The sequence below is a fragment of the Bos taurus genome, chromosome 29, assembly GCF_002263795.3.
Source record: "Bos taurus isolate L1 Dominette 01449 registration number 42190680 breed Hereford chromosome 29, ARS-UCD2.0, whole genome shotgun sequence".
Lineage (NCBI taxonomy): Eukaryota > Metazoa > Chordata > Mammalia > Artiodactyla > Bovidae > Bos > Bos taurus.
The window spans coordinates 28,404,761-28,526,656 of record NC_037356.1 but is presented as its reverse complement, the minus strand read 5'-3'; the positions used below and the strand labels follow the sequence as shown (position 1 = coordinate 28,526,656).

Sequence of the window (121,896 nt, the reverse complement as noted above, 5' to 3'; positions counted from 1 at the left end):
TATCAAGAGGCTCTTTAGTTCTTCTTCACTTTCTGCCATAAGGGTAGTGTCATCTGCATATCTGAGGTTATTGATATTTCTCCTGTCAATCTTGATTCCAGCTTGTGCTTCATCCAGCCCAGCATTTCTCATGATGTACTCTGGATGTAAGTTAAATAAGCATGGTGACAATATATAGCCTTGATGTACTCCTTTTCCTATTTGGAACCAGTCTGTTTCATGTCCAGTTCTAACTGTTGTTTCCTGACCTGCATACAGATTTCTCAAGAGGCAGGTCAGGTGGTTGGTATTTCCATCTCTTTCAGAATTTTCCACAGTTTATTGTGATTCACACAGTCAAAGGCTTTGGCATAGTCAATAAAGCAGAAATAGATGTTTTTCTGGAACTCTCTTGCTTTTTCCATGATCCAGTGGATGTTGGCAATTTGATCTCTGGTTCCTCTGCCTTCTAAAACCAGCTTGAACATCTGGAAATTCACAGTTCATGTACTGCTGAAGCCTGGCTTGGAGAATTTTGAGCATTACTTTACTAGCGTGTGAGATGAGTGCAATTGTGCAGTAGTTTGAGCATTCTTTGGCATTGCCTTTCTTAGGGATTGAAATGAAAACTGACCTTTTCCAGTCCTGTGGCTACTGCTGAGTTTTCCAAATTTGCTGGCATATTGAGTCAGCACTTTCACAGCATCATCTTTTAGGATTCGAAATAGCTCAACTGGAATTCCATCACCTTCACTAGCTTTGTTTGTAGTGATGCTTCCTAAAGCCCACTTGACTTCACATTCCAGGATGTCTGGCTCTAGGTCAGTGATCACACCATCATGATTATATGTGTCGTGAAGATCTTTTTTGTACAGTTCTGTGTATTCTTGCCACCTCTTCTTAATATCCTCTGCTTCTGTTAGGTCCCTACCATTTATGTCCTTTTTTGAGCCCATCTTTGCATGAAATCTTCCCTTGGTATCTCTAATTTTCTTGAAGAGATCTCTAGTCTTTCCTATTCTATTGTTTTCCTCTATTTCTTTGCACTGATCACTGAGGAAGACTTTCTTATCTTTCCTTGCTATTCTTTGGAGCTGTGCATTCAAATGGGTATATCTTTCCTTTTCTCCTTTGCTTTTTGCTTCTCTTCTTTTCGCACCTATTTGTAAGGCCTCCTCAGACAGCCATTTTGCTTTTTTGCATTTCTTTTTCTTGGGGATGGTCCTGAGGGAACAAGATCATCCCCAAGAAAAAAAGACACTTCAACTGGCTCCTGCTTTTCAAGCCGGAGTGAGTCTTAATAGTTTGAGACTTACTATTTGTCCACCACTATTTTCTGGAACTCAAGAGAGTTCCAGAAAAACATTCTGAAGGAGATCAGCCCTGGGATTTCTTTGGAAGGAATGATGCTAAAGCTGAAACTCGAGTACTTTGGCCACCTCATGCAAAGAGTTGACTCATTGGAAAAGACTCTGATGCTGGGAGGGATTCGGGGCAGGAGGAGAAGGGGACAACAGAGGATGAGATGGCTGGATGGCATCACTGACTCGATGGACGTGAGTCTGAGTGAACTCCGGGAGTTGGTGATGGACAGGGAGGCCTGGCGTGCTGCGATTCATGGGGTCACAAAGAGTCAGACATGACTGAGCGACTGATCTGATCTGATCTGTCACCACTGGTGTGTATACAACCTGTCTCAGTATGTATCAAAAGATTTGTATCCAAAGAATGAACTAGCCTCCAGGCATACCCTTGGGTTATCAGTATCCCCACTGCTGAGGAAAGGAGTACACAAAAGCTTTATATTGTCACTCTGCTTATTTAACTTACATGCAGAGTCATCATTCGAAATGCCAGGCTGAATGAAGCACAAGCTGGAATCAAGATTACTGGGAGAACTATCATTAACCTCAGATATGCAGATGACACCACCCTTATCACAGAAAGTGAAGAGGAACTAAAGAACCTCTTGATAAAAGTGAAAGAGGAGAGTGAAAAAATGGCTTAAAACTCAACATTCAAAAAACTAAGATCATGGCATCCAGTCCCATCACTTCATGCCAAATAGATGAGGAAACAATGGAAACAGTGAGAGACTTTATTTTCTTGGGCTCCAAAATCACTGCAGGTGGTGACTGTAGCCAGAAATTAAAAGACGCTTACTCCCTGGAAGAAAAGTTATGACCAACCTAGACAGCATATTCAAAAGCAGAGACATTACTTTGCCAACAAAGGTCCGTCTAGTCAAAGCTATGGTTTTTGTGGTAATCATGTATGAATGTGAGAGTTGGACCATAAAGAAAGCTGAGCACCGAAGAATTGATGCTTTTGAATTGTAGTGTTGGAGAAGACTCTTGAGAGTCCCTTGGACTGCAAGGAGATCACACCAGTCCATCCTAAAGGAAATCAGTCCTGAATATTCATTGGAAGGACTGATGCTGAAGCTGAAGTTCCTATACTTTGGCCACTTGATGCAAAGAACTGACTCATTGGAAAAGACCCTGATGCTGGAAAAGATTGAAGGTGGGAAGAGAAGGGGATGACAGAGGATGACATGGTTGGATGGCATCACTGATTCAATGGACCTGAGTTTGAGCAAGCTCTGGGAGTTGGTGATGGACAGGGAAGCCTGGCGTGCTGCAGTCCACGGGGTCACAAAGAGTCAGACATGACTGCATAACCGAACTGACTGAACTGCCTCCTCTAGGCACAGCTGCCATGAGCACCCCAGTTTGGAGCACCCAGCACACTGCTCCGAGGTCCTGGGATGCTGTGCCAATAGCCCACATGATCCCCAATGAGCACAGGAGCAGCTGGCAACAGACGTTGGCACAGGGGCTGATGGGCAGTGTCAGAGGGCAGACAGAGATGCCAAGAGCTTGCCTGGCAGACCCAAGGGTTCAGGGTGGCCAACAGTGAACACTCAGTAACCACTGGTATTTCATTATCAAAATATTTAATAACATACTGGGACTTTGGGTCATGCCCCCCCCACCCCACCGCCCTACACACTTCCCCCACAGCACTGCCCTGATAAGCCATCTGCCTTGGGGACACAGAGGGCTGGGACAAGAGGGAGGCAAGGTGCCCTCACACTCAGGAGCTGGCCACGCCTGGGAGTGACACCCCCACGCTGCCCTGCCTCTCCCTGGTCCCTGGAGCATACAGCAATAATGTTTTAATCAAAGTGGGTCAGGAGTTGGAAACAGGATCAAATGGAGGGTAGAAACAGGGGTGCCAGTGTGGGGAAACACACGGAGAAAACAGGCTTGTGGACATAAGGGACCGAGAGAGGTCGGTGGCTCTGAAATAACACTTTCAGGCAGAGGCTGATTACACGGGTTCAAGTTTAACATGAGAAGGAGAGACACACTCTTTCCAGGCCTTGGCCTCACTGAACCTCGGCTATCCATCTTGGAATCTGGACAAGAAAGAGTCTGAGCAGACCCCTCCTTGTACCAAAATGCTGACAGCCCTCAGCCGCAATCCCTCCGGCCTGCGGTCTCCAGAGTTCAGGCCTGGATCACTGTCAGCGGAACTGACACCATCAGGGATCCTCACAGTCTCTCCTCTCCTTCCGCTGGGCCTGCTCAGGACTGTACGGTATGCTGAATCATTGCCCTGTTATCAAGGGCTTTGGAAGTTAATAGATACTGTTTAATAACCATTAGGACCAGGTAGCCTCTATGCTCTGTTAGTCCCTAAACAATGATGGAAATCTTCTCTGACATGTTCCCAGCACCCACAAGACTGGTTACGTGTTCATAAATTTTCACTTAGGAAGGCATGTCCTGCCTCCCCGTCCCCCAGGTTAGCCATAGAATCATTCCCATGGCCCCTGGGCGGCATGGGGGTGCTCCCAGATCGCTGTCCAGCCTACTCCATCCGTTAAGTGACCCTGTAATAAACTGATCCATTGATGGCGCGGAGCTGCCTGAGCGTTTTGTTTTGGTTTCAAGATGCCTTCTCAGTATGGTGAGCACTCTGCGTTCCCTCCATTCTCCAACAAGGCCCTTGAGTTTTCCATGTCCTCGAACTTGGCGGTCCTTTCCCGTGGAGCGTCTCCTAGCCCTTGGAAGCCTCACGGGCTGGGCTGGCTGGTGCTGGGTCAAGGGGCTTTTTGCCTCAGCCATCTGTGTGGGGGGGCACCTTGGGACCCAGCAAGGTCCCTCCGTGTTTCTGCTCTGATCAGGGGCCTCACATTTCTCTATACCTGCATGAAGAGGACAGAGGCAGTGGAAGAGAAGGTGAGACACTGGTTAACAAGTGTTGGCTCCCATCCCAACAGTGGGAACAGGGAAGGCAAGTCCCCTTGCCTTAATACTGGGTCCCTTAATACTGGCCTGGCCAAAAAGTTCATTCAGGTTTCCCCATAACATCATATGAAGGAGATCAAACTGGTCAATCCTAAAGGATATCAGTCCTGAACATTCACTGGAAGAATGCTGAAGCTCCAGTACTTTGGCCATCTGATGCAAAGAACTAACTCATTAGAAAAGACCCTAGTGCTGGGTAAGATTGAAGGCAGGAGGAGAAGGGAATAACAGAGGATGAGATGATCGGATGGCATCACTGACTCAATGGACAGGAGTTGGAGCAAATTCCAGGAGTTGGTGATGGACAGGGAAGCTTGGGGTGCTGCAGTCCATGGGGTCACAAAGAGTCGGACATGACTGAGTGACTGAACTGAACTGATAACAATGTATGGAAACACCCCGAATGAACTTTTTGGCCAACCCAATAATTGCTTTTCCTCCTGTTCATTGTCATTAGGGCTCCCCGTCCCCTCTTCAGCAGGGAGCACCAAGCCAGAATCATGTTTCAAAAAACTTCACAGTGTTTGTACCACGTCTGATGGCTTTGCAAAGCCATGTCATATTTTATCCCAGCGTGTCTCAGCCTGAGACCAACCCAATCAGGTATTTAGGAATGAGCACCCCCATTGGACACACAAGGACGCGGACATTCGGAGAAGGTGCCAAGGTTCGACAGAAGCAGGCGAGCAGAGAAGTCAGGATTGTCCAGGGTTTCTGGTGCCGAGCCCTGGCTCTGTGCCTCCGCGCCCCCGACACAGGCCTGCCTCACAGAAAGACCCACTGACGATGCAGATGGCAGTGAACCCGCACACCTAGGTCCGAAGGCGGGCTCTGCTGGGACGAGCTAAAGGCCTGAGGTGTGTTCCGTGAGCTCTGAGCCTCTGTCCTCTCGCCTCTACCTCTCGGGGCTGCTGAGAGGGACGCCAGTACAGCTAGACAGACTCAAGTCAACGCCCAGAGCAGACGCTCACTATGCATCATTCTCCTCCCCTCCTGCCTCCGTCCCTCTCCTCCCCAGGTCCCCGCAGGCCTGGTCTGGGGGGCGGGGGGCAGCAGGTGGAAGCAGCATTGGTCTTGAGGTGCCATCCTCTGCTCCCCCTCCAGGGCAGGGCAGGACAGAGGCCCCGCTAACGCCTCCTGCCCTGCGGGTTGCTCTCCCTGAGCCGGGATGACACCTTCCTTAAAGGGAAGTGCCTCCCCAGATATGGCTCTGGTTCCCAGGCCCCCAGCGGGTTCTTCCTCACATTTACCATCCAGACCCGGTCCATCACTCGGGCTGCTTCTCACGAGCAAGAGCTTCCTAAGGAAAGCCAGAAAGGCTGCGAGAGAACATTCCCAGCCTCAGCACCAGCTGCACGGCCCAGCCTCTCACGCCCAGCCTCAGCCGCGAGCCTGTCTGAGCCACCTCTGCACCCACCACCGCTGGGCGACAGGCAGACCACGCCTCAGGTCAGCTTGGGGTTTTGTTCCAGAGGCTTCACTTGGCACTCGCTTTTTTCCTGCATACCCCAGTCAGACAGGCCCAGACGCCCTCGGCTTCTGAACTCTGGGAGGTGCAGACAGCTCAGTGTCTGAGTTCAGAGGAAAAACTATTTCCCCAGATGCCATCTCCTCTGTCCTGGGGGGTGGGGTCCGTCCCAAACCCTGTCACTCTCGGTAAGGAGAGGCTGCTGACCTTCCCAGCGGCTCTGGCCTCTGAGGAAATACTTCCCAAGCACCATATTCCACCCAGAGTCCGAATCTTTGGAACTGGCCCCCAAGGAAAAAGCGAAAGTCAGAAAAGTCAGGAAAATCAGAAAAATCACACTGGAGGAGAGAGAGGCTTTGCATGCACTCTTAAGAGCACAGTAGTCACAGACTTGAAGGAAATACTCACAAAAGTCATGGGACTTGAGGAAAAGACTATCACGCGTGGGTTAGGGCCACATTAGAGCTATGGAGACACATGGGACAATAGACGACGGGTTAGTGGAGCTGGGGGCCGGGCCGGGGCTCACGGGCACGTTCGGGGTCCGCGGGCCACGTCCCTGAGGTCTGGGCTGGAGTTGGGCTCAGACTGTGCAGAGCCCCCGAGCGATGGATTTCACTCCCAGGAGGAGTGAGGCTGGGTGGACAGGGCTCCAGCGCTCCCTCCGCAGGACTTACCCTCTGTCTTTGCTCAGGGATGACTTCCAGGCCAGGATCTCTTTGTACACCAGCCGGCAGAGGAGCTGTGGGGAGGAGGGGAGGGAGACGCAAGCATGGAGCATGTGGCCAGTCCCTAACACTAGGTGACCACTGGGCTGGCTGTTCACAGTGCCATTCTGCAGGGGTCACCCATGGGAGGCAGAGTGCTTCATGCAAAGGAAGCGGTCCTCATCGTCCGGACACTTTGGAGCCCCAGCTTCCAGGCCTGCAGGAGGGGACCCCTCCCCCTACCCATCTGTGTGCCCCCAAACTCTTACCAAGCAGGCCAGGACGTCGGCAGCGATGAGCATGTAGAAGACGTTGTTCCAGCCCGTGGGGGATATGAGCCCGGCCAACAGAGGCCCTAGAGCCGCACCTGTGCGGAGCACAGTGTCAGAGAAGGGCCCAGAGCAGGGGCTGTGCCCTCCATCCTAAAACTCTGCCCAAGACCAGGCTCGGGGGTCTGTTGGGAGAGCCCAGGGTGAAAGTTACAGACCTATGGATCCAGTGCCATCGATGATGGCTGTCACAGTGGACAGCGCCTTGGCGTTGCCCTTCAGGCTCTTGTGCGTCCCCTGGAGAGACAGCAGAGTCAGGGTGGGTGGGTGTGGGGGCCAAACTAAGAGGCAGCGCCCTGAGCAGGACTGCGACTGAGAAAGGGGCTGGGTCGGGGAAAGGGAGCGATGAGGGCTTGGAGTTGGGAAGAAACAGGGAACCAGGGCGGACTCTGAAGGACTTTGAGGATCTCGTCTCTGCAGGCTGGGGGAAGGGGAAAGACGTGGGGAAGATGAGCCTGGAGATAGAGCCCCTGGCCAGGCCCCGAGGTGGCCCTGCTTACCAGGTCAGCTGAGACAGCAGTGGTGATAAGCGCGTAAGGGCCGTTGACCAGGGCTCCACAGATAAGCAGCATGACTGAGGTGGTGATGGAGACGGCCAGTTAGAGAGGAGAAGCCACCATCATCCTCCGCCCCAAAGCAGGTGAGTCCCCCAGGCTCCAGGCTGAGAACCTCCACTTCCCCAGGCTGCCCACCGTGCCCCCAAGCCAGCCTCGTGTGGTCCCCAGGGCAGTGCCAGCTCCCTACCTATGGAGATGCCGATTCCTCTCTGGCCAACATGGTTGTACAGGAACATCTGAGAGAGGAGAAGTAGGGGGGCAGGGTCACAAGCTGGCTTCTCCATGGGCCGCCTCCATTAGCTTGGAGCCCAGAAGACTGGAAACCCCAGAAGCCCGCTTTCCCTTCTTTCCTCTCATACCCTGGCCTCTTGGTCCTCAAGTGTCCCAGGGAGGCAGGGTCTAACATGCAGTAATCCATCGTTTTCCTTTGCTCCAGAAGTCTCCTCTCCTATCAAACCTCAGCCTCTTATTCTTTCCTTGGTCAGGAAGTTTAGCAGCTGACATCCCCCGCTCCAACTGAGGTCAAAGAGCCACTAGTCCTTTTCCAAAATTCTCAGTCTGGATCCCTTTCCCTGTGCTGATCCTGGCTTCTCCTCCCCTGGCTGTGCACAGGGCTGCACACACGCAAAGAGACGGGTGTGTGTGTGTGATGCCCGGGCGTGCACACAGCTCCCGGCCCTCAGCCTTGAGGTTCTACGCACCATGGGGGCAGCCAAGATCAGCATGACGCAGCAGGTGGTGGCCCTGCCATTGATGTAGTCAGAGACGAGCCCCGCCAGAATGCCGCCTGGAATACAATGTGCACACTGCCGCCCCAGGCACGGGGGACCCCCGAGCGCTGCCCCAGCAGTCCACTCGGGGCACCCCGGGCCAGCAGAGTGTCTCCCTCTGCAACCGTCCCAGTACCCATGGCTCACGGGAGGGCCACCTGGGCAGGATGCCACCTTTTCCCTTGCCATCTGCCTAGGTCACGTCTCGCTGGAACCTGTCCCTCTCGTCTGCAACCCAACAAGAGAAGAGGTGGATCCAGCTGAGAGGCATGGCAGGGCGTGGCCTTACCTATGATGCCACCAACATCGAACAGCGTGGAGAGGTCCCCAGCCTCCTTGGCAGTGAAGTGAACTGTGGAAAACGAAGCACGTGCTCAGACCTGGGGACTCAGGGCAGACAGCGTGGAGGGCCACTGCTGGAAGCGTCCCTGCAGACTCCCGACCCGGGATCACTGCCCCCTTCTTCAGAAGGAGTGGGGGGTCTGGGGGGAAGCGACTGGCCAAGGTCACAGGTGAGTCTGCAGCAGTTTGGGACGGGACACCCTTTCTGGCCACCAGGCCTGTACTACCTTCTTCCCCTGTCGGATGGCCTTGATCTCCGAGAGCACACGGATCTGGCCCCAAGGACCCTGTCCCACCGGGGGGCACCCCAGCGCTGAGCCTGGTCTGAGCCTCAGCCCGTCCAGCCACATGCCTGCCCGCCCCTGACAGAGCAGCACGCCCGCACAGGAGCTTGTCACCTCCTTCTGAGTTCCCTACTGATAAACGGAGCCAGGAAGGAGGCTCACTGGGAAAATGGGCACCTCAGGCCCCTGACCTTGCCCTGGGATTAGAAGGAGGGATGCCCAGCAGTGTGACTGGCAGCCCAGCCCTCAAGGTTGACTCACGGTCTGTAGCCAGCATCAAGGCCACAGAACAAAGAGTCAGTGTCCACAGGGCCGCCCTGGCCTCTAGCCCTGTCTTTGGGGGAGGCCCCTCAGTTGCAGACAGGGTGAGGGTGGGAGGTGGCAGGTTACAGCTTGAGATTTGGCCCTGACTCATCCAAACGGCATCCTGTGGCCCAAGTGTACCGTGTGGACGGCAGCTTGTTCCCCCAGGGCCCTGGAGGGAGGCCGGTGTCCCTGCTGAGAGGTCCTTGACCCTGGCAGGGCTCTGGGGCTCTGGGCTCTGGGGGCAGAGCTGCTCCTTGATAGAGCAGCCCCACCTGGGGAAAACCAGAGACCCAGGACAAGAGGACATAAACATCCTTTTCTAACCACAGAAGTGACCTCTCATATGTCTGTCCATCCTTGGGCAGAGACAGAGGCAGGGGACAGGAAGTCCACAAGGTGGGCAGCCCAGCAGACCTGGGCACTGGGCATCAATGACCCAAGTATCCCGGCAGCCCCTGGGAAGAGAACAGTGTTTCCCACCAGGCTACCAGCAGCGGGGGCAGCTTGCCAGGCCCTCTTCCTTGGGCTGGGGAAGGCTTGAGAGACTCCTGGAGGCATTCAGAAGGCAGACCGTTTCTCCAGGACCCTCCAATCCCACCCATCTATGAGCCAGCCAATGGGCCTGAAGTGGGGTTTCGCCTACACTTGAGGCCGGAGTAGACGTTAGAGAGGATTTGAGTTCCTAACCCCGACTGAGTGCCAAGTGAGGAAAAGTGGCTGGAATCAGTCAGGGACTAGGAGGGTTTCTGCAAAACTTAGCTTCCCATGAAAGAAAAAATCTTCCTTCTGTGCTTGGAGAGTGTCAGCAGAAATCCTGCCTATTCGTGGAGTCATAAGCACCTCATGGTGGGTTTCTTCCTTGGAGGCCCCCCCCTTCCTCTCTCCCCTCTTCCTCCCCGTGTACTCACCCACATTGGAAATGTACAGGGGCAGCCAGTAGAGGAAGGTGTAACTGACCAGCTTAGCGAAGAGCAGACACAAGGAGAACTCGACCACGCCCTGGGAGCACAACAGAGGGCAGATGGGAAGGTGGGCAGGACAGCCTGGGGCCTGCGGCCACCGAGCCCTGTGCCAGCACTTTCCACTGCCCACCACACGGAGCAGCCTCTAGAACACCTCCAGTCTCAGGTACGGCAACATGCCTGCTGCCTGAATGCTAGGGTAACGTCCGGCCACATGACCCTCCCCAGGAGGGCCCCCGCCCTAAGCACTGCACGTAAAGAAACTCCAAAAACCATGGATCACCCTGAGCATCCCCATCTCCTGAGACCCAGCAGAAAAATCTAGAGAGCCTCTCTCTTCTTTCTGGTCCACAGACGACTCACCGGGATACGCAGGGCCCCGAAGAAGCTGATGGCGGAAGGCTGAGCACTTGCTTCCTTGGAGCAGGTGACAGCTGATTCCAGGCTGCTCTCTTTGTTACAGCTGGGTCCATTCGCGGGGTCCTCAGGCTGATCTTGGCTCTCTTCTGGATTACCCTGAGCAGAGAAGAGCCCTTACTGGGGGCACGTCCACATACCACTCCCCCACCAGCTAGAGGGACAGCCCACGTGAGATGAGCAGCATGAGGTATGCACCCCCTCCTGAACCGGACTCACACCCTGCCAGGGAGCCACCCGTGGGCCCAGCTTTGGACACACAGGCCCCTCCTCAACTCCCCAGGCCTCTCTGGGACCAGCCCCCTGGTGAAGTGGGGCTGGGGGCCACACTCACGTGGTGCTGAGGTGGGGAGCAGTCCACGTCTTCTGGGTCTGAAAGGAAAACCTTCTAAGAAGCTTGCCAGCAGACCAGGCCCTCACCCTGCATGGCATGTGAGCCCCACACCCCCAAGGGGGCCTGTGGACTTTCCAGCACAAGGGAGCCAGGGCTCCAGAGACCACCTTTGAGGCCTGGGTCTCCTAACCATGGGAGCCTCGTGGACTTTCGTTCTCTTGCTTACAAGTGACCATGGCCATGACTCCAGGGGCCATCTGTCAGGGAGCCGGAAAAAAAGCAGCAAGCATGGAGAGGGTGCCGTCCAACCCATTTCTCCAGCCTCAGGGTCAGAGGAGCCAGCGTTTGCCGGGCATCCTGACATGCATCTCACAGACACTCTCCACAGCCCAGGAAAGCAGGTGTCCCATGCGAGAAATCGAGGCCCAGAGAGGTCGTCCTCTGAGTCACACGCCTGGGCCTCCAACCCTGCGACCCCCACGGGACCAGCCTCCTTCTCCCAGAACCTAACTGGGAAGCTTCGCTCTGGCCCTGTGGGGATGGGGGGAGAGGGGTCCACTCACATTCGATGAGGAAGAAGAAAGTGATGATGCCCATGATGGCGGTGATGACGCCGGGCACCACGAAGGACAGGCCCCACTGCTGATCCACCCACACGCCAGCCAGCAGGGAGCCCAGGATGTTGCCCACGGACGTGTGGGAGTTCCAGATGCCCATGATGAGCCCCCGCCTGGAGGGGAGGTGGGGAGGGGGGCAGGGAGGCAAGAGCAGGAAGCGTAAGAAGAGAAGCCCTGGGCTCTCGGACACCGCCCCGGCCAAGTGCGAACAGCTGGCTGCCTGTAGCCTCCGTGCCCGAAGACCCCAGTCGGGGAGGAGGGGCAGGGCTGGCTGGCATCGAGTGAGCGACAGCCAGGCCTGTGGTGTCCTGCTGCCCAGCCAGCTCCCTGAGCAAGCCCTCCCTGCCCTCCGTCCCAGGGCCGCAGCCCCACCCTTTCTTCTCTTGCCCTGAGGCTGTGACTCTGAAAGCCTCAGCTAAGGGTGACTGCCCCCAGGGGACATGGACACTGTCTGGAGAGTTCTGGTGATCCAGCCCAGAGTGTGCTGGTGGTGTCTAGCAGGTAGAGGCTGCTAAACACTACAACGTGTAGGACGGCCCCCCAGCAAAGAATTACACAGCCCCAGATGTAGCCCACAGTGTTAATTAACAGCGCCAGGGCTGAGAAACTCTGCCCAAAAGAAACTTTTTTTTTTTTTTTGCACAAAAGCCAGTTCAAGGGAAAAATAAATAAATATATAAGACATATACATATATATGCATTAAAATATATGAGTATATGCATTTATATATATACACACACACAGAGTTTTATAGGCTTCATTTTTGTTTTCATGCAAAATGGAAATTCATCTATTATGAGGAGAAGGCATAACGAAGATGGCAGGTTTTAAGGATTAAAACCTCAGCAATGAAAAAAGTCACTGCTTTTAGTCACTAAAACATTTATATCCCAGCCTGTGCGAGTCAGCAGGACGGAGGCTTATTTCTAATCTTTGATCCTAAAATCGTATCAGAGGCCACAAGGGACCTCCTGCCCCCACACCAGCCCAGCACCCCCAGGCAATGCCCACCCGCCTCCCTGGTCACACTCACTTGCCCTTCCCGAACCAGTTGCCCACGCAGCTCACCACGGCAGGCCAGCCCGTGGTCTGCACGAGTCCATTGAAGATCTGCAGGGAAAGTGGGGGGACAGAGACCCCTGGACTGTGTGGTGCAGCCCCTGGGATGGGGAGCCCTCCAGAATCCACACTATGCTCCCCGTTCCTTCACACGCGTGCACACACCCACCAGCTGATGCCCCTCTGACCCCAGGTCCTTACAGCAGAGACTGGGCCTCACAGGCACCTCCACAGACCTCAGGCTGACGCTCAGTGCAGACTCCCTGAGCTGGCGAGGCCGCCCTGGCTGTGGGCAGGGGACCCCGCACTGTGATAAAGGAGCCTGGGTCGGGATCTGCTGTGACCTGGAGCGGCTGGGAAGGACTCACAGCCTCTGTGATCTTTCTGTGCAGGAACAGAGCCCCGAGTGCAAGACGGAGGAGGCTCGTACCTGCACCAGCACAAAGTACCAGAGCACGTGGATGTTCCAGAAATACCCCAGGCCAAAGAGTGAGGTGAAAAGGCCGCTGAGCAGCATTCCGGCTGTGAGGTAGTACCGGAGGGGGAGCCGCTCCCCAAAGATGCCGCTGCAGAGAGAGTTGGATTCGTGGTTAATCTCGGCTACCTCGCACCCCTGCCCTCCGCCTCCTGGCTCCCCCAGGGCCCCACCAGGGACCTCTGTGTTGCCACTAGGCCCCTCTGCTTTGTTTGACGACACGCCTCGCAACATGCCCGGCAAAGTGGCCTCTGTAACATCCCCGTGACCTTCTTCTTCCCCCTTGGCTGACCAGTCCATCTCATGCATTCTCTCTTGCATCACGTTTATGGTTTTACCTGTCATGTATGTACATGTACACAGCCCAGCTGTGTGTCTACAGCCCTGAACTTTCTCCCAGGATCATATCCACATTGCTTCTGGACATCCTGACTGCGTTGCCTCCCAAATAGCTGCTAATCAACAACTCCAAAGACTGGACTCCTCTGCCCCCCTCCCAGACCCTGCCCCATGTCTGCGCCCCTCAGTGGACTCGATGGCATCCCCACATTTGGCCACTCAAGCCGGAAGCGAGCTACCTCAGTCTCCTGTCCCTGCGGCCCACCCTCCACAAGCGACCTCCAAGACCTGCCTGCTGCTCCTCTTATTTCTCTCCAGCGCGTCATTTCTCTCCATCTCTATTATTAATAATACCATTCTAACTCAAGCTTTCCTCCAAGCCCAGGTGGAGCTACTATCAAATCTGTTCCTTAGTGTGACCTGCTAGTCAGCCCTGAAGTGAACTGTCAGTCACTCCGTCATGTCCAACTCTTTGTGACCCCATGGACTATAGCCCAGTTGGGCTCCTTTGCCCATGGGCAAGAATACTGGAGTGGGTTGCCATTCACTTCTCCAGGGCATCTTCCGCATTGCAGGCAGATTCTTTACCATCTGAGTTACCAGAAAAGCCAATCAGCCCTTCTCTCCCTCAAGTCCACCTCCGTCAGCCTCTCAGTATCTGTCTGACATGTGGATCTGAACATGACACCCACTGAGCCACCCACTCAGTGGCTCTCCTGTGCCCACAGCCTAGTACACAATGACCTCGTTCTTCAGCCCCGTCTTCTGCATTTTACATGTTGGTAAACCTGTTAGGAGTCCCCCACTCCACCCCCTGCCCTCTGTGCAGTCATGCTGCTTCAAATTACACCTGCCTTATTTCACCAAGCCATGACTCCATTGTGCGAGTGTGCTCAGTCATGTCTAACTTTCTGCCACCCTGTGGACTGTAGCCCTCCAGGCTCCTCTGTCCAAGGAATTTTTTAGACAAGAATATGGGAGAGGGTTGCCATTTCCTCTTCGAGAAAATCGCCCCACCCAGGGATCAAACCTGAGTCTCCTGTGTCTCTCGCCTTGCAGGTGGATTCTTTACCCACTGAGCCACTGGGAAAGACTCTTGTCTCTATTCAGTTCAGTTCAGTCGCTCAGTCGTGTCCGACTCTTTGTGACCCCATGGACTACAGGATGCCAGGCCTCCCTGTCCATCACCAACTCCCGGAGTTTGCTCCAACTCCTGTCCATTGAGTTGGTGATGCCATGCAACCATTTCATCCTCTGTCGTCCCCTTCTCCTCCCGCCTTCAATCCTTCCCAGCATCAGGGTCTTTTCAAATGAGTCAAGTCCAATTTCTCTTCATCAGTTCAAGTGTCATCTTCTCCAAGAAGCCTTTCCTGACCCCTCTTTTCTAATCCCAGCTCAGACTAAGCGACTCCTTGGAGCTCCATACGTAGCCACCTCTGTCTCAGAGCCACCACACTGTTTATAACATAGCTGCTGAAGCATCGGTCACTCCAGTAGGCTGTGAGCTCTCTAGAGGTAGTACCCAGCCTCAGCCACCCTCACCTCCTGGGAACAAACATCATGCTTGCTACATAAAAGCCGTGCTGGGCTTTCAGCTTTCGGGTTATCCGTGAAGGATCCCTGTCCAGGACAGACCATATTCCAGCCACACCGTTGACATGCCATCTGAGTGAATAAACTCAAAAGAAGATCCAGGAAGGTCTTTGCAGGAAAGTTACTAAAAGAGGGAGTCAGCCAGGTGAAGGAGCAGGCTGGGTGATGGTGGCAACACGCCAGCTACGGGTGACGGGATGTGTGGAAGGCTTGTCTCATTTCCAACAACTTTGTCTCTGACCCCATGGCCCCAGGTTGGTGTAGAGAAGACAGCAGCCTGAACCACCCTACAGGCCAACATGGGCTCTGCCTCTTACCTGATAAACATGCCGATGGCATAGGCCACGAGGAAGGCGTTGTCCACGGCCCCCAGTAACTCCTTGTAGTTGCTCTTATCTGAAGGCAGACAGGGGAGACAGAAAGCTGGCTATCTGGATGCCCCCTGCAAGAAGCCCTTCCCGGGCCTGGATGGGGAGCAGGCATGGGGAGGAGTGGCTCGCCCCGCTCTTACCAAAGGGGGCCCAGTTGCACCACGTGGTGTCGTTGAGACTGTGGGTGCTGTTGACGGGTTGGATTACCTCTGAGCAGTTGTGGTGCAGACGGCTCTGGAGAGGCAACGGGTGTGCAGGTCAGGGGTTAGCTGGTGGCTCCAGAGTCAACCCAGCCCGCAAGGGAGCCAGTAACCTCCCCCACCACAGCAGGCCACTGCCCGTCCCCACTGGACTCCCTGCGTCTTCCTCTGACACCCGGTCTGGCAAGGGGCCACGGCAGAGCCTCGGTGAAGGGCAAGGGGTGTCTATGAGCAGCACCCAGGGGACCCAAGGTGCCTGCTCTCTGGTTCCACCCCCAGTTCCCCGACACCACTCTCTTGGTGAAGAAACCCAGGAAACTCTCCTGGGAAAAAGAACTGCTGAAAGTGGGAGTCAGCCAAGGGGGAAGAGACAGACTTGGTGACCAAGACAAGGGACAAGGACGGTGCTCCACTGAGCTCCGGGCTGTGCTACTGAAGTATTTCCGTATTTCTGCTGAGCCCAGCAGTCCTGCATTCTTCCTTACCCCCGGGCCAGACTCACCTTGACGACACTGATGGGCTTCCGGGACATGTGATAGCAGGTGTAGATTAAGAAGGTGATGAGCAGGATGAAGGCTCGGTACCTGCAGGGGAAGGTGGGCATCTGGGTTAGCAGAGAGTCCAGGCCTACCGTCTCCACTGTGTCCAGGAAGCAGTCCACCTGTGCTCGTTCTGGCAGCACCACCAACGCTCCCCTCCAGACACAAGCTTGGGGCAGAGGCCAAGGGGAGGGGAGGGACAGGTGCCCAGAGGCCAGAGTGCTCAGAGTTCCTGCTCCCGAGGGCAGAGGCCTCCCAACAGAGCTGGGCCAACAGCGGCGTCCTAGACGGCACCAAAGTGCCCTCTGTGGCTCTTGTCACTGCCCATCGCCTCTACTTCTCCCTGTCCTCCCTAAGATCAGGGTGCCTCTGTGTGCGTGTGTGTGAGAGAGATGGGGGCGCAGGGAGACAGGACTGTGTTTAAATACCAGAAACGGTGGAAGCCAGGAGGAGAAGGATGCATGCCAAGTGTCTCTTTGTTTAAAAAACTTTTTGCTTTTTATTGGGGCAGAGCTGATGAACAAGGTGGTGATAGTTCCAGGTGAACAGCAAGGGGCTCAGCCATACATACACGTGTATCCATTCTCCCCCACACTCCCCTCCTGTCCAGCCTGCGACATAACACTGAGCAGAGTTCTCTGTCTATACAGTAGGTCCTTGCTGGTTATCCATTTTATTTTACTTTTAAAATTTTTATTATTTTTAACACCAGAAACATTTTGTATTGGGGTAGAGTCGATTAACAATGTTGAGGTAGTTTCCAGTGAACAGCGAAGGGACTAAGACATACATATACATCACCCATTTAAAATACATCAGTGTTTGTTGATTACATGTTGAGTACATGTTGATTCCAAACTTCCAGAAAGGGTCTATCTTTAAAGAGAGGTCAACTACTCCTCACAAGCCTAGTTGGTTGCTCAGTTGTGTCTGACTCTTTGCCACCCCATGGACTGTAGCCCTCCAGGCTCCTCTGTCTGTGAGATTCTCCAGGTATGAATACTGAAATGGGTAGCCATTCCCTTCTCCAGGGGATCTTCCCCACCCAGGGACCAAACTCAGGTCTCCTGCGTTGCAGGCAGATTCTTTACCGTCTGAGCCACCAGAGAAGCCTAGAACGCTGCAGAAATGGTGCCTGCTACAGTCCAGTAGGAGCAGAGTCCAAAACATAGAGGGAAATGTGGCAGCAGAGGAAAAGCCAGTTGACAGGACCCAGGTCCTCTGCCTGGCTCTATTCTAGTCCATTCCTCCAGACAGAAGGGTCACTCTTTCCATTGTGGCTCACGCATCACACAGCCCTCTCCCACCCTCGCTTCTCATCCCATGCACTGATCTGAGGTGGAAAACACAGGTCAGCCAGGAACCACTGAAGTTTCCACTGACCGCCCCACTCCCCACTTCTCCTGAGGATCTGGGGGAGGGCCACCGTGTCCTCCTGAGTCACTGCTTCCCCAGCAGAGCATCAGCTGAGCCGACTCAGCATCCAGGAGCCAGGAAGTACATGGAAAAAGAGAGTTCAGCGTGGACTCCAGCCCAGGAGAAAGGCCAGAGCCTTGTCTTCTTAAAGATCCCCTGGAGAAGATGGGGAAGGAGGGGAGGGGGCCCGGAAACTCCATTCTATCCCTGGGCTCCTTGAATCAAAGAGCCAGGACACTGGAGGCTCTGTCTGCCCTCTCTAGCGATCTGCCTCCAAACCCCAAATCACTTCCCCACAAGCATGTTATGAAGGCTCAAGTTTGTGAAATGAAGGGTGTTACATCAGAGGCTGAACTCAGGTTGGGCTGCCAGGACCCTTCTCACTTCGCCCCTGGACTTCTGGTCTATCTCCATCTCTCCACTGCCTCGTAGTTCATCTTCTGAAGAGAATGAAGGTACATGTACCCTGCCGTCACCAGGCTGAACATTTCTCAGTGGCTCTCCATTCCATTAAGTATGAAGCTCTGTACAAAATAAAAAGCTTAAAGCTTGGGGGAAGAATGAAGCTCCAACTCTTTAGCCTGGCTTTCTGGCTCCTCTACTGTGTGGTCTGTCTGGCTCCTACTTCCAGACACGGGGTGCACAGGGGCAGGGAGTCACAAGGGATTCTCCAGGGAATCTGGGGTTATTCCCAGGGACTGCCACAGTGACCCACATAGACAAGCTTGGTGGTAGCAATGTTTTCCAACTGGTAAATGGCTCATGACTCCTGGATCGGGGACTTTCAGAATCTGGCAGCGGGTGGGGGGAGGGGGTGGAAGGATTTGGAGACTGTGCCCAACTGGGCTTCTTCAGAAAGCAAAGGATGGAAGAAAACCACAGCCCTGCAGATTAACACTCACCAGTGTCCTATCTGGAAAAAAGCTTCAAGTTTTGTAGATGTGCGTGCGTGTGTGTGTGTGCGTGTGTGTGTGCGTGCGCATGCTTGCGCACTCAGTCATGTCTGACTCTGCAACTCCATGACTCCTCTGTCCATGGAATTTTCCAGGCAAGAATACTGGAGTGGGTTGCCATTTCCTGCTCTAGGTGATCTTCCCAATCCAGGGATCCAACCTGTGTCCCCTGTATTGGCAGGTGGATTCTTTACCACTGAGCCACCTGGGAAGCCTCTAATTAATTGTGCAACCAAATGCAAGTTCTTTAATTTTTTGCCTCTAGTTTCCTCATCAGATGTACAGGGAGAACAGCATCAACCACATCTAAGTCAAACACAGGTGAATACAATGTAACTCTCACCCTGGTCCCCAGGTCTCTGCTGTGCTACCCTTAAGACCTCCACCCCTGGGCTCAGCCAAGTCTCTTTTCGCTGCTACATGGATGCAGTGACCCTGGTGACAAATCAGATCTCCTTGGCTTCCCAGATGGTGCCATGGTAAAGAATCTGCCTGCCAATGCAGGAGGCTCAGGAGACGTACGTTCGACCCCCGGGTGGGGAAGACACCCTAGGGAAGTATTCTTGCCTGGGAAGTCCCATGGACAAAGGGAAATCCCATGGACAGAGGAGCCTGGCAGGTACAGTCCATAGAGTTGTAAAGAGTCAGGCAGGACTGAGTGACTGAGCACGCACGCTGGGCCTCAAAGATCCCCGGGGCCCCGCTGAGGCCCCGGCACTGACAGTCCTCCCTTGACAAGCCTGGCCGTGAGGCCCAGGCTGCCCTCAGCCACGAGGAGCCCTCAGGAGCCGATTGGAGTCAGTGAGGGGTCAAAAGGCACAGCCCCGCTGGCAGCCACCCTTCTCCTCCCCACCCCCACGCCCCTGCGCTCCCCACCACACGGCTTCTGCCCCAAGGGCCGGCACCCGCCCACCTGGGAGGCACCTCCGAGCGCCGCCCTGGACTTTCTCCGGCCTGTGGCCCCCGGTGCTCTTCCTTATCTGCCCCCCACCTGGCATCCTCTCCCTCGGGTGGGGGAAGCTGTGACAGAACAGCAAGCACATCCGGCCCCGCTGCTGACATCTCCGTCTCCCTGAGATGGAGCCAGGACCACCCCACCCCCATGCGCATCCCACCACGTGCCGGGCCCTGAGCTAGGGACCTGGGGAAACCAACCGTAAGAGAGACCTCTGCCCGCCGGGGCTCGCGGGGCAGCAGGGCGACAGCAGGACCAGTGTGACTGTGCTACAAAAGAGGGCGGCCAGCCCCGCGAGACTCCGGAGCAGAAGCCCAGACCGGCTGCGTGGGGGCAGGGGCAGGAGAGGAATCCGTGAACGGACCTGAGACTGTCATGCAGGGTGAAGGAAGCCAGAAAGAGAAAAACAAACATCGTCTATCAACCTGTATATGTAGAAGCTAGAAAAAGGGTATTTGCAAAGGAACACAGACTTAGAGAACAAAAGTATGGATACCAGAGGGGAAGCAGAGGGTGGGATGAATCAGATTTGGATTGATGTGTATACACTACTGATGGCTGTGCTAATTCGCATCACTCAAGTTCAACTCTTTTGCAACCCCATGCACTGTAGCCCGCCAGGCTCCTCTGTCCATGGGGATTCTCCGGGCAAGAATACTGGAGTGGGTTGCCATGCCCTCCCCCAGGGGATCTTCCAGACACAGGGATCAAACCCAGGTCTCTTGCATCTCCTACACTGGCAAGCGGGTTCTTTACCACCAGTGCTACCTGGGAAGCCCTAAGTATAAAATAGATAACTAAAGAGAACCTACTGTAGAGCACAAGGAACTCTACTCAGTGTTCTGTGGTGACCTAACTGGAAAGGAAATGCAAAAAAGAGAGGATATATATATATATATATATATATATATATATATATAGCTGATTCACTTTGTCATATAGCAGAAACTGATACAATATTGTAAAGCAACTATACTCCAATAAAATTTTTTTAAAAAAGAAAGAAAGAAAGAATCCTGGAGGTGAGGTCTCAGTATAGTCTTCACAAACTAGCAGGTGGCAGCCAGGTCCCCCAGGGTTGGGGCGGGAGCAGGGCCAGAGAGAGGGGAAGTGCGTGTGCTGAAGCGTGGAGGCGTGAATATCACTACCTGTTTGGGGAACTCTGTATGGTTCAGGGTGTAGTTCAGGGTGTCTGGAAGGTGGGGCTGAGCCAAGCACGGCAGGTGAGGGCGCTGGGAAGGACGAAAGGGACAGGTCACGGAGGGCCTTGGGCAAGATTGGACTGTCTCTTGGGGTGACGGGATGTCACTGAAGTGGGATGGGATTTTCTAGGTCACAGAGTTCTGGGCACCAGCCAGGTAGGGACCCAGGGCTCTGCCCTGCTGGTGAGTTGGGAAAACTCCAGACGGCTTCCTCGCAGAAGGCAGGGCTGGCTTCCTCTGCCTCGTCCATCCTGCCAGCCACTCCCCAGGCACACGGCCACCCCCGGGGAGACCCTTGGTGGTGCCCTGGACTCAGGAATCAGGTGAAACCTGCTCTCATTCCTCACACCTGTGTGTCACTGAAAGTACAGTTTATCACCTCTCTCACAGGGTGATGATGGGTTGATGAGATGATGCATACCTCTTACAGGTTTCTGACACGCAGTCCACACTTAAAAATGACAGCGACGATGATTTCAGGTTTTGAGGAAGGAAAACTGGAGCGGGCAGGAGGTGAGCAGGGTGGGGGTGGGCACCAAGCTGCTCTGAGTAGTGGGGGCTCCAGGCCCTGGATGTGCCTGTAAGGTAGGGGTCTGGATGCTGGCTAGTCCACTTCTCCCCACCAGCCCAGTATGCAGACCTGGGCTGGAGGCGTCTTTGCAGACGCCTGAGGCTACGAGTGCCCACAGGGGAGCCTGCAAGGGGACAGAGCACAGGTTGGTCTGCTGGGCCCGCCCCTGCACTCCCTTGGGAGTAGATGGAGAGGCTTAGCAGAGGTCCATAGACATGCCGATCGGCCAGATTCCAGCCCTGCCCAGAGGCCTGCTGACCTTTCTCCCAGCTCTGACCCCATCCCTCTGTAGAGAACCTGACACCCAAGAGAGCAGGAGCGTCAGAGGGAGGGAGGCTGTGGGGCACAAGGTCCTCAGAGTGCTGTGTGACGCCAGGCTGGGCACTGGCCTCCTCTGGGACTCCTTGCCTGGACTCCAGCACGGTGGCAGGAGGAGCCCAGAGGGGCTCGGCTAGCTGGGCAGAGCGTGCTCGGAGCCGGGCCGCTCCTTGGTCCAGTTCACTTTCCGCTTTGACATCTCTTAAAGAAAAAGGCCAAGGTGCCACAGTTCAAAGGGGACTGGGGACATGGGTGGAGTGCAGGGCTGGGCTGAGGCCAGCAACCTCACAGTAGCTCACTGAAGATAGCTGACGGGCTCCTGACGCCTGTGGAAGCCTCAAGTTTCACTTCTGCTCACGAGCCCTTCTTTCAGAACCAAGGGGCCCCAGAAAGGGGGGCAGGCGGAAAACACTCACAGAGCCTGGCCTTACCCAGCTGGCCCCAGGGCAGCTGCAGAGGGGAGGGAAGGCAGCCCAGGGGCTGGGCAGGCTGGACAAGCGAGCCAGGGACCCTGGAACCTGCTCGGCAAGGCCTACAGACTGTTCCAGGCTGGGCGCCTATCCCAGGACCCTCCAAGTCTGTGTTAGTGAGAAATGTCACTTCCGAGAGTCTCACCTCCCCTTGCCCAGCACTGGTTACTGAGTAACCAAGTCAGATAGAGAGGTGGACTGGCTATCTCTTAACTATTAGCTGACAGTCCAACTTACTCTTTCAAATGAGCACGCTAATAGCTTTATGGACCTCGTTAAGACTTTGCACTAGAAATGCTTCTGAGGTAGGGACAAAGAACAGTGTCTGTCAAAGCAGTGACCGATAACAAACAAAACCCCAAGGACCTGCTACCACCACCAGCGCAACAATAGAAAATAAGAAAGAGCCCAGGAGAGGGACCTTAGGAGACAGTGGCGGAAGGCCCCTTTCGTCCAGCGTCTACCGGGTCATCTCCCGGTCCTTGCATCCCCCTCCTGGCTTTGCAGCCACACTACAGACAGTTCCCATTGCCATTTCAGGCCCCAGGTCAAGGGGGACTTGAGCTCCCTCATTGACCCACTCCTATCACTTCCTGCCTCAGCTCAGCCCTTCAACGGAGTCTGGGGCAGCTAGTAGATGGATAGGGCCATTCGGGTTGGCCACGTGAGAGACTGGGCTGGGGCACTTGCCCTGAGGAAATGAACTTGGTGGCCTGTCCTTGGATGTGCCAGTTCTGGGACTCAGCAGATCTGAAAGGGAGAGAGGGCTGGGGATGGTAAGAACCAGGGCAACGGTGACTTTCCATCACTGCGCTTCCTCCCGAGTCCTCCACTACCACTGAGACACAGCCTGGTAGGGAAAGGCCAGGCTGAACAGACCGCACAGGGCAGAGCCCCCGAGCCGGGCTTTCCACTGACAGGAGGGATGGAGACAGGCCATACGGGACGGGCCAGGTCTGTGACGGCCTCTGAGGAACAAAGCCCTCCTGGAGCTGAGCGCAGCCTGACTGACGGATCCTCCAGGTGCTGCCCTTTCCTCCAGCTGGGACTCAGACACTTGCTCAGAGGGATCGAGGGGACTCTGGGCTCGGTCCCAAGGTCCTTCCGGAGAAGGGAATCACTGGCTAGTAGCACAAGCAGCCCAGGACTTTCTAGAAGGAATGAATACATCATCATCTTTTTTAGGAGAGTGGAAACTATAGGCTAGATTGCTAGACTGCTTTGTTTTGAGAAGGAATCTAAGCAGGGGAACCCCGAGTGTTCAGACAGAATGAAAAGACCTGGCTTTCAGCTACAGCATGAGGTGTCGTGTGGGTACCTGGAAAACCTCTGGGAGTGTGTGAGAGCTGGCAGGGTTTGGGAGAAGTGGGCAGGAAGCTGGTCTCTCTTCTGCAGAGAGGCTATGCAAACAGCACCAGGGGAAGGCACTGATGGTGGCAGGGCTGTGGTCCTGCCAGGGCATCAGGATGGGGGCCCTCCTCTGGAGAGTCTCCAGAGGCCTGGCCCCTGGCTCACCCTCTTCTCTGCCTCCTTCCAGGCATGAAGGATCCAGGAGGTGAGGCATGAGCCAGAGGCCAAAACGGGAGCAGCAAAACTGTCCACCTCGCCTCTACCCCACATACCAACTCGGGGGCTGTGAGATGGGGGTGGGGTTGTGGGCTTCACCGACTCCACCCTTGGTGTCTGGCCCCAGTTTGGTGTCACTTGGGAACTGCTCAACCCCAACTTCAGTGCTCAAGTGGTACTGCCGACTGGAAGACATAAGGCCTCGGCCATCCATACAAACCATTCCCAAACCCCTGCTGCCTTCTAGATTAGCCGGGCCCCTGGGGCAGACTGCCCCACCCAGAGCCAAGGAAGTGCTCATCAGTCTGCTCCCTAAAGGGGAAACAGCAGAGAGGAAGAGGAAGCAGAACAGCTGGGGGAGAAGACAGCAATCATGGGTGGGTGGGGGAGGGGAGCGAGCAGGGTCACATGCTTTCTGGGGATCAGCCTGAAGACGGGGGTGGGGGTGGGGGATGCAGGAGTGGGGACAGGGGACAGGCTCAGCCCTCCAGGTCCTCTGCCAGGATCTCTCATTCCTTCTCAGAGCTGCCTCTCACCATCACAGCTCATCCTTAATGGGTACCAGGAAAATAAGACAAGAGAAAGCTGCTTTGGCAGCATCTGGGACCCCGGTCTGAAGCTACAGCAGAACAGGGAAAAGTTCGTTAGACCAACAAGAGGCTGGGTCTTAACTTCTGGTCCTGTGACTGCGACCCTGGGCCAGCTGTCTCACCTCTCAGCCTCTGCTTGAGCTTCTTTTAAACAAGACTGTTAACTGTCATCAAGGTGGCCCTGGGGATTAATGCAGAGAACATTTCACCTCTCAGTCTCACTTTGATCTTCCTTTAAATGAGATACTAAGGGACTTCCTGGTGGTCCAGTGGCTAAGACTCTGCACTCTCAATGCAGAGGCCCCGGGTTTGATCCCTGGTCAGGGAACTAGATCCCATAGGCCACAGCTAAGAGTTCGCATGCCACAGCTAAAGACCTCGAATGCCCCAACCAAGACTGGGCACAGCCAAATAAATAAATAAGATCGCGAATTCCTATCATAGAGGGGGCGGCAGAGAATAATATGGTTGGATGGCATCATCAACTCAATGGACATGAATTTGAGCAGACTCCAGGGAGAGAGTGAAGGACAGGGAAGCCTGGCGCGCTGCAGTCCACGGGGTTGCAAGGAGCTGGACACGACTGAGGGACTGAACGTTACAGGAGATGTCCATAAGTACTGTGAGCTGCAATGGACCTGGCAGCAGGCCCTCAGCACACTCTGGCACACAGATCCACTGGTTCCTGCTGCAAGTACCACCTGCCTCGCCTCTCCAGCTCCCGTGGGAGGACCGGAATGTGGGGGAGGACTGCCATGAGGGAGTTCGCAACTCCTGCTTTCCTGCCCGTCCGGTGCCTCATCCCGTTCCTGCTCATCCGGCTCCTGCTCCTCCTCCCACGGGCCACAGGTCCCAGGAAAACGGGCCCAGCCCCATGTGCAGCAGCCATAGTCATCTCTCTGGCAAGATGCCCACATTGCCATCTGCCCCCAGACAGGCCCACTCAGAGGCTGGCACCGGCTAGAGCAGGTCCAGCACTGGGCGAGGACACAGCAGGGGTCTGACTGGAGTAGGAGGGGGGGGTACCATCTTCCTGGGCAGAAACTCCTCCGAGTCTCTGCCTTCTGCCGGCACAGCTCATGCCACCTGCCTCTCAGCCTCCTATCCAGGGGCCACGCCTTCAGACCCCCAGGCTCCCGCCAGCAGGTGACCAGTGCTGAAGGGACAGGCTGTGACCTCCCTGCCCTGACTGCCACTCCACGGCCTCTGCTCAGAATACCTCCCGATCCAGCAAGTCAAATGCTACCTTTCCTTTCTAATGAAGATGAATCCCACCTCCAGAAACTGACAAGCACCAAGCCATTCCCAAGGACTAAGTGTGCTCCAGACACCAGGCTAAGTGCTTTCAATGTCTTCTCACTTAATTTCACCAAAGCCCTGGGCTAGAGGTACATTGTTATTTCCATTTCAAAGACAAGAACCTGAAGCCTCAGAAATTTAGTGATCTGTCTCAAGCAAAACGCCTCTGTTTTCTTTTCCCCTCCCACCCTCTAATCAGAAGGAAAAGACCAGGGACATGGGAGTCCATCTAACCTGGATTCAAATTCAGCTCAATCATTGACTAGCTATGTGGTGCTGGACAAGTTACATAACTTCTCTGTGCCTCGTTATATCCTTATAATGGGGAATTAGGCCGGGAAACAAACAAAGATCTTGCAGTGAACCACAAACACAATGCCTGGTACAGAGTGGTAGGAAGAGCAAGTAGAATAATAGTCAATAATTAATGTTTAGTCAGTGCTTACTGTGAGCCTGGCACTCATCTAAGCATTTTACCTGCTTCACCTTGCGACAATCCTTAATCCTTACAACTATGGAATGAGGCAGATGTTACAAATATCCTTGCTGTACAGACAGCAAAGCCGAAGCTCGGGGGGAGCCCACCCACCAAGATCCCACTCCAGAATGCCTGCTTTCTTCTCTTCTGTTTAAAAGTCCTCCCTGGGAACGTGTGGAAGCAGCCAGTTTGATAATGAGAGGACACGCCCTCCCTCTAGCTTAATCCTTAATTCCGAGAAAGTAGGACTGTGTCTTAATCAACTTTGTAAGCCTGAGAGTTCAAAACAATCATGTGTCTACAGTAAGAACTACAAAGATGTTGGGTATTTGTTAGGAGTCCAAACCTACACACGTCAAGAAAGAAGTGAAGGAACACTTGCCGTGGGCTCTCCATCAGCCACGGGAGGTCAAGAACATTCATGGATCACTTTTGCCCCCAAGAACCCACCTGACTTTTACTGATGCTGGGGCAGCTGGGGGATAGTGCTCAGAGAAGTTAACTATACAAAAGGACACAGTGGTGAGCGGATTTCAATTCAGATCTGTCTTAAACCTGGGAGACATGGTTGGATTCACACTTTAAGAAGTGTCTCAGTGACATGTGCAGCTGTAGAAAGTTATGTGTGTTTCTGAGCTCTTCTAAAATGCTGGTGTGGGACAGGCAACTTCCAATAACCCAGTCTCTCTGCCCCTTCATTTCCTCTGAAATACAAGTTCCTTTGGTTAAAAAGTATAGTTAATATATATGAATAAGACTCTACTAGGAACAATAAGTGGCAGAGAGGTACAACTTTGTATATACAGTAATGAGATGTATTTTTGTTTATTAAGAGAAAAAAGAGAAGTAGAATATGATTATTTATATAAGTATCTCAGGAATGGTTTGCTGCATGAGAAATTTCCATAGACTTCTCAGTACCCTCTTGGTCCATGATCTGTCTCTATGGATCAGTATCCTGGTGTGCTTTGCCTAATGATGACAGTATTGTTACCAATCATGACTTCAGCTAATCTTATCCAAGCTGCAACTTTACTTCTTTATTTTGAGTCTAGCATCTTCTAGGTCAGTGGCTTTCAACTGGGGAGGTACATCAGACTTCCCTACAGAGCTTTATTAAAACATAGATGTTTAGGACTTGCTGGTGTATGTTCATGCACAGTTGTGCCCGACTCTTTGCAACCCCATGGACTGTAGCCAGCCAGGCTCCTCTGTACATGGAATTCTCCAAGCAAGAATATTGGAGTGCGTTGCCATTTGCTCCTCCAGGGGATCTTCCCAACCCAGGGATCAGACCCATGTCTCCTGCATTAGCAGGCAGATTCTTTACCACTGAGTCACCTGGACTTACTAAATCTAAGTTGACATTCTTGGTATTCCATTGGTATATTATGAAAATTATGTCTTGAGACTTCTACATATCTCTAAATACATAAAAATATATATACTGAGATACAAAAAATCTTGAGATATTTTTCCTCTATGAAAATTATCCATTCTTAAAAATCGGATATTGTGTTCACCATCTTCTTTGAAATTAACCTTAAGTATGTTTTTAGACACTGTCTAATATTTTCTGGGTTGGCTTTGTGTGTGTTACATACCTCAGGAACAACCAGACTTCACTGTTAGCTGCATTTTTCTTGTCATGACTTCTCATCAGATCATTCACTTTTGAAAATTATCATTAATAAATTAATCCATACCTTTTCAGATCTCTGACCCTTACAGATAGTTTCTGTTCTATTCTGGATGCTCCCTAAAGGCTCTGCAATCATCTACAAGCCGAAGGTTTTATCTTTAACAACCGAGCACTGTCTCACGAAATCAGTGGACCAGGTACACACTCGTGGGTACAGACTCCTGGTGATATCATTCAGATATCTTTAAGAACATACTTGTAGACTGAGTCAGGACTTCCAAAACTTAGGTAAAAATGCTGACAGGTTTATGAGGTTGCTGACCCAAGATTCAGCAGAACAAGAATTAATCACTTAGAAGTGAATGGACTGATGAGGGTAATTGTCACTGACATTCGGAATGTCAGTGACATTATAGCGTTCAGTGTTCTGAATATATAAGAAAGCTCTTTTTTTCTTTCTTCTTAATATGCCTGTAACTCATAACAATTTAGGAGATTCTGTTTTTGTAAACTGAAATGAAATGTTGTAAATATTTTATTCTCTCTACCTGACTCCCCAGAATTTAGAAACTTTCATTGTCTCCTTGTTTTTTATAAAATACAGTTATTTGCAAAAGTTCAGTAAGAATCTGTCCTCTTTATTTTATCAGGACGTATTTGAGAACGGGTTTACCAGGTGTCTCTGTCTCCGCAGTAAAGAATCTACCTGCCTATGCAGGAGGCGTGGGTCAGGAGGATCCTCTGGAGAAGGAAATGGCAATCCACTCCAGTGTTCTTGCCTGGGAAATCCCACTGGACAGAAGAGCCTGGGGGACTACAGTGCATGTGCTTGCAAAGAGTCAGACATGACTGAGTGACAGAACAACAACAATTAGAAAACTTGGTTTTGCAACCAAGGTCTTGCCTGGAATATTGTATTTGACAATGATACTCATCTAATCAGATATTGATGCCACTCTTAAGGAATTAAGATTGACAGCCAATGCAAAACCCTCCCAAGAAAACTGGCTTACTGTCTTCCCTTACAGGCAAATCAGGACTTCACTTCCTGGCAGGCCCAGGAACCTTAGGATATTTGGGGGACCTCAAGAAGAGGGGAATTTGTCTATTAATAAATGTATAGGTACATCAGGTAAAACCTAGTGGAGACAATTTCTTGGCTTGGCTTCCTAATCTCAGAACAGTAAATAATAGAAGGCTTTTAAAAGTCCAGTCTCAGAACCCTTATGAAAACTTCCAGCCAAGTGAACTTAACACAGTAAATTATGTATATAGATAATCAGATCAAACCTAACACGACCAACCTTATTTTGTGACCAAAAATAATCATTCTTTGAGACTATTTTTTATCTTAGCAGAGAAAAGTGTAGGAGAGGAAAAAAAAAATGTGTGTGTGCTTCTCTGGAAAACTGTGCATTGCCAGGAGGACAGCCCTCCCCTCCAAGTTATCTGATTCATGCCTGTCCCTGACCTTGAATTTCATCAAACAGTAAGTAACAAATGAAGAAGAAGTGAAGAGAAGTCGCTCAGTCGTGTCCGACTCTTTGCGACCCCATGGACTGTAGCCCACCAGGCTCCTCGGTCCATGGGATTTCCCAGGCATGAATACTGGAGTGGGTTGCCATTTCCTTCTCCAGGGGATCTTCCCAACCCAGGGATTGACCCCGGGTCTCCCACATTGTAGGCAGACGCTTTACCGTCCAAGCTACCAGGGAAGCCCAAGTAACAAATAAGTCATATAAAATATGTCCATGAACTGATAGAGTTTCAATAACCTTCTCTCTCAACCAGTTTTGCCTCAATATTCCTGACTTAAATGGGCATCTTCTTTGTATTCTTTTTAAAATTGTGGTAAAACATCTGTAACATAAAATTTAACTATTTTTAAGTGCCCAGTTCAGTGGCATTTTGTACCTTCACATTCTTGTGAAACCCTCACCATTCATCTCCAGAACCTTCTCATCTTCCTAAACTGAAACTCTGTACCCATTAAACAGTAACTCCCCATTCTCCCCTCCCTGGATTTTCTTTTGTGCCAATTATACCATCTTCTGGCACTCTCATCACCAGTGAAATAAAATCTTTTAAACACATGTTCATTTTCATATCCTTACAAGAGTCATCTGACCTTTTTCTGAAAAATACCAAATAAACAAATGAGTGAGGAAGGCTGGCAGTGATGAGGAAGGTCCCCAAGGAGGACTGTCACTAATTGGAAAGTGCCTTGGGTGACCATCCTGATTTGCCCAGGACTGAGGGGGTTTGGGGTGAAGGATTTTGTTTTAAAACAAGGCTGGGTCCTACTAAGAGCTTGCACCCCATCTAAAGGGTGATGATAATACTCCTAATGATAAAATTTGAGAATTTAGGCCTGATATTGCTAGATCAGAGGAAGGAGGAGTCTGGCTATTAACATTAAGTTTTATCATTTGCAAGTGATGGCAACTAACACAAAGTGAAACAGAACGAAAGAAAGACACGGTGCAGACCAAGCAAGAGTGTTCCGTTGTGTGGCGTCTCTTGAAGAGTGGGTTGAAAACTCTCCAGCCCACCAAGCCTCCTTGTGTAGGAGGAAGTCGCTGGCTGGCTGCCGGGGTGACCAGCCAGTTGAGGAGCAGCTGGCCCTGATCTGAGAGGTGTGCCCTCCCCGGGGGTGTCCCTCAGGGCCTGGAGCCGCTCAAGGCAAGCTCCCAGGACCACTAGGTTCTGGTCTTGGAGCTATCCGAGGGCTAAAAGAGACCAAATGGGACACTCGGCAACTCCAACGGCCACTTTCTCGTAGCAGCAGCTGCCACGCCCTGACCTCGGTTCCCTAGTCTACAAACCGGGGGTCCCCCGGGTGATAAAGGAGGCGCTCTGAATCGGGTCTCTCCCAGGGGGTAGTGTGTGCGCGCAGGTGAGGATGCGAAAGGACAAGGCTGAGACGCTCCTGGACAGCGTCCCAGGGAGGGGTTCGGGAGAGGCGGAGTGAGCACGTGCCACCTCACCTCCCCGCCGACCGCCGGCCAGATGCTACCAGAACCCCCCACCCTCACCCCAACAAGCGCCCTGGGACTCCCGGAGTCGGGTATCAGTAGCGAGGCCGCGGGGCCCGGCGCTCCCCGTGCCCCCACGCCCCAGCCCCGCTCACTTGCTGTCCCTGGAGAAGGCGCGGAGGAACCAGATGCCGGGCGCCAGAGAGGACCGCATCTTGCCCGGCGGTACCCGAAGCAAAGGCGGAGCGGAGCAGGACACGGAGCTGGGCACGCGTCCTGATCTGACAATCCCCGGGGTTTAAATGCCCCGCCGGCCGGCCCGCCCAGACCCCGCAACCCGTGGCCTTTAGCCCCCGCCCCCTTGCACCTGACCGCCCTCGGGGCCGCCGGGCGCTGTGCTGAGCGCACGCGGCCTGCCCATCTTCTGGTCCGTCCGCTCGCACGCGAATTTCCCGTGCTTCGCCTCGGGCCGTGGACCCGCGGCCCTCCGCGCCTCTGTGGGCTCCTCCTTCAGCCAGAACTTGCCGGCTCACTTCCCTGAGGGAACCGAAAGCTGCGATCACACATGCAGCCGGCTCTGAGCGACCTTCTGTCTGCCCGCAGCGGCTCCTGCCGCGCCTTCCTACCCTGGTTACTAGTGACCCAGACACTGCCGGGGAAACTGAGGCCGGCTAGAGGGCCAGGACTGACACCCCGCGGCCCCCGGACAGGACCGCGATCTGAGTGCGAGCGCCCCCTGGCCCCAAACATATTTCCCAGGTCCCAGCAGGGACTTGCTGTCCCATTCAGATTCCAGCCTGTGCGCTGAGCCAGACAGGACCCTCCGATCCTCCCCGCCACCACTCTACTCCCCACGGGGACAGGGTCGCGGCCATGCAACAGTGGAGGGCCCCTCGGAGGCACAGAATTCTGCACACATCTAGCCTGAAGAGTTCCAGGGCATGTTTCCACCTATAAAAAAGGAGTTATTGTGAGATCGTTGGCTGTGAAACCAAGGGTGAACTATCGCGGAGTGGAGAGGGAAGCGTGGCCTGGAGAATAAAATTGTTATTAGGCGTAAACTAGGAACGTCCCTGTGCAAATAGATTTCAGCTCTAACCCCACCCTGCCCCTGACTCCTAGGAGTGCCCAGGCCCAAAGTTCAAGGTCAGAGACTTGCCGGTAAGGGCTATACCAAACAGGATCGGACCCAGGAGAGTGGGCTTGGCCCCTACCAGTCCCGGAATCAGGCAAAAAGAGGTAAACAGAATTGTAAAACCCTCCCTTAACACCAGGAAGTTTGGGAGCCAGTATCTAGCCGCAGAGATGGAGATGCCAACAAGCAGAGCACAGGAGGTGGGGGACTAGAAATGAAAGGAGAGAGGGAACAGGAAAGAGGAGCTGGCTTGGGTGTGTAAGGTATGGAGCTGAGACACCTGAGGAAGAGCTCAGCTACCAGTAGCTAACTCAGCCCTTAAATTACACCATACACAGTGCCCAGATGTACATTTATTCCATTCATTCTTACAAGTCAGTGAGGCGGGCATGATCCATCTGGGAAGGCTAACCACATATGCTGGTTTGCCTGGGACAACCCCAGGAGACACCTGCTTCCCCAGAATGCATAATGGACAGCTCTGAGGTCAGTAACACCCAAAAGACATTGGGCCTGATAGAAGGCAGATTAAGGGTGGAAAAGACACTGGAATAATGAGCTGATATCACCAGGAAGACAGCTGCTTGTGTCCCAGGGACTAGAAGGAAGGATAAAGTTGGATATAAAGGAGCCAAGGAAGCAGCTGAGCTCACTTGAGGCTACACAGGAGGAGTACATGGATGTGAGCAGGGGAAGGAAAGAACTGAACACCAGGCCTCCAGGGGGCTTCCCAGGTGGCACTAGTGGTAAAGAAACTGCCCCCCAATGCAGGAGACATTGGAGACCTGGGTTTAATCCCTGGGTCGGGAAAATCCCCTGGAGGAGGGCTTGGCAACCCATTCCAGTATTCATGCCTGGAGAATCCCATGGACAGAGGAGCTTGGCGGGCTACAGTCCATGGTGTCGCAAAGAGCTGGACATGAATGAAGCGACTTAGCACACACACAGGCCTCCAGGGGTGTTATCCAGACCTCAGCTGTGTGGAATCGCTAGCTTTCCATTGGAGAAAGAGAGAAGCCAAGGAATAAGACTCATTACCACTCATTTTACATGCCCCTCCAGAGAAGATGTGTTTTTGTCCCTCGGGAGATCACGCTCGTCTGTGGCTGGAACCCTCAGAGAGGCACAGAGACCATCCCCTATAGGTGGTATGGCTCCCGAGCTGTTGGGGGCAGACCCAGTCCTAAGACAGTCTTTGCCTTGTCCTAGTTCCTTCTTGGGAATTCAACCTTAGGTCCCTGTTCAAGGGGCCAGGATGGTAGTGGGGACACACCGAAAGGTGTTCCTCCCTTGCTCCCGTGGGGGAGCTGACAGTCGTCTTCTTGCTTCCTTGCTTAGGGGGGCGATGAAAGAGGATATTCCTTTCACTCACGTACACAAGTGTCCTACCCTTGGTTCACCTTCCTGTTATCTGGCCCCCCTCATACGCTACCTGCTCAAACCCGGCCAGGTGTGCATAGTAGTATCTAAAGGAATATTTTTTAATTTTTAAATTTCTGGCATATGAGGTCTTAGACCCTTGACCAGGGATCAAACCCATGCCCCTTACACTGGGAGCACAAGTTTTAACCACTGGAACATCAGGAGGTCCCACCGATAGACCTATAACTGGTCAAAAACGCTCACCATGACACTCTATTTAAAATGGATAACCAACAAGGACCTACTATATAGCACAGGGCACTCTGCTTAAGGTTATGGGGCAGTGGATGGGAAGGAGTCTGGGGGAGAATGGACACAGCTATATGTTATGGCTGAGTCCCTTTGATGTTCACCTAAAACTATCACGACATTGTTAATCAGCTACACCCCAATACAAAATAAGAATTTTTAAAAAATGTTCACTTATAGTTTAGTATCGAGTGAGTGAAAGACGCTCAGTTGCGTCTTTGCAAGCCCATGGACTGTAGCCCACCGGGCTCCTCTGTCCGTGGGATTCTCCAAGCAAGAATACTGGAGTGTGTAGCCATTTCCCTGGTGCTGGCAGTTCATGGCCTTTTTGTCCATCAATCACCAGTTCCTATTGCTAGCAAGTTTCTTTGGCCATCCACAGAGCTTTTTGGGTTGTCGGTTATTTGTTTGGATCCTTCAGATAGGGCAACAAGTGTCCTTTCTGGTACTTCAGAGGGACCCAGGGACCTGAATTCTTGAGAAAGTCTGTGAGAACAGACCATGAGGGAAAGCATCAGGCTGCAGAACCTTCGTGTTTCCCTGCACACACACAAGCATCATTCAAACACATTTTTCCCCTCCCACTTCTGTCTCACTAAACAGAGAATAGCACAATTTTTGTGATAGAATCAAAGCCCAGGGTCTTGATTAATGGGGTAGGAGTTGAGATATTAGGAGAAATAGAGATTATTAAACATCTTAAAAATTCGTTTTCTTTTTCGTTTGGCCACGCCCATGTAGGATCTTGGTTTCCCCACCAGGGATCAAATCTACACCCCCTGTGGTGGAAACACGCATTCTTAACCATGGGCCACAGGGGAAGTCCCTAAAGATTCTATTTCACTTAGGCCTTTTTACTGAGAGGCCAAGTGTAGTGAAAAGAGCACGGGCTTTGCAGCAGAGCCACCTCTGTCTCAGCTGCTTCTCTGAACCTCAGTTCTCTCCTCTGTAAAATGTGGATAATAACATCTGTCTTGCAGGGGAGCTGTAAGAATTTAAAATTATGCATATAAAATGTGTATGGCCATATTAAATAAGTTTGGTGGAACAATTATTATATTTGCATAAGCTTATATTTAGCATTAGGAACAGATACTGACTACAACTTTTAGAAACCAATGGCCATTACACATGTGGAAAAAATACAGGCACCAGAGGATCAGAGTCCTTAAAAAGTGTCGGTGGACAATGAGGTACCATCTCACGCTGGTCAGAATGGCTGCTATCAAAAAGTCTACAAACAATAAATGCTGGAGAGGGTGTGGAGAAAAAGGAACCCTCTTACACTGTTGGTGGGAATGCAAACTAGTACAGCCACTATGGAGAACAGTGTGGAGATTCCTTAAAAAACTGGAAATAGAACTGCCACACGACCCAGCAATCCCACTGCTGGGCATACACACCGAGGAAACCAGAATTGAAAGAGACATGTGTACCCCAATGTTCATTGCAGCACTGTTTACAATAGCCAGGACATGGAAGCAACCTAGATGTCCATCAGCAGACGAATGGATAAGAAAGCTGTGGTATATATACACAATGGAATATTACTCAGCTATTAAAAAGAATGCATTTTAATCAGTTCTATGAGGTGGATGAAACTGGAGCCTATTATACAGAGTGAAGTAAGTCAGAAAGAAAAACACCAATACAATATATTAATGCATATATATGGAATTTAGAAAGATGGTAACGATGACCCTATATGCGAGACAGCAAAAGAGACACAGATGTAAAGAACAGACTGTTGGACTCTGGGGGAGAAGGTGAGGGTGGGATGATTTGAGACAATAGCACTGAAACATGCATATTATAATATGTGAGATAGATTGCCAGTCCAAGTTTGATGCATGAGGCAGGGTGCTCAGGGCTGGTGCACTGGGATGACCCTGAGGGATGGGATGAGGAGGGAGGTGGGAGGAAGGGTCAGGATGGGGAACGCATGTGCACCCATGGCTGATTCATGTGAATGTATGGCAAAAACCACCACAATATTGTAAAGTAATTAGCCTCCAATTAAAAAAAAAAGTTTTGGTGGATATAACAGAATAGATTCACCTGGAAAGTCTTTAATATCCTGTGAGTGTGTGTATAGGTATGAATGTATAGGCATGTGTGTATGTCTGTGAGTGTATACAACTTCACTCACTGAGTTACTGTAAGCATTGTGATAACACACGTAGAATAATTGGGGGGTAACAAGAATGGATTTATGGGTTGAGTCAAGTGTCATGAAAATGAAAGGCGCTGAAATCTTAAGAAGAGTTGCTTTTAAACTTCTTCCAGCCAATACAAAAAAAAAATAGATGAACAAGGTGGCTGTGTATCCAAAAAGGTTTTGTTTCTCAATAAAAGACAATGTTTTGGGAACTTTCTTGCACTGTTGGTGGGAATGCAAATTGATATAGCTACTATGGATAACACTATGGAGTATGCAAAAAAAAAAAAAAAATACTTGGAATCAAACTACCATATGACCTAACAATTCCACTACTGGGCATATGTTCTGAGGAAACCATAACTAAAAAAGACACATGTACCCCAATGTTCATTGTAGCACTATATTGGTAAGACATGGATGTCCATTGACAGATGAATGGATAAAGAAGTTGTGGTACATATACACAATGAAATATTACTCAGCCATAAAAAGGAACACATTTGAGTCAGTTCTAATGGGGTAGATGGACCTAGAACCTATTATACAGGGTGAAGTAAGTCAGAAAGAGAAAAATATCATATATTAATGCATATATGAGCTTCCCAGGTGGTGCTAGTGGTGAGGAACCCGCCTGCCAATTGCAAGAGATACAGACAGTTTTGATCCCTGGGTCAGGAAGATCCCCTAGAGAAGGGCATGGCAACCCAGTCCAACATTCTTGCCTGGAGAATCCCAAGGACAGAGGAGCCTAGTGGGCCAGAGTCTATAGGGTCACAAAGAGTCGGACACGACTGAAGCAACTCAGCACACATGGAATCTAGAAAGACGGCACTGATGGGATGATGTGCAGGGCAGCAGGGAGACACAGACACAGAGCACAGGCTTGCAGACACGGTGGGGAAGCGGGACAAGCTGAGAGAGCAGCACCGAAACACACACGCTACCATATATAAAATTAGACAGCCAATGGAAAGCTGCTGTACGACACAGGGAGCTCAGATCTGGTGCTCTATGACAACCTAGAGGGGTGGGAGGGAGGTTCAAGAGGGAGGAGACATATGCATACCTATGGCTGATTCATGTTGATATATGGCAGAAACCAACGCAATATTGTAAAGCAATTATTCTCCAATTTAAAAAAATTTACATTAAAAAAATTAAAAGAAACAAATCCAAAACATAAACAAATAAAAGACAATAGTTTGGAAGCTCTTGGCAAAGAAAGCCCCAGCATTGGTAAGACTGGTGAAAGGGAGGGGCTTAAGTCTACTCAAGACTCAGTGGCCTTAAGAATGGGCTTTTGAGACCACTAAGAGTGAAACACGGAGAAGGCAGTGGCAGCCCACTCCAGTCCTCTTCTCTGGAGAATCCCAGGGACGGGGGAGCCTGGTGGGCTGCCGTCTTTGGGGTCGCACAGAGTTGGACATGACTGAAGCGACTTAGCAGCAGCAGCAGCAGCAGCAAGAGTGAAACAAGGCGGAAGCCCTGCTCTCACGCCATCAACCGGTGGCCGCAGATATATATAAGGAGACAGACTGCAGGAGGGCGGGGGCAGACTGGGGAAGTGGTTAAATTATTATGGTCTCTCAGGACTTCCCTGGTGGTCCAGTAGATGAGAATCTGCCTGCCAACTAAGGGAACATGGGTTCGATCCCTAGTCCAGGAAGAGTCCATGTGCCATAAGGCAACTAAACCTGTGTACCACGATTACTGAGCCCATGCTCTGGAGCCTGTGCTCCGCAACAAGAGACTCCAACACAGTGAGAAGGCCGTGCACCGTGACAAAAAGCAGCTTCCGTGTGATGCAGCTAGAGAAAGCCTGTGTGCAGCAATGAAGACCCAGCACAGCAAAAAACAACTAACTAAATAAATAATTTAAAAAGTATTATGGCCTCCCAAAGTCACTTTGTTCAAGGGAGAAAATAAAAAAGGAATATATAAAAGGCAGCCTCCTGGAGTCTGCTCACACAAGCTGAGGACAACTTTCGGTTGCTCTAGTATCTGAAAGTAACAATTCATTCCTTTATTCATTTAATCGACACTTTTTGAATGGCAGCTATGCGCCAGGCATGGGGCTCTGTGCTGAGGATATACTGATGAGCAAGAGAGGCATGGCCCTAATCTCAAAGTCACAGTTGAATGGGACAGAGATGTGTAGAGATGTAATTCCACCTCAGAGTCCTAGGAGAAGTTGTTGTTGTTTAGTTGCTAAGTTAAGTCCAACTTGTTTGCGACCCATGGACTGTAACCTGCCAGGCTCCTCTGTCCATGGAAATCTCCAGGCAAGAATACTAGAGTAGGTTGCCATTTCCTCCTCCAGGAAATCTGCCCCACCCAGGGATCAAAGCCAGGTCTCCTGTGATGGCAGGCAGATTCTTTGCCACTGAGCCACGAGGGAAGCTCTAGGAGAAGAGCTACCACGTATACAGGTATGTTCATACTCCTAAGTATGAACATACTCCTAAGGTGGCACTGACAAGGGATCAAATAACTGGAAGAGCTCAGGGCATTCACGGTACCTCATATGAGAAGCAGATGTGAACTATAGCTGGGTGTGGGCCAAGTGGAGAAGAACAAAAAACTGGGACCTGCAGAGTGCCTGGACACCAGTGTGTGCAAAATGACAAAGCAGGAAAAAACGTGGTCTGTTCAAAAAATGGTGCATAAACAATTCTGTTAGCTGGAGAGCACGCTTGCAGAGTGAGGTGTTCCAGAGGTTACAACCACAGTCCATTGTGGTGAAATAACCTTAAATGTCAGTGTTAAGGGGCTGGGATCTTGTTCTTTGGACAGCTGGATGTAAAGAAAAGGTTTTCAAAAAGGATTGAGAGGTGATCAGATTTATGTTCTTAGAGGAGAAATGGCTATTTTTAAGGCCTGGTGGGCATCTGGTTTTTGGATCAGATGGAATAGACCCACTGCTCCCCATTCTACTTGGTGGTGGTGGTGATTTAGTCACCAAGTCGTGTCTGACTTTTGCAACCCCATGGACTATAGCCTGCCAGGCTCCTCTGTCCATGGGATTCTCTAGGCAAGAGTACTGGAGTGGGTTGCCATTTTCTTCTCCAGAGGATCTTCCCAACCCAGGAATCGAACCCAAGTCTCCTGCATTGCAGGCAGATTCTTTACCGACTGAACTACCAGGAGGAAGCCACGCTCATTGCTAAGCGCTAAAACCCCTGGGCATTAAACACATAGCACCATAAGAAAACTCTGAACAAGTAGAGAGAAGAAGCAAGATTAGCTAGGAACCTCGAGATCTGGGATAAGACAGAGCAGTGATTTGTCCAGGTTTCCTTTTATTCTGGACTGGGTACTGGAGAAGCCTGCAGTCCAGAAGTACAACAGCACAGGCAGAAAAAGAGAAGGAAAGGAAAAAGAAAAAAAACACCAAGAAAAGCTGGCTATTTAAGTAAAGGCTCAAGAAAAGGGTAGCCTATGCAAACCAAGTGGAAGTGGTAGTTGCTCAGTTGTGTCCGATTCTTTGGCACCCTGTGGACTGTAGCCCACCAGGCTCCTCTGTCCATGGAATTCTCTGGGCAAGAATCCTGGAGTGGGTTGCCATTCCCTTCTCCAAGGGAACTTCCCCACCCAGAGACTGAACCCAGGTCTCCTGTATTAAATGTGGATTCTTTACTGTCTGAACCACCAGGAAAGCCCCCACATACGGTATGGTTCCATTTAAATAACATTCTTGAAATGACAAAATTACAGAGGTAGTAAGGAGATGAATAGTGACCAGGGCTTAGGGATCGTGCAGGGGGTAGGAAGGTAACTCTCTAGGAGTAACATGAGGGGGAGGTCTCTGTGGTGATGGAAGAGTTTCGTGTCTTGACGATAGTGGTGTTTACATGAATCAGCGCATGTGGAAACAGCAACATAGAACCATATATACTGGGTTGGCCCAAAAGTTTGTTTGGGTTTATCTGTACCATCTTACAATACATACTGTACTAATGCCAGGTTTCTGCTTTTGATATTGAGCTATAGTTATATTAAAAGGAACCATTGGGGGAAACAAGGAAAATTTCCTCCCTGAACTATTTTTGCAATTTCCTATGTGTGTGTGTGTGTGTGTGTGTATAAGTGAAAGTTGCTCAGTCATGTCCGACTCTTTGCGACCCCTTGGACTATAAAGTCCTTGGAATTCTCCAGGCCAGAATACTGGAGTGGGTAGCCTTTCCGTTCTCCAGGGGATCTTCCCAACCCAGGAATCGAACCCAGGTCTCCAGCACTGCAGGTGGATTCTTTCCCAACCCCACAAGGGAAATCCATATATAATTACTTTATAGAAAGTTTTGTAAAATATGAAAAAAAAAAGCAACTCTGTCAACTTTTAAATTCTTTCTAGTAGTTCTCAGTTTGCTAATTCTAGAAATGGGATGGTATGACTACCTTTTAAAAAACTATATATATATTTATATACTTATTTGGCTATGTTAGGTCTTAGCTGTAAGCACACAGGATCTTTAGCTGTAGCATGGGGGATCTCAGTTCCCTGGCCAGGGGTTGAACCTGGGCCCCTGCACTGGGAGCGTGGAGTCTTAGCCACTGGACCACCAGGGAAGTCCCATGAATTTACCTTTTAATATAAATCTTTTCTTTTGAGAATATGCTGTGGAGTGTCAAGGTCAGCTGTCCATGCTAATTCAAGTTAACATTTAACTTTCCTTATTCATGATTTCAGCATTATTCCCTTGATTCCAAATGGTTCCAGCTCTGTTTTTACCTAACACTTTTGTTTGTACCACTTCACAGCTAGGAGATTATACTCCTCCCCATTCCAAAGACAAGAAAATTTAAGCTTATAGAAGAAAAAAGGCATGTACTGAATCACATGATGATGGTGGTGGAAAGAGAAGATATAAACTGTTCCCCAGGCCACTCCGAATATATGGAGATCAGATTCCTTTGTTCTCAGCCCCTGGGGTGACTGTGGGATGCCTTCCTGCCTTCCACCGCTACTCTCTTAAATCTATACTTGGGAATACAGTTTTACTGCATCATTGTGAAACAAGAGGAATGAAACAGGGAGAACAGGTTGGACAAAGGAAAATTGGAAGTTGGATTTAGAAATCAGAAGCATGTGACTTCAAAGAACTATGATGCTTTTTGCAGACAAGAATTGGAAGGTCTTTTAGGGAAAAGTTTACTAGTAAGATTAAAGGAAGCCTGGATAAACAAACTAGTCTCATACAATAAAAACTAGAGATGTTCTTGCTACCTTTAGGTGCCCATGGCAGCAAAGGCAGGCCCCACATTTGGACAAACTCTCTTTGTATCGCCTTTGGCCCAGAAATACCTTCATCCTACAGTTTCTCCAAAAAACTCTTTCCTACGGGAGTCAGATCCCTATTTCCTTGCACACTGTTGGCATTCCTTGTAAAATATGTAAAGGACAGGCAGGAATTGTGTTTGAGATTGAAATTCCTGGGACAGTCCTAACCCTCGTGCTTCTGAGAAGCTCTTAGGTTACTTTCATCTTTTGGCTGCACCTTGCGGCATGTGGAATCTTCTTGCCCCAACCAGGGTTTGAACCCACAGCCTGTGTATTGGAATCTTGAAGTCTTAAGCACTGGACCTCCAGGGAAATCCCAGAGAAACTCTTATTTTAAACCCCAAAATTGGGTTTGATTCTTCCCCTTTTCAGAATCAAATATCATCTAAATGCTCTCACCATATGCTAAAATGTGCTCTAGCAACTTCTATTGATTGAGCCCTGTTTCTAACCTTTTCCCCCACTTTCCTACTAATGACTTTGTGTAGGTCTTTGTAGTTTAGAATGACAGAGCTTCAGCTGGTTGTGGGGGGCGGATATGCCCACACATCTCTGGGAAAAAGAAAAAAAGTGAAACAGACAATTCATCAGTTTCTTTCAGTCTTTGTGTTACCTTGGAAAGTCCTGCAAGTCTTAGGCTTCTCTGGTGGCTCAGCTAATAAAGTTACATGGGAAGCCCAGAAGACACACAGACACAGAAGCCTCAACATTTAAAAATACAATCAGGTTGAAAACAGATGAACTATGAATGAATATTCAGTCTGGTTAATTAACAAATATTCTAAAAGTCAAATATGAAATTCCTTATAAAAACTTCCAACAAAGCAGTCTTAAGGATACCTGGATCGTGAACTAACACTCTTACTGTACCTATATAAATAATTAGACACAATCCAATAAGACCAGCTTTAGGTTATGATCAAGAATAGTCTTGCTTTAGGGCTATTTTTGATCAAAGCATAGGAGGCTGTAGAAAAAAATGTTATGCTTCAGTGGAAAATTATATATGGTTTAAAGGACTCCCTTCCAGGTTATCTGATTTTAGCCTATAGTTAATTTACAGTTCTGCAAATTTTAAATAACTATTTAGAAAGAAATCAGGTTTGTCTCCATTTGAAATTTCACAACATTCTTTTATTCATATAAATATGAGGTGTTTTTTGTTTTCATTTACTTTTTCTTGGAACTACATCTGCTTATTTCCCTTGGACTTTCAGTCTTTAACACATGCTCATTTTAGTATCAACATGCTCATTTTATTATCTGTATAAGAGGCATAAGTTTACTTTTTCCTGAAAATTGTCTTTTAATGTATATAAACAATTACCGTGTAAGGCACAACAATATGTGCTACATAAAATTACAAGTTCTGTGCTATGACTGGGCATCCCAGGTGGCGCTAGTGGTCAAGAACACGCCTCCTATGCAGGGGACATAAGTGACGTGGGTTCAGTCCCTGGGTTGGGAAGATCCCCTGGAGGAGGGCATGGCAACCCACTCCAATATTCTTGCCTTGAGAAACCCATGGAAAGAGGAGACTGGAAGGCTACAGTCCATAGGGCCGCAAAGAATAGGATATGACTGAAGTGACTTAGCAGGCACACATCCATAATTGGACAGGAGGAATACTTGCTTCGAATTATAGAGGAAAACCATAGAATGGGAAAGACTAGAGATCTCTTCAAGAAACTTAGAAATACCAAGGGAACATTTCATACAAAGATGGGTACAATAAAGGACAGAAATAAAGGACCTAACAGAAACAGAAGAGATTAAGAAGAGGTGGCAAGAATACACGGAAGAACTATACAAAAAAGACCTTCATGTCCCAGATAATGACGATGGTGTGATCACTCACCTAGAGCCAGACATCCTGGAATATGAAGTCAAGTGGGCTTTAGGAAGCATCGCTACGAACAAAGTTAGTGGAGGTGATGGAATACCAGTTGAGCAATTTCAAATCCTGAAAGATGATGCTGTGAAAGTGTTGCACTCAATATGTCAGCAAATTTGGAAAACTCAGCAGTGACCACAGGACTGGAAAAGGTCAGTTTTCATTCCAATCCCAAAGAAAGGCAATGCCAAAGAATGCTCAAACTACCACATAATTGTACTTATCTGATATGCTAGCAAAGTAATGCTCAAAATTCTCCAAGCCAGGCTTCAACAGTACGTGGACTGTGAACTTCCAGATGTTCAAGTTGGATTTAGAAAAGGTAGAGGAACCAGAGATCAAATTGCTGACATCCGTCGGATCACAAAAAAAAAGCAAGAGAGTTCCAGAAAAACATCTACTTCTGCTTTATTGACTATGCCAAAGCCTTTGACTGTGTGGATCACAATAAACTGTGAAAAATTCTTAAAGAGATGGGAATACCAGTCCACCTGACCTGCCTCCTGAGAAATCTGTATGCAGATCAAGAAGCAACAGTTAAAACTGGACATAGAACAACAGACTGGTTCCAAGTCGGGAAAGGAGTACATCAAAGTTGTATATTGTCACCCTGCTTATTTAACTTATATGCAGTGTATATCATGAGAAATGCTGAACTGGATGAAGCACAAGCTGGAATCAAGATTGCCTGGAGAAATATCAATAACCTCAGACATGCAGATGACAAAACCATTATGGCAGAAAGTGAAGAAGAACTGAAGAGCCTCTTGAAGAAAGTTAAAGAGGAGAGTGAAAAAGTTGGCTTAAATATTCAGAAAACTAAGATCATGGCATCTGGTCCCATCACTTCATGGCAAATAGATGGGAAAACAATGGAAACAGTGACAGACTATTTTGGGGGGCTCCAAAATCACTGCAGATGGTGACTGCAGCCATGAAATTAAAAGACGCTTGCTCCTTGGAAGAAAAGTTATGACCAGCCTAGACAGCATATTAAAAAGCAGAGACGTTACTTTGCCAACAAAGGTCCATCTAGTCAAAGCTATGGTTTTTCCAGTAGTCATGTATGGATGTGAGAGTTGGGCTATAAAGAAAGCTGAGCACTGAAGAATTGATGCTTTTGAACTGTGGTGTTGGAGAAGACTCTTGCGAGTCCCTTGAACTGCAAGGAGATCCAACCAGTCCATCCTAAAGGAAATCAATCCTGAGTGTTCACTGGAAGGACTGATGCTGAAGCTGAACCTTCAATACTTTGGCCACCTGATGCGAAGAACTGACTCACTGGAAAAGACCCTGATGCTGGGAAAGATTGAAGGCAGGAGAAGAAGTGGATGACAGAGGACGAGATGGTTGCATGGCATCACTGACTCGATGGACATGAGTTTGATCAAGCTCCAGGAGTTGGTGATGGACAGGGAGGCCTAGTGTGCTGCAGTCCATGGGGTCGCAAAGAGTCAGACACAACTGAGCGACTGAAATGAACTGAACTGAACTGAAAGAAAACAGACATGTTTTCATAGAGCAGGTGGTAGTAATAGGCTTCCCTGACGGCTCAGCAGGTACAGAATCCACTGGCAATGCAGGAGACAAGGGTTCAATCCCTGGGTAAGGAAGATGCCCTGGAGAAAGAAATGGCAACCCACTCCAGTATTCTTACCTGAACTATCCCATGGAAAGAGGAGCCTGGCAGGCTATAGTCCACCGGGTCTCAAAAAGTCATACGAAATTAAGCATGCCTGTGGTAGTAACACTTGGCTTTAAGGGTGAGTAAAATTTTAAGCCTGAGAACTGGAAGAATAAACAAAATGACTAGTAATCCTAAGGGGCTCTCCTGACCCAAATGTTATGAGTCAGCACCCAGCACCCTTGGGTCCCAAGGAAAGGCCAGAGTCAATCCTGTGAGATTCATGTAGCAGCAATTCCCAGTTTGGAAACAGTATCAGGGAATCTCCCTGTATATCTGACCTGGCAAGGCTTACAGTCCCACTGCTCAGTTGATGAAAGACTCCTGGCAAGACCAGGAGTGTGAGGCATGATGTAACTGGGATAAGTGGCTTATCAGTTCAAAGCACTGTATCTTGAAATGAGGATCAGTGTGTATTTCCTGTATGTCAGATAGAACTACACCACAGCTTAGTCAAATTCCCTACATCATGCTGCCTCCATAGGCCAGGGATGTCGTTGTATGGATGGATCTAATTGCGTTACTCCTGGGGTCAAATTAGTTTCATTAATGACTTTTAACCCATACATTTCCATTTTGACAATGGTAAAGAGGAAGAGGTAGGTAAGGAGTTCAGAAAATGTAATAGGACTTAAGGTAAGGTTAGCAGAGCATTAACTAAGTCTCCAGCTATTATTGTTTATCTGTGTTCTTCATAAATGGATTTTCCGGCGAGAGTCAATAAGTCTAGACTTACTATAGACTTACCATTACTTACTGCAAACGCTACAGTATAAGCCACTTAGACTATATTAGTCTCCTAGACTAACAACAAATACCTCCACAGTTTTCAGAAACCCATGTCTAGCTAAACCATACTTCCAATTGTGTTGGCTCAAATTGCAATCACATTCTACTTCAAACCGTCTTTCCCCTTCGTCTTCTATCTCAGTCTCAACCTGTTTCTTGCCTTCTGTGTGGTCCCCCCTCCCAGTCTCAGCTGTTTGTTTTTTTCTGTTGTTGTTGCTGTTTGTTATTTTAAATTATTTTTTATTAATTTTTATTTTATATTGGACTACAGCAAAGAGTCGGATACGACTGAGTGACTAAGCACGCAATTGATTTACAATGTTGTATTACTCTCAGGTTTACAGAAAAGTGATTCAGTTCAGTTCAGTTCAGTTCAGTCACTCAGTCGTGTCCGACTCTTTGCGACCCCATGAATCGCAGCACGCCAGGCCTCCCTGTCCATCACCAACTCCAGGAGTTCACTCAGACTCACGACCATCGAGTCAGTGATGCCATCCAGCCATCTCATCCTCTGTCGTCCCCTCCTACTCCTGCCCCCAATCATATACATATATTTATTCTTTTTCTAATTCTTTTCCCATTTACATTTTTACAGAACATTGAGCAGAGTTCTTTGTGCAATACAGTAAATCCTTGTTGGTTATCTATTTTAAATATAGTCTGCCTGTGTGGATGCTAAATCACTTCAGTCATGTCCAATTCTTTGCAACCCTATAACCTGTAGCCCACTAGGCTCCTCCGTCCATGGGATTATCCAGGCAAGAATACTGGTTTGGGTTGCCATTTCCTCCTTCAGATCTTCCCAACCCAGGGATCGAACCCAAGTCTCTCATGTCCCCTGCATTAGCAGGCGGGTTCTTTACCACTAGCGCCACCTGGGAAGTCCCTAAATAGAGTACATCTGTCCTTTAAATTTCTTTTGTTTTAGAAAAATTTTCTAGTTGTATTGCCATCGTTTTCTTCCTTTAATATTTTTTTTTATTTTATATTGGAGTATAGCCGATTAACAATGTTGTGATAGTTTCAGGTGGACAGCAAAGGGTCTCAGCCATACATACACACGTATCCATTCTCCCCCAAACTCCTTTCCCGTGTTTTTTGTCTTTTTACAGAGCAGGGGTCACAGGCAGAAAGGCCCTTGTCTACCATCCCTGACCCAAGTTACTGGTAAGAAAAGAACAAACAGTTAACTTACGTAAAAAAGATTCATGAGGCTGAACCCTTAGAGACTGAGCTGTGTGACAGTCAGGTTTTATGTGTAGGCTATAGTCTCAATAGTGACAGGAAGAGATGTGTTGTTAGTCAGCTCAATGGCAATTGCTTTGAACTCCTTAGAGAAAACACACAATGCATCTGGGGAAACAGGGTAAGACATGTTCCTCCTCCAGCTGAACCGCAACTCAGTCTTGCCAGTGTGATAAGGTGGCCAAATCCTGTGAGAGGAGGTACCTGCAGTTCTAAGCTTGGAAGGATTTTAAGGTAGGCATCATCTCATCCTTTGGTTGAGCAATAAACAAGGCGTGCTAATTTACAACTTAAACGGCACACCCATCCATTAACTGGGCAAACTCTCTTTCCTTGATTCTCCACCTCCAAAAAAAAAAAAAAAAAAATTGGCTTTATTGGCTGGATGGCATCACTGACTCTATGGACGTGAGTCTGAGTGAACTCCGGCAGTTGGTGATGGACACGGAGGCCTGGAGTGCTGCGATTCATGGGGTCGCAAAGAGTCAGACACGACTGAGCGACTGAGCTGAACTGAACTGAACTGAAGCTCACAGGAGGATGGAACAATGAATACAATCAAATACCCAAAAGCTTCCCTGGTGGCTCAGCTGGTAGAGAATCCGCCTGCAATATGGGAGACTTGAGTTCAGTCCCTGGAGTGGTAAGAGCCCTTGGGGAAGGGAACAGCTACCCACTCGTTATTCTGGCCTGGAGAATCCCATGGACTGTATATCCATGGGGTCGCAAAGAGTTGGACACAACTGAGCGACTTTCATTTCACTTCAAATAAAGGTAAATGTCATCATAACCCTGAGACTTAGAAAATCTTTTCTCTTCGGCATTAATACGAAAAGTCAAATGAAATGCCTGAACTATCCCATTGAATTCTCACAACTCTATGAAGTAAGTACTATTATTATTCCCATTTTGCAGATGATGAAATGGAGGCCCAGAGAACTCAAGTAACTTGCTTAAGGTCACACAGCTGATAATGTGGTACAAGAATTGAACCTGTGACTGTGACCTTAACCACAGCCCAAACTATCCCACAGAAGTAGGGGCTATGAAGACAGAGCAAGAAAGAAATCTGACAACAAAAACCAGTGTTACAATCTCTAGCAGATCCTATTCAGAGGCAGGATAGAAATCTAAATGACTTTTCCCATCTCTGATTTACAGCACATAAATATTCTTAGTCCCATTTTACCCTAAGATTTCAAAGCTTCTTTTACTAAATTACCATTTTGTTCTTTTTGTTATTTCTACCCTATTTCCTTTTGTAATTTTAAAAATTTCTACCCTATTTTCACTTTGCTGACAAAGGTCCGTCTAGTCAAAGCCATGGTTTTCCCAGTAGTCATGTACAGACGTGACAGTTGGACCATAAAGAAGACTGAGCACTGAAAAATTGATGCTTTTGAACTGTGGTGTTGGAGAAGACTCTTGAGAGTTCCCTTGGACTTGCAAGGAGATCAAACCAATCAATCCTGAAGGAAATCAGTCCTGAATATTCATTGGAAGGACTGATGCTGAAGCTGAAACTCTAATACTTTGGTCACCTGATGTGAAGAGCTGACTCACTGGAAAAGACCTTGATGCTGGGAAAGATTGAGGGCAGAAGAAGAAGGGTTTCATCAGAGGATGAGATGGTTAGATAGCATCACTGACTCAATGGACATGAATTAGAACAAATTCTGGGAGGTGGTGGAGGACAGAGGAGCCTGGCATGCTACAGTCCACGGGGTCACAAAGAGTGAGACACGACTTATCAACTGAACAACAACAACCCTATTTTCCATGGTCTTTCATCCCTGATTTTCCCAACTTTTATATGCCTGGGAATTTACCAAATAATAAAACCAAGTGACTGACTGCCCAGTCTTTCTTATAGAAAGACCACAAAATGGGAATTCCCTGGCAGTCCTGTGGTTAAGACTTTGCCTTCCAATGCAGGGGGTTCAATCCCTGGTCAGGAAGCTAAGAGCCCACATGCCTTGCGGCCAAGAAACCAAAACATAAAACAGAAGCAATATTGTAACAAATTCAATAAAGACTTAAAAAGGGTCCACATAAAAAAAAATCTTAAAAAAAAAAGACCACAAAATGCTTCAGCCTCTAGGTTCTAATCACCACCTGAAAATAATGATCATGTCATAAGTCACACAACTATAATAATTAATTTTTAAAGTCATGCAACTAAGGGATATTACTTCCCTACCTAAACTTCCTATTATTGGGGAGGGCAGTGGAAGGGGAAGGGGAAAGGGAAGGACATTTTATAAGGCTAACAAGTTTATTTTAGCCCCAAGTTTTTTAAAATTACTTTTTAAAAATTATACAAAAATAGAGTGAATAGCATAATAAAACCTCAATATACCGGCCCCATGGGTTTCCCTGGTGGCTCAGATGGTAAAGCGTCTGTCTGCAATGCGGGAGACCTGGGTTCGATCCCTGGGTCAGGAAGATTCCCCTGGAGAAGGAAATGGCAACCCACTCCAGTACACTTGCCTGGAAAATTCCATAGACGGAGGAGCCTGGTAGGCTACAGTCCATGGGTTGCAAAGAGTCGGACATGACTGAGTGACTTCACTTTCACATACCTGCCCCTTAGATTCACTATTATCAAAGTGTTGCTGCACTTCATCTATATCTTTTGTCCCATTTTGCTGAATTATTCCAAAGCAAATCTCAAACATAATTTTATTTCATCCCTGTATACTTCAGTATCCATTCCTGTATAGGTATTTTCTTATATACTACTACTGTTATCTTAACAAAATGAATAGCTTAGACTATTCAAAATTGCTTCACACATACCTTTTTCAGACTCTTATTTTGTTTTACATCAGGATCTAAGCAAGGTCCATACATTATATTTGAGGGTTGTAATCTCTGTGAATCTGTCTTGATGTAGAGCTACCTTCCCATTTTTCAAATTCAAGCCATTAACTTGTTGAAGAAATTGGGTCAATTTTCCTACAGAGTGGTGTCTCCTCTGGATATCTGCTTTCTCATGGTAGAATTCATTTCCCTCTCTCTCCCTATCTCCTATAAAGGGAATTCTCACCGTTTTCCTCTTTACATATTCTTTTCATCTAAACTAGAAAACACAGAAAATGATTTGAGACTGTTTTCTCAATTCTCTCAAGGAAGGTACACAGCTCGTGCCATTCTAAGTGTGTAACTAAAGTGAACTTGGGTCTTATTTGCCCGCCGGGGAGCAGAGCCCATTCACAAACACTGGGGCGTCACGAAGGAAATGACAGCATTTATTTGTAAGGTGCCAAGCAAAGAGTGCAGGGTAGCTGGTACTCAAAAGACCTGAATTCCCCAGTGGATTTCAGGGAATGATTTTCAAGACAACCTTAGGGGTGGAGGTTGCAGGGGGCGTGATCAGCTCATGGACTTTCTTCTGATTGGTTGGTGATGAGGTGGTAACAGGGTGATATTTCAGGAATCTTTATCATCAATCGTCTCGTTCCAACCAGTCCGGGGTCTGTGTGCTCATGTTCAGCATTTAGTTACCATCCTCCACCTGGGTGGGTGGGGGGTTCTAAGCCCCAGCAGAACAACTCAAAAATACATGTCAGGATTCCTGGAGGAACTAGGACTCTTATTGCTGAACTGGTTGACTGCTTTTCCTTTGATTCTGCGCTCTCTCACTTCCCTAATTAGCAACTGATTGAGCTCATTAGAACTCAGGGAAGTTTTAGCAGATGAAAACCTTTTTCTATAAGAAATGGGGGACACAGAGGGACTTTTGTGCCCAGGAGGGCACCACCGTCCACAGTTTCAATCCCCTTTTCTTTGATACTCTTCAGTTGTATCCAGTTCCCCTAGGGGACTAGAGGCAGGACAAGAAAGGTAATAACGTTTTAGATAAAGGGGTTAATCATAAACTCCGCCAGAAAACTCAGTTTTAGGAGGCCTTTGTTTCAGGTGAAGGATTCCCTGGTGGCTCAGCTGGTAAAGAATCCGTCTGCAGTGCAGGAGACCTGGGTTCGATCCCTGGGTTGAGAAGATCCCCTGGAGAAGGGAAAGGCTACCCACTCCAGTATTCTGGCCTAGATAATTCTATGGACTGTATAGTCCATGGGGTCGCAGAGTTGGACACAACTGAGCAACTTACACACACACTGGTAGCTCAGACGGTAAAGCATGTGCCTGCAATGTGGGAGACCCGGGTTCGATCCCTGGGTCGGAAAGATTCCCCTGGAGAAGGAAATGGCAACCCAGTCCGTAACCCTGCCTGGAAAATCCCATGGACGGAGGAGCCTGTAGGCTATAGTCTATGGGGTCACAAAGAGTCAGACACGACTGAGCGATTTCACTTTTCCTAGAGAAGGGAATGGCTACCCACTCCAGTCTTCTTGCCTGAAGAATTCCATGAACAGAGTGAAGAGAACTTAATTTACTATACATAGTGGATTCCTTAGGGCAGTAGAACTTAAATTTCAGAACCCAAATGAAAAAGGTTTAAAGTCTTGATTATATTGTTTCAACTTTTTCTTTTTTTGGCAGAAATAAATACTTCATTGAAGGCACTGAATGCTTCATATTGAAGGTTATCAGGAGGTACAATGTCTATTCTCGCTTTTAGTGACAGGAAGATGAATTAATGGGTTCAGATGATGACAGTTAAGTAATAGTTTCATCCATTAATGATTGCCATAGATATTTTGAGGGAGGGGGAGGAACCTAAGACAAGAATTGAGTGAAACATTTACCAAAGGTGATCTCATCTTAGGGCCTGGACAGGATGATGACTCATGCAGCACATATAACACGAAATTGTCTTCATCAATCTTAATCAAAAGAAATCAATTTGACTTCTCCCCATCAGCACACCCAATAATAGTGGTCAGTAATACTGAGAGCAAGACTAGACACAAACCATTCACTTATACCCTAAGAGAGGCTTAAAAATAAAAATCAACATATTCAAAGTCTTTTACCGAGCAGAACGGGTATAGCGGGCCAGGAGAATATTTGCATTTATCTTCCTCTATAGTATTTTCCAGGCTTCCCTGGTAGCTCAGCTGGTAAAGAATCCGCCTGCAGTGAAGGAGACCCTGGTTCGATTCCTGGGTCAGGAAGTTCCCCTGGAGAAGGGATAGGCTACCCACTCCAGTATTCTTGGGCTTCCCTGGTGGCTCAGATGGTAAAGAATCTGCTTGCACTGTGGGAGAACTAGGTTCGATCCCTGGGTTGGGGAGATCCCCTGGAGGAAGGCATGGCAACCCACTACAGCATTCTTGCCTGGAGAATTCCATGGACAGAGGTGCCTGGCGGGCTAGTGTCCATGAGGTTGCAGAGTCAGTCATGACTGAGTGACTAAGCTCTGCACAGTATTTCCTTGGTGGCTCAGATGGTAAAGAATCTGCTTGCAATGTAGGAGACCCATATTTGATCCCTGGGTGGGGAAGATCCCCTGGAGAAGGAAATGGCAACCCACTCCAGTACTCTTGCCTAGAGAATTCCATGGACAGAGGAGTCTGGCATGCAAAGAGTTGGACCCTACAGAGCGACTCACACACACACACACACACACACACACAAGTGTGCTTTCCTGAGAAGCAGGGGAGAATGCCCAAGATGGGACACACAGTAAACTATGATCACTACTCTTAAAGGGACACTAAAGGAAATCTTCTGCTTCCAGAAACCAGAATCTAAGTAAGTAACCTGCTACCTATTATACCGTAAATTGTTGGAAGATATGAAAGAAAGCAGCAGTTTCTAGCCTCTGCACTGAGTGGGTAGTCAATAAAGTTGTTGACAATCTTATTCCTGCCCATCACAAAAGGGCTAAGAAAGTAAGGGTAAGTGATACTGGACAACTTCCAGTAATACGCTGGAGCAATGCCAGGGAGAGGACACAGAGTTCACGAAATCAGAGCAATCTGAGAAAGCTGTTTTAGGTTGAACTGCCTAGGAAAATATGTCACGCATCAGCTTTCTGATCGTTATTGCATGAAAACAAGTACATGAACATCCTCTGCAACTACCATAATCCTGGAATTGCCTCTATCACATACACATTCCGTCTCTTGGCCCGAATTCTCTAAGTTGATACAGGTCTCTCTGGGGAACAGCACACCTGAGCCTGGGGTACTGAACCCCCCTTGCCGGACACACACCTGCAGTGTCCTACACCCTCCTGTCCTAGTCCACTATGACCCTACTGAACATGCATTTACTCTGACAAGATTAATATTGGAGTCAGAGTTGAAGAGAGTGAACTTGTCTAACACTATCGTGCTATCTACAAGTAAAATGTACGAGTCCACGACTCGTCATGAAGAGCAAATGAAAATGGAGAATTAGTGAGGTCAAAGGTGTAAAACATAATTAATGAATTTGTAGAATGTTAGAGCTACAGGGGAGATTAAAGTTCACTTAGTATAACCCTCTTTACAGAAAACTGTAGCCCAGAGAAATTAAATTACTTGCCCTGAATTAGTCATAATTACAGAATGAAAAACAAAGTAACATGATCTCTGTAAGGACATCAAAAACATTAGGTAAGACTACTAATCATGTAGACGCATTTGGAATTTAAAAAATTCAAGTCTGTGTATTTATTTAACATTTACTGAGAGCTTGTTACGTGCCAGATACAGCATTGAACAAAAATCCGTGTCCGTGGAGTATACAATCTAGTAAAGAAACTAAACATTAAGTAAACTATACAGTATGCCACACAGCTGTGGAGGAGGAAGTGGCAACCCACTCCAGCATTCTTGCCTGGAGAATCCCACGGGCAGAGAAGCCTGGCTGGCTACAGCCCATGGAGTCACAAGAGTCAGATACAACTTAGTGACTAAACCATACAGCTGTAAATATAATGAAGAAAAATAAAGCGGGGGAAGGGGAGGGGGGACCTAAGGGGAGCAGGTGGATAGGAAGGTCACATTTCAAAACAGGTGGTCAGGGGCTTCCCAGGTGGCACAGTGGTAAAGAATCTGCCTGCCAATGCAGGAGACGCAGGAGACACAGGTTCAATCCCTGGGTCAGGATGATCCTCTGGAGAAGAAAATGACAACCCACTCCAATATTCTTGCCTAGACAATTCCATGGACAGAGGAGCTTGGCAGGCTACACAGTCCACGGAGTCACAAGAGTCAGACACAACTGGATGACTGAGCATACACGCATACACACACACACACACACACACACACACACACACACAGAATGTCCTCCAATTGAAATATACTTGATAAGGTAATAAAGTGATCCAAAAAATTATCTGAGAAGTGTCTCCAGACAGAGAAAGAGCTAATAAAGAAGACTTGAAGCAAGAGTCCCTGGAATGTCCATCTAAATACCAGGTCAATGAAGCTCAGCAGAACAAGCAAGGAGGAAAGCAGTGGGAGATATACGTTTCAGAAGTGGGACCAGATTTTGTCTCTCTGTGTGTGTGTGTGTGTTGTGTGTAGAGAGTGGGGGTCATGAGGTTTGGTTTTGGATTGTTAAGTTTGGCTGCTGTATTGAGAAAGTACACAGGTACAAACAGAGATTATTTTGTTGTTGTTTAGTTGCCAAGTCATGTTTGACTCTTTTGTGACCCTTTGGTCTGTAACCCACCAGGCTCCTCTGTCCATAGGATTTTTCAGGCAAGTATACTGGAGTAGGTTGCCATTTCCTTCTCCAGGGGATCTTAACAGCCAAAGACTGAACTCGCATCTCTTCATTGTAGGCAGATTCTTTACCACTGAGCCACCTGGGAAGAGATTACTTAGGAACTCTTAAGATAATCTATGAGATAGATGATGGTGGTATGGACCAGGCATCTCACAGCAGAAGTAATGTGAACTGGAAATGTATTTTGCAAAGCTGACACAATTTGCTGATGGAGTGAAGGATGAAAGAAACAGAGTGGGGAAATTCAATGATTTCTTCAAGGTTCTTGGTCTTAGTAACTAGACACATGGAATTGCTAATTAACCAATACAGGGAAGACTATATGAAGAGCAAATTGAGGGGAACCAATGATGAGGAAATGTTAAGTAGGCAGTTAAGGTTAAAAGTTTGGATTTTCAGAGAGAGATCTATGCCAGATACATAAATGTAGGAGTTATCAGTATATAGATAAGAGACCCATGAGACTAAAACAGATCACCCGAAGAGCAAGTGTAGATAGTAAAGGTGTCCAGGGACTGAGCCCTGGGATACTCTTAAAAGCTTTGGGGTTGTGGAAGCCAGGTATAAGATATTTCAATAAGAAATGGAGTGATCAATTGTGTTTAATTCTGATGGCAGGTCAAGATAAACTTTAAGAATGACCACTGAATTTAGCAATGTGGAAGTCACCGATGGGTTTGAAAAGCCTTTTCACCAGAAAGGGAAAAGCAGATAAGTCTTCCTACAATGTATTCCATGGACGGAGGAGCCTGGTGCAGACTACTGCCCATGGGGTTGCAAAGAGTCGGACACGACTGAGCGACTTCACTTTCACAATGTATTCAAGAGATAATGTGATGAGAAGAACAGGAACAACAGACATTAAAAATTAGTTCAGAAAGGTTATAAGACACAAGACTGAAAAATGAAAGTTCTCAGTCATGTCTGACTCTTTGTGACCTCATGAACTATAGAGTCCCCGGAATTCTCTAGACCAGAATACTGGAGTGGGTAGCCTTTCCCTTCTCCAGGGGATCTTCCCAACAAACCCAGAGATCAAACCCAGGTCTTCGACAATGCAGGCGGATTCTTTACCAGCTGAGCCACAAGGGAAGCCCAAGAATACTGGAGTGGGTAGCCTATCCCTTCTCCAGCAGATCTTCCCAACCAGGAATTAAAACAGTGCCTCCTGCACTGCAGGTGGATTCTTTACCAACTGAGCTATCATAATATACAAAATTCAACTGTATTTCTACACACTTATGATGCACAATGAGAAAATAAAATTAAGGAGATAATTCCATTTAAAATAGTATCAAAAAGAACAAAATATTTTGAAATAAATTTAACAGAAAAGTACACATTATATGCTCTGAAAATTATAAAACATTGTTGGAAGAAATGAATGGAATGACATCCCACATTCATGAATCAAACTGATTTATAGATTCAATGTGACCCTTATCAAAACCTCAATTTTTGCAGGAAGGTGATCTTAAAATTTCATATAAAAATGCAAGGGACTCAGTATAGCAAAATGACCTTTAAAAAGAAGAACAAAGATAGAAGCCTCATGCTTCTCAATTTCATAACTTGCTACAGTAATCAAAACAGACTACTTTGGTTTAAGTATAAATACATAGATTTATGGAATAGAAAAGAGATTTCAGAAATAAACCCTAATATTAATGGTCCATTGATTTTTGACAACAGTGTCATATCAATTCAGTGGGGTGAATAATAGTTTTTTGAACAAATGATGCTGGGACAACTAGATATCCTCATACAAAAGAATGAGGCTGGATGCCTATCTAACTCTATACATAAATATTCCCAAAACAGATCATAGACCTCAGTGTAAAAGCTAAAACTACAAAACTCTTAAAAGAACACACAGGAGTAAATCTTTGTGAACTTGGATTGTGTGCACACGTGCTCAGTCACTCAGTTGTGTCTGATTTTTCGGCCGTATGGACTGTAGCTCGCCAGGCTCCTGTCCATGGGATACTCCAGGCAAGAATACTGAAGGGGGGTTGTCATTCCCTCCTCCAAGAGATCATCCAGACCCAGGGACTGAATCCATATCTCTAGCACTGCAGGCAGCTTCTTTACCCACTGAGCTACCGGGGAAGCCCTGAACTTGGATTAGGTAATGACCAGAGCAACAAGAGAAAAAGTAGATGAATTGGACTTCCACAAAATTAAAAAATTTTGTCCTGCAAAGGAAACTATCAAAAAAGTGAAAAAACAATCCCCAGAACAGGAAATATTTACAAACCATAAGTCTAATAAGGGACCTTACGCAGAATATATTAACAACTCTCAGAACTCAATAATTATCAAAAGATAAATAACCCAATTAAAAATGGCAAAGGATTTGAAAAGACAGTTCTGCGAAACAGATAGACAAGGGGCTAATAAGCATGTGAAAAGATGCTCACCATCATCAGCCATCAGAAAAATAAAGATGCTCACCATTGTTAGTCATCAGGAAAATCAAAATCACAATGAGATACCACTTCATACCCTTTAGGATGACTATAATCAGAGAGATAGATAAGGATAAGAGTTGGAGGATGTGAAGAAAATCTGAACCCTTATACACAATTGGTGTGAATGTAAAATGATGCAGATGCTTTGTAGAAGTTTTCAGTTCCTTAAAATGTTCAACGTTAGGCTACCATATGACCCAGCAAATCCCCTTCAGGGTATATAGCCAAGAGAAATAAAAATACAGCAAAGCTTGTAAACAAATGTTCATAGCAGCATTATTCACAGTAGCTAATTAGTAGAAACATCCCAAATGTTCATCAACTGGGTAAATAAAAGAGTATATCCAGAGTGGAATATTATTCAGCAATAAAAAGCAATGAATTACTGATACAAGCTACAACATAGAGAAATCTTTAAAACATGATACTAAATGAAAGACTCTAGTCACAAAAGACTATTTATTACATGACTCCATTTATATGGCAAGTTCAAAATAGGCAGATCTATAGAGACAGAAAGTGCGCTGGTGATTGGCTGAGAGAATGAGGAACAACTGTTAGTGGGTATGGGATTTTTCTTTTCTATACTAAAAAAATTTGATTATTGTTAAAAAAAAAAGACTATAAAATTTACAGTTGCAACCAGTTTTTAAGTATACTTTCAGTAGTGTATCTTAAGTGTATTTATATTCACACTGTTGTGAAAGAGACCTCTGGAACTTCTTCATCTTGCAAAACTGAAACTCTACTCATTACTAACTTCCCATTTCCTCCCGGCAACCACTACTCTGCTTTCCTTTTTTAAATTTTGGCCGTGCTGCGTCTTTATAGCAGCACATGGGCTTTTTCTCTGGTTGCGGTGTGCATACTTCTCTTGTTGAGGAGCACAGGCTCTAGAATGCGAGGGCTCAGCAGGTGCAGCCCACGGCCTTGGCTGCCCTACAGCATGTGGGATCTTAGTTCCCAACCAGGGATCGAAGCCATGTTTCAAGCATTGGAAGGTGGATTCCAGCCACTGGACCACCAGGGAAGTCTCCATCACTACTTCCTGTCCGCATGAATTTCATTATTCTAGGTTCCTAGTATGAGTGGAATCACACAGTATTTGTCTTTTTGTTCCTAGCTTACTTCACTTAGCACAATGTCCTTAAGGCTAATACAGGTTACACTACATGACAGGATTTCTTTCCTTTTTAGGGTTGAAGAGTATTCCATTGTATGTATGTACCACATTTTGTTTACCCACCCATCTGTTGATGGAAATTTAGGTTGCTTCCACCTCTTGCCACTATGAACATATCTGTTGAAGATTGTGCTTTCAATTATCTAGGATATATACCCCCAGTGGGATTGCTGGATCACCTGGGCATCTCCTTAGAGTGACAAGTGTTCTAAAATTTGATAGTGGTAATAGCTGTACAACCACAGAGTATAATAAAAACCACTGAATTGTACATTTCAAGTCAGTGAATCAAATGATATATGAATTATATCTCAACAAAGGTGTTAAAAAACACAACTCAGAAAGGCTAAAGCAAGGATTTAGTTGCATAAGGATTTTGACTGAACTGGATAATTAATCTGATTAAATAACCAGTCAATCTTGTCACACGAGTAATTCTGACACTTATTTTCAATGACCTGGCTAGATGTTTAGGTGTTTTCTGAGACATAATTTCAGTGCTTTTTCAACACTGACCATTAGAAGTAGGAAAAAGAAAATGTGAGTACCTCACCTTAATTCACAATATTAAAACTTTTCATATTGTGTCAAGAAACACTGTAAAGAAATAGCAAATTCATACTAACTATAGCAATTTTTATTTCACCTGCTCTGTAGGTATGGCATTCACCAGATTTTTTATAGATAGGAAAATAAAGGACTTTACTCTCTTTGACTTCAGATTCACTTTTTGAAATGTCACTCACAATTATTTCACATAAAAGATGCTCAAAAGGCAGAGGGTTTATTTGCCTTTTTTGCTATAAAAATTATAAAATTAAAAAGTCCTCTGTTCATCGTCACTGAATGGGGAAAGAGGTAATAAAAACACGAGAGAAAAAATTTTGAGGAAAAAACGTACATCAAATTCAGATTGTTCTCATCTCTAACTGCTGCACACAACTAGAAAAGATAACAGCAATATAGATGGCCACTGGTGTTCAGAAATTCATTTCTTTATCTTCTCTTCTCCTTCATCCAAACATTTTCAATTTTATCAAGATTCAAGTGGTACAGTTATATAAAGATAATAAATCAGATAATCTCAAAGATTTCTAATAATATCTTCTGAGCAGAGCAGAGCAAAGTGAGAGAAAACTCACCAGCCTGAGTGATCATTTTTAAAACAATACGTACCAGATGGTTTACGGTAATGATACAAGTCTGGAAGCCAGTTTTCCATCTTGGTCCTAAGCACAGAGTTAAATAATGGTCATGATTTAATTAAAAAGATACCAATTATGTAGGACAGTCTTTCTTTCCAAGTTACATATCTTATACACTTTGACAGTTTTTCCTAAAATAATCTCTTGGGGTAGATTTTAAGTAGGTTGAAATACTGATGGTTGATTTCAGATTCTTATTACAGGTTTTTCAAAGTCCGTCTATGTGCAGAAGCAAAATTATGAATGGCAACTCGAAGATCTGAGTTCCCCTCAGGGATGTCACAGGAGTTGACGACTGAATGCAGTGCCCGGGTATATGCTGCAAATAAAGATTAACATAGTGATCAATGAAGTAGGATTCTAAACATTTCTCCCAACCTCTTCCTATTAGTACTGCTTCTCTGCCCAGTCTTAAAGGCATTAACAATCCATTGAATAAGTATTGAGTATTTACCACATGCCAAGTACTCTGTGATTACAGAAAAGATCATGAGAGGATGGACACAGAAATTAAATTATAGTGTACTATTTCCAAACCAGAGGCATACACAAAATGTCATCACAGCATGAAGCTCAAAACGAAAAAGAAACTAGGAGAGGATGAAAAAGATTCCCAGAAGTGGCAACATTCCAAAAAAAAGAATCGGTAACATTTAAGATGGTCTTGAAGGATTAATAGAAGTAAAGGAAAGAAGGCCTTCTAGGCAAAGAAATGAGTGTGTGGGGGTACAAGGATACATTTTTTATGTGGTGTGTACTGACAACAGCAGGTTCGATATGGCTGGAGTATGGCCTGGAGCCAGAGAGAAAACATGCCGTTTATGCACCGTATTTTGTACTTCAGTGGTAAGTCCGACAGATCTGATGATAAGGGAATGGCACAATCAGATGTGTGTTTTTAAAACATAATTCACAGGACTGATAAGAAACTCATATCGCAGATGGAACATTAGGGATACAAACACCACCACCATTTTCGGTGTTTGTATGAAGCCTCTATAATCTCCACACTATGTAAATCAATACATTTAGGAATGGACAGGAAACAGACATGTTAGTGACAACAGGAAATGACTCCATTTCTTCTAGCTGGTATTCCTAACAGAGTTTATATTGGTCCTCATGTTTCTCAGTGACCCCTAGCAGACCTGGCAGTCTAATGTGCATATACACACATTATAAATAATATACAGATGATAAGTCTTTGTTAGATAACATTCAAGAATCTGGATAAAAGGGTATTCAACTGGACAGAGGCCTAACTTAGATAGCTATAAACCTCTAATCTTCTTCATTTACAGGAGGACCTGCAACCCTAGTCTCGTTACTGTACAATGGGCTAGGACTATTTCCCCAGCATAAATGAAGATAAGAAGATAACATATCTCAAAGAGAAATATAACTCACTATAATTATTTTTATTGTCTCAGAGTTGTTTTGTAAAGGGGGGTATAACAGTCTTTGATATATAATAAGCACTTAGTCAATAAATGCTAAATTTCTACTACAATCACTTCTTTTACTCTTGTTATTTTTTATCTGCCATCAGGCCCCAACCATTCCTTAAAGATACTTACCTTTGTGGTTTTTATAGAAAATACAATTGTTGGCACAGGTATCTGGATGAGCATCCCAAAAATCAGGACCACAGCAGCAGAGTGGAGGTAAAGTAATATTATATAGTTGCATTTTCTCCTGGATCTGGGCTCTTAAAGCTTCTACATATCTATAAAAATACAGTATGACCAAGCAAAGTGAACCACCAGGAAGAGAATGCACATGAGTCCTTATTTTACTCCTAGCTCAAACTGTGAAACTGTTTCTTATCACTGAGCCTCAACCCTTCCTCTGTGTACTAAGAGGCAGTACAAGGAAAAGCGCAGTGCTATTCCAGAGAGGTATTAGGTGACCAAGAAATCCGTTTACCTTCTGATGCACAGGGTGAGGGTTTGATCCCTGGTTGGGAAGCTAGGATCCCAGGAGCCTCATGGCCAAAACAGCCAAAGAACACAAAACAGAAACAATATTGTAACAAATTCAATGACTTTAAAAAAGGGTCCACATAAAAAAAAAAAAAAAAGAAATGTGATGAAGTTCTGTGCCTCCTAAAGCATAAGAAGACACAGTCAATTCACTTTAGGGAAAATGAGAACCCCGACTTCCTAACAGGTCTCCTCCAGGGCCAAAACTTCATGCAGAACTTTCCAAAGTACCTTTGGTATTCTTTTTCTTTCTGCTGTTGCTTTTCTCTGGCTCCTTTTATTTCCTCCAGTTGTAGTTGGGCTAATATCTCACTCATCTTCTCCCCTGAACATGGCTCTTCATGGGATTTCATTCTTAATATCCTCTGTTCTTCAGCATAACGTTGCTGCTCTTTCTTTTTCTTAATTCTGAGAATAAAATCATAACATGGTTAGGAATTTCAAGTCATTATTTAGAATTAGCTTTTAGGTCCAAATACCTCAAGAAATTCCCAGAAAGAGGGGAATCAGGAAATCAGTTTAACAACCCTAGAAAAGCCTCAAAACCCCCTGCTGGCTGATTTAAGTTTATCTCATTGTTCATTCTCTTGAATGGAAATGACCAATAGTTACTACTAAAAGAGTGTTCCCGGAAGAATTCTAACACAAGAACTTTCTGAGGTTAAAATTACAAGCAGACAGGACTTCGGCTTTTAGCTAAAATGGATTAATGGGGACTGGATTTGCCCTACCACCTTAAACAACCAAATAAATAAAACAACAAATCAACCCAGAAACCAACCAGACCAAAACAAACAAACAAACAAAACGATGGTTTTCTAGACACTGGATATTCATTGATGAAAGACAGTGATCCTTGACAGATGGAAAACAAATGAAGTGAGTCCTACAAGTGTCCAAGTTCACTGCCTTCAAAGTTTCCAGGCAGCAGCAGCACAGGGCAGGAGAGTTGAGGTGGAGCCTGAGAGACTTTCTGAGTTAGGGGAGATGACGCTGAAAGTACAGGGACACAAAAGCAACTGGAGTACTTAAGACAGAAAATCCAGGGGCCAGAGCTGCTCAGAGAGAGAACCCCAGAGATCTAGGGGGTCTCCTAGTACACAGCAGAGCACTGAGCATGTATGTGAGGACGCGATCTGAGACCAAGGACAGCCATCCTAAAGAGGGACAGGGAACAGTGTCCTGTGCTCACAGCACAGAATGGAGACTGTTCCCACCACTTAAGCCTTGAAACACTCATAATGTACAGGCACTGGGTAGAGTTTTCAGGAAGACTTTACCTCAGTAGTGGGGAGTAACGGTTGTTCCAGACACAACCAACACTGTAAAAGCAAGGCCCCAAAGTAACTTAAATAAAAGTGTTAGTCTGACTCTTTGTGACCCCAAGGACTGTAGCCCACAAAGCTCCTCTGTCCATGGCATTTTCCAGGCAAGAATCCTGGAGTGGGTTACCATTTCTTTCTGTATTCCTGAACAAAGCTCAGAAAAATTTTATAAGAATACAAAAATAACCAGTAACCAACCAATGAAGTAAATTCAATGTTGGACGTCTAATCAAAGATTACCAGGCATGCAAAGAGGCAGACAAATACAATTAATAATGAAGAGAGTAATCAACCACTCAAAATCAACCTAGAATAGACAGTGATTAGAATTAGCATAGAAGGAAATGAAAACAAGATAGAACAACTATTAATAGATCTTATACATTCAAAAAGTTTAGACATAAAGAAGACTGAGATCAACTTATCAAGATGAAAACTACAATTTCTGAAATAAAAAATACATTGGAGAATAATTCTGTATATTAAAGAAATAGAATAATTAGTAACCTTCCAAAACAGAAAGCACCAGACCAAGATGGGCTCACCAAACAATTAAGGAAGAAATTACACCAAATCTCTTCAGTCTCTTTCAGTGGACAGAAACAGAAAGCACGCTTAACTCATTCTATGATGTCAGCATTACTCTAAAATCAAAACCAGATAAAGATATTAGAAAGTATTACTAATATTTCTCATGAACAAGAGGCAAAAATCCTCAAAATATTAGCAAGTCAAATCTAACAATGTACACATATATCACAATCAAAAGGAATTCAGGCCAATAATGAAAGGCTGGTTCAACATGAAAAAAATCAATTAATGTAATAGATCATATCAAAAGCTATATAGGAAAAATCACAATTCTATAAAAAGATGTACAGAAAGCATTTGACAAAATCAAACACCATACAATCCAGCAGTACCCTTGGTATTTATACAACTTACACCCACATAAAACCTGCGCATGGATGTTTTAAATAGTTTATTTGCCAAATGCTGGAAGAAACCAAGATGTCCTTCAGTAGATGAATGGATAAATAAACTGTTGTACTTTCAAACAACAAAATATTATTCAGTATTAAAAAGAAATGAGCTACCAAGACATGAAGAGACATTCAATGTAAATGCCTATTACTAAGTGAAAGAAGCCAATCTCAAAAGGCTACATATTATATGATTCCAACCATATGACATTCTGGAAAGAGGAAAACAATGGAGACAGTGAGAGATCAGTGGTTGCCAGAAGCTGGGGTTGGAGAGAGGGAAAGAAGGTTAACAGGCAGAGCATAAAGGAGTTTTAGAGTAGTAAAACTATTCTCTATGATACTTAATGATGGACACAAGTCACTATACATTTGCCCAAACCCATGAATGTGTAACACCAAGAGTGAACCCTAATGTAAAGTATAAACTTTGGTTGATAATGATGTATCAATGCAGGCTTATCATGTGTTAACAGTTGTACCACACTGGTGGGGGATGTTGATAATGGGGGAGGCTCTGAATGTCAAGGGATAGTACATATGAACAATTGCTCTACCTTCCTCTCAATTTTGCCATGAACCTAACTTCTCTATAAAAATAAATTCTTTATTAAAAAAAATACACTGGATGGGATTACTAGCAGGTTAAACACTGCAAAACTAAATCTGAAAGCATAATGATAGAAATTATCCAAAATAAACCACAGCGAGAAAATCCAAAAATTTAAAAGGAACACAAAAAAGCAATGAATCCAATTAAAAATGGGTAAAGGACTGGAAGAATATTTCTCCAAAGATGATCTATAAATGACCAACAAACCTAAGAGAAGTTGCTCAACATCACGAATCTTCATTCAAATGCAAATCTCAATGAGATTATCACCTCATACTATATTCACAACAATACGGATATGTTTATTTGTTTATTAACACTACTGAACTGTACACTTAAACGTGGTTACAATGGTAAATTATACATTATATGTTTTTACCATCAAAAGAAAAAACCGTGTCACATAAATAAATGAATAAATGAAGGGAAAAAAAATGAAATCAAGTTGTTTTCAGACATACAAAACCTCAAAGAATTCATCCCCAGTATGGGCATAACACAGAGACAGTACAGGCTTGGTTCTAGACCACTGTAATAAAGGGAAGATTGAGATAAAGCAAGTCACATGAAGTTTTTGGTTTCCCAGTGCATATAAAATTCTGTTTACACTGTGTCTTTTAAGTGTGTGATAACACAATGTACATGCCTTAATTTAAAACTAATTGGCATCAGCAGACTAGCTCAACACAGGGTTGCCACATACCTTCAATTTGTAAAAAGATGCAGTATCTACAAAGTACAATGAGGCGCAACACAGTAAAACAAGGCATGCCTGTATACCCACAACTGCAGGAAATGTTAAAGGTTATCTTTCAGACAAGAACAAAATGATACTTTAGGTAATATATATAAGATTCTTATTAGTTAAATCTCTTTTAAATAATAACAGACTTCTTTAACAAAAATAACAATGTATTTTATATGTAAAAGTAAAATGTATAACAATAGTATAAAGGTTGGATGGGAGAAATGGAAGTACACTACTCTAAGATTCTTATACTAAATTTTACATTATTTGTGAAGTAGTATAATATCATTTAAAGGTAGAGTGTGAAAAGTTAAGAGATACACAACTATAAATCCTAGTGTGTGCATGCTCAGTCTCTTGAGTTGTGTCCAGCTCTTTGCAACCCCATGGGTTGGAGCCTGCCAGGCTCCTCTGTCCATGGAATTTCCTGGGCAAGATGGAGTGAGTTGCCACTTCCTGCTCCATGGGATTGAATCTGAGTCTCATGCATGCACTAGCAGGTGGATTCTTTACCACTGAGCCACATGGGAAGCCCTATAAATTCTAGAACAACCAATAAAATAACAAAAATGTCATAGTGTACAGGCCAACAACGGAGATGCACTAGAATCATAAAAACATAAAAGTAATTCAAAAAAGGTACAAAAAGAGAAAAAAAGAGAACTAAGAAGAAATGGGACAAACAGCAAGATAATATATCAAACCCTACCAATAATCACGTTAAAAGTAAATAGTCTAAACACCCAATTAAAAGGAAGAGATTGTCAGATTTGATAAAAATCGTAGGATTTGATTCAACGACACACTGCTGACAAGAAATGCACTTTAAATAGAAAGAAACAGATTAAAAATACAAGAAATGCGAAATATATGCTAGCAGTAGTTAAAAGAAGTTTGGAATAACTATATTAATATCAGACAATGTAGATTTCAGAGCAAATAAACTATCAGAGATAAAGGTCATTTCATAATTATAGAGTCAATTAACTGAGAAGACATAACAATTCCAAACATTTATGTATCTAATAAAAGAGCTTCAAAATACATGAAGCAAAGGCTTATAGAACTGCAAAGAAGATACAATAAATCCACAGTTAAGGCAGAGATTTTTAATACCCTCTCTCAATTATTGACAGAAAAACCAGGCATAAACATGGCAAAGATATAGACTTGATCAACATCCTCATGAAATTAAAAGATGCTTGCTCCTTGTAAGAAAAGCAATGACAAACCTATACAGTATATTAAAAAGCAGAGACATTACTTTGCCTACAAAGATCCATACAGTCAAAGCTATGGTTTTTCCAGTAGTCATGTATGGATGGAAGAGCTGGACAATAAAAAAAGCTCAGCACTGAAGAACTGATGCCTTAGAACTGTGTGCTGGAGAAGACTCTTGAGAGTCCCTTGGACAGCAAGGAGATCAAATCAATCAATCCTAAAGGAAATCAACCCTGAATATTCATTAGAAGCACTGATGCTGTTGAGTATATTTTCAAATGTTTATTAGCCATTTATATATTATTTCCTTAGGAGAAATGTCTATTTAATCCTTTGTCTACTTTTTAATTGGGTTATCTTTTTATTACTGAGTTGTAAGAGTTCTTTTATATATTCTGACTACAAGTTTCTCATCAGATATATGATTTGCAAATAATTTCTCCCATCTTTAGTTGTTTTTTTCACCTTCTTTATGGTTTTTAATTTTGATGAAGTCCAAGTTATCAATCTTCTCTTTTACTGTTCGTTGGACAATTGATTTTTGACAAACGCACTAAAGTATGCAGTGGAGAAAGAATAGCTTCAGCAAGAGGATATCCATATACAAAAAAACCACTTCACACTACATGTGAAATGAACTCAATCTAGATCACAGACTTAAATGTAAAACCTACAATGATAATCTTTCTAGAAGAAAACAACAACAAATTTTTGTGACCTTGAGTTAGGCAATGATTTAACTATGACACCGAAAGTACAATCTCTTCAGTCATTTACGAAATGTAAACTAAAACCACAATGGGGTACCACTACACACCTATTCAAATGGCTAAAACGAAGAAGACTGATCACACTTAAGTGTCGGCAATGATGTAAGGGGACTTGAACTCTCTCACACTGCTGGTGGCAACATAAAGTGGTACAACTACTCTAGAAAACCATCGGACAGTTTCTTTAAAAACTGAAATATACACCTACCATGATGATCCGGTCCACTCTCAGGTATTCACCCAAGAGAAAAGGTAACATATTTCCAAAGACTTGCACATGAATGTTCACTGCAGCTTTATCTGTATTAGCCCCAAACTGGAAGCAACCCAAATGTCCATCAACCTTTGAATGTATAAACAAATTGTGGTATATCCAAACAATGGAATGCTATCTATAAGAAAAAGGATAAACGCTTGATACCACCACAACAAAGACAAATCTTCAAAATAATCACTCTGAATAAAAGGAGGTAGGCCAGGACTTCCCTGGTGGTACAGTGGATAGGAAGGAGTCTGCCTGCCAGTGCAGGGGACAGGGGTTCAATCCCTGGTCCAGGAAGATTCCAACTGCAGCAGAGCAACTAAACCCACGAGCCTATGCTCTAGAGCCTGTGAGATGCTACGACTGAGCCCCTGCACTGACAGCCTGTGCTCCCCAACAAGAGAAGCCACTGCAATGAGAAGTCCGCACGCCGCAACTAGAGAGTAGGCCCCGCTCTCTGCAACTAGAGAAGCCCATGCACAGCAATGATGACCCAGTGCAACCCCCACAAAATAAAATTGACTGATTTTTTAAAAAAGGAACTGGGCCAATCCCACTTCTAGGTATATATCCAGAGAAAATCATAATTGGAGAGGATGCATGCACTCTTGATGTTTATTGGAAATAGTCAGGACATGGAAGCAATTCAGATGTCCATTGACAGAGGAATGGATAAAGAAGATGTGATACATATATACAATGAAATATTACTCAACCATAAAAGGAACAGAATAGTGCCATTTGCAGAGATATAGATGGATCTAGAGATTGTCACACAAAGTCAGTCAGAAAGAAAAAAACAAATATTGCATAATATTGCTTATATGTGGAATCTAGAAAAATGACAGAGATGAACTTATGTGCAAAGCAGAAATACAGTCACAGATATACAGAACAAATTCACGGCTACCAAGGGGGATGGGATGAATTGGGAGACTGGGACCGACACATATACACTACTGTGTACTGAATAGATCACTAATGAGAACCTACTGTAGAGCACAGGGAACCCTGCTCAGTGCTCTGTGGTGACCTAAATGGGAGGGAAAGCCATAAAAGAGGGGATATATGCATACGTATGACTGATTCACTTTGATATACAGCAAGAAACTAACACAACATTGTAACGCAACTACACTCCAATAAAATTTAGTTAAAATAAAAGGAGCTGGGCACAAGAGTACATGTTGCAGAACTCCAGAAAATGCAAACTAATCTACAGTGACACAAAGCAAACAAGTAGCTGCCTGAGGAAGAGGGGGCTGCGCAGGTAAGAGGTACTACCAAGGGCATGAAGCAACTTTTGAGGGTGATCGATATGTTCACTGTCTTGACTATGACAGTCATTTCATGTGTGTGTCTATGTATGTGTGAAATTTCATACGTGTAGTTTCAGTTCAGTTCAGTTCAGTAGCTCAGTCGTGTCCGACTCTCTGCGACCCCATGAATCGCAGCACGCCGGGCCTCCCTGTCCATCACCAACTCCCAGAGTTCACTCAGACTCACGTCCATAGAGTCGGTGATGCCATCCAGCCATCTCATCCTCTGTTGTCCCCTTCTCCTCCTGCCCCCAATCCCTCCCAGCATCAGAGTCTTTTCCAATGTAGTTTACTGAACATCAATTATACTTATTTTAAACAAAACACCTTCTAGCAGAGAGCAAAAAACACCTTCTAGTTGCACAATGAGAAAATTGCCAGAAAATCTAATTTAAGAGCTTTTGTTAAGAAATGTAACTATTCGGGACTTCCCTCATGGTTCAGTGGTAAAGAATCTGCCTTGCAATGCAGAGAACACAGAGTCAATCCCTGGTTGGCAAACTAAGATCCCACATGCCACCAAGCAACTAAGCCTGTGCACTGCAACTTCTGAACCCGTGCCACGAGAGAACCAGTGCACCTCAACAAAAGACCCTGCATGCCACAACTATGATCTGACACAGCCAAGTAAGTAAATATTTTTTAAAAAGCAATATAATTCAAGACTCGAACTTATAGACGTATGCTGATAATGTCAGTTGCTAAAAATGACTTTGAAACAAATGAGCTGCTATTTTCTGAACAGTAGTATGAGGTCAATTCACACACCTCTTCAATAAAGCATGGTCTGCTGAAAATTCTGGGCTTCCATCCATTTGTAGCAGCCTGTTTACTCCAGGGGAATTCTGGGCTTCCTTTGTTAGATTAATACAGGTATATACTAAAAACCAGGAAGCTGTCCTACAAAGGCTCAAAGATCAGGCACTGGAAAAGTACAAGAAACTTGATGTGCGACTAAGTTCATCCAGATTCTGTCACCTCCAGTAGAGGTGACAAGTCCACTCTAAACAAGGATTTTCTTATAACTGTTCGGCACACTTACCATTCTTTCTTGAGCTGTAAGTCTACTAGGAGTATTCCTCAAACAGTCTAGAGCATAAAAATAGCTTATATGGTATGTTGTTGTTGTTGTTTAGTTACTAAGTCATGTCTGACTCTTTGGGACCCCATGAACTGCAGCATGCCAGGATCCCCTGTCCTTCACTGTCTCCCACTGAGTTGGTGATGCTATCTAACCACTTCATCCTCTGCCATCCCCTTCTTCTCCTGCCCTCAATTATTTCCCAGCATCAGGGTCTTTTTCAGTGAGTCAGCTCTTTGCATAAGGTGGCCAAAGTTTTGGAGCTTTAGCTTCAGCATCAGTCCTTCCAATGAATATTCAGGGTTGATTTCCTTTAGGATGGCCTTAGGTTTGGACTTTAGGTTTGATTTCCTTGCTGTCCAATGAACACTACTCAAGAGTTTTCTCCACACCAGAGTTCAAAAGCATCAAGTCTTCAGCGCTCAGCCTTCTTTATGGTCCAGCTCTCACATCTGTACATGACTACTGGAAAAAGCATAGTTTTGACTATACGGGCCTTTGTCAGCAAAGTGATATCTCTGCTTTTTAATACACTGCCTAGGTTTATTGTTGGAGAAGGCAATGGCAAGCCACTCCAGTACTCTTACCTTGAAAATCCCATGGATGGAGGAGCCTGGTAGGCTGCAGCCCATGGGGTCACTACGAGTCGGACGCGACTGAGTGACTTCACTTTCACTTTTTACTTTCACACAATGGAGAAGGCAATGGCAACCCACTCCAGTGTTCTTGCCTGGAGAATCCCAGGGACTGGGGAGCCTGGTGGGCTGCCGTCTATGGGGTCGCACAGAGTGGGACACGACTGAAGCGACTTAGCAGCAGCAGCAGCAGGTTTGTTGTAGCTTTTCTTTCAAAGAGCAAGTGTCTTTTAATTTCATGGCTTCAGTCACTGTCTGCAGTGATTTTGGAGCACAAGAAAATAAAATCTGTCACTGCTTCCCCTTTTTCCCCATCTATTTGCCATAAAGTGATGGGACCGAATGTCATGTTAGGTTTTCAAATGATGCGTGTTAAGCCAACTTTTTGACTTTCCTTTTTCACCCTCATTAAGAAGCTCTAAAGAGCTTCCTTCACTTTCTGGAAAGAGGAAAGAAGTTCCTCATCACTTTCTGCCATTAGAGTGGTATCATCTCCATATCTGATTGTTGATATTTCTCCTGGCAATCTTGATTCCAGCTTGCGATTCATCCAGCCTGGCATTACACATGATGTACTCCACACAGAAGTTAAATAAGCAAGGTGATGATATACAGTCTTGCTGTATTCCTTTCCCAGTTTTGAACTGGTCAGTTGTTTCATGTCCAGTTCTAACTTCTGCTTCTTGACCCATATACAGGTTTCTCAGGGGACAGGTAGGTCTGGTAGTCCCATCTTTTTAAGAATTTTCCACAGTATGTTGTGATCCACACAGTTAAAGGCTTTAGTGTAGCCCAAGAAGCAACAGTACAAATTTCTCTGGAATTCCCTTGCCTTCTCCAACGAATACTGGCAATTTGATCTCTGATTCCTATGCCTTTTCTAAATCAGCTTATATCTGGAAGTTCTCAGTTCACCTACCACTGAAGCCTAGCTTGAAGGATTTTGACCATAACCTTGGTAGCATGTAACATGAGCACAACTGTACAGTAATTTGAACATTCTTTGGCACTGCCCTTCTTTGGGACTGGAATGAAAACTGATCTCTTCCAGTCCTGTGGCCACTGCTGTGTTTTCCAAAGTTGCTGACATACTGAGTACAGCACTTTAACAGCATCATTGTCTAGGAAGATGCTAGGTAGGTTGCTTCCGTCCTCACTGTCGTGCCCATCCTTACATAAGGTTTTCTCCTGATCCCTCCAATTTTCTTGAAGAGATCTCTAGTTTTTCCCATTCTATTATTTTCTTCTATTTCTTTGCATTGTTCATTTAAGAAGGACTTCTTATCTCTCCTTGCTATTCTCTGGAATTCTGCATTCAGTTGGGTATATCTTTTCCTTTCTCCCCTGCCTTTCGTGTTTCTTCTTTCCTCAGCTATTTGTAAAGCTCTTCAGACAACCGCTTTGTCTTCGTGCATTTCTTTTTTTGGTAATGGTTTTGGTCACGGTCTCCTGTACAGTGTTATGAACCTCCATCCATAGTTCTTCAGGCACTGTCTACCAGATCTTATCCCCTGAATCTATTTGATCCTCCACTGTACAATCATAAGGGATTGGTTTAGGTCATATCTGAATGGCCTTGTGGTTTTTCCTACTTTCTTCAATTTAAGCCTGAATTTTGCAATAAGAAACTGATGATCGGAGTCACAGTCTGCTCCAGGGCTTCTTTTTGTTAACTGTATAGAGCATCTCCATCTTTGGCTGCAAAGAATATAATCAATTTGATTTTGATATTGATGATCTGGGATAGCAACCCCTGGTGGCTCAGACGGTAAAGAATCTGCCTACAATGCAGGAGGCTCAGGTATGATCCCTAGGTTGGGAAGATTCCCTGGAGAAGAGCATGGCAACCCACTCCAGTATTCCTGCCTGGAGAATTCCATGGACAGAGGAACCTGGCGGGATATAGTCCATGGGGTCCCACAGAGTCAAACATGACCACACGGAGACCATCTGGTGATGTCTATGTGCAGAGTTATCTCTGGTGTTGATGGAAAAGGGTGTTTGCTATGTCCAGTGTGTTCTCTTGACAAAACTGTTAGGCTTTGTCCTGCTTCATTCTGTACTCCAAGGCCAAACTTGCCTGTTACTCCAGGTATCTCTTGACTTCCTATCTTTGCATTCCAATCTCCTATGATGAAAAGGACATCTTTGTTTGGTATTAGTTCTAGAAGGTGTTGTAGGTCTTCACAGAACCCAGTCAACTTCAGCTTCTTTGGCATTAGTGGTTGGGGCACAGACTTGGATTACTGTGATACTGAATGGTTTACTCTATAAATGAACCAAGGTCATTCTGGTGTTTTGGGGACTGCACTCAAGTCCTACATTTTGTACTCTTTTGTTGACTATGAGGGCTACTCCATTTCTTCTAATGGATTCTTGCCCACAGTAGTAGATATAATGGTCACCTGAATTCGCCCTTTCCTCTCCATTTTAGTTAACTGATTTCCAAGATGTCGATGTTCACTCTTGCCATGTCCTGCTTGACTATGTCCACTTCACCTTGATTGATGGTCCTAACATTCCAGGTTCTTATGCAATACCGTTCTTTCCAACACTGGATTTTACTGCCACCACCAAACACATCTGTAACTGAGCATTGTTTCTGCTTTGGCCCCGTCGCTCCATTCTTTCTGGAGCTATTAGTAATTGTCCTTGGCTCTTCTCCAGTAGCATACTGGATACCTTCTGGCCTTGGGGGGCTCATCTTCCAGTGTCATATCTTTTTGCCTTTTCATACTGTTCATGGGGTTCTCGCAGCAAGAATACTAGCCATTCCCTCCTCCAGTGGACCACGTTTTGTCAGAACTCTTCACTATGACCCGTCTGTCTCGGGTGGCCCTGTAATGGCATGGCTCATAGCTTCACTGCATTACATAAGCCCCTTCACCATGACAAGGCTGTGATCCATGAAGGGGATCACAATCAAACTCAAATGCAATATAAAGTTGGAACAAGGAAGAAGTAAGAAATCTCAATACTCCAACTTATGTAGAGAGATGTTTTATTCCTAGTAAGGATCAAGATATAAAGGCATACCAGGCAGTGTACTAGGAACATGAGAAAGGTAATGTGGAGAAGAGCCACGGCACACATACTTATTCACATCTGAATTTTCTTTTTTTGGCCATGCTGCACAGCATGCAAGATCTTACTTCCCTGACCAGGGATTGAACCCATGCTCACTACAGTAGATGTGCCGAGCCCTAACCACTGGATGGCCAGGGAATTCCCCACAATTAACTTCAAAATATACATCAATTTGTTCTCTTAAAATAGAATGCGTGATATAAGTAAGAGAATAAAAGGAAGAGGTTAAAAAAGTATAAAAGTTTAAATATGAGCCTAGGATCATAGGTGCCCTTCGCCAAGGATCTATTTACATAAAGATCTTTTCCCAAAGAGAGCCAGTTTAAAAAAGTAAATGTTTTCAGGACATTCATATTTGATTAGTTCAGTAACTCCTGAGCTGGTGAAAAATGCAAATGTGAAAAGATTTTTTACAGATGAGAAATCAAACTGAGGTTTTCAATTGTTGCTGTTGTTTAGTTGTGTCTGACTGTTTTGCAACCTGGTGGACTGTAGCCCACCAGGCTCCTCTGTCCCTGGGATTTCTCAGGTAAGAATACTAGAGTGGGTTTCCATCTCCTTCTCCAGGGCATCTTCCCCACCCAGGGATCAAATCCTCGTTTCCTGCATTGGCAGGCGAATTCTTTACCACTGAGCCACCAGGGAAGCCTTAGGTTTTCAAGAGTGAAACTTAAATGAAGCCAAGTGAATAATAACAGAACGGTTTAGTTACTGGTATCATTCTCCATAGGCTTCCCAGGTGGCAGTAGTGGTAAAGAACCCGACTGCCAACGCAGGAGACATGAGACGCTGGTTCCATCCCTGGGTCAGGAAGATCCCTTGGAAGAGGGCATGGCAACCCACTCCAGTATTCTTGCCTGGAGAATCCCATGGACAGAGGAGCCTGGCGGGCTACAATCCATAGGGTCACAAAGAATCAGACACGACTCAAGTGACTTAGTGCACACACACATAATTCTCTATACCATTTATTCTCTATACCTATAAACTAAGAGCTAAGGAAACATGTCAGCATTGTTTCTCAAATGTGGGTAACAGGAAAATTACTCGAAATTGTTGGTAACAGGACAATTACTAGCAGTGATGGAATCAGCCCTTTCCCCTTCTTCCCCCCTAGTTAGTCCTCTCCTCACAGTCAAACATCTTAAGAGTCTAGCCTTTTCCTCTCTGATCTCCTCTCTCCTCCAATGTGGCTTTTAAGACCCATCAATCACTCCACAAAACAGCTCTTTCTAAGGTCATTGGTGGCCTACAGGTTAATCCATCTAGCATTTACATTCTCAACAGGGGTGACATTATACCCACGGCAGCAAAAATTGATTCAAGGGAGCAAAATATCTTAGATGTTAAAATAGTTTGTGGCCCTCGAAAAGGTCATAGTACATAAACAGAAATATACCATGTCTATTTCTTACTCTAGAAGAAGGCATTGTCCATTTCTTATTCTATGCCTTCTCCCTAGGTGACTTTTTGCATACCATCTGCTTCTGTGACCACCCCTATCATCTGTAACTCATTAAGCTCCAGCTCCAGCATAGACCATTCCTCTGAGATTTAAACCTAGTTAACTGGCTGCCAGTTTGACATTCCAGTTGAGTGTCTCAAAGGTATTTATCTGGGAAAAGGATCCACAGCTTTGGTTAGATTCTCAAGTTAAGAACTACTGCCACACAGTAGTTGCAGAAAGGATCGTAACAATAAAAAATGGCAAAATCAACTTAAAAAGTTGATGAAAACAATTACTTTATAAACCTCTCAAATGTCTTTAAAGCTTCTTATGTAAATACACTTTTTAGTTGATACACAATAGAAACTTAACTAGGTTGGAAATCAAGATGTCAACACATGGGTTTTTCCCAGGGCACTGACGTGAATACAATTACAGTGGTTCTCAACCCAGTGTCAAACTTTCAGTCAAAGAGAGGAAGAATATAAAACTCTGCAAACTGATTTGTCAACTTGCTACACTGAGTGTCTGCACAACAAGTAGATGGCAATATTTACATTTGGAAAGCATCCTGAAGAGAAAGCAGTATCACAGGTAAAGTACAGTAAAAATACATTCTTAGAACTACAACAACTCAACATCTTGTTAGTCATCTTTCATATAAGGTCACGCCACCAATCCTTTACAAAGTTAAATTTCGTAATAGATAGAGATCTAGAACTAGAATTGGAGACTTTTTGGCTCTATGAATTCATACTTCTTAAGCAATCACAGAAATCTGCCAACACTAACACTGTCACATAAAGGGAACTCTGCATTCAAGAATAAGAAGTAGCTTTATTTCGGGGGTTAAAAGAGGTGTCTGCTAGAAAAATAACTTCTTAAGGAGATGAAAGAAATCTTCCTCTTCGGTACAACAGGATTAATGTCTAATCTAGCACAGTCTAAATCTCTGCCTGCCAATCCTGTTTTCCTGTTCAACCTTTTTCTCTCTTTCTTGATTCTGACAGTATTCTTCCTTAGTGATTTCTGAAATCATTACTAAAAATAACGTAATATTTCCTACTAGATGCTCTACTTGAATTTCCTTTAGGCACTTCAAATCCAATTTGCCCCAAACTAAACTTATCTTCTCCACCTCTACCTCCTTGCTGGAAAATCTGTTTCAAAGCAGCTCATTAGGTAAATAGGCTAAGGGTGGCCTAAGCCATAAACCTGGAACTTATCTTTGAATTCTCCTCTAGCAGTATCTTATCAATTCTATGTCTTTTGCTCTTAAAACTGCCTCCTCCTCACTGCCTCCCTGGCCCTGGCTTATAACTTATTGAAGTTACAGACTTCAAAGCAGTTAGGTGATGGAACTGAATAAATTTGGGATTGAATCCCAGTTCTGCCACTGTTAAGTATGATCTTTATCGTAGGCAACTTAGTTAACCTCTCGGGGGCTCATTTTCTCATCTGTAAAATAAAAAGGATAATTATCTCCTAACATCTAGTCTCAGCCATTTTACCCATGCCTCACAATGTGTCTAAGCGGCTCCTGTTTTCAGTATAAAATCCAAATTCCCTCTTATAACATACAAAGTTCTTTATGATCTTTCCTCATTTTATAAGGCTTACCTCTTGCCATTCTATTAGCTCCAATCACATCCAACTCAGAAGTGTCGTGCTCCTTCGTGTTCCTGCTTTTACAGTGTTGGCCCTTCTGCCTGGAGTTCCTGTCTACTCCTGGTGCACCGCTTCCAGCTGCGTCTCATACACTCTTCTGACCCTTCACAGCTCAGCCCAGGAAGTCTTCCCTGTACTGCTATACCAGGACCCCAATTTTGAGTTCAAAACAGTCTCTGTGCTCTCATACCTTCTTGTATAATGTTTTCCTTCTACTGACATTAGAAGAAAGATTTTATTTTACTAATATTTTACTTGATATTTCTACATTTATGTTGATTAAAGAAATTAGTCTGTAATATCGCTATCTTTTAATATCTAAGACAGGTTGATTTTAAGGTTATACTGGCTTCTATAATTATTTGGCAAGTATTCCTGTTTTCCATTCTCTGGAATATTTTATGTAAAACTTAGTGCTTAAATATTTGGCAACTAACATTTATTGAGCATGTACCACATGCCAGATTCTACACTAAGTTCATTTGCCATGTTACCTCACTTAATCCTCACAGCAACTTTCTGAGGTGTATATTCCTCTTATATCTGTTTTATAGAGAAGAAACTAGGGCTAATAGTAACTTTCCCAAAGTCACAAAGCTGGTGGGCAGCAGAGCTAGGACTTGAACACATATCTCCCCAGGTTCTTAATCACATGCTATATTGTGTTGTAATACTTAAACATATTGCACTATAATTATTCATTTATTTGCCTCTCCATTAGTCAGTAGAATCTGTCTACTAAGATCCTTGAAGGATGGGATCATATCTTCCATATTTTGTATGCTTTAAATCTAGTATCATGTCTACCAATTAATATATGCTCAATAAATAGCTGCTAAATGAATAAATGAAGACGTATCATTTGATTCTCGTAACAACTGGGTGAGGTAAAGTGGTTACTATCAACTCCTATGTAGAAAGCAGGTATATGTTTACTTTAGAATGCTGCTAAAGTGGTTTTGTCTTTAAGTTAAAACAAATAACTCCCTTGCAAAGAAGGGCATACATTTCAATTCTTCAACAAGTAAAAAGCAAAAAAATAATTTTATATTATTTTCAAACTGTCACTGACAACAGATTTAATGTTCTGATACCATCTGTAAGACAGAGACCTTCATATTTCTTCTGGGGTCAAGAGTATAAATCCAACAAGAAAAAGATTATCCAGTGAGAAAATGGCAATAAAACAAAAGCCTTAAGCAGAAAAGCTTTTAAAGAAGGTCAGCAGAATAGCTAAAGAAGAATTCCCCACTGACTACACCATGTGGTAGGCATGTCATAAGAAGATTTAAGGTAGACATAAACTACCCACAGCAGAGATGTCTTGGCTTCAATTAGATGAACTAAAATTTCTATTCTGTGTTTTGCCTGATGAGTCTGTAAAATGCTTATATATGGGCACCACAGAATTCAGATTTTTTTCTTTTTGATGGAGATCAGATCAAAATTATGGCAAAATGACTAAATTATAGTACGACAAATCTGGCCTAGATATAAGAATGGACTTCCTGAGAGCCAATGTCCTTAGATTCTGAAACTATTATCCAGGGAATTAAATAATTACAGTCCCAAAGAACATTAAGAACAGAAAAGATCCCTGAACTATTTAAACAGAATTCTGCCTAAAGGCTACCCTTGGTAAATTCACGAGGATTTTCCCAAGCCTCTCTCTTCTAATCCCAATCCAAAACACACATACACATACACTTTTCTACTGTAGCAGTTTTTGCCAAGTCGCTTTTAGGACAACAGTGTTATAACATGTCTCAAAGGGGAAAAAAATGTGAGAATAAAAACATACCAAAGGAACTACTAAACACCTCACAGGAAAACCATTCTCACCAGTGGACTGCCACATAAAAATTTCAGAGTCTTTGTAGTCTTTATAGCAAAAAACACCCAAGACATTAATCTAGGGGGCCCTTTCTGCTTAGGCTCCCAGAGTCAAACATATAAATAATAAAAAATTGAAATGCAGAAAGAACAGAAAAAAATTACTTATTTCCCCCAGTGAAAGACAATTCCTAAACATCTTGGAATGCTTAATTTAATCATTGTGTTCATCATCATTGTTCTTGCAAAAAGCTTTGCTTCCGTTGGGTCCATGGCTTGGGAGAAGTTCAGGGGTAGTTAAGAAGCTGTCCTGGGGAAGAAGGCAGATGCTTGGGCAGAAGCCCTAAGGTCAGGGGCTAATAGGTGAAGCAGTGACCCTAATAGGTCACTAGGTCTTCTTATTTTAATTTCAAGTAAAATTTATGTTCACAAGAGAAATTAAGTCTATAAATGTTGCTTTCTTATAAAGTCCTTGTCAGGTTGGTACTAAGATTATACTGGCCTCTACAATTATTTGGGAAGTATTCACTATTTTCCATCCTCTAGAATAGCTTATATAAACCCTGGTGTTATTTTTTCCCTTAAATATTTGGGATCCCCTAATGCAGACATCAACCTAGACAGCATATTAAAAAGCAGAGACATTACTTTGCCAACAAAGGTCCATCTAGTCAAGGCTATGGTTTTTCCAGTGGTCATGTATGGATGTGAGAGTTGGACTGTGAAGAAAGCTGAGCACCGAAGAATTGATACTTTTGAACTGTGGTGTTGGAGAAGACTCTTGAGAATCCCTTGAACAGCAAGGAGATCCAACCAGTCCATTCTAAAGGAGATCAGTCCTGGGTGTTCTGTGGAAGGACTGAAGCTAAAGCTGAAACTCCAATATTTTGGCCACCTCATGCGAAGAGCTGACTCATTGGAAAAGACCCTGATGCTGGGAGGGATTGGGAGCAGGAGGAGAAGGGGACAACAGAGGATGAGATGGCTGGATGGCATCACCGACTCAATGGACATGAGTTTGAGTAAACTCCAGGAGGTGGTGATGGACAAGGAGGCCTCGTGTGCTGCGATTCACGGGGTTGCAGCGTCGGACACAACTGAGCGACTGAACTGAACTGAATGCAGACATCTGAGCCCGGATCTAAACATTGAGTTTTTCTTTTTGGTAAAATTTTTTTCAAAAAGTGATTTAATTTGTTTACATTCCATAAGTGATTTCTTTTTGTGGGGTTAGTCAGATTTCTATTTTTCCTTGCATTCATTTTGTTCTTTTGAAGAGTTTGTCTATTTCATCAAAGTGTTCAAATTTTCTAATGTCTTCTTATTAACATTTAATGTTTCTAGGCTCTGTAGTAATGGCTTCTTTTTCATTCCTAATATTGGTAAATGATGCCTTCTTTCAAGTAACAGTTTTAATTCTTCCTTTCTGATTTAATGTCTTTTATTTATTTCTCTTGCCTAACTGCTCAGGCTAGGATTTCCTATACTATGTTGAATAGAAGTGGCAAGAATAGGCATTCTTGCCTATAGGAAGATAGGCATTTCCTAAAGGAAAGCTTTCAGCTTTTCACCATGGAGTATGATGTCAGCTATGGACTTGTCACATATGGCCTTTATTATGTCAAGGGACATACATGTCCTCTATATTTGCTTTGTTGAGAGCTTTTATCATGAATGAATGCTGAATTTTGCCAAGTGCTTTTTCTGCATCTGTTGAGACAATCACATGATCTTAATCATTCAGTATGTTAATTTGGTGTATCACATTGATTGATCTGTGGATGTGAACCACCCTTGCATCTCTAAAATAAATTCCACTTGATCCTGGTGTGCAGTAGTTCCTTAGAAAAATGAACATCCTCTTACCATATTATTTAGCAAATGTACTCCTCATTATTTACCCGAAGGAGCTGAAAATTTATGCCCACACAAAACCTACACATAGATGTTTAAAGCAGTTTTATTATAACTGCCAAATCTTGGGGGAAAAAAACAAGATATGCTTCAGGAGGTGAATGGACAAATAAACTGTAGTATGCTGCTGCTGCTGCTAAGTCACTTCAGTCGCGTCCGACTCTGTGCGACCCCATAGACGGCAGCCCACCAGGCTCCCCTGTCCCTGGGATTCTCCAGGCAAGAACACTGGAGTGGGCTGCCATTTCCTTCTCCAATGCATGAAAGTGAAAAGTGAAAGTGAAGTCGCTCAGTCGTCTGACCCTCAGCGACGCCATGGACTGCAGCCTTCCAGGCTCCTCTGTTCATGGGATTTTCCAGGCAAGAGCACTGGAGTGGGTTGCCATTGCCTTCTCCAAAACTGTAGTATATCCAGATATTAGAGTATTATTTGTCCATGTGTAAAATAGGATTATGATGTGTCAGTGTAGGTTTATGAGTTGTAACAAGTTCACCACTATGGTACAGGATATTGACAGTGGAGGAAGCAGTCCATGTGCAGGGTAAGAAGTAAATGGGAACTTTCTGGACTTTGTTTAATTGTGCCATGAATCTAAAACTATTTCAAAAAAATAAACCTATTAAAAAATATAACTCTTAACCATCTTTTAATATTGCAACCCAGATCAAAAATAGCTGTTTCCACTATGGATAAGAAGGTAAAACCACTGCCTGACTCTTTCTAAAATCTAGCTTCCAAAATGATCTTAACTGGTAATTCACAGCTCACACTGAGGATCAAAGAACTTACTTTTCAATTTTCTTCTTATGTTCTTTTTGCCTTTGTTGTTCTTTCACTTGTTCTCTTTCAATATCCATGAAAAGTCGTCTATACCTCAGATACTGCTTTTGACGCTAAAGAAGAGAAGTAAAAATGTTTAAGACTCTGCTCTCAGAGACTTTCCAAGAAAGGAAATATCCTTACTACTAGCTCAGTATGCTGCTGCTGCTGCTGCGCTAAGTCGCTTCAGTCGTGTCCGACTCTGTGCGACCCCAGAGACGACAGCCCACCAGGCTGCTCTGTCCATGGATTTTCCAGGCAAGAGCACTGGAGTGGGGTGCCATTGCCTTCTCCGGCTCAGTATGTTAGGACACAACAAATTGCTTCCAATCTCACATATACTGATGTCCAAAAGCCATTACCACTACATACCTCTTTCTTGTCTTCCTCTTGACTTACTCCAGACTGAAGTGCCAGGGGAGTTTGAAATTCAGTGTTCAATCTTGATTGATACTCATCACCAACCTGTTAGGAAGTCCAGTCACACAAAGTGACAAAACTGCCAAAAGCGAGACCTATGCACATTTTTGACAATTTTATCTACTAATTCTTTCCCCTGCAATCTTGAGCTCAACTAGATTTAAAAAGTTAAAAAATATATATATATAAAAGAATAAAATTTTAAGAAAGAATAAAGGCATTAAACAAAAACAAAAGACTCAGGTCAAAGATATGGATGAATTCATGACAAATAAAAATGTACAGAGGCCTTCTACAATGGTCACTTGAAATAATTCTATTATGACTGTGTGCTTGGGATCGAATATAGGATATAAAATTAGATCTCTTACTATCTCATATCTATAATAATTTTCAATTTGTACACATTCTTGATGGTGTGAATTTAGAGAATAAAAGCTTGAAAGAAAAGATTATAGCAATCAGCTGTCATGGCAGGGAAGAAACTAGAACTTATTTTCTTCCAAAATACTAGGAAAGCCTGTTGACATAACTTAGTATACTTACTTTCACATTATGTGGCTCAAATTATGATCTCTAACTTTTAGAAATACAAGTTTTAAATTACTTTGATCTTTTTAGCTTAAAAGTTATTTATCAAAAAAAAAAGTTATTTATCTGTCAGCAAAGTTGCAAGATACAAGATCAGTATGCAAAAATCAATTACATTTTTATGTACTTGCAACAAACAATTTGAAAATGAAATTAAAGGTAAAATCCATATAATATACCATCAAAACACACCTTACGAATAAATTTAATAAAAGAAATATAAATTATACACTGAAACCTACAAACCATGTTAAAAGAAATAAAAGATCTAATTGAGTGAAAAGACATCTCTTGTTCATGAATCAGAAGACTTAATACTGTTAAGATGGCAAATGAGTCAACAGATTTAATGCAGTCTGCATCAACATTTAAGTTGATGGGACTTCCCTGGCAGTCCAGTGGTTAATATTTCACCTTCTAGACTTCCCTGCTGGCCCAGTAGTTAAGACTGCACCTGCCAAAGCAGGGGACATGAGTTTGATCCTTGGTCTAGGAATATTCCACATGCCGCAGGCAACTAAGCCCACGTGCCACAGCTACTCAGCCCACGCTCTAGAGCCTGTGTGTCACAACTACCGAAGCCTGCACACCTAGAGCTTGGGCTCTGCAACAGGAGAAGCCACGGCAATGAAAAGCCTGTACACCACAACCAGACAAAGCCTTCCTGCAGCACCGAAGACTCACCTTCCAATGCAGGAGACGGGGGGTTTGATCCCTGTTCAGGGAGCTAAGATCTCACAGGGCTTGCAGCACAAAAACCAAAGCATAAGACAGAAGCAATATCGAAAAAAAAAAAAAACCCTCAATAAAGACTTCAAAAATGGTCCACATTAAAAAAAAATTACGTTTACTTCTCTGTAGAAGTTGACAAGGTAATCCTTAAATTCATACGAGTGAAAGTCGCTCAGTTGTGTCTGACTCTTTGCAACCCCATAGACTATACAGTCCATGGAATGCTCCAGGCCAGAATACTAGAGTGGGTAGCCTTTCCCTTTTCTAGGGGATCTTTCCAACCCAGGGATCGAACCCATTGCATTGCATTGCAGCCGATTCTTTACTAGCTGAGTTTTACCCAGAATAGCTGAGATGATCTTGAAACAGAGAACAAAGTTGGAGAACTCACTCTTTTCAACTCAAAACTTATTACAAAGCTACACTAATCAACACGGTGTGGCACTAGCCTAAGGACAGACCCACAGATCAGTGGACAGACCTGGCAGTTCAGAAATAAACTCATATTTACAATCAACTGATTTTTGACATGAGTGATGAGAATTCAGTGGGTAAGAAGAATCTTTTCAACAAATGCTGTTGGGTCACCCTGGATACCCACATGCAGAAGAGTGAAACTGGACCCCTACCCAACACCATATATGAAGATTAATGCAAAGTGGATCACAGACCTGAACGCAAGAGATGTAAGATTCTTAGAGAAATACAAAGGAGTATTAGGTGATGGTTTCTTAGATATGACATCAAAAGCACAAGCCACAAAAAAGTAAATAATATGGACTTCATCAAAATTAAAAATTTCTGTGCTGCAAAAGAAACCACTGACAAAGTGAAAAGACAACCCACAGGACAGGAGAAAACATTTGCAAATCACAAAATAAATAAGGGTACTATGTGTAGAATATATTAAGAACTCACATAAGTTAATAATCAAAAGACAAATAATCCAATTAGAAACTGGGCAGAGGATTTAATAGTTTTCTAAAGAAAATACACATATGGTCAATAAGCACATGAAAAGATGCTCATCATTAATCATCAAGAAAATGTAAACCAAAACCACAATGAGCTATCATTGCACAGCCATTAAGAGAGCTATAATTAAAAAGACAAAAGACAATTACAAGTGTTAGTGAGGACGCGGAAAAACAGAAACCTCGTAATACTGTGGGTAAGGATGAACAGCGCTGCGCCACTTTGGAAACCAGTTTGGCAGTTCCTCCCGAGGTTAAGCATATGGATACCAGAAGTCTCAGCAATTCCCCTCCTACTTATACACCCAAGGAAGATGGAAACACATATCACAGAAAAACATATAAACGAATGTTCACAGCAGCACTATTCACTATTAACAGTCAAGCAGTAGAAACAATCCAAATGCCTATTAACTGATGAATGGATAAATAAAATATGCTACATGCATACAATGGAATATTATCCAACGAACAGGAATGAAGCATTGCTACATGCTACAAGGTCTATGAACTTGGAAAACATTATGCTAAGTTAAAGAACTCAGTGATAAAAGGCCATTCTATGATCCCTTTTATATAAAGTGTCCAGAATAGGCAAATCTAGAGAGATTTAAAAGTAGACTAGTGGTTGCCTAGGGCTGGGGTTGGAGGTAAGGGGCAAAAGGGGATGAGTGGTTGCTAAAGGGTATGTGACTTCTGGGCAGTGATTAAATATTCTAGAAGTGACTATGGCAAAGTTTGCACAACATTCTGAATATAGTAAAAACAGTGCATTGTACATTTTCAATGGGTTGTATACCTGTATGGTATACAAAGCAGCTAGGCTTCATTATTTGACTACTCCTTATTTGTGAATTTGCCTATTCACCAAGATGTATTTATCATAGAATTAATGCTTGCAGTGCTTGTGGTCGCCTCCAGACATGAACAGTACTGGGAAAAATCTGAGTCATCAGATGGACATGTTGTCAGCTAAGGTCAAACACTGTGATGCTCTGCCTTCTTCTTTCAGCCTTCATACTGTAAACAGTATCCTTTCAAATGTACACTGAGTCCAAAGCTTTTTGCATTTTTGTGCTTTTTTTGTTATTGTGCTATTTAAAACACCCCTCAAGCACTGTGCTCAAGTACTACCTAGTGTTTCTAGCATAAGAAGGTTGTGATGGGCCTTATGGAGAAAATACATCTATTAGATAAGCTTCATTCAGCCATGAGCTATAGTGCCGTTGGCCCTGAGTCCAATGTTAATAGATCAACAATACATATTAATAAGGTGTCTAAACAGAAATTCACACAAAACAGTTAAGCAATGGTTCAGTATTGACTAAAATTCAGTTGCAGTATTTATGGCAAGTTTATAGAACATAACTATTATGAGTAAAGAGAACTGACTATATACCTCAATAAAGTTTGTTTGTTACAGATAAAATCTAAAAACAGTACGTAGCAAAAGGTTAATGGTGGCTATCTCTGTAATTTGGGGTCTTTTATCCTTTGTATTTACTTTTTGCTGTAATAAAAATGAAATCATTTTTTCTGCTTTCATAAAAGTAAGAAAGGACTTCCCCAGTGGTCCAGTGGTTAAGAATCCGCCTGCCAATGCAGGAGACACAGGTTTGATCCTTGGTCCAGGAAGATTCCACATGCTGTGGAGCAGCTAAGCCCGTGAGTCTCAACCCCTAGAGCCTGTGTGCCACAAGAGAAGCCACTGCAATGAGAAGCCAGCACACCTCAGTTCCAGAGAGCCTGCGTGCAGCAACCAAGACCCAGTACAGCCAAAAATAAGTATAGGAAAAAACATTTTTTTTGGTTAAGAAAAATTGGACTTCCAGCACTGGCCAAGAAGTAAGCCCATTCTGAGCCTCTAGCTCTCTCTCACTGATTCTAAGTATAAATTGTAGGAAATGTGGCTCTAAGTATCTGCAGAGTATATGGGTGGGGTACCCTGAAGAGGGGTGAGTTTGGAATGCTACTCAATACTCTGTAATAACCTAAATGGGAAAAAGAATCTAAAAAAGCATGCAGATATGTACATGCATGACTGAGTCACTGTGCTCTACACCTGAAACTAATACAACATTTAAATCAGCTATAAACCAATAAAAATTAACTAAAAAAAAAAAAAAAAAGAAGGGTGAGTTAGAAAAGCGGATTCCTTAATTTTGTGTATGAAATGGCACACACCCCAGCATCACCCCTGAGCTGTGCTGCCTGGGATGGACTTAATGCAGTATAAAGAAGGCTCTGAGAACTGAACTAACATTGGAGCTGCTGTTCACAGAAGATGAGAGAGAACTTGGAGCCTGAACTTAACCAGGTCAGCTGCCTGCCAGAACAAAAAAAGGAACGTTCTTCAGAGGATTTTAACAAGAATATAATGTTCAAAATTGGACCCAGAAGAAAACATGGAAAGTGAATCCAGAATATGGATCCAAAGAAAGACAACTCTGGGATGAGACATTCCTGGTGGTACAGTGGATAAGACTTCACGCTCCCAATGCAGGGGGCCTGGGTTCGATACCTGGTCAGGGAACTAAGATCTCATGTGCCACACAGTCCAAAAAAAAAGGGACAATTCTTCCCCTGAGATTAGTAGAAACAGGGAAGAACGGCAAAAGAGTAAATGGTCAAGGGAGTTATTGAATGATGGCCCCTTTTTTAATGAAAGTCAGAGAGTACAGGGTTGCAGAAAGAACTTTATGGAGTATTTAAGGTTTGGAATTATCAGTGTGGGCCATGTGTGAGGGAGCTAACAAGTAGCAACTAAGAAAAACGCTAAGCAGCACTGGGGATCTAGCTGTGACTGTAAAACCCTAAGTATGAATGTGTATAATTTTATCTATTCCATTAAAGAGGGTTTTCTTTACAATAAACCTGGATTATTCGGGAGTCTGAAAGGTCAAAGGACTGATCTAGGATTTTCAGGGCTGGTGTGACAGAAGGACAAGGAGAGGTTCTGGCTATTAAAGTGGCACCCTGAATCAAACAGTCAGGATTAGGTACCCCTCTTCTTGCTCAGTTAATGGCCTATCCATTCTCTACCACTAATTACGCTGCTTCATAATTATCGCTTATTTGTCAATCTCTCTTCTTCAGACGGTCTGAAATTTGAGTGCTAAGTCTTATTCACAGCTATATCTTTAATATTTAAAACCTAAACAATGGCTAACATCAAACTGGTGCTCAATAAACGTTTGACTGACTGACCAATTCTTTCTAAACAAATTTAGCAAGAGACAAGCAGGTACTAGGCACCATGCTAAAGGCTGTCCACACTCCAGTAAACAAAACAGGTATGCTATTTCTCTTCATAAAGCTTACAGACTACTGGAAAACATGCAAATAAGTAATTACCAACTGTCTTGTGTATGGAGAAGGAAACAAACAGAATACAGGGACAGAGGAAAAACACAAAAGCGGAGGAGGCCTAATCTTGATAAGGTGGTCAGAGCAGAAGTTAAAGTTGAAATCTAAAGGATGAGAAGCAAAAAAGAGAAGACTCTCAAAAAGAGGGAAAAAATAGGCAAAGGACAGCAAGTAGAAAGGGCTTGCAGAATATAGAAATGGTGATGCAGAATAAAACACAACAGCCTTCCCTTAGACCAACCTTAGAGACCCAAACCAAAAATAATAAAGAAGCTGCAGTTCAGTCTGAAAAGCTCAGCCCAAGTGCTTCTTTCTGCCTTTCTTCCTCCTTTTCTTTCTGCTCTCTTAAAAGGACCAAGGGAAAATTTCTCTTTATCTCTTTCATATATTCTAACAATGCTAGTTGCCTGAAGGCTCTGTTTCTAAAATAACAAAAAAACACGAGTTAGAAATTATGCAGACAGTGTAAAATTCTGATGGGAATAAACTAGACTTCAGTCATAGGGAAATCTCAGTAGGCCACAGTACCGTGACACTTTCTTGGAAAACATAACCCTAACAAGTTCCAGCCTAAATGTCTTAGTGATCTGCCTTATGCCCTACCAGGTTCCTGATGGGGATCTAGTCCTGGCTGTTGGGTGCAAGATTCTCCTGACCCCGACCCTTCAGAAACCACTTACTTCTTTCCTTCTCATAAAAGAAGAGACACCAAAAATACACGTTTTATAAGAGAATACACATGTAAAAAATACAATTTTCCAATAGGTAACAAGTGTTTCTGACAATACCCTAGCCTTCAGGGAGTAATCTTAGGTCAAAACAGGTTTCACACACCATGAAATAAACCAAGAATCTGCTTTTTGCTCAGGCTTACTGTTCCCAGCTCAGTAGGTACCTATGACCCTATCTAAATTCCACTGCTCACGCTCCACAGTCTGCTCTACCTGTTTTCTGCTGGAAGCCTCTCTCTGCTGCTTGGGCGCAAGATGGTGATGCCCATCCAGAAGCAAATCTTCCTGCCATCTTTCAGCTGTTCCAACACATGGTTGCTGTATGGAGCATAAGCTCTAAAAGATACAAAAGCATTCACCAAATTGCATAAGCAGTGACATGATGTTGGTAAAAATACTTTAGGCTGCAGTGATAGCCCTGATGTAATCTAAACATGTCAGAAGAGTCTGATGCATTAGGGAATGAAAGCAGACACTACTCTTGCCACTGCTACGGATCTTAACTGTATCTGCGAAGCAATCCTAAGTTTCTCTACTGGTAAAACAAGGAATAATGGCATCGATCTCGCAGGGTTATTTTGAGAGTTTAATGAGACAAAGGATACAAAGTTCTAGAACCATTGTGGCTATGGTAAATGTTTAATGAATTTAAGCTGTTATTCATAATGATACTAATAACATTACTAATACTATTAATAAGAGATAACACTATCATCGCTTGCTGGCAGCATAGCTCTAGCAAGCCCATATCAAACTCTCACTAATTGACTTTCTGCTGCTTACTCTTCACTATACTAGGCTCTACCTTCTCTCTGGCAGAAACTGGATCCTGGATTTCATGAACGACACATTCACAATGCTCCAGAAATAGCTCCTCTCTCCATCTCTCATCTGTCACATTATGTGAGGCCTGCCCGAAGTTCCTGTGCTAAAAGAAAAGAAACCTTGAACAACTGTCCAAGAAGCAGCATCAGGCCAGGGCCCTAGCGAAAGCTTCAGTGAAGAGGCCAGAACGAGTCTCAACAGGGCAGAACAGTCACAGAACAAGAGGGCATTATACCTTTGCCCATTGTTATTGACCTTAACACTAAACCCCTGAAGCAGTTATGACTTTGCCCTGCCAATCTGGAATTCAAACCTAAGGAATCTACTGTAACTTACTCCCCACTATATTCTGTTCTACTTACTCTCTGGGAAAGGCTAGGTCTTGAACACTGGGTGAGACATACCAACCACACTCCAGAAGCAATTCCTCTTCCAAGCTCCGATTTCTTGAAACATGAGGGTTGCATAATACACTTGCTCTAAAGGAACAACAAAATACAAAACTAATTGAGCAAAAATAATAGGTTATTATTTAATAACCTATTAAATAATAATAGTAGTTTAATAATAGTACTGTATACTTCAGTGACAACCCAAAATAATGATACTAGGGGAGGATAATTTAACAGGTGTGTGCATGCATGTATTTAATATAAAATTTCCAAACATACATCAAAGTAGAAAAAAAATAGTATAAGGAATCTAAAGATACCCATCACCCAGCAATTAGCAACATCATGTTTTTTCATATATCTTTTCTCCCACATTATTCCTAGAGTATTTGAAAGCAAATCCTAGATTATTCTGGCTTTTTCTTTTTCTTTTTTTGCATGGGGTAACTCTTTATTCAACAACACATTTAGAATAAGATAAGGAAACAAGAAAATATATAAAGTTGCCAACATTTTCTCAGATAAAGCCAGGAAACAAGCTTGTGTTACTTCCCTTAAGCACGCCTACTCAATGTCCCCGATAATTCCATGCATAAACAACAGAAGTGGTGAAGTCTGGGAAGTTTTGAGTGGCAAACAGCTTGTTTTGTTCTTCATCATAATTGGTCTGCAAACTGGATGTCTGGCTTTGGTATACTGCTTCAGCTGCCCAAGAGTAGAATTCCTTCAATGTATAGAAGACTAAATGTTCAAAGCCAAATTTACTGAAGGACTTGAGTTTACCAAGAACTATTTACTGACAACCAATCAATATTATACAAGTAAAATCTACCTCTTATTTGGCCCAAATGACAGACTTATGCTTTGTCACCTGGACTCTCTTTAGATCTGACACATTTTGAAATAACTGAAGACATCATACTCTTAGCCTAATGCCAGAAGCTTTAGTTCTATGCAGCCTACATACAAGCTAGCTTGACAAGCTGTAGCCCAAATCTTAAGTAATCTCAGTTCAGTTCAGTTCAGTCGCTCAGTCATGTCCGACTCTCTGCAACCCCATGGTCTGCAGCACGCCAGGTCTCCCTGTCCATCACCAACTCCTGGAGTTTATTCAAACTCATGTCCATTGAGTCGGTGATGCCATTCAACCATCTCATCCTCTGTCATCTCCTTCTCCTCCTGCCTTCAATCTTGCCCAGCATCAGGGTCTTTTCAAATGAGTCAGCTCTTCACATCAGGTGGCCAAAGTGTTGGAGTTTCAGCTTCAGCAGCAGTCCTTCCAATGAATATTCAGGACTGATTTCCTTTAGGATGGACTGGTTGGATCTCTTTGTAGTCCAAGGATTCTCAAAAGTCTTCTCCAACACCACAGTTCAAAAGCATCAATTCTTGGGTGCTCAGCTTTCTTTGTAGTCCAACTCTCACATCCATACATGACTACTGGAAAAAACATAGCTTTGACTAGACGGACCTTTGCTGGTAAAGTAATATATCTGCTCTTTAATATGCTGTCTAGGTTGGTCATAACTTTTCTTCCAGTAATATATCTGCTCTTTAATATGCTGTCTAGGTTGGTCCTAACTTTTCTCCCAAGGAGCAAGCGTCTTTTAATTTCATGGCTACAGTCACCATCTGCAGTTACTTTTTTAGAAAGTAGACAGAGTTCCCACTGTCTTCTGCTCTACCTGCTCTCTGGGGGGAGGGGGGCAGGTCTTACATTTTAGGTTGAATATACTGATGACACCCCAGAGTCAATTCATCTTTCTTCTCGCATTAGAGATGACAGTTGCTTCAGAAATACGTTTAAAAGAAACAACAAAAACAGAAAACAAATCGTCTAACCAGGGCAACATGCTAACCTTAACACTCAGGGCTTCAGTGAGAACGCCAGAGAAATGGTACCACATGAGGGTATTCTGATACATTTTAGTTTGAACAGGGATGTTAAACTTTTAACCCAAGTCTATAGATCTTACTTTTTAATCCCGAAACATTCACAGAACAGTCTGACAACCTCCTCAAAATTTAAGTAATTTAGAATCTGCTAATTCCCCTACATTGTTCATGTAAGAGCAGTATACCTGTGGGAACAATGCCTCACCAAAATAATAAACTAAAATCGTCTGATTCCACAATAAGAATACAAGTATGATTTATCAGCCTTCTGAATGACAGAACTGCTTTGATTGATACAGTTCACTAAACAAGGGTCTGATTCTATATTTCACATTACCAGTTGTTGGAAATGTATAAAATCCAGTTACTTTTTTTCCATCTATCTCTCTCTTTTTTTTTTTTTTTTTGCAGGATGGGGAGTAGGGGCACACCTCAGAGCATGTGAGATCTTAGTTCCTCAATCAAGGATTGAATTGCACCCCCTGCAGTGGAAGTGCAGAGTCTTTACCACTAGAATAGTGTTGTCACTCAGTCGTGTCCGACTCTGTGACCTCATGGACTATAGCCCGCCAGGCTCCTGCGTGCATGGGTTTCTCCAGGCAAGAACACTGGAGTGGGTTGCTATTTCCTCTGCCAGGGGATCTTCCCAACCCGGGGACAGAACCCAGAACTCTCGCATTGCAGGCAGACTCTTTAAAGTCTGAGCCACAACAGAAGCCCACTGGACCGCCAGGGAAGTCCCGCATCTATATCTTTTTGATTGAGCTCTACCTGATCTCTGATGGAAGCCTGGTACTGAAGTTTAGGAGGCAGATATTGATAACTTGCCAGAGAAAAGTCTTTTCTCCCTTTCTCATTCATATCACAGTATGTCTCCTTGAAGCATACCTTCTAAAAGACAAAAAAAAAACATAAATTGTCAATTGTTCAACGGGAGTAACATGAAATAATAGAAATAATAGTCCAGGCTTTATTAGAAACCTTACAGTAATTTTTTCAACTCCAGATGATGTGAAACAATATGGAATAAAACACAAACCACACTTCCTGAAATCTCTCTGAGAACAATCTTGAAAAGTTCCAAACTAAGCCCAAATAATGCAATTCCTCATGTTCTCTCCTTTTTCTGCTCTGCCTTGCCACTGATGAAGGCCTCATCTTCACGCCTGTGTAAAAGATCCTGACAGATATCCAGAGGAAACACCTCTCCCTGACTCCTACCTATCAACATTGATACTGCTGGCTTCAAATCTGCTTTCTAAAAAAGAACAAATATAAATAGCAGTTATTCAGTTAAGAAACACAAGGTAATCAATAATACTTTAGGTTGCAGTGAGAATTCAGAAGTTAACTGAGGCCATCATCTTAAGAGAATAAGTTAATACACTATACTCTATGCCACATAAGCCTAGCCACAGCCCTAAGTAATTTACTTCCTGTTGATCCCTTTCTTTTCCTCTTAGTCTAATCAATCTCTGCTGGAGGGCTGGCCTTGGGACCTGGGTTAAAAATACTGTTGGGACACTTGTGGTCTACTCTTTTTTCCCATCTTTCAGCTCTCAAAACAGACAAAAGCTGCGAGAAATACTTCATCTAACAAAGAAAGTTTTTTTAAAAAGTAAATTGTCCAGACAGGGGTAATATGCTGCTGCTAAGAATTTTAACACTTAATAAGAATGCTGGACATGTAAGAAATCAATCAGACAAGTTATTTCTTCCCCAACTATGACTCTCTAAATCAGCTGCAATAGTTCTTGCAAATCCCACTACAAGCCTTAACATGCTTATTTCTTTTTGTTGTATCTTCTTTCCATTTTATTTTACCTGATCGCTGGGTAGAAAATCCTGGTCCTGACATTCAGGTTGAATATTCTGGTCTTTGGGGAGAATGTGCTGATCTGTGGGTAGAAAAGTCTGATTTTGGAGTGGAAAATCTTGCACTTCCAAGGCAATATCCCCATCTTCTAGTCCAACAGTCTGGTCTTTCAGGATACAACTCTTAGTTTTTGTCTTAATGGCCTGGGCTTTGGGCTCAACAGTGTGGCCTTCCAGGTCGATATGCTGGGTACTGAGTCTCGGCTCACAGCGCTGGGCTTCCCACTCAACATCAAGGACACTCGTCAAATCCCCCTGAGCTTCTGGAAGATAATCCTGGGCTTCTGGCAAAACGTCCTGATGTAACTGCTTTACTTCTTCCTCTTCTATCACATCAAATAGTGGGGTTTTGAACTGTACTTTCTAAAAGTGAACAGGAACATTGAATATAGAATGCCATGTAGCAGTAACACTCAGGTTTTCTGTGAGATTCCTAAAATAATCTTAAAAGGATATGGTAGTCAAACAAATTACTAAGATAAAATGCAAAATTACAGTCTTTGCTCAACAGAACCTGAATCTACAATCCCAAACCAGGCACAAGAATACCAACAGCTCAAGTCCAAATCATAATTACTTTCATTTCTATTATACCATCTCCCTTCCCTCTGCTTTACCTGAACTCTGCTGAAAGGTATATCTTTGTCTTCAGGAAAGAGAGCCTCCTGGTCCCCCCAAGACAAATGCTTTTTCCCTTTCTTATCTATCATAACAGATGAAGATTCCTCAGGTTCCTAAAGAACATACAAACAAAAATGGAAAAACAAACAAATGTATCTATTACAGGTAGAAACAAGAATGCATGTAAAAGAATTAAGTTAGAATTCTTCCTCACACTACATATTAAAAAAAACTCCAAATGGATTATAAGAGCTAAAATTATAAAATTCTTAGAACACGTAGAATTAAGCGATGGTTTAATAGATCCTACACCATAGCACAAGCAGCAAAAGAAAAACAGGTAAGTTAGATGACACCAAAACTAAAAATTTTGTGCTAAAAAATGATAGCATTAAAAAAGTGAAATGAATATTTACATTGATGGCAATGTTGATACAATTTCATTGTTATGTTGATGGAATGTCAGTCTTGTAAATACGGTTTTAGAAACAGAAATTTTTTATTGTTTTAAAAAGATTTGTTATTTTGGTAATTTTCTTTTGATGAATTGGTGGATAGTTGTTTGAGGGCCTTTAAACTGCTTACAAAATGGTGGGATTTTTTTGTATAGTGGATAAAATGAGTAATTGAAAATGTGTCCATAGAAATCAAAGGTAAGTGGGGTCTTTGTGAGATGAGGAGTAGTTTTAATGTAGAAAGATATATTTACAAATGAGTCTAAAATTTCAAAAGAATTGGATAAAAAAATCTATTATGAGAATAAAGCAGTGACATGGTTAATTTGGAACTTTTGTTCTTACACCAATAAAGGAAGGGACCCCAATAAAGAGGCTTCTCGCACACATACACACGAAAAAATGAAACAACAACCCAGAGAATGGGAGAAAATACTTGCAAATCATGTAACTTGCAACCCCCTGGACTGTAGCCCACCAGGCTCCTCTGTCCATGGGATTTCCCAGGCAAGAATACTGGAGTGGGTTGCCATTTCCTTCTCCAGAGGATCTTCCCAACTCAGAGATCAAAGCTGTGTCTCCTGCACTGCAGGTGGATCCCTTATTGCCGAGCCACAGGGAAGCCCAAAGAATTCTTACAACTTGATAATAAAAAGACAACCCAACTTAAAAATGGTACTGCATCTGAACACAGATTTTTCTTCAAGAGAGATAAATAAATGGGCAATAAGCACATGAAAAGATACTCAAGATCATTAGTCATCAGGAAAATACAAATTAAAAGTATGGTGAAATGCCACTCCAAACCTACTTAGGAGGCTATAAAAAGATGGGCAACAACAACGATTGAAGAGGATGTGGAGAAACTGGAAACCTCATATATTGCTAATGGAAAACAGCTTGACAGTTCCTCAAAATATTAGGCAAAGAGTTACTATGTGACCCAGAAATTCCATAACTAGAAAAATGAATGTTCACCCAAATACATGTAACTGCTTACAGCACAATTATGCATAAAAGCTAAGTGGAAAAAATCCAAATGTCTATTAACTGATGAATGGATATACCAAGTGTAATATACTGATGTACTGATACATGCTACAAGGTGGATAAACTCTGAATACATTAAGCAAAGTAAAAGAAGTCAGTCACAAAAGCCCCATTTTATACTATTCCATTTATATGACACATACATTTACATGAAATGCCCAGAATAAGCAAATCTACAGAGACAGAAAGTAGCTTAGTGGTTGTTTAGTACTGGGGACAGAAACAGGAAGGGACTAGAGAGTGACAGTTAATGGGTACAGTGTTTCTTTTAGGGATAATGAGAATCTTCTAAATTAGATTGTGGTGATGGTTGCACATGGCAACCCACTCCAGTACTCTTGCCTGTAAAATCCCATGGACAGAGAAGCCTGTTAGGTTACAGTCCATGGGATGGCAAAGAGTCAGACATGACTAAGCGACTTCACATGATGGTTGCACAATCCTGTGAATATACCAAAAACCACTGAAGAGTACACTTTAAAGTAGGTAGACTGTGTGGTATGGGAATTATAGCTCAATAAAACCATTAGAAAAAAATTATTGGATATTATAATCTCAGTACTTAATTCCATCTTGTATGGTTAGTTATAACAGGGCATCTTTTTTCCCCTCTACTCTTTATATTTACCTACCTGATCATCCATAAATTTCTGGTAATCTGCAGGAGTTAAAAGACCTTGATGGACCTCCAAGGGCAGGTCTCCTCTTACACCTATATTTATCCTGGTAAATGATGGCTTCCTACAAAGTGCTTTCTGCAAAAAAGAAAAACTAATACAAATACAAATGGTCTAGAGAAAGCAATATGCTCATAACACTAAGTTGAGTTTTTGTGAAATATCTGATACAATCTTACCAGTTTATGGTAATCTAATACAGAATAGAGTTCTAGTTCAAGTATACAAACAAACCATTTACATAACAAACGTAAGGAGTGAAATAAGATAGTAGAATACTTTAACTTTCTTTGCAATTTGCCCTATCCTAGCCAGTAACAACTTCAGAATGCTTATAATTTTGTCTTGGTGATCTAACAGTGGGCAAACAAACCTATCTTCCACGTGTATCTCTAAATCTAGAACAACGGTAACAACCAAACAGATTCTAATGTCAGTAAAAATAAGTCTAACAAGCAAATGAAACCAGAGCTCAACTGGGTTATAGGCTGTTCTCCTTTCTGACCAGCAGATTCCTCCTGCTCACAACTGAGTGGGTAGAACTATTCAGATTTAAAGCAAAGACTACATACTCGATAAGAAAAATTTCGCTGTCAATTATATGGCATAGATTTGTTTGTGGTACTTTATCTGAAATAGCACATGCATTATTTGAAAGCAAGCAGCTAGACCAGAGTTCATCATTATCATAATGAACTACACTTAAATGGCACCTTTGACGTATAAAACTGGTTTATACAAGGATGTTATAAAAGACTTAACCTCCTCCCTTCTATTGGATAATTATTTCAGTCAGACCTAGGAACAGTACTCTTTTTGGAAAAACACCAATTGAAAGGTTATAAAGTATCAGTCTCTGGGATCTGGTCATCCTTCTTTTTCTGGTTTAAATAAACTGGGTCCAACCATCTCCTTTTCGCAGTACCAGGAAGTCGGTCTTATGGGCCAAAACTACAGTACTGCCAAATCTGCGGAAGAGGTATGAAAATTGTCAAGAAACCAAGGCAAGAATTTAGTTACAAACGAAACTGTGTCTTGAGTCACAACAATGCAATCCTAGAGGTAAGCACACTTAATGCATCCAAGGTGGAACGCAATACTCGGCACACCCATGCCTACTTGCTTTTCACATTTCACCACGTGTGCCAGTCACTTGGCTGTGTCCAGCTGTTTGTGACCACATGGACGGTAGCCCGCCAGGCTCCTCTGTCCACGAGATTCTCCAGGCAAGAATACTGCAGTGGATTGCCACTTTCCTTCTCCAGGGATCTTCCTGACCCAGTGATCAAACCCAGGTCTCTTGCATTACAGGCACATTCTTTACCATCTGAGCTACAGGGAAGTCCATATTTAACTATAAGTTTCTTAATTATCACTATAGAGGAAGTATTCTACTAACTACAAACATAGAGGCATGTCTTTGATAGTTGCTGGTTGCACTGAGATACTCAAGGAAAAAATACAAAAATAAAATATAAACATATATGTAATCTAGGAAAATGTAAAAAAAAAAAAAACCAATTAGGTAGGAAAACTGAGAGAGAACTAAACAAGAGACAGCTGGTAAAGGTACCAAAAAAGAGTAAAAAAAAGACTGATTAATAATCCATTTTATCGATGCTGCCTATCAAAACTTCCAAAATTAAGTAAACACAGGGAAATATACTGGTTTAGGATCCAAATTTGTGAATATGGAAATAAGGAGACACCAAAACAATGTGATTTTATAAGCATGGCTTTAAATATTCTTTTAACTCTAACTTAATATTTAGGTTCCAATTCGATCTAACTTTATTCTATAGCTTTTCTCACTGCAATCACAGTCTTTATTTTCACTATGGTAAAATATATACCAGGACGTCCAGAAAGTTATTCTATATTTTGAAACAAAAGAATTTCTTTCTGGACTTCCCTGGTGGTCTAGTGGTTAACACTCCATGCTTCTCCTGCAGAAGGCACAGGTTCAATTCCTGGTCAGGGAAGTTCCTCATGCTGTTTGGTATGGTGAAAAAAAAAAATCCAAAAAACCAAGAGAATTTCCTTTTTTAAAAAAAATGCCATTGACCTCTTCCTTCCTGATTAAAATTTAAAATATATACATTACGGAAAATTTCTATGATTAAAAAAAAGAAAAAAAATCACTTGTAATAACACTACCCAGAAATCATCAGCATGAACCTCTTGGTTCATTTCTTTTCAGGTCTTTGTCTATGCATATAGCATTCTCTCCCCATCTCGATATTTTGCCTTACACTTATCATTGGAAATAATATTCTGTATTTATGTGCTTGTTTAAGAATATGCTTCCCTACTAGCACAGGAGCTCCTTGAGGGATCTTTTCATTGCTGTTAAGTTCTGCTTCTAGAACAATGCCTGGAAACTACAGATAGTCCATAAATATTTATTGGATGAATTTTTTAAATTGAGCTTATACTATATCTAATTTATATCCTACTTTTTCCACTTACCTTTATATCACAAACACTTTCCCAAGGCTTCAGATATCCTTTGAAAGCATGATATTTTTGATAACAGCTATATATGGATATACCATGTTTGTAGACCACTCCCTACTATTGGAAAATTAAGGTCATTTCCAATTATTTTTCAGTTCTAAATAATGCTGAGGTATAAATTAATCTTTATTCTATTTTTTACCTGTATTTTTAGAAACAACTCATGAGAACTTAGGTTACCTCCTGGGTGGGAAAGCTTTTCTTTCTATCATCTGGAAACTCTGGTGCATCTTTCTGATTCACAGTTTTAAATGATGCCAGCCGGTGACGTGCTTGTTTCATGCTTTGACTAAGCTGCCAAGGAAAAGGGAAAAAAAGAAAACAAAAACAGGCTACAGTCTTAATACCAGATTCACTAAGTGTTCCAACAGGAAAACAGGCCCCTATTATTAAAAAATGCCAGACCTGAGACCAGAGGATTACCTGCAAAGAAGACTTTCTGATGTGCTGATAAGCTTTTACAACACTGTTTTATTATTCTAAGAGACTGCATTTCATAACTTGATTTAAGTGCTGTTACTCAAATCATTTTTTAATAATGTATGCTTTATATTAAGTAAGTACACAAAAATATTAGAACCTAAAGATCTGAATTTGGAAATGCTTCAGCAGATATTCTTTACCTTTTATCTATCTTCTTAATAAAGAGTTATTTCTTCAACTGGTCCTTGCATGCCTGATCACTTTTATCATTCCTACTTCCCTAAAATTGTTTTTTCTTATTTACACGGGCTCCTTTTTCACCTGTAACATTTGAAGACTGTACTTATTTGTCTTTTCTTAAATGTCTCTTCTTCCAGGAAGCCTTCCTACATTAATTTAGAACACAAACTCAAACATCTCAACAGAACCAATTTGTTTCAAGTACTCTAGACAACAATTAGTAATAAATATTAATATCAAATATGTTAATTTTGTGTTTATTCCGTATTTCTACCTAGCAGTTTCAGTAAGCACCTACTTAGATTTCTTTTTCAGAGAAGCACTGCCTATTTTATATTTCACATATTTGCACAGAATGTTCCTTTAAGGAAAATCCAGGAAAGTGTATCCTTATACAATTCAGTGAAATTATGGCAAAGCCAGGACCAATTTCAACCCATCCAGTGAAAGTTTAATGACATCATTTCTTCCTTAAAGGGAAATAATGATTATGGTTTACAGATATAAATAACAAATATTTTATGGTATTTACTAATAGTGACTAGAGATGAAAATTCTCTCTTGTTACCAGTCCAGTTTCCTTACAGCATATTACCTCTGTTTTGACCTTGCTTCTAAGAAAGTCTATACCTCTAGCCAGAGAAACCAGCTTGAAACATTATACTCTATTCTATTAAAAGGAGGACTTTTAAATTTAGTTAGAGTAGAGTAGCTGGGCTTCCCTGGTGGCTCAGACGATAAAGCATCTGCCTGCAGTGTGGGAGACCCGGGTTCAATCCCTGGGTTGGGAGGATCCCCTGGAGAAGGAAATGGCAACCCACTCCAGTACTCTTGCCTGGGAAATTCCATGGACTAAGAAGCCTGGTGGGCTACAGTCCATGGGGTCGCAAAGAGTCGGACACGACTGAGCGACTTCACCATAGAGTAGCTAAATTTAGTTAGTAGAGTAGCTAAAGGGGTCAGTCCAGTTCAGTCGCTCAGTCGTGTCCAACTCTTTGCGACCCCGTGAATTGCAGCACGCCAGGCCTCCCTGTCCATCACCAACTCCCCAAGATAGAGTTAATTACAATGCAAAAAGACACAGTATATTTGCAGTTGAAGTTATGAAAAAATAGAGCCAAGAACATGCCTGCTTTAACTCACTGTCAGGTATGGCAGACACCACTGCCCTGTATAATGGGACCAAGGATGCAAAATACTTGGTGTGACAGATTTAAAATAAGAGTTATGTAGTCTTCATTTTCCATCAAGTCCAGCCTCTATTAGAATCGCAGACTGACTTTAGTCCCTTAAGCAGGATATTTCAGCTGGTCCAGCAATTGGACTATATCTAACATTCAGTTTCTCTGTCATTAAATCAACCCAAAAGCCCTTTCAATGACCTGCTATTAGGATGTAGTATGCTGAGTAACAGTCACCCAAAGATATCAAGGGGCTTCCCAAGTGGCATCAATGGTAAAAGAACCCATCTGCTAATGCAGGATGTACAAAAGATGTGGGTTTGATTCCTCGATCAGGAAGACCCCCTGGAGAAGAGTGTGGCAACCCACCCAGTATTTCTGCCTGGAGAATACCACAGACAGAGGAGCCTGGCAGGCTATAGTCCATGGTGTCCCAAAGAGTTGGACACAACTGAAGCGACTTAGCACGCACACAAAGGTATCAGGTCTTAATTCCTTAGACTTGTAATTGTTACTTTATAAGGAGAAAGGGCCTTTGCACATGTGATTAAGTTGAGGATCTTGAGATGAGATAATCTTGGATTATCTAGACCAACACTAAAAGCCATCACAAGTGGTTTTTATAAAACAGATAGAGGAATAGACATACAGAAAAGATGATATGAAGATGGAGCCAAAGATTGGTTTGATGTGGCCGCAAGCAAAGGAATGCCAGCAGACACCAAAAGCTTGAAGAGTCAAAGAACAAATTTTCCCTAGAATCTGTGGAAGGAGCATATCCCTGCAGACACCTTGATTTTGGCTCAGTGAAACTGATTTTGTACTTCTGGTCTCCACAACTGTGAGAGAAAAAGTTGTTGTCATTTTAAGCTACTAAGTTTGTGGGCTTACAAATCCCCCTATTTGTTAAATGTTCATTTTACATAATTTATGTAAAATGAACATGCATACAAAGAGGCTAAAGGAGTTTTAAGTATGCCAAAGTTTTGGAGCTGTGATGATGAGAATACCAGTTAGTAGTAGAAAAGTAAGTAAAGAAGAGTGAACACACGTAGAGACAGGGTGACCAGCTGTCCCAGTTCGCCTGGAGCTGTCCCAAAGGAGTTAGTGCTTTGCACACTGTCTCACTGTCTAGTTCTCAGTGACATCTAGTGGATAGAAAGTGCAACAGAAACAGTAAGATTAAAAAAAAAAATTGAGCTTCTATTGTCACAGATTGCATAAGCAAAAGTTTATAGGCTTAGAGTAGTTTAAGTCACTGAATATTCCTCAGTAGCTCATCTTCTTTAAAGAAAAAAACAGGGTCGGGACTTCCCTGGTGGTCTAATGGTTAGGACTCCTTGCTTCTACAGCAAACAGCATGGATTTGATCCCTGGTCAGGGAACAAGAAGATCCCACAAGCCCCAAGGCCCAGCCCAAAAAGAAAAAAAAAAAAAAAAAACAGGGTATAAAAACTTTTATATTCTAGACTTTTTACTGTTCCTATCTTAAAATTCTTTTTAATTTACCAATTCAACTCAGTTTACCAGTTCAAAATATACAGCTCAATTCCACCTCCTCCAAGAATTCTTCCCTAACTATTTCTTTAGAATTAAAACATTTTTGAACTTCCACTGCACAGATTTATCACCAAATGCAGCAAATATTTCCATATTATTGACCAACAGATTCGGAGTCTGTTAGCTTTGAATCTCAGAGAAGGCAATGGCACCCCACTCCAGTACTCTTGCCTGGAAAATCGCATGGACGGAGGAGTCTGGTGGGCTGCAGTCCATGGGTTCGCTAAGAGTCGGACACGACTGAGCGACTTCACTTTCACTTTTCACTTTCATGCATTGGAGAAGGAAATGGCAACCCACTCCAGTGTTCTTGCCTGGAGAATCCCAGGGACGGGGAGCCTGGTGGGCTGCTATCTATGGGGTCGCACAGAGTCAGACACGACTGAAGCGACTTAGCAGCAGCAGCTTTGTATCTCTACTTGGAAATGTAAACCCATGAAAGGTCCTATTTCACATATCATTAGTATCCCCACAATGCTTAACACACACAGTATATTCAAATATCTGTGGACTGATGTGTCCTATTTAAGTATTATACAGATGAAGTACAAGCCTCACTACAATGAGATTTATAGCTACCAGCACCATGAAAGCAAGGTTCTGTGTCTGTCTTGGTCAATGTTTTATCCTTTGTACTTTATGCAGTGTCTGGCTCAATAAATACTGGCTTGGTAAATTGTTCATAATATTTAAAAGAAAATAAAAAATGATCACTACAAGCCAAACAATAACAACAAAAAGTCATAGTCTGGGAAAGAGAAAAAAATCTTTTTAAAAAGTATTTCAACACACATGTACTTATAAAGCTTTCTCTATTTATCCTAACAGCACAAAAAGATTAGCTTTATATTTATGACCAAGCATGTTAGTATCACACAACTTTTATTTTCACATAATCATAACTTTCTACATTTTTTTTCTCCTCTTACTAACACTTTGGATTACATTTTAAAAGGATAAGATAGGAGAAGGAAATGCCAACCCACTCCAGTATTCTTGCCTGGAAAAGTCCATGGACAGAGGAGTCTGGCAGGCTGCAGCCTATGGGGTTACATGACTGAGCACATACGCATGAGGAGGGTGGAGGGAGATGAGTTGGTAGCAATAAACTTGTAGAACTAAATAAAATGAAATAAAATAAAATGATAAGATGAAAGATTATTCCCACAACGAAGGTGAAGAATGTGACCAAGTGAACAAAAGCCAAGGTACAGTCAGCAGGGTGGGGGTGCTGATTAGATGGCATCAAGTGACTTGAGTGGATGGAGCTACTCATGGCGATTAATTTTTAAATATTAGGTATACAAAGTCAATCAGCGAAAAATTATATTAAAAATTTGTGAGTATGTCAATTTAGAGTTTACTTATTATTACTTGACTTATAGATCAATTTATTGTGATAATCAGACTGAGGGACAGAAAAAAGAAACAAAAACAGTCAGTGAAATTCCCATATATGTACTGAACCTTTGTGGAATAGAGGTTAGGAATCACTTTTGTCCATATGCTATAAACTGAGAGTCACTTACCCATAACAACTTAAGTATAATTGGAAAATCTACATTCTTTGACTTAAAGCTTTTTTTCATAAGTTTTGAACTCGAATACTTTGGTATCATAAGTGTCCAATCAATAAATATAAATTTTTGTTGCTGTTGTTCAGTCACTAAGTCATGTCCAACTCTTTGCAACCCCACGGACTATAGCATGCAGGCTTCCCTGTCCTTCACAATCTCCTGGAGTTTGCTGAAACTCATGTCCATTGACTCGGTGATGCTATCCAACCATCTCATCCTCTGTCTCCCCCTTCTCTTCCTGCCCTCAACCTTTCCCAACCATCAGGGTCTTTTCCAATGAGTTGGCTCTTCACATCAGGTGGCCAAAGTAGTGGAGCTTCAGCTTCAGCATCAGTCCTTCCACTGAATATTCAGGGTTGATTTCGTTTAGGATTGTCTGATTTGATCCTCTTGCTGTCCAAAGGACTCTTATATAACTTTAAATATATATTAAAAATAAACATCATCCCATTAATCTTCACTTTAGAAAGGTAAAAAAAGGGGGGGACGTGATAAAAATCCAAGTTGATGTGACACCTAATCTCCACATCATAGGCCAGGTATGTCATATATCTAAAAAAAGAAAGAAGCCAGAGACATAAATAAAATGAAAATGTACTTACAGCCTGGGCTTGTTGTTGGAACAGTTCACTCTGATTCTCTCGGTCTTCTATTCCACCCTCAAGCATCTGGGGAGGAGGCAATCTGGCCCTTCCAATAGCAGCATTCAAATTGCTTGGAAAAACGCTGGTTCTTTTAGGAGTTAAGTGTGCTGGATCTGAAGAGTACATGGCTATAGAGCCTTCTTTCTCTGCCTAGACGAAAGAAGAAAGAATGAGATTCTCTAGTTGAGAGTGATTCCCCCCAGCCCAGTATAATCAACTAATATCTACAAGCAGCCCAAAAGTCTTAAAACCAGGGTTGGTGAGAGGGATGGGAAATTTTAGTTGGCAAAGAAACTAACATTTACCAGGTACCTACTGGGTGCTAATAATCCACATTATCTAATTCTCAAAACAACACTGTGGGACAAGTATTATATCCCCACTTCACAGAAAAAGAAACCATGCTGAGAGAATTTAAGCACTTGGCCCAAGGTCACATAGCTGCTGTGGCTGCTAAGTTGCTTCAGTCGTGTCCGACTCTGTGCGACCCCATAGACGGCAGCCCACCAGGATCCCCCGTCCCTGGGATTCTCCAGGCAAGAACACTGGGGTGGGTTGCCATTTCCTTCTCCAATGCATGAAAGTGAAAAGTGAAAGTGAAGTCACTCAGTCCCAGCAACCTCATGGACTGCAGCCCACCAGGCTCCTCCATCCATGGGATTTTCCAGGCAAGAGTACCGGAGTGGGTTGCCATTGCCTTCTCCAAAGGTCACATAGCTAGTAGGGAGCAAAGCCAGAATTCAAATCCCAGCCCAAACTCTGACATTATTTATTACTATTTGGTGAAAGCAAAAGAGGTAGTCAGAACAACACAGGAAAACACAAACAACAGGTTCTCTGCCTACAAATCGACTGCCCTCACTAGTTAATCAGATTATACAAAGCCTGGGCTCAAAAAAGGTGATTCTGTTATTGCCTAATAGCATTTCCCATAACAAACACATGTTCCATCCAATCTTTACTCAGGCTCACTTTTGAACTTACAGCTTCATAAGACCGCTGAAGTTGTTGCTTTTTCCTCAGCCTAATTTGCTGATTTACTCGGCTTTTGACTTGTCTCTGAAAATGCTTCAGAGCTTCTTGCTTCTTTCTTAGCTGCTCCTTCAGTTCTTCTTCAATTATATATGCTGAAGTCTTTAAAGATGAAAGATAGAAAATAAATTTACTGTCCCACTAGTTTTGCCTACTGTAAACACAAAGTGGTCAGGATACAATCCCCAAAAAATAATTCAGTTCTATAATCCAAAATTCCCTGTACAATAAAGAAGTCACAGTAGTTCAGAGCTGATAATCTAGACATAGCTGTGCTGTGCTCAGTCGCTATGTCATGTCTGAGTCTTTGCAACCCCATGGACTATAGCCCACCAGGCTCCTTTGTCCATGGGGATTATCCAGGCAAGAACACTGGAGTGGGCTGTCATGCCCTCCTCCAGAGGATCTTCCCAAACCAGGGACTGAACCCAGGTCTCCTGCATTGCAGGTGGATTCTTTACCATCTGAGTCACCAGGGAAGCTCAAGTGAGTACCAAGAACTTAAACCAAATCACAAACTAAAACTTAGAATCTGTGAACACAAAAATCAAATCTTAATTTTTCATGTACTGAGAACTAAAAGTTTCTTCATTAATTCTCAATGAACCAATTCAAACCTATCTTATGTTTCAGTTTCTAAAGTGAGTAAAACAGTCCACATATACCAGACTGCTCAACTTCCCTGGTGGCTCAGATGGTAGAGAATCCACCTACAATGCAGACCTGGGTTCAATCCCTGGATCTCGAAGATTCCCTGAAGAAGGGAGTGGCTACCCACTCCAACATTCTTGCCTGGAGAATTCCATGGACAGAGGAGCTTGGTGGGCTAACAGTCCATGGGGCCGCAAAGAGTCTGGCATGATTGAGAAACTAACACTAACATACCAGGTGGCTCACCACTCACCCACTATGTGCTATTATAAAATGAGAATTATGCTGCATTTTTAACCAAGCATGCCCTTCCTGTCATCTCTACCTAGAAAAGGCCTACTCAGTCTTCAAGAACATCCAATACCCATCTGGTACCTCTCATTCTTGGAGAAGCAAATGGCAACCCACTCCAGTATTCTTGCCTGGAAAATTCCATGGACAGAGGAGCCTGGCAGGCTACAGTCCATGGGGTCCCAAGAGTCAGACATGACTTAGCGACTACACCACCGCCACCACCCACCACCTTTCATTCTTACTAACATTGAGTACAATAATTCTTAACTCCCTATTAGATTATGAATCCTTTGAGGATAGGAAATGAATTCATTCTCCTTTGTTTCCCCTACTGTAATGGAGCCTATAATACAAAGATACTCAATATTTATATAATGCTTAATTACAAAACAATCTGGAACATTTTATTACATGAGTCCTTGATCATTGTTCACTTCCTTTAAGTGCTCTGAATAGCAAAGAATGAAAATAATAGTAGTCACCATGATTAAGGATCTATTAGCATAAACACTTTAACTCATATCACTGAATCCTCAAAACTAGCTCCAATACTAGGTATTCTTATCTCTTACATGAAAGATGAGGAAACATTCATCTTTAGTAGCAGCCAAAGATCCTACAGCTGGCAAGTAGCAAAGCTAGAACGTTCTCTGACTCCAACACTTATGTCCTATACTGTATTGCTCTTCTCTAGACTATGTTTCTCTTCCATACTGCTAAGTCGCTTCAGTCGTGTCCGACCCTGTGCGGCCCCAAAGACGGCAGCCCACCAGGCTCCCCCATCCCTGGGATTCTCCAGGCAAGAACACTGGAGTGGGTTACCATTTCCTTCTCCAATGCATGAAAGTAAAAAGTGAAAGTGAAGTCATAAGGAATCTCCAAATTAAATAAACCCATCATACCTCCTGTCTATCCCTACTTCTAACACAGTGATACCAAATTCTAATTCTGAGGGGTTGCCTCAAATTATTTCACAGTCTCTAAATTCTCAAAATCAAGTGAATTTAAATTCCAATTAAAATTATATGAGTTCCAAGAAATCTGTCCCATAAACTATTCTAGAACATATGTACCAGAGAGTAGAATGTACAAGTATCAATGAACAATTAGGTAACACAATTCCAAAGGAGATATATATATATATCAAGTCTGGACAAGTGACTCAAGTTAACTTAAGACCAGACAAACTGAAGCCACCGGCACCTCTTTCCTTAACTCCCATTGTGTGTCTGCCTTCTTTTGCCCTCACCTTGAGATTACCAAACATTTTCCTGAAGTGCATGACTGGTTCCAAATTGTGGCTTTCAAGCGTAAACCAAAGATTAAGAGTGTACCACATTTTAGAAACAACTAAACATCTTTGTATGATAATTTAATTAACAACTACATATTCGTTCAATAACCGTAAAGCAAAAACATAACTATTTATGACGGAATACAAACGGCAACCCCAGACTGCTTATCCGAGCACAAGGAATTAGGGAAGGCTAACAAAAAGAAAGATGGGAGAAGAAACCGCACCACATAGGCATCAAACTGACACTCACAGCTGCCGGGACTTCTGAACTATCTGGCGGGGCAGGCTCCACCCAGGCCCCGACGGGTACTATAGCCTGGTTCCTCTCAGCCAGCACTGCCAACACATTCTTGCTCTTCAAGGGGTTTAAAGCCAGGGGCAACTTTGAGGTATTTCGAGGCTTCTTGAGGGGGGCCATACTTCTTGGCATCTATGACTCCTGGTTAGGAGAGAGGAAAAGCTCAAAATCTTCAAATGACCGCTTTAAAAACTCAATTCCCTAACAGCTGTGCCACAGACTTCTGAAAATGAGTGAAGCCTTGCAGGAGACCCTAGTCTGACAAAGATTCTGGCGAAGGAAGGAAGGGGGAAAAGAAGGGGAAAGGGAAGATACAAAAGAAGTGTTATAAAGGCAGGAAATGTTTCAAGATCGCCCTCGAAAAGCAACACGGAAGACAGCGGGGGACAAATAACCTGACTGAGAAGGAAACTGTGCCATTGGTGGCGCAGCGACATGGGAAAGGAAGAAAAGAGCGTAGCAGCGGGAGGGCGACGGGACTGGGAGGGTGCGGGGTGGGAACCTGGGTCTGAAGTTCAAATAATTGGTATCCGGTTATGGGGACAGCGCTCAACGCCGGGGAGTCCCGGACCAGAGAAAATCCTGTTTCTCAGGCCTCGGGGTCACACTCTGGCTGAGACTGCACCGGCCTAGTAGTATCGATCGCAGCTGGTCACACCTCAAGCTAACGTGGATACTAAGGTAACTACCGCCAGTAAACCGCCGCTTTGGAGAAGGCCGCGCCGCGCTGCCCCGCCCCTCCCCTCGGCGGCCTCGTAGCCGCCTCTACCGGGCTTGCGTCATCTCCCAGGGACTGGGAAAGCGTGAGGGGCGGAATTTAGCGCTCCAGATGTGCGTCACCTCCGCTTCGTCTCGCTGAGGGGGCGGGACTTGTGAATGCTGGTGGAATGGGTGCGGCCTGGGTGGGTCCACCCGGCGGCTGGGAAACTGGCCATCAGAAATGTAGGTCTGCCGGCAGTGCTTCGAATATCCCAGCGCCGGGAACGTCCGGCATCTTCCGGAAAAGGAGTACGTCGGGCTGAAAAGCTGGTTGACTGAGCGTGTTGTTGCTAAGTCGTGTCTGACTCTTTTGCGATCTCATGGACTGTAGCCCGCTAGGCTCCTCTGTCCGTGGGATTCCCTAGGCAAGAGTACTGGAGTGGGTTGACATTTCCTTCTCCAGGGGATCTTCCCGACAGGGGGGATCGGACCGGGTGTCCTCCTTGGCAGGCGGCTTCTTTACCATTGAGCCATCAGAGAAGCCCATAACTGAGCTGGCCAGGGGCCTAATTGAAGGAAGCACAGGAAAAGGATGGGCGAAGGCGGGCCTCGCAGGGCTTCCTTGAGGAATGAACTAAGCCAGCAGCTCAGACCATAAAGAATCTGCCTGTAGTGCAAGAGACCAAGCTTCGATCCCTTCAGGAAGATCCCTTGGAGAAGGAAATGGCACCCACCCCAGTATTCTTGCCTGGAAAGTCCCATGGACAGAGGAAGCTGGCGGCCTACAGTCCATGGGGTCCCAAAGAGTTGGACACGACTCAGCAACTAACACTTTCAAGCCACTTGTAAATCATGCTGATCCTTTGTACACCTCCTTACATTAGTAGTGCTATTTCATACATGTTCTTATGCATAAGTATGGTAGCCTCCTGAGTGGTCTCCCTGTCTGCTCCAAGCTTTAGTATAACCCAGGGACACTTCATTATCCCTGTGAGACACCCATTCATTCTTTCGTGTAACTTATAATTGAGAGATTTTTATATACCTACTGTTTTAGGCACTGGAAATGTATAGTAGTGAACAAAACAGATAAATATCCCTTGTTCATGGAAGTGACGAGAAATAACAAAACAGACTCATGAATAAGTAAACAAATGTGTCTGAGTGATGAGCATTGTAGATTAAAAGCTGAGATCAGATCAGATCAGATCAGATCAGTCGCTCAGTCGTGTCCGACTCTTTGCGACCCCATGAATCGCAGCTCGCCAGGCCTCCCTGTCGATCACCAACTCCCGGTGTTCACTCAGACTCACGTCCATCGAGTCAGTGATGCCATCCAGCCATCTCATCCTCTGCTGTCTCCTTCTCCTCCTGCCCCCAATCCCTCCCAGCATCAGAGTCTTTTCCAATGAGTCAACTCTTCGCATGAGGTGGCCAAAGTACTGGAGTTTCAGCTTTAGCATCATTCCTTCCAAAGAACACCCAGGGCTGATCTCCTTCAGAATGGACTGGTTGGATCTCCTTGCAGTCCAAGGGACTCTCCAGAGTCTTCTCCAACACCACAGTTCAAAAGCATCAATTCTTCGGCGCTCAGCCTTCTTCACAGTCCAACTCTCACATCCATACGTGACCACAGGAAAAACCATAGCCTTGACTAGACGGACCTTTGTTGGCAAAGTAATGTCTCTGCTCTTGAATATGCTATCTAGATTGGTCATAACTTTCCTTCCAAGGAGTAAGCGTCTTTTAATTTCATGGCTGCAGTCACCATCTGCAGTGATTTTGCAGCCCAGAAAAATAAAGTCTGACACTGTTTCCACTGTTTCCCCATCTATTTCCCAAGAAGTGGTGGGACCGGATGCCATAATCTTCATTTTCTGAATGTTGAGCTTTAAGCCAACTTTTTCACTCTCCACTTTCACTTTCATCAAGAGGCTTTTGAGTTCCTCTTCACTCTCTGCCATAAGGGTGGTGTCATCTGCATATCTGAGGTGATTGATATTTCTTCCGGCAATCTTGATTCCAGTTTGTGTTTCTTCCAGTCCAGCGTTTCTCATGATGTACTCTGCATATAAGTTAAATAAACAGGGTGACAATATACAGCCTTGACGAACTCCTTTTCCTATTTGGAACCAGTCTGTTGTTCCATGTCCAGTTCTAACTGTTGCTTCCTGACCTGCATACAAATTTCTCAAGAGGCAGATCAGGTGGTCTGGTATTCCCATCTCTTGAAGAATTTTCCACAGTTTATTGTGATCCACATAGTCAAAGGCTTTGGCATAGTCAATAAAGCTGAGGACGAGGATAAAAAGTGTGTCAGAGGGTAGAGGAGATGGAATTTTAGATAGGATGACCAGAGAAGGCTTCACTGAAATAATTTTGAGCAAAGACTCCAATACAAATTTCCATGGACTAGTGGAACAAGCCGATTTTCACTGGAGAGCTTTCTAAAAGTTCCAGGCAAAGTGAACAGCAAGTACAATTGCTCCAGAGTGAGTGCCTCCCTGCCTGGCTGAGAACCTGAGCCCTGGGGCTTCCTCACATTAAACAGGCTGGGAAGAAGAGGGGAATGCAAAGAGATTGGAAGGATCAGCCAGTCAGCCTAGGAAGAAAACCAGGAGTGTGTAATACCTTGAAGAAAATGTTTTATTGAAGAGGAATTTGACCTGTGTTAAATTCTGATAGGTCAAATAAGATGATGACTGAAATTTAACTGTTGGATTGAACAACATGGAGGTCATAGATAACTTTTATGAGAGCAGTGTTTTGGGGGTAGCTTGAGATCAAAAGGCTCTGTTGGGTAGACCTAGAGAGGGAGGAAAAATTGGAGACAGCCATTTTAGACAACTCTTACAATGAGTTGAATTGTAAAGTGACACAGAGAAAATGTGTATCTGAAAGATAGGATCATAGGATTCTTTTCTTTAATATTGCAGTCCATGTGTACTGTTGATGCTAACTATCCAGTAAACAAAAGAAAACTGACAATGCAGGAGAGAGATGGGGGAATTTTTGTATCTGTGTCCTTAAGTGGGTAAGAGGGAACAGGATGTAATGAACAAGAGGGAATGGATCTAGTGAACAGTTGGAGGGATTGGCCTTAGATAGCAGGAGAGAGAGTTCATTGTAACACTAGCAGTGAAATAAAATATATACTGGTAACTGGCTAATGTGGCAGTGGGAGCTTGTGGAAGTTCTTTTCTGATTGCTCTGTTTTCTCTGTAAAGTAGTATTTTTGTTAGCTGACTCTTATAAGCCTCACCTCCTGGTATTCACACCGTGTGTAGTCCCCTTTCACACTGTACACACTGTGTCGAATTGTTCTATGTGACCAACAGTATATGACATGTCACTAGAAATTAGGTTATAAAAAAATGCTGTGTTTCTCTCCACCATGTACTCTTATTCTCTCCATCTCTCACTCTTGCTGTGATTCTCACTCGTTCCCAACGTTTGCTCTGGGGGAAGCCATTTATGTCATGAGAAGTCATATAGAAAGGACCACGTGGCAGTGAACTGAAGGCTCTTGCCAGTAACCTGGTGAATGATCTCGGAAGTGGATCCTCCAGCCCCAGTCAAGTCTTCATAGACTGTAGTCTTGACCAACAACTTGACTGCAATCTCATAAGAGACCCTGAGCTAGAGTATCCAGCCAGAAACTGTGAGATAATATTTGTTGTTTCAAGATGCTAGATACTGAGGTAACTGGTTACAAACTATTTGTAATAACTATTACAAATAGAAAGCAAGTTCATCAATGAATAAAATAGAAAAAAAAGAGATGCTGGACATTTGAAAAGGTATAAAATAGTTGTCCAGAAGAGTAAAAGTATGAACTAGAAACATGTACAGTTGCCAGACGGCATTAAGGACCCATGTGAGGTTCATGATTATGAATTTAAAGTGAGACTAGTCAGCATGTTTGAGGCTTTTCCTTCAGTTGCATGGTTACAGGCATAATCATAGGTGGGGGTTTTAATTTTAACCAAGGTTGAGGTTTTACTAAACTATTACTCACAAGCAAGAAAGGTGCAAGAGAGTTAAAGATGAGTGCAAAGGAGTAATTAAATGACTGACCATGGAATTGAAACTTCCCTCGTGGCTCAGATGGTAAAGAATCCGCTTGCAATGCGGGAGACCTGGGTTCAATCCCTGGGTAGGGAAGATCCCCTGAAGGAGGGCAGGGCAAACTGCTCCAGTATTCTTGCCTGAGAATCCCGATGGACAGAGGAGCCTAGAAGGCTACAGTCCATGGGATTGCAAAGAGTCAGACATGACTGCGTGATTAAAAATCATCTTACCTACTTGTCACCCTCTCCCATATTTGTTTTGTGTGCTTAGTCGCTCACTCATGTCTGACTCTTTGCGATCCCATTGGCTGTAGCCCGTCAGGCTCCTCTGTCCATAGAATTCTCCAGGCAAGAATACTGGAGTGGATTGCCATTCCCTTCTCCAGGGGAATTTCCCAATCCAGGGTTCGAACTCGGGTCTCTTGCATTGCATGCAAATTATTTACCATAGGAGCCACCAGGGAAGCTACTAAGTAGGTAAGGGACCTGGTAAAGTTGTCAGGATCAAGACCTTGTAGGGTCCAGTGGTGGGTCTAAGGTTTGTTAGAACAAAATGCACCGAAAAAATAAGAGGTGGTTGAGGGACTTCCCTGGTGGTCCAGTGGCTAAGATTCCCAGCTCCCAATGTAGGGGGCCCAGGTTCCATCCCTGGTCAGGGAACTAGGTCCCACATGCCATAACTAAGAGTTCGTGGGTTGCAACTAAAGATCTCACATGCCACCACAAAGACCTGATGCAGCCAAATAAATAAATAAATACCTATTTTTAAAAATAGGTGGTGACCTCAAGATGCTTGAAACCACAATATTGGTACTGTCAAAGTCTATGGTATGACCAAGGGAGAGAGTGCTCAAGTAGAAGAACAAAATTGCTGCAGAAGAAGAGGTCAGAGAAATGAGGGTAAGAGCACTGAATGGATTATTCCTGAGGTTATTGAAATCACCAAGATCCATGACCAGAATAGTGTTGGTGAGAGCCAGGAGCAACAGCCTTCAGGGAATTCCAGGAAAAGACCTGGAGGTTGGTGCATGAGTGTAGCTGGCAAATTAGTGCGTGGCATAGCCTAATATCAGAGTCAAAGCGAAGGGCGAAGCAGAGAAAAAGGAGCTCTCTTTTTATAAATAATAGAATTAAAAAACAAATGGTTTCTAGATAGCACTGAGTAATCAAGTAACAAAAAGGAAACCCAACATTGTAGGGCAACTATCCTCCAATTTTAGAAAGTAGTGTAAATTTTTTATAAGTAATTTTAAAAAAAGAAAGGGAAAAAAAAAATGAAAACACACCCCTCATCCACCCAGGGTGGTGAGAAACAGAAAACAGCTACTGTTGGAGAGGGCCAGAGGGAGATGGATTTGTGCACCTACACACACACACACACACACACACACACACACACACACCCCAACACTAGGAAGAAGTGTTATCAGGTAGCTCCTCTAACCTGCTCACTCAGGTCTGTGCCTCCCACTAGCTTCTGTGCCATGGCTTCTTATAAATCTATATTCTTGCATTTCCAGAGAGATCTCATCTTGAGCCCAGCTCCCATTTGCTGATGTTTTCACAAGGCTTATCTTTCGTGGCCAGAGTTAGTTTTCTCAGCAAGGGAACTGTTTGCTTGGAAATGTCTGTCTTCTTCAAGAACTTAAAAGAACAGGTGCTGCTGGCACCAGAGTGTTGCGGCCCTGCTTCAATCACTGCTCCTCAGGGGGATGCTCTCTGATGTGTGTGGCTGGGGAATCCCTAGCCATCAGCGCACAGAGCCCGAGTCACTGGGTCCTTGGCAGGGGTCCACCCACACAGAACTATGAAATGTGCTGCTTGGTTGCCGCTAATCTGTTTGTGGCTGACTGACCCTCCCCCTGACCTGTAACACACTGGAAAACGTGGTCACCTGTTCGTCCCAAGGGTCTGTCCTAAGGAGAACTTTTCCTTAAGTGGGAAAATTGCCTGTTCCCCGCTCTAGGGACCTGGATGCTCGACTGCTGTGTCGTCACCCATTTCCACTCTCTTCCCCACACTTGAGCAGGATTCCCTAGGGTTAGCATCCAATGTTCTGGGCTGTTTCCTCCAAGTCTTCTCTGTTCCTCCTCCTCTTTGCCTACCTCTTGATGCCAAAAACAACTCCTCTGTACACTGGTGCTGAATTAAATCTTGGACAGAGTTTTGGGGGAAGCAGAAAAGAGTAGCTTGATTGCTTTGCCAGGCAAAGGGGGCCACAGTGGGCTAATGCCCTCAAAATCGTGTGTCCCCACTTGGGGAAGACAGTGACAAGTTTAATAGTAAATGTCAGCTCCTGACTTTCTTCTGATGGGTTGGTGGGGAGCTAAGTAGGTGTCAACATCATCAGCCTTCAGGTCCAAATGGTCTGGGGTCAACATGCTTAAGGGGAGCATATCATATCTCCTCCCACCTGGAAGGGGTTTCCATATCTACAAACTACCTCAAAGATATTGTCGTGTGTATCCTTTGATGGGGAAAGAGGACCTTGCCCCAAGGCTGCTCTTGACTGTTTCTATTTGGTCTTGCATCCCCTCCCTTCCCTAATTAACAACTCTTTGAATTTGCCCATTGGAACTCAGGGAAGGTCATGAAGGTTGAATGAAGGCTGTTTCCTGTGATCAAGGAAATGGGAGACACAGAAAGGCTCTGTGCCCAGGAGCCCCACAAGGCCCTGCTTGGTATCAGTCTCAAAATAAACTTTCTAACTGAAGTCATTGGCAAGGGTCCTTCTGCTTGTTTGTGCCAACCAAGTTTTTTACAAGCAGTGTTTCCTTGTAAATGGCATCAATTACAGAGTGTTCCGATTAAGCCCGCTTGTGTCAAGAGCATCTGCTGTACTCATCTTTGCAAAAAATTCTCTAAATTTATCAAAGATGAAGACGCATTTTCCCCTTTCTCTTCGTAGGTGATTAAAAAAAATATTAACACAAGAGCTTCATTGTCCTCCATATTACCAAATACTCATCTCACATGGACAGAGATGCACTTCCCAGATCCCGAATCAAGGAAGGACTTGATGGCCCAGCTTCTGAGAGCGTTGTAACCCCTTGAGCTGTCGGCTCCTTAAGGAACATCAGCTTCAGAGAGCAGCCTTGCTCTCTCTCTGAGGAGACTCATCCCAAGATCGATGGGTCTGGGAATGTAAAGACAAGATGGTTTTTGTCTATTATTATTATTATTGTTTAAACTTTTTATTTTGGATTGAGGTATAGCTGATTACCAATGTTGTGATGGTTTCGGGTGAACAGCGAAGGCACTCAGCCATGCATATACGTGTATACACCCTCCCCAAAACTCCCCTCCCATCCAGGCTGCCACATAACATTGAGCCGAGTTCCCTGTGCTATACAGTAGGTCCATACTGGTTGTCTATTTTAAATATAGCAGTGTAGACATGTCCATCCTAGACTTCCTAACTATCCCTTCCCCGAAGCAACCCTAAATTGTTTCCTAAGTCTGTGAGTCTCTTTTTGTTTTGTAAGTAAGTTCATTTGTGTCATTTCTATTTCCATTCCACATATAAGTGACGTCATATGGTATTTTCCTCTTCTGTCTGACTTGCTTCACTCAGTATGACACTCTCTAGGTCCATCCTTATTGCTGCAAATGGCATTAATCTCACTCTTTTTAGTGGCTGAGTAATATGCCATTGTGTATACATGTACCACATCTGCTTTATCCATTCCTCTGTCAACGGACACTTAGATTGCTTCCATGTCTTGGCTACTGTAAACACTACTGAAATGAATATTGGGACACATATATCCTTTTCGATCATGTTTTTCTCTGGATACATAAGGTGTGGGTGTTTCTGCCTAACCTGGAGCAATTCCGATGAGCCATCATTTCAGCTTCAGAGCTCCCCATGGACTTGGCTGAGGCTGTCCAGCCTGAATCACAGTTCAATCGATCCTTCTGCCTCCTCCTATTTCCTCCTCCTCCCTTCAACAGGTGTCAATATCCAGTCCCTGATAAAATCCTGAACTTGAAACTTCGTTTCAGAGTCTTCTTCCTGGAGAACCCAACTACAACCCCCTCTGAGTGTTGTTACGCCTCAGGGACCAAGGCACGAACAGCTTTCAGGCCATGTTACTCCCAGTGTAAAATCCATAGATAGTCCTTGTGTGTATGTGCTAAGTTGCTTCAGTCTTGTCCAACTCTTTGCAACCCTATGGACTGTAGCCCCACCAGGCTCCTCTGTCCATGGGATTCTCCAAGCTAGAATACTAGAGTGGGTTGCCATGCCCTCCTCCAGGGGTTCTTCCAACCCAGGGATCAAACCTCCATCTCTTATGCCTCCTGTATCAGCAGACATGTATGTTCTTTATCACTAGCATCATCATTATTCTTTTCTTATTCATCAAAGAGACTGGCAATATTTCAAAGAGATGGTCTAACCACAATTTAAAGTCCTTCCTATTCGCTGTTGTCACTTTTGAGCCTGTGGATTAAGCTAACTCTCAAGGTTATCCCACCTCTAGACTGTGAGCGAATGTGAGCCAATAAAGTCCCTTATGTGAATGCCAGTTTGCATTAGGTTTTATGTTGTTTGTAACATAGACAGCCCCTAGGTGAGCAAAATAGACGGAGGCTATTGGTAAAGGTAAGAGAATGGAGTGGATAAGCAGAAAGATTCAGAGCTGCCTACAAAAATTGGTTCCAGTGTATAAGCGCTGCAATTCTAGACCCATGTGGCATGCTTTGCCTCTGATGGGAACTTCCCTGGGATGACTATTTGTAGTCAAAGAAGCTTCACTAAGATGAGAGACTTCGCCTTAACACAAAGCCAGTTTGGGTCAAAATGATTTTATCTGTCAATAAAGTGTTGCCTATATTATTCACTATATTTTGGCTTTTTTAGAAAATGTACTCCTAAATACTAGTGGTAAAGAACCCACCTGCCAATGCAGGAGACATAAGAGACACAGGTTTGATCCCTGGGTCGGGAAGATCCCCTGGAGGAGGGCACGGCAATCCACTCTAGTATTCTGGTCTGGAAAATCCCATGGACAGAGGAACCTGGCAGGCTACAGTCCATAGAGTTGCAAAGAGTCGGACATGACTGAAGTGACTTAGCACCAAAATACAAAAATTGCAATCTTAAGAGATACTTTAAAAAATATATTGAAGGGTCTAAAAACAATTTCAAAAGAGGAATTTCAAGGATCTTTTATAGGGAACTTCCCTGGCTGTCGAGTGCTTAAGACGCCAAGCTTCCAATGCCGGGGGCCTGGGTTCTATCCCTGGTCAGGGAACTAGATCCTACAACTAAACTAAAAAATTCTGCATACTGCAACAAAGATCGAAGATCTTGAGTGCCACAACTAAGGTCAGGCACAGTCAAATAAATAAATATACTTATATAAAGAAAAGAAACCTTGTCTCTCCCTACGTTGAATCCCATGTATCATAAATTCATTGTCTTAAGTGTCCTCAGAGTCACCACAGGGGACTCAATCATTCTCTTGCTAAATCTGTTTTTTTTTTTTTTTCATAAGTTCCTGTTGCTTGCCTTTATCCTTCCTTGTCTCATACCTTGTCTCAGAGACATCGTTTTTTCTACCCATTTTTTACTTCTGGGCTTGACTGAAAGCAACCTCTTTCAGGAGTGTAGGGTGTGAAGACTAGAACAAGAAGCATGGGCTAAGTATACTCTATGTTGACATAACCTGTGTGACTTTGAGCCAGTTTCTTAACTTCTCTGAGCTTCATGTCCCTCCTTGGGAAAAAAAATTCTTGCCACACAGAGTTGTTAGAATAAGACAATATTCTAAAAGACAGTTTGGCAGAGGAATGGAAACAATCATTAGTTTTTAAGCTAGGGAAAGTTGGGGATCCTTTAATCTTTTTAAAGAAGCAGTGCTATTCTAGATAAACAAATATGTAATCCCCCTTTGTTTGGGGTGGTTTTTTTTTTTTTTTTAAGTTTTAATTAGCCCAAGGAAAGGAACATATCAATGGTAAACTATTTTCCCCTCAAATCCTCAGTTTATGCTGCATGCTTCAGTTTCTTCGTCCCTTTCCGTAGTAAAGAACCTTAAAGTCACTGCGATCTTCCTGTGGGTATTTATACTTTTAGATAAAAAGTACCTTTAAGTAGCAGTGCGGACAAGGCTTGCAAATGTCCCTTTGTCCCATTGTCAATTTGTGTGCCTTTATCACTTCTAATTTTGCACAAGTACCCATGTAAAAAGTGTACCTTTTTCCAAACTTGTAAATAAAAATAACCTTAAAAAAATAATAAAAGACAAACTGTAAGGGCAGTAGAGCTGCATTATCAACGGCATTGTAGATTTATTAATAGATGCCACGTTCCCAGGTAAGGTTAAATACCTCCGCAAGGATTGTGTTTTCTGTTACTTTCGAACCGGTCCCCTTCCCCACATCCCACTCCTCTTACTAAAGTCTGGAACACTGAGTGCCTTTCACACAGTAGGCAGTTGACTTCCATTAACGAGCCTCCCTCTCTGGGAGGAGGGCAGGGAAGGGAGGATGGGAGCAAACACTTTCCCAGATACCATTGGTGGGAGGACACCATTTGAGCATCTAGGAGAGAAACAATGAAGCCTTTGACCAATTGAGGGTAATCTGTGGCTTCCCCATGATTTTTCAACCTCCTTTTGTTTGAGCACTGAAACTTTGTTGTTGTTGATTAGTGGGCTCAGTCATATCTGACTCTTATGACCCCATGGACTGCAGCCCACCAGGCTCTTCTGTCCATGGGATTTCTCAAGCAAAAATGCTGGAGTGGACTGCTGTTTCTTTCTCCAGGGGATCTTCCTGAAGCTTTACATGAACAGAAATCCAGAGATGTTTTCTAGAATGTCCTTGCCACATCGTAAATAGGCCAGTGAAAGCTGGATCTCTCCATGCTGTAATGCCAGTGAATTGCTCCTCTTTGTTCCTCTGGAGAGTTGCTGAACAGGGCACGTTCATCAGCTGTGGACACAAGCCTGAGTTCCTCTCAGCTTCTGAGGGGGCAGGAATTCTATTCAGAAATCAAATATTGACTCTCAGCATAAAACACTTGGATGCTTTTCAGTATTCCAGTTTGGAACTGGGAGCTCCTCCTCCCAGCCTTATGGAAATCTACCCCAGGACCCCATGCTCTCCCAGAATCACACATTTCTCCTAATAAGCCCCGTGTCTTTTTGAGACACTCCATCTCTGCAGAGGGCTCCCCTGGGGGCACAGACGGTAAAGAATCTGCCCACAATGCAGGAGAACTGGGTTCAATCTCTGGGTCGGGAAGATGCCCTGGAGAAGGAAATGGCAACCCCTACCCCAGTATTCTTGCCTGGAGAATCCTGTGGACAGAGAAGACTGGCGGGCTATAGTCCATGGAGTCACAAAGAGTCAAGCACGACTGAGCGACTAACACACACACACATCCCTATAGGATGCTTTTCTTCCGGGTTAATCCTCACAGTTACAGACATCTGCAGGCAGCAAAACCAACCTGCAGTATGCAGGCCCCAGGAAGGGCAAGGGAGTTTTTGACACCCACCCGCCCTATCTCCATTTCTTTTTGATGTTTCTCAGAAGCGAGCCAGAGTTGGAGAGCTTTAAAAAGAAAAAGGAGAAGAAAAAAAAGTCCTTGGGGAGGGCCGTCCCTCACTGTCCAGGCCCACAGAAAGCTTGTTTTGTTCCAGAGAGAGCTGGCCAGCTAATCTGTCTCTTGTTCCGTGGTTGCTGGAGCAGCGGAGCGCTGCCTCCTCCCCACACAAAGCCTCACACAAATTCTTCGTTTCCCAGGCAACGTGCCTCAGCTCCACAGACTCTCCGGTCCTCCTACTCCCTCCACTCTGGCAAATTGAACTGATGGTAGGGACAACCTTGGCACCATTCACAAACAGGTTTATGGAAGCAAGAATCAAAAATAGCTTCAGCCAGAAGAGAGGGCACCAGGAGTGGGCAGAGAGGTCCACATTACATCTTGGAGCTTAGTCAGAGGGTAGGTCCTAGGAGCAAAGGTTAGACCAGGAGGTGGACTTCTGACTGATGACTCAGAGAGGTGGTCAGAAGCCTGAACTTTATTGGTGACCAACTTGTGTTTCTAATCCAAGTTCTTTTTATTTTTAATTGGATGATTATTGCTTCACAATGCTATGGTCTCTGCCATACCTCAATATGTATCAGTCATAACTATATACATATCTCCTTCCTCTTGAGCCTCCCACCACCATTCCAACCTTCTAGGTCATCACAGGGTGCCATGCTAGGTTCCCCATGTTATACAGTAGCTTCCCACTAGCTTTCTATTTTACACATGACAGTGTATATATGGCAATGCTACTTTCTCAATTTGTCCTGCCCTCAGGAACTGGCAACCCACTCCAGTATTCTTGCCTGGGAAATCCCATGGACAGAGGAGCCTGGTCAAGGGGCTGGGGGGAGGCACGCTATAGTCCATGCGGTTGCAAAAGGGACTTAGCAACTAAACAAAACAACTGCCACTTAGTAACAACTGCCACTATATAACCTTGGCAAGTTGCTGACTTCTTGAAGTTTTAGTCTTTCTTGTCTGTAAAATGGGGTGGTGATATCTGCTGAGAAGAAGATACTGGGAGGATTAAATGAACAAATAGATAGAAAGTGCCTGACAGGAGGAGTAGCTTATACACACACTTTGCGAGCAGTTAGAGAAGGGCAGAAGGCTTGGACGGTATGCCTGTCTGAGAGGGTCACCCAGAAGTCTGGGGAATTAATTTCTCCTTACCCATCAGAAGCAGCCCTCAGCCCAGATCTGATGGCAGGTGGTGGATAAACATTACAGTGGATAAATGCTCCTTGGGTGTGATAAATCTGGGGCTTGTTCTTCATTATTTCCCACAGGATTAAGCTCTAGCTGCCCGCAGTAGTAATCTGCTTGATGTGCAGCCTTCCCTAGCTTCCTTCACTTTGCCTGTCTCATTCCTCCAATATCCTACCTGGTTTTCTGGGATCAATTTTCAAATAAAATATCCATATTTAACTTAAAAAAAAATTAACTTCCCTATACTGGGTCTTACTTGTGGCATGTGGAATCTAGTTCCCTGACCAGGGATCAAACCTGGGCCTCCTGCATCGGGCGTGCAGAGTCTTAGCCACTGGACCACCAAGGAAGGCCCTTGAAATTTAACTTCTTGACTCAGTGTTTGCCTGTGGGGGAGGCTAAGATACCGATATTTCTCGACATTTCTGAAGGCTACGTTCTCAGGACCGCCGCTGACTCAGAACTTCTGCTTCAGCTGATTTAATCAGTTCAGAGATCATTTCACTGTTTTACATGTGCCGCTTCCTACCCACAGTGGCGATCCGGACCAGGAACTCAGTCCTTGGCTCAGTATATAAACACACACACACACCTGTATTAGTTTTCTATGCTGCGTAACAAATTGCCACAAATTTAGCGGCTTAAAATAACATACATTAATTTTTTTAGTTTCTGTGGGTCAGGTACAGCTTAGCCGGGTTTTCTGCTCAAGTTTTCATCAGACTTCAATTAAGATGTCGGCTGGTCTGCGTTCCCTTCTGAAGCTCGAGGTCCTCTCCCAAGCTCAGATAGTCATTGGAATAATGTGGTTACTTGCAGCTGTGGGACTGAGGTTCCTATTTTCTTGCCAACTATTAACTGAGGGTAGCTCTTGGCTACTAGAGGCCCCTAGCATTCCCTTGCCATTAGGCTGTTTCACAACAGGGAAGCTGACTTCTTCAAAGTCAGCAAAACCATCTGTCTCTAATGTGCTAAGTCAGAGGCTTAGATAACATAACCTAATCAAGGGAGTGGCTGTTCCATCACCTTTGCCATATTTATTAGCTAGAAGCACACACACACATACTCCAACTGTGTATAGTAAACTTTTCTGAGAGTTTTGATGAAGACAGAGGAGAAAGAGTTTTATAGTATAACAATGTCAGCTTCTCTTTTTTAAATGTATTTTATTTTGTTATTGTATTAATTTATTTGGCTACGCTGGATCTTAGTTGTCTCCTGTAGGATGTTTAATTGCAGCATGTGGGATCTAATTCCCTGACCAGAGATCGAACCTGGGCACCTTTCATTAGGAGCATGAAGTCTTAGCCACAGGGCCACCAGGAAAGTCCCCAAACTGTTCTTCAATTTTCTTCAGCTCCTCACCCCTGGTTGCTCCCTCCCCCACCTCATTCTTTGATTCTCCCTCTCTGCTCTTTCCCCATCCCCAAATTCCTGTCTGTTTCTGCTACACAGCAGTTTATCTTTTTATGCCTTGACTCCCTAGGCTTAAGACCTTGCATTCCATTCCTTGTGGCATATCCAGATATTTTTCTTGCTAAAGACAAGAAGAAGTGTCTTCTCTGCAAGAAGAATTTAGGTGCCATTTGTTAAAGGT

The 121,896-nt window shown here is 44.1% G+C and overlaps 2 protein-coding genes and 1 non-coding gene across 13 annotated transcripts; 1 reads left to right on the top strand and 2 right to left on the bottom strand.

Annotated features, from left to right (window-relative positions):
• Positions 1-2,063: 2,063 nt before the first annotated feature.
• SLC37A2 (solute carrier family 37 member 2) lies at positions 2,064-58,058 on the bottom strand. 4 transcript variants are annotated; one of them, XM_024987030.2, is made up of 19 exons: positions 56,341-58,058; positions 15,929-16,010; positions 15,367-15,460; positions 15,173-15,251; positions 12,879-13,014; positions 12,423-12,499; positions 11,335-11,501; positions 10,772-10,809; positions 10,384-10,536; positions 9,967-10,057; positions 8,416-8,478; positions 8,058-8,143; positions 7,544-7,592; positions 7,300-7,373; positions 6,958-7,036; positions 6,740-6,837; positions 6,441-6,505; positions 6,172-6,228; positions 2,064-4,192 (listed from the first exon to the last, which is right to left on the bottom strand). In XM_024987030.2, exons 2-18 carry the CDS (start codon positions 15,956-15,958, stop codon positions 6,201-6,203), a joined length of 1,407 nt encoding a protein of 468 aa, XP_024842798.1. In that variant the 5' UTR covers positions 15,959-16,010; positions 56,341-58,058; the 3' UTR covers positions 2,064-4,192; positions 6,172-6,200.
• Positions 24,262-24,334, top strand: TRNAE-CUC (transfer RNA glutamic acid (anticodon CUC)). The gene has a single exon. It is a non-coding gene; the product is annotated as a tRNA-Glu (tRNA).
• Positions 58,059-58,305: 247 nt separating the features above from the next.
• CCDC15 (coiled-coil domain containing 15) lies at positions 58,306-107,501 on the bottom strand. 8 transcript variants are annotated; one of them, XM_002699204.7, is made up of 17 exons: positions 107,275-107,501; positions 106,725-106,913; positions 104,185-104,334; positions 103,159-103,350; positions 97,756-97,869; positions 95,014-95,136; positions 92,873-92,989; positions 92,205-92,618; positions 91,152-91,271; positions 88,497-88,571; positions 88,073-88,195; positions 87,481-87,603; positions 80,826-80,918; positions 80,424-80,527; positions 60,959-61,135; positions 60,323-60,471; positions 58,306-59,064 (listed from the first exon to the last, which is right to left on the bottom strand). In XM_002699204.7, the coding sequence occupies exons 2-17, from the start codon at positions 106,902-106,904 to the stop codon at positions 58,943-58,945; spliced, it is 2,376 nt and encodes a 791-aa protein (XP_002699250.2). In that variant the 5' UTR covers positions 106,905-106,913; positions 107,275-107,501; the 3' UTR covers positions 58,306-58,942. The 8 variants fall into 8 exon arrangements, 7 of the variants coding, with proteins under 7 accessions (XP_002699250.2, XP_010819223.1, XP_005226866.1 ...); XM_010820921.4 differs by having other exon boundaries at positions 107,462-107,501; XM_005226809.5 differs by lacking the exon at positions 107,275-107,501 and adding an exon at positions 107,168-107,248.
• Positions 107,502-121,896: the final 14,395 nt, after the last annotated feature.

Bases quoted from the DNA above. Each gene is read 5' to 3' on its own strand.
- CCDC15 (XM_002699204.7), bottom strand. From the start codon at position 106,904: ATGCCAAGAAGTATGGCCCCCCTCAAGAAGCCTCGAAATACCTCAAAG. The intron at 103,351-104,184 runs GTAAGTTCAAAA...TCTTTCGTCTAG, and splicing joins TTCAGCGGTCTTATGAAGCT to GCAGAGAAAGAAGGCTCTAT. The intron at 92,619-92,872 runs GTAAAGCAGAGG...GTTCACTTTTAG, and splicing joins TACCTTTCAGCAGAGTTCAG to AAAGTACAGTTCAAAACCCC.
- SLC37A2 (XM_010820903.4), bottom strand. From the start codon at position 30,614: ATGCGGTCCTCTCTGGCGCCCGGCATCTGGTTCCTCCGCGCCTTCTCC. The intron at 16,011-30,555 runs GTGAGCGGGGCT...CTTCCCCTGCAG, and splicing joins GCCTTCTCCAGGGACAGCAA to GTACCGAGCCTTCATCCTGC. The intron at 15,252-15,366 runs GTAAGAGCGGGG...GTCTGCCTTCAG, and splicing joins GTGCAACTGGGCCCCCTTTG to ATAAGAGCAACTACAAGGAG.